The sequence below is a fragment of the Micromys minutus genome (genome assembly GCF_963924665.1).
Source record: "Micromys minutus genome assembly, chromosome: 10".
Lineage (NCBI taxonomy): Eukaryota > Metazoa > Chordata > Mammalia > Rodentia > Muridae > Micromys > Micromys minutus.
In genome coordinates, this window is record NC_137979.1 from 17,154,879 (window position 1) to 17,299,057 (window position 144,179).

The 144,179-nt window shown below is 43.7% G+C and overlaps 1 protein-coding gene across 2 annotated transcripts; it reads right to left on the bottom strand.

Annotated features, from left to right (window-relative positions):
- Window positions 1-2,166: 2,166 nt before the first annotated feature.
- Window positions 2,167-90,951, bottom strand: MYOCD (myocardin; the record flags this gene model as incomplete). Of its 2 annotated transcripts, XM_080923295.1 has the most annotated exons (14): window positions 2,167-2,738; window positions 4,586-4,643; window positions 7,030-7,158; window positions 8,120-8,263; window positions 10,323-11,219; window positions 17,815-17,968; window positions 18,716-19,014; window positions 22,996-23,121; window positions 26,912-27,087; window positions 40,782-40,943; window positions 44,106-44,181; window positions 45,606-45,661; window positions 55,407-55,472; window positions 90,897-90,951. In XM_080923295.1, 14 exons carry the CDS (start codon window positions 90,949-90,951, stop codon window positions 2,167-2,169), a joined length of 2,970 nt encoding a protein of 989 aa, XP_080779421.1. The 2 variants fall into 2 exon arrangements, with proteins under 2 accessions (XP_080779421.1, XP_080779422.1); XM_080923296.1 differs by lacking the exon at window positions 8,120-8,263.
- Window positions 90,952-144,179: the final 53,228 nt, after the last annotated feature.

Here is a 144,179-nt window from a genome sequence, read left to right on the forward strand (position 1 = left end):
TATCTACATACTCCACACACACATGTATAGAACTATGTATGTGCACACATCTGTGTTTCCTTCCCTACAATAAGATTGGGTGGCTTCCAGAGTAGCAGTCACCAAAACCACTCAGTGTTCAAACATTTTTTTTTTCCTTTTACAAGTAGACAATGGAATGATTTCTAAATCTTTGGTTTATCAAAAAAAAAAAAAAAAAAAAAAAAAAAAAAGACAACTTGTCAAAAAATTCACAACATTGTTGATTATTTTCTCTATAAGTGCACAGTGAACTTTTTTTTTTTTTACAAAAGAATAAAACAGTGCCTTGGTGACTTAAATTAAAACAAAACAAAACAGCAACAGCTACTTTCTACAGCATGCAACATTAATACTTGAATTGGCGCCGCCACAGCGAGCCTCTGGGAGACTCGGGCAATCTGTATGGTCTTCCTCAGTTCCCAGTGCCCTGACCAAACACAGGACAAGGAGAACTCCTCAAGACAATGGTCCTTTACTCTCCCATTGTCTACAATGTGCACTCGTATTCTCATTTGGAAGATTGACTGAAGCACTCTCCCCTCGACATGGCACCCTGACTTAATCTTCACTCTGTAATGATCTTCAATTTCTCCAGAGCAACACAAACCAAAGATTGTCCATAAATCAAACAAGATTGTTTTTTTTTTTTTTAAAAAAGAGAGAGCTTTGTGACCAATGGGTCACATCCCCAGTTTCTTCCTAAGGAAATTCTTGCAAATTCTGTTTGCAGCCAATGAGCATGAGAAGAATGAGTTTGGCAAGAGAGTTTGGACTTTGTTCTAAAAAAATGGCTTTAATAGGAGTATGTTAGCTTGTTAGAGCTAAGACTTCTCCTCAGAGAGAGAGAGAGAGAGAGAGAGAGACAGAGAGACAGAGAGAGAGAAAGAGAGAGAGAAAGAGAGAGACAGAGAGACAGAGAGAGAGACAGAGAGACAGAGAGAGAAAGACCGAGAGACAGAGAGAGAGAGAGAGAGAGAGAGAGAGAGAGAGAGAGAGAGAGAGAGAGTCAAAAGCAAAAGAGTCACAAAGGATTGGTGTCTTGAAAGAAAAGTACTGAAAGGAAGACGAACTAAGGTGGATTTCATTTGTCTACAATAAGGAAAGAAAAGTAGAAAAAATAAGTTGGCCCTGTGTGTTACTTCTGTAACAGCATCCATGGGATTCTTTCCTGGAATGTTCAATGGCATTGTTGTAATTCTAACTTGTCCCAGTAGGGCTTCCTGGGCCTCCAGTTGCCTTTCTGATCATCTATCTCTAGCCTTTGGAACTAGAAGTAGTAGTGTTTGAGAGCCTCAGGAGTCTCCATCCATGGCATGAAGTTTCTGTGGTTCAAGTTTCTCACCTGCTATGTATCACCGATGAACACAGAGGCAGCAGGAAAAACTGGTCTACTGACTAAAAAGCACCGTGTCCCCAGTGGATCCTCTGGGCAACACTAGTGAGTTGTCACCAGTGATCACCAGTTCAGTAGGACCATTTGGGGGTTGAGGGACACCAAGTTGCTTTCCTGGGAATTGATTAGTCTGTCCCTCTGACCATTCTGATTATTCTCCCTTAAGGACTCTATTGGCTGAAACAGGCCCTGCTCTTCTGAAAGATAGAAGATGGACACAGGGGGGCGCTGCCTCAAACACAGGATGGCTTCTGGCATATCTGAGGGACCAGCTTCCCTTCACTCCCTGAGGAGGCTTTGTTTTCCTTCTACCGAAAGTTTAGTAAATTCATAACAAAAGATAATGGTGTCAGCCTATGTCCCAATAATGCCTGAGACAGACTATAATGTGAACTTGTGCCCCAGTAATGCCTGAAACAAACTGTGGGCTAAAAAATAATAATAATAATAATACTGGCATGAGATAAGGCAGCGAAAAATCATTTTTGGCATTCTTATTCTGACAAGGCACATTTTTGAATGCATCACTGAAGTTATTAACAGTTATCAAATGCTGGTAGATATTACATTAGACATATTTTAACGACTGACTCCTGTTCTGGATGGTTGTCACAGAAACCTCCTTTTGCTGTTTCTTCTTTCCTCCCCATTTTTGCCCCCTTCGTCGTTTGGATCACACATTTCTGGTTGTGTGCTTTCCCTCCAACCATGGAATTCCTACTGAGCTCTCTTAGCACTTGTATCTCAGGTATTTACCATTGCTGTAAGTGGAGGTCCATAGGGGAATTCAAATTGAGATCTGTGACATCCAGAAAATCGATGTTGAAAATGCTGGGCCCACTGGAGGTCAGGTTGCTGAAGCCTGGCGTGGAACTAGGCGGAGTAAGGTCCAACCATTCCATTGTTTCCCAAGGAGATTCCGTGAAGCTCAGCTGCAGACCACTGCTGTCCACAGATGGAGGTGACAACTGTGTATGCATAGGCGAGAGGGGACCGGGCAGGAGCTCGTGAGCACTGAAGAGATCTTCTGCAGCCTTCCCTGGGAGGCCATCCATGATCCCATCAAAAGGAGGCTCCTCACTTCCGATTTTGAGAAGGGTGACATCACTCACCTTTCCTATGGGGCTGTGAGAATTCAGTAAGACTTCCAGGTGTTCATCACTGTCAGTGGCATAGTGCTCAAAGGACATCGGGCCTCCTGAAGATGCCTGTTCAAAGGAAGACGAGGGCTTGGGGAGGATGGTGGTTGGGCTGCAGGAGGATCCAGGTATCTTTGGAATCTTTTGAAGACATGAATGATCTTCCCTGGCATCAGCTGGCATTTCTGTGGGCAAAGCATAGTGTGCACTGTGAAATCATCCCAAACTGAACATACATGATGGGTCTTCAGAATCAATGAGTTGCTCTAAGGAAAGCAGAGAAGATGGTCATGCTTCCCTGCTCAGCACTTAACCTGGGCTTGCGCCTACCTGCTCTGTCCTTCCATTTCCTCTTTCCTAGGTTTCCTGAAATACACCATGCCTTGAAACATCTACTTTGTTATTTTCAAACTCTTCCCAGCCGGTTTCTTCACTCCATTCACTACAACTGGCTGTCACCAGAGGACATGGTATCTCCGTCATCCCACAACTATTTTTCTCTTGATACTCCCTTCTCACCAGTCCTCGGGGGTTTTGAGGCCAGCCTGTCCCCCTATTGTAGGCCTGTTGATCACACTTCTGATGCTGCTGGAAACAGTTCCCGCAGCTCACAATCATTTTGCCAGGTCAGTATTTCTTATATTTTTTAAGACCACAGCATCCTTAGCCATCACACACTCATGCTGGTTTCTCAGCTCCCTGGTTTTCCCATCTCCTCCAGCGAGGCCAGCATCTCTGCTGTATACCTGGAGCCTTGTCTTTGCATAGCGCATCCTTCCAAGAGCTCTGTCTTAAACAGGATGTCCCACGCTCTCTGTCCTTCTTCTTTCCCCTCTCTACCTCATGTATGGAGTGTTCCAGAGCAATTATTTCTAAGGCCCTCTCAGTCACCTCACCCACTGGCTGTCAACTGACCATTGCATCTCAGTACCTCCCACATCTCTTCTTTCTGTCTCTGGACCATACTCTCCCACCCGCTCTTACAGTTATTCCTACCCTTTTGCCCTTCTTTTCTAGGTTAGCAACACTCTCCACCCTGATAAGTTCACATCTACTTTATCTTAGCCTGCCCCAGTTGCATGTAATTGATCTGATTGCATTTAATTCTACCTTACGAACCTGCATTTCTCTAGAAAATTCAACTCATTCATGAGTAACTCGTGGTTAGTCTTTCCTAAACTCCCCCACAGTCCCCTCTGTGTCCTCACTGTTTGGCATCCTTGCCACATTCTTCAGCAAAAAGGAGGACCATCTGGTGTTACTGGTCATATTCTGTCACAAAATTGAAATACGCCTGTGGATCTGTGCCCATCCCCTTCATCCTGCTTGTTATGGCGAGAAAAGCCAGTTCCCGAGGTCACTGTCTGTCTGGCAGAAGAGACTACATTCCAGAGAAGTGAGAAATTATCTGATGGAGAACTGAGCTTAGCCTGGTGCCTGGCACTCCATCTACGAGTCCCTTTACTGCCACCTGTTAAACCTCCAATGCTGTTGACTAAGTTCACCCCTGAGTTCTCATTTGACCTTCACACATGCTCTCTCTGATTCACACACTAGGCACAGGTCCCGTAACGTTTCTTAAATAAATAGACAGTTGGGTTAAAGAACACCCTGGTTGCTTTCATTGCTAAGCGGAGGAACATGTAAGCATGAAGGAGCGTCCAGCGGGAGATTGACTTTGAGTAGTGAGCACAGTACTTTCACTATCTTCTCAATTGTTTCCTTTTTTTTTTTTTTTTTTTTTTTTTTGTGGGATTAGAACAGCAGAAAAAGGATGTAGCATCAGAACACACTTATGGAGTCAGGGATGGGTTCGAAGGCAACATGCAAAGTATCCTCAGGATAAAGGTGCTGAGGAAGCATCATCCACTGTGCTAACAAAGCACACCTGAAGCCCAGAGGAAGCAACTCTACCAGCAGACCACCCAGTGTACCTGACTCAGTATGCCGCTGACCTTGGTCATAGGAGGCCAAGTCCTAGAGTGTGCATGAGTGTGGAGGGGCCTGGCAGACAATGGAGGGAGTCTCTTACCTCCACTTTCAATGAGGACATCCAAGAGTTCATCCATCTGCTGACTCCGAGTCATTTGCTATTGCAAAGCAGCCAAAAGAGAGAAGAGAGGTTAGAAGGCAATGGTTACTTCTGTGTGGAGACACTAGAAACAGCCCTGCTTGCTTAAAGATTCCAAACACTTGCTTAAGGCCCTAGAGACAGAATTAGGCTTGCTTGGGGATTCAACACAGCAGAGTGAAATTGAACATAACATAAAAACCTGCAAGCTTAGTCTTCCAAAGTATACATTCACCCGTTAGTACAATCATCGGCATTATGTATCCACAGAGCTCTTTTAATCTGAGAAACTACAACTCTTCGCCCATTAAACAATACCCTTTGATACCCTTTTGCCAACACCAGCAGTCAGTATTCTCCTTCCTGTCTCTATGAATTTGTCTACTCTTGACTGTGTGAATCTACCACATTGGTATTGTCATTTACCTGTTGGATACTTGGGGTGTTTCTACTTCTGGTTGAAGTGAATAATATTGCTATGAGATTAGTTAGATTGGCTAAAGGACTTTGGTCTGTGCTGATCCGATCTGTGTTTGATTAAATTGAACACAGATAATCCACTGAGCTAGATAATCCAGCACATTAAACAAAAATGAGAAGGGACAGAACAGTGATCCTCGCCTCATCATTCAGGTTGGTTGTCTGGGGAGTTTCCATCTCAGGACCAGGCATCTTCATACACACCATATAACCCTTTCTCACATTGGAAGTAACTTATGTATACCTCTGCTTGGCTGCTATGGAAGTGGGCTTCAATAATCTTGATTCCTCTTGCAAAATCTGAGTGTCTACCCTCGCCTCTGACCATCTGAACTGTCACACAGAGTCATACATCTCCAGAGCTTTTCAGACATGAGAAAGCCTACTTGGAATGGCATCATCTTAGAGCAAAGAAGACCTTACTTCCTTGGTTTTAATTTCAGGAGACCAGATATGAGGTTGTACCCGACACAGATGCTCTTTTCTGAGTTGGTTCCATAGCTATGTCCATTTGATGTCATATATAGGCTCAAACTGCTTGAACTACTCATTTTTCAGCATTCTTAGGGGTTTATGTCTAGGAACCCTCACTCCTGGGTTCCAAAATCTTCAGGTGCTTGTCTATTATATGAAATGATTTAGTAATTGCATAAAACCTACACCTGTCTCCACGCCTTGCACATTATCTCTGGAGCTTATTACCTAACACGATGTGAATGCTGTGGGAAAGACTAACATCCTAAATGGCTTGGGGACCAGGGACAAGAAGAAGGGATGTATGCTCAGTACAGATGGAACAGTCACATGTCTAACATAGCAGGTGGGACTTGCCTCTTGATGCTCTAATGCACATGCTGGAGAGGCCATAGGTCTGTGAAATGGCCAGAGGCAGATTCAAGACAAGGCAGATAGTCAGTCCTTTCATCTGGATGGGCTCCATAGCACATTTGGCACGCAGCAAGCTCAAAGCTTGCTTGTGGGAACTTTCAGCCCTTATTTGTCTAATGTGTTCAAGCTGGTAGGATGCAGACACAGAGGGCTGACTACATTAAAGCACTCATGTGGTTTCCTTTTCTTACTTTTTAAATTCGGAAGCTTTTCAAGCACAGATGTGTCAGAGTCAATGGACCTCCTTGAATCGACTACTCAGATTCAACAGCCATCAACATTGTGCCAAGGTCATTGAGTTTTAAAGCTAAGGAGTTGAGAACCTATAGTATTGAGAATTGCCCTCAGAGTTGAGCACCTATCACAGCCAAACAATGAGGCAAGTACATTATCCATAATCCTTACAGAGTAAATACCTTTATTTTCTTAAAGAGAAGTTCAGGGTATATCCAACCTTAGTGACAGTGGTAGGTGACAAAGTTGGCACTAAGGCCAGGCCTTGAAAAATGTCTTGCTTTGTCTGTTCTCCCTATATTGCTCAGCTGTTACAAGCATTCCTCAGCTTTCCATGGGGTTATAGCCAAATAAAGACACCATAAACTATCATAGACCAAAATGCTTTGCACACACATGGCCCACTGCCCTTCCTAGCTCAGCAGCACAGCAGGCTGCAGAGCACCTGCTTCTCTTGTAGGTCCATCAATTAGGAATTGTGGCACACTATGCCTGGCCAACACCCACAACGCTGTCCCACACGCTGTGAGCTCACAATAAAGCCCAAGTTCAAAATGCAGCTTAGACTGAATGTACACCATTTTATAATACCATAAAGTAGAAAAGTCATCCACAGAGCCATCCTAACTTGGAATTATCTGTACACACATACAGCACTCATATGGATCCACTTTGCTAACTCTATTGGGGAAGCACCCAGCCTGTTCAGTATCAGAACATACAAAACACACAATGCTCAGTACTCTGGAGTTATTTCCATTGGGTCCATTTATTGAACTGGAGAGATCAAACCATGTGGTTACCTGCTTCACAGCATCTTCATAGGATGGGGGCTGGGTTATCTCTGAAACTGCTGAACTTGACTTAGCAAAGGTTGGGGATGGAATTGAAAATGTTGGCCCCACCTTGTCAGAAGATTGTAAACCAGTCATCTGCAAGTGGATAGACAATTCAAAGAACAACATTCAATCATGGCCCCACGGAACAGTGCTTGTGTTCCAGAAACCACATGCTATGTGAAGACAAATGCCAAGGACTAATAATGTGAGATGAGAAGGTAACAAACACAGCTAATAGGTTAACACCATTTCATGCTACTGTGGATTTATTCTTTGTGGAATCTTAGCATGGAACTCACAGATTTATTTTCTTCTCTAAAGTGTACCCTTTTCTCTTCTCTTCTCTCCTCTCCTTCCTTCCTTCCTTCCTCCCTCCCTTCCTTCCTTCCTTTCTTTCCTTCCTTCTTCTCTTTTCTTAAAATTTTATTTTATTTTATTTGAGAGAGGGTCTCACTGTGTATCTTGGAACTCACTATATAGACCAGACTAAACTTAAAGCCGCCCAGAGACCTACCTGCCTCTGCCTCCTGGGTTCTGGGATTTAAGGCAAGTGCCTCCACACCTAACAGATGCATCCTTTCCTACTAGATAACGAAGAAGAGGCATGGGCTCAATCCATCACAAAGAAGTTCTTCAATGCAGGGATTTTTCAGACTAATTCATCCTTGGGCCAATTCATTCCAAACTAGATCATATTCTAACGATTTCAGTGAGAGTGGTGCTCCCTGGGTGCCTAGCCTGTGAGAGCTTCTACCCCTTTGTTGACTTCAGACATGGGGCTTTGTTACACCTTGTCCACATTTTGCCTCTTACTCTCTTTGCTCTGGGAACTTTTCTCATCCTGACTCTTCACATTCCTAATCCTTTCGCCAGCATGTGAGCACCATCTCTTATATTTTTTGCAGAGACTCAGCTCTGAACCCCAGATTCTCATTTCTTTACAATGAATCTATCAGGTGCCCACCTGTGTCTTCAACACCATTCTCTTCCCAACCCCTATTTCAGTCCATACCCTCACAGAAACCGGTTTCTTGTCAGCCTCTCCAGTACTGACCTTTGGATGAATAACTGGGCTTTTGGGACAAGGGTTGAGCCCAGAATTGTGACTGCTGTCTGCTTGGGGGCCAGAGAAAGGCTGATGGAGGCTGGAAGATGGGGGAGAGAAGCTAGGAGGGTGACCTTCGTGTGCTCCTGAATTCTGTAGAAAGGAATATGTGACAGATTAAAGAGCAGCATACTTGAGTGTGGCTTTAGCTGACACTTCTGGCCTCTATCTTTGGCCCCAGGTTTCTGATATTTACAAAGCTTCCTGAATCCTATTAGCAGGTGACCATATCTAAGGTGTTGACCATGGGTTACAGACTTCCACTAGGTCTCACAGCATAGACTCCGCACAGCCCCCCTGTGTAAGCATCCAAGTATGACTCCAGCCATTACCTAGTTTTAGGAACCTAAATTTTCCTGTAACCATGCTTTCTGCAGTCTGCCTACTTATCTCTGTTCTCATAGAATGCCTGCTTTCTATTTAGATTCCTAAGACTTCTCAGCTTCTTGGACAAAAGGCAATTCTACTAAAGTCCTGACAAAGTCTTCTCCTTTTCAGTGCTACCCGTGAAATGCAAGCTGTTCACAAAGCCTTCTAGAACTCTGTTAGCTCCGCCCCATCAACCTGTCTCCTACCCATGTGTTCCGTGCCTGGAGATTTCATGACGTATGTCAGTCATGTTATTTGTTCTTCGTGAAATTGCTACTGTCCCACAGAGTCTTTGTAAACAACACATGATTGCATTGTCATATTCCTCCCAACAGCTGGAAAAATCCTGGCCCAAGCCATGTCCCAAGGTTTCTTTACATTTGTCGCCTAGGACACCATGAATGCAATAGATGTTTATGAATGGTGTTGATAGCTATTTTAGTCCCCATTTCTCTCAGCATGTCCTCACAGCCGTGGGTACCACTGGTGTGAATGTGTTGTTCAGGTAGGCTTGTGAAAGTGTGTTCTCATTACTTCTAGTCAGGCTTCACACCCCGTAGGATGGAAACATTTTATTATGAACTTTGAAGGCAACTAATCCTGGGGTTCTAGGCAGTGAATTCAGACTCCCTGGGTCTCACTTTTCTCAATGGCAAATAAGAACGCTAAACTGGAGCTGTAGGGTTGCTGTGACCTCAAACAAGATAACTCCTGTTCATGATTCTTAATACTTGGTACTTGGCAGGTCCTTAATATGGGCTGTCTTGGATTTGACAGTCTTTGACGATGTAGTTTTCTTCTTCGAATTGTTGCCTGTATACTTTCTTAATAACCCATTAGTTTTGTGAAGAAAAGAAAAGTCTTTGCTGATCTTATTGGGCGTACTCTTTGAACTGTTATTCCCGCTCATCTTTTGAAGCTCTTCTGTTCTGTCCCAGCCGCTCACAGCCTTTCACTGGGATCCTTCTGTGTTCTACCGGTTCTGTCGCTGAGACCTTTCTCTGATGCTGCTTCGCCCATGCCTCCATCCCAAATACTAACAATGTTTCCTCCTTGACCTCTCTCAAGGTTCCATATTCCTGAGCCTTTCGGTGGAGACTGTAACCTTCCAGCCTTCTCACACAAAACAGCTCCTCTCTACTTTCACCGAAAGATGGATCATCTATTTCCTTGAGGCCTGTCACCTGTTCTCCCCCAGGAGTAGAGTGGCTAGAGTGGGGCACACAGTATGTCTTAATAAATATTTGAGAAGAACGTAAGGGAACAATAAGCACTTTCTCACGAACAGTCTGTCTCCGCCCCCGCCCCGCCCCCAAATGTGGTGTTAGGATATAGCCTAAGTAGCCTCAAACTCACAGCAATCTCCTGCCTCAGCTTCCAGAATACTGAAATCCCAGGCCAGTAGTATCATGTCTAACTTCCTTTTGGTTACCTTGATAGAATGATTTGGGCTATGACAAGAGTTGATATCAATTAGCCAAACAATAGCAAAACATTGCTTGGGGCCTCATAGATAAAGTTATGTTGGAAAGTTACTCATTGTTGCAAGTTGTGTATGCTACAAGAGTAAAGAAACTATGATTTCCAGACATTTGCCTTCCAAGCCTTTTAGAGAGTAAGTCTGCCAACCAATGATGTAAAGGGCGGTGGTAAAGGCTTAAGGTTGGTAGAGTCAGTGAGGTGCAGCCTAGCTTCTTGTAAACCCTACCCAGCTCTTTAATGGTAGGTGCTAACCCCCTGCCTCCTGAAAAAGATACCGCTGGGTGAGGCCCTAGGTGCTTACCTGTGCGCACCCTTGGCTGCTGTTGGGTGATGAGACCCCATGGTTCTCTCTCGGCGCCCCAGAGGAGGAGGCCAGGAAGTAATGGTTGTTGGGTGATGGGGGCAGGCTGATGTGCTGTGGGCTCTTCAGGGTCCCCAGGGGTGAGTTCTGAGGGGAGCACTGGGGGCTGAGAAATGTGGAGGAGAGTACAGGAGTCTGACCTGAGGACTCCACACAGTGAGGCAGCAGCTGAGCAGTCTCACAGGCCGGAGGGGGAGTATCAGAGCTGTGACCCTGTCCCTTCCCAGATGCCTGCTGGGCTGCAAAGGGACAGCTAGAGACATCTTCCTGCTTGATGCTGGTGGCCAAGAAGGACAATGGCTTCTGGTCGCTGCAGCCACTTTTCTGCTTCTGAAGCTGCATCCTGAGCTCTTCCACCTGCCGCTGCTCTTGCCGAAGTTTCCAGGTGAGCTGGTTGATCACCTTCTGCTTCTCCACCAGCATCTTGTCCTTCTCAGAGTCTAGCCCGTCAGGCTCGGAGGGGCCCGAGCCCCCATTCAGGCTGCTCAGCAGACTCTCATCCGTACAGGCGGGCACTGGAGATGCATGCAGGCCGAAGCCAGGTGACGCGTCGGTGAAGGTGTCTGGCAGGGATCCTGCAGCAGACAGGTCAGATGAGGCGGGAGAGATGGGTGGGCTGGAGCTGGTGCTGCCAAAGTGGTAGAAGCCTGACGGGGAGGACTGATAACTGGGCAAAGTGTTGGGCGTGACCGGAAAGGTGACAGTTGTGATGTCCCCAAAGTTGGGCACAGGGTTGCCAGCACAATCCTGAAAGGGTCGAAGCCGGTCCACCAGTGCTGTCTTGGTGCCTGACACTGGCAAACCCCGGATTCGAAGCTGTTGTCTTAACTCTGACACCTAAAGGAATATGGGGTCCATTAGTGCAGGGTCATGTGACAGTGCATTTGTATTAGTTATTAAGGGAGCTTTGCGATACACATAGGGAAATTAACAATATCCATCTACTTCTCTATTAATATTTCTTTGGATTTTCTCTCCTGTCTCTGATTTTGGCCATTTCACACAACTTTAACAACTCTTAAAAAAACAAAAACAAAACAAAACAAAACACCTTTATCACCTCATAAGTCCATCATAATGTGAATTCAAAAACATAGGGAGAACACCTAACTTGTAGAACAAGCCAGTTGAGCTTTGAGGCCTTCACAGAGCATCAGCCATTCCTAGAGGCCATCCCTGCGCCCAATAGAAGAACCAGCAGCTATCACTAGTTCAGGAGTCAAAAAGCAGTTCAAATATGACATGCACATCTTTTCACAACACTGTACATAACAAATAAACATATTTGGAGCCACTGTAGTGAAGACCGTCTGTGCCTTGTTTTTCATGGCCATACTCATAGGGACACTTTTCTTACCCTAATGGTCAAGTCACCTAACCCACAGCTCTCCAACCCCATATCAGCCTGCTTTATGCCTACAGGAGAATGACATCTTCCTGGGTTTAGATACACAAGTCTAACAGTAATCTGAAACAATTATCAGGCTTCTTCTACCTCGTGCTCATCCCCAAATCTAAACATATCCCTGCTCACAAGAAGGACTTGATGGAAAGCACAGATTGTGGGCTTTTCTGAAGATTCGCTTCAGTAGGTCTGTGATGGGAACCAGGATCTTTCATTTATACCAATTCCAGTGATCAGACTTTGAGAGCAAGACTTTATATGAGGAAGGGGGCATAGGGAAGCTTATGTACACATATATGCAAATGTGTATCTGTTCAGGAGGTGGAACCCAGGGCCTTGTACATGGTAGACCAGTTGTCTACTCTTGAGTTACCCTCCAATTCCTCAGCCTCTGGGGTTTTGGTTTTGTCTTCATTTTGTCTGGCTGGCCTCTGACCCTACCTCTGTAGTGTTGTGATTACAGACATACCTCACCATGTTGTATTGTGGGAATACATTGGGTCCATTAACTTACATGACAGGGTGGTAGAAATTGCATATTGAAAAAAGCATCTGGTGGTAAAACCAGACCATTCCTGGTCTTAGCCTCATAATCCTCTGTGCTCCCTCTTTGAAGTGGGATATTAATCCCTGCCTTATATATTTTGCAAGGGCATACATGGATTTGGTTGTGCAGTATACAGCCATTATTATTATTATACGAATACACATGTAATTAATTCATTGCCAAATTCTTTTAATGTTCACAAGTTATAAACTATGAGATATATACAAGCACAGGAACTGGTTAAATAAAAATTACTGTAAATGATGAGGTACCAAATATCCACTAAGCCTAAAGCTATGAAAGTTTGCTGACCTTGTGAGAAGAGTAACTGTGTATAGTTTATTATTAACTGAAAGAATGTTTGAGATGATCCTATTTTAAATAAATTAAATGATGCATGCATACATTTAAACTTATGTTTGCTTATAAAGTTATCTGGTGACTACGTGCTAGAATACTAGACAGTGTGTTCTTTATTGAATTTTATAAATAGTTCATATAGACACATCACTTCTATAATTAAGTCAGGAAACATATTAAACACCTAAAGTCCAATGGCTCCATAAAGCAGAAGAATGCATAGGGAAAACTTTCTGTAGGGAAGGAGCTTTTGAGCATAAAAGCAAATAAAGTGATCATAAAAATATCCACAACCAAAAGTTAAACCAAAATCAAAAAGCAAACAAAAATGCAAGTTCTAATAGCAATCCTTAGAAAGAAATCAAACACAGCATAAACACTAAATTCCAAAATAGGAACACATCAAGTGTTTGATTACCTATAGTTGTAAAGAGGTGTGGTCCCGGGAGTGAGAGTATGTGTTGCTTTTGCAGAGGGCCCAGGTTTGATTCCCAGCACTAACATGGCATTTTAAAACCACCTATAACTCCTGTTTCAGGGGATCTGACACTCTCTCTTGATCTCTGTGTGCACCTAGCATGCACACAGTACACTTATATGTATGATGGTGAAACACACATACATATAAAACAAATAAAGACAAACAAAAATTACCAACAACAACAAAAAGCTGAGACTGAATATCAAAATAGGTAAGGCATCTGACCCAACTCTTTATAAACAAAACACAGGTTTTTTTAAGTCCTAAAATATGTGTGTTTGATCATGAGTAATGTAAAAAGTAATGCAATTAAATTAAAGGTATATTTTGATTCACCCAATAACAGGTAAATGAGTAGGAGGCTTGTGAGTGAGTGAAGTATCTTAACTGTCTTCCTGTTTAAGGTAGCTCTTTGCAAATAATGTCTGTGAGCTGGTGAGATGTGCACTCTCTCTCTTCCAGCATCACTGAGCTGGGGGGCTGCCTCTTCACGTGCACTGGGACACACATGGGCAGGTTCACTTTGGAGTGAAGCTGCTTTAACAGGTGTCTCTACAGTAGACTGTTTGGGAGAGAGAAATTTAATTATATCCTTCAAGATCTTTAAAAAGTATTAAGAGTAGGGCTTTTGGGTGTTTGGGGGGGTTGTTTGGTTTTGTTTGCTTGTTTGTTTGTTTTGAGACAGCATTTCTCTATGTAGCTCTGGCTGTCCTTGAACTTGATGTATAGATCATGCTGGCCTTGAACTTACTTAGATACGCCTGCTTCTGCCTCCTGTGTGCTGGGACCAAAGGCAAGCACTGCCGAGTCTGGCTTAAAAATATATTAATGTATTTTAAACCAGAAATTTAACTATTTCTGAGAAACATAACCAGAGAAGATAGTAGATATATGAACAGAGGGCACTGATACCCTCTTCTGAATAGTGAAACCTTTGGCTGAAAGTTTTTTTTTTTTTTTTTTTTTTTTTAATGTACAGGAGTGGAATGCTAGCTAGACGACAGAGTGATTTGCTGTTATTAAAAATACCACTTTTATTGAATATTAAACGTCACGGAAAATATTCATGGTGTGTTAAGGAAAGCATGTCAGAAATTTACGGGCAGCCTAATTATTTAAAAGTAGTTGTTGTCAAGCAAAATGTGTTCATATGCATTTCAGGCTGGAAGAAACATAACGTCATGTTTCTCTGGCACTTGTCTATTAAGATGCCATTTACATTGCTGTACACGATCATGTTTCAGCTTTAAAATGTCACTGTCCAACAACGAAGAGCTCTGAGGAAGCACCACAGCCTTTTAGCAGCCACTCTTGCTGGCAGCCAACGGGCTCCCTCTCTTCAGAGGCTTGCTGGACATTTTTTTTTTCCCTTTCAAATTTCCTGGTTTGAAAGAGTGCAAGATAGCAGCTCATTATTGTTTTAATTTTGAGTTACTTAAAATTAATGAGTTCTACACTTATTTTTAGAATCTGTTCTTGCACCGAATAATTTAGGCTACATTATTAAATAATGCAGATCACAGTCTAAAATAAAATGAATACATGTTGAGTTCAGTTCCCTTAAAATGTCAGATCATGTGGCCACGTGGGCTTGCTTGAGATGAAGGCTTGTGCGTACATCTCTCTACACTCACTAGTGGTCTAATTATTGGTAACTCTGAGATCATTTATCATGGAAGAATTCTAACATACTCAAAAGAAGATAGAAATCCACAGAGAACTCACACCGGCATCAAACAACCTCAGTAATCGGCAACTGATGCCAATCTCTGTCCTTTCTACTTAAATTGTTTCAAGACCAATTATGTGACTTAATTCGTACACAGCTTTGTGCATACCTCCAAAAGGAAGGAGCTCTTAAGCACATGAACAACAGCACCATCTACCTCACCTTAAAATGGACAGTTTCTTAATTTTCATCGTTCCTACCCCCATTCTCCCTCACATGAAAAACCACTAGTCTCTCTCTCTGTCTCTCTCTCTCTGTCTCTCTCTCTGTCTCTCTCTCTGTCTCTCTCTCTGTCTCTCTCTGTCTCTCTCTGTCTCTCTCTGTCTCTCTCTGTCTCTCTCTCTCTCTCTCTCTCTCTCTCTGTGTGTGTGTGTGTGTGTGTAAGCCAGAGGCCAACCTCAGGGTTTTTGTCTGTCTATCTGTCTCCCTCTCCCCCTCTCTGAGACAGGGTCTGTCATTGTCCTGGAGATCACACAACTGAGTTAGATTTTCTGGCCAGAGAGCCCCAGAGATCCCTCTGTGACTGCCTCCCTGGTGCTGGGGCTGCTGGTGGGACTCAAACTCGGGTGCTCATGCTTGCATGGCCAGCACTTTATCCACAGGTATCTCCCCAGTCCTGTAAGGAGAAACCCAACTTCCCCCAGTGTTCTTCACTTTTACACTGTGCAACAGGCACTAGAGAAACACCAGCTATACTGTGTTACCTTCCAGATCATCTCAAGGGAGGATCACCTTCGTAAACCGCCCATCCCATCCTTTGGCAGAGATGAGCACACAATGAACTTCCTTTATTCTCTGTCTGGCCTCCTCCCACCTCTTTTCTTCTCAGTCATTTGTCTTTCTCTCATGATCTCCCTCACTTTCCTAGTTCCAGCGTTGCTCGACTCTAGCTCCTGACCCTATGCCCTGAAGCACAGCTGAGCTGAGGGAGGTCCATGTGTTTCAAATTCTAGAAACGGGCTAGGTTTGCTCTCGGTTGCTATTCAGCCTTCCCAACCTGAATGAAGCTGTCTCTGGTCCTTCTCCTCCAACCCTGCAATTCTGCCCTTCATAGAACTGTCCCAGGATACAAGAACACACGGACATGTCTTCTCACACACCAAGTGAGAGGTCTCAAGCTTCCTCCCTTCAGCCTTCCTTTCTATTCTCATCGTTTACAGTAATAGCAAAGCTTTTGCTATCAGCCTTTTAAACTGGAGCTCCATTCATCACTAATAAACGGACTGACTTGTTTGTAATTGAACCCCTTTAAAACTATGGCTTCTTAATTTTAATTTTTAAAAACTTGGCTCTAAGATTGACCTTACCAGATAGGAGTATACATCAAGTGGCTAGTTTAAAAAAAAATTCTAGCTACTGTCACTATGACCAGCATGTTCTTGACCTGTCCTAATTATGTGATTGTCACCAACCAATGATTCTCCTCTTGGAAACCACCTTTGGGAACTCTCCTCTGCCTAATGGCATCAGAAGTTCTAGACTATGTTTTCTCTGGGGCTTTCCAGCCATTAAACAAGTACTCCCTATGGTCCTTCTGTCATGGTCCTGATAACTTATGTTCTGGGTCTGTGGCTTTTCAAGTGTGAGCTAAGACAGTTCATCAGGTATTTGAGCCATTGCAGTCAGCTGATTTCACTTAATGGCATATCTTCAGGTAAGATGGCATCTTTTATCTCTGTGGATTTATGATGTGGGGAATCAAGGGGCTGATTTCATGGCTCCAAAGAGTATTATTGTAAATTTGGCATCTTCATGTAGGTGTGCAGGTACCAGACAAAAATAAGAAGTAGAGGAACTTTTGCGATCGGGATTATCTTATTGGTTCTTGGAAGCCATTGGAATATTCTTCAATTTGGAATAACTGATATTCTCTACCCCACAAAAAAAATCAAATTAAGAGTTAGGGGTGGAAATGGGGGTAATAATTAAGACCGAGAATGAAGAAATGGCAAGGACCAGTTCAGTAAAGACTGTGAGGATCTTTAAGGATGCAGGGTTTAAGAAAAAGGTTACAAGATGGTTTGGGGAGAGCAGTTCAGTTGGTAGCATGGGAACCAGGCAAGTGTCATCTGTGGTAATCCGATGAGCATGTGGATAAGATTCATACACTGCAGAGACTATACACAGTCTGCTCTGCCTCCGTCTGGATGCTGGACTGAAGGGGAACCTGTCGATCAGCATTGAGGAGCGCTTTGGAACACACCAGGTTCAACTAGAAACCCAGTGTCATTTAAGCGAATATAGATCCCTGTGCTCTGTGATCTGCAATATGTTGCTGGCATTCATGTTCCATTGAATAAGCTGTCACATCAGGGCAGAAGTCCCCAGATTTGGGAACATAAGAGAAAATTGTTTTAAGTTATATTATGGACAGAGGGCTGCTAACATTGTTTCTTACTCAGGGAAGAACAAGATACTCATTTAACAACTGGTTAAAAGAACCCAAGCCACTTGACTTCCATCAGTACAGTCAGTACTTTCCAAAGGAAAGGCAACTTTAAAACTCAAAAAAATGTTGGGAAGAAATACAGGCACATCAGCTATATGGATTGCTCTGAGATACATGAAAAGTAACCCCCATGGGTTCTGTTTTACTTTTTCACCAGAGATCACCAAAGATTCATCATGAAGTTTACCATTGCTTTAGAACATTCTGGAAGTTTTATAAGTTGCACCTTTCCTCTGTGCTAAGCTCTATTCCAACTGTTTCTTAGTAACTCATTTATGCTAATGAGAAATCTCAGATGCAACAGAAAATACCAGATTGCTCCAACAGCCTGGGGAAGCTGAGGCTGGGCCTGCAGGTTTGAGTTTGGCCATTGCACCATAAATTCTGCAACACCCATTGGTCTTTTTCCACACCTTCTCTCCTTCTATGTTTTACTCAAGAAATCAGATCAAATTGTATACCTTGAGATCATCCAGGTTTGGTGGAAGGGGGCCTGGCTTGAGTGAAGAAACACCAGTTTGTCCAGAAAGGCTATTTTTGACTGGGGACAGAGGGGTATTATTCAGTGGTGTTGAGGAAGAATTCGGGTTTCTGGTCATCTGTTCGTTTGGTTCTCTGAAAAACAAAGAGGTGCTTATAATACAATACAATCAGACCTGTGTGGGTGGAGCCAGTGTGGGCGGGGCCTTGTGGGCAGGACCAGTGTGGGCGGAGCTTGGGTCAGTGAGGTAACAAATCAGTAGAAGAAGGTGGGAGAGGGGAAACAACTTGAACTAAATAACACATGCAGAAAATTCCTAGCTTCATTCTGAGGACACAGAAAGGCATAATGGAGTCTGGGGCATAGGTCCACCCATACAGGTTTACCCATGATCTAGCTGAAGCACTCTTCTGGAGAGGCCTGAGCATGGTGTATGAATCTTGATTATGCTCAGCTTTAGATATAATTGAAGGTGGGCAAAGGCAGGTGAAACAATCCCCATGTTAACTGTGTGGGTGAGGATGCTAACCATGTAGAATGTGAATAGGGCCTGGCGATATAGGCACACAGCCTGGGCTCAAGGGCCAGTCTCAAAAGCTGCCACTGAGCTCTTTAGCAGTGACCTCACACTGCCAGCAAAGTCAATTCTGCACTCTTAGACATTCCACCGTTTAGTTTGGAAACACTAAGAATTTCCCTTCCCTATGGTTCTGACAGTGTATGCATCTTTTCTAAAGACAGTCATAAGCCAAACATGTCAGAGAATGACATGGTGTAATACAGGATACACTGGTCCCAAAGAGCTGACCCAGCAGGACTTAGACAGAGAAGCCATCCTCTACCGCTGTCCAGGATCCCGTACCTCAGCTTGAGGGACTCACTTGAGGTGTGTTTGGTGCATCCCAGGGTAGCTGAACCGCTGCTGCTGCTGCTGTTGTTGCTGCTGCTGCTGTTGCTGCTGCTGCTGTTGCTGTTGCTGTTGCTGCTGACTGAGGATCTGTAGCTGCAGGAATAGCTGTTGTTGCTGGAGCAGCCGGGCATAGGCAGAGTCCATGGGTGGGGGCGATTTCTCTGCCTTCTGGTCCGGGGGGATGTACTGGTGGTATTTTAGCTTCTTCACTTTTGGTTTGGGGTCTTTGGGCTTTTTGTGGCGGTTCTTACTATCACCCAATGACTTGGACTGCAAAAATGAAGGGAAACACGGGCTATGTTGTAGGGGATGCTTAGAAGGTTTTTCCTCAAATTCTGGGAATACAGTAAAGTATGGTGCGTAGCTCCCAACAGTGTTCATCTATCAGGTTAGCAGCTCTGACACATCACTACCCTCACGGGACGTGGGCACTTTACACCTTACAAGGTTCTTGGATCTTTCCCGGAGTGGAGTTCAATGGAAGCCTATGTTTCAATAGCTTATGTGAAACCTATAGATAGCTTAGCACTCCTGTGTGGTGGTCACTCGTGAGAGCGTATGTAAGCGTTTCAAGTTAAACGTGAGGTAAGTCAACTTGCTCACAATGTGAACTCACATGAAATTAGCATTGTGTCTGCTGATCTAGAATGGCGTTCTCAATCTGAAACACACCTGTAGACTTGTCTTCCCTTACAGTCAAAAATGCCCGTATCTGACAGGAAACCACACCCTCTGAGATACTGGGTGGTCTACCCACCCACTGTACCCTTTCTAGGAGTCACTCACCATACACTATGATCTGCACACAGTGAGGGGGTAAGGGCACAACTTTGGGACTTTAGAAAAATGTTTGAATATTAATATGATAGAAGTTCACTATATATAAGTTTCATCACATGTAAGATGAAGAAAACATCATTTTGCAACTTAATGTCCAGTATAAAGGTCACAAAAAGGTCATCATAGAAGCAGGCTTGAGAGAAAAGAAACACTTGCTGCCAAACACACACTCACACACACACACACACACAGGATTTTTTTTAAGAATCATAAAAGTAACAAGGGTTAAGTCTATTAACACAGAGTAGTAAAAATGTCCAAACCAGATTTTTTTAAAGGTGGTTCGAAGGAAGAGCATTGGGCATCAAATTGGAAGGAAAGTGTAGTACCATCATTGTACAGAAGAGGGAGCTCCTGAATAGCTGGCAGGCACAGACTACAGGGGCGGCCTCCAGACTTCAACTAGGAGCACGTTTGACTGCGACCTCCAAAGAGCCTACAGCATTCCTTCTTTACTGACTCAGGCACCTTGTAGCTGCAGGCGCTTTTGGTTTCTGAGTCTTCCTCTCTGAGGCTAATGAATAATGATCAGGACTATTTTTGTGAGTGTGGTGGCTTTATTTCACTCTCCCACTAATCGATTGGCCTTTTTTGTTAATTCATCATATTTCCGTCTGGGGTGAGTTTCTGCAGGGTCTGGTGACCAGCCCCTCCCGGCTTAGCTGCTGCTCAGGCCTCATCCCCTCAGGCTTTGATGGGGAAGGACTGCTGCTGACTCAGGGCTGCTGGAGATGCTGCTGTTCCCCCCTACATTGCCTTCGCACGGGCACCAGGAACATTCCAGAAGGTAGAGTGTAACGAATGTTATTGATGTAACACACATTATGGTTTCAGTCTTTCTGTGATTACAGGGGATACTTTATCTCTATTTGCATGTTTCCTTTTCTCTTCACAACTCACAGGACACAGAAGATGTACACATGCATTGTCCTAAGGGTGGGCCAGGTGTAGATCCACTGTGGCGTTCAAGTCCCAGGCTGCGGGACTCATCAAATGGAAAAAGAAAGTGGGCACCCTATGGATAGAAACTCCAAGACTTCCGAATGCAGCACTGATTCAAATCTTCGAGCACACTCGCGAGCACACACACATACACACACACCCTTTACCAAATCACAGGAGACAGTTCTTCATCACAGCATCCTGGTATCCTAACCACCTGTGCACTCTCCTGCCTCCTTCGCCTTTAGCGTGCTGCCACCTGCAACAATCCTGCTGTCTGCCCTGGGCTCACTTTCAAAGCTGACTCCATCTTGAGAAGTTCGTATGCCCTCCTTGCTCAGCACGTTGAGGGTGCGGGACAGTGGTCACATCACTCCTGAGGAAGTGAGGGGGAATGGAATCTAACCTCCATTCCCCTGCCTAGGCAAGAGAGCCTCTTTTATTTTTGATGTAATGTACAAGGAACATTTTCTGTGCATTCACACTTTTGTGTGGACATCTTCTGGTCAGCCCCATAAAATCCCCATTGCTCCCAAATGAATGGTTTATCAACAAGCCATCACTCCACGCTCTCCCCTCTTCATGGCTGCCAATCTCGTTACATATTAGTTTGGACATTGGTATACATGAAACCCTGTTGAGCATATTCTGTGTCTGTTGTGCTCTACACGATGTTTTCAAGGTCAGTTTATGTTGCGGTAGTGTCACTGTGGCATTGTTTTAATGGCAGGTGACACTATGGCATCCCTTTTTATGGCTGAATGATATTTAGTGGCATGGCTCCATCATGACTTCATCCATCCATCACATGGTGGGCATTTGACTTGGTTCAATCTTGAAAATATGACAAATGGTGTCGCTGTGAAGACTCTGTGAAGAATGTTTAGTTCCTTCTGGTGTATACCTAGGACTGGAGTTGCTGGACCATGTAGTAAATCCATACTTAATTCACTGAGGAATGACAAACCTTTCCACAGCAGTTCCAAGAGTTTTGCATCTCCGGCCTGTAGTGTGTAGGGCTTCCAGCTTTCCTGCATCTTTGTAGGCACTTATTATTACCATGCTTGTGATGCATGCTCTTTTAGTGCACATGAAATGATATTTCATTGGGTTTTAACTTTGCACCTCCCTAAGGACTAAACACATCGAGACTGTTCTCATATGCTTCTCAAAAACTCCTAGATTTCTAGAGGGATATCTGCCCAAACCTCTGCACATCTTTCATACTTAACACAAGACACTGTGATAGCTCAGGATAGTCTGAAAACCCAGCTACACTATAGAGGATGGGGTGGTATTTTCCTGGATTGTGACTCGACCTCTTGGAGGTTTCTAGGTACCTCCCTCTTCCGTAGGATTTTTATGGCTTCCAAGAGCAATCTGTGAAGTCTCTCTCCAGCTTCATAAGAATCACATTGAACCAACTGGGTTGAGAGATTTTATCTAACTTGGCTTCTTCCCTCTGAGAAGCCTTCTAGACCAGTGGCTCCCAACCTGTGTGTTGTGCCCCTTTGGGGGTTCAGTATCAGACATCCTGCATATCAGATGTTGTCATTATGATTCGTAATGGTAGAGAAATTATAGGTATGAAGTAGCAGCTAAATAATTTCATGGTTGGGGGTTCCCACCACAACATGAGGAACTGATTTAAAGGCTCTCAGTACTGGGAAGGTTGAGAACCATTGGCACCTAAACATAAGGTGTTAGTTACGTCTTCAGCAGTTGGGGTTTAGGTTCCGATCACTCAGATGCTCTGAGCAGTCATCTATAAATGAGCAGCCAAGTGGACCAATTTGTGTGGGTATGGATTTTCTTTCAACTTGTCTGTCCTTTTGTCCTTCCTTTGGGCCCCTAGCATGTCTTCTTGGTATGGGGTGGTTAGCAGCTTTACTGATTTGAATTATGCAAAACATAAATATTCAATTATTAGTGCAGCAGCTATAATCCCTTTTTATTGACATCTTTACCAATAACGGGGACCATTCCCTCCTCCATCCAATGTGCATCTAATCGCTGATAAAACTATGATTTTTTGCCACTGACTATTACTTTAATTTACAACCTCAAAATTTCCCAGAAGAATTGTGTCAGCAGGTACTAAAGGTAACTCTAGAACTGAAAAGAAAAAGTACTCCCAACTGAATCCAATAGATGTTAGCTAGTACGAAGTAACATAAGAAAGCCCGACAACTGGGCAGTGTCTAATTAGGAGAGAGTTCTCCAGGAATGGCTGGATGTGAGGCTGGAGAAATTACATATGAAATACGGTAGTCACCGCTGGCTGTCTCCCGTGAGTCTCACTGAGAGTATATACATCGATGGCATTTGCCACTTTGTCACATTTTTAGTTACCCGAACCCGTGTCTGGTTCCGTGTAAGTCTCCTCCTGCCAACAGGCTGCTTTAGAAGTTTGCAAGGCTTCAGGGAGCATAGCCCCAGGCAGAGATTGGGGGCTAGACCAGTCCTTACCTTTACAGCGGCGTGCACAGGGAGCTGGGTGCTGAGGGGGCTGAGCACATGCTTCCCAGAGTCTGGCTGGCTGCTTGGCTGGGAGGCTGTATCGTTCTTGTCGCTTTCTGAGCCAGGAGTGAGATCCTGAAATCCAAATGGTAGTGTTACTAAGGTACAAGAATAGAGCCGTAGCATCATTTGGCTGAAGCCCTCTTGTGTTCACCTCAGCATCCAGTCCTGGTAACATCCTACTTCCTACAGGAAGTCATCCCAAGAATTGCCAAAGTACAGGAACAAAATAATATGTGTATATGTATATTTTACATGTGTATTATGTCCATTTGCACGAGAGATATGCTTCTGTCTGCTGAGTGTTTTGTGTGAAGAATAGTTCTCTTTTCTTCCTTTCCTAAATTCCTATGCTGTGACTCAACAAAAGGGCAGAGGTCCTTACCCCCCCTCCTGGGAGGCCAAAATTGAGCTTCTCGGTTCTTCCCCGAACTCCTGAACCCCAGCATCTGTCACAAGCCTATGGGCTGCCTGTCTCTCAGAGCCTTGGTGTTCTAGCCTATCAGACACAGTTGCCTGAGAGAAAAGACATACAGCAGCCCCTGCATTTTCTCTGCGTCACTCAGTGCTTGGCCCCTTCTTCCCCTTCTGCTAGGGTTAAGCAGAGAAGAACCTGTCTTTTCCTCAAAGCCATTCTTAAGTCAGAAGCCAAGGTTTGCTGTCAGAAGATTATGTGCAAGTGGTCCGAGAGCCTGCTTGATGTTATCAGAGAGGTCTGACTGCAAAGCTCAGCGTGGGCATGAAGGGGAAGGGAGATGCTTGGATGGTGGCCTCCTCCAGGAGGAGTGCACATTCAGCCTGGCTCTCACACCTCCCTCTTCCTCCCTCTTCCTCCCTCTTCATATTTCCTTCCTGGCAGCTTTAACTGTGCTGTGATGGGGTGGAGATAGGGATGACAGAGACCAGTAACCATCATGGTTTTGGAAAACTGGACCCTGGATAAATGTCACTGCAACTTCCCCTCATCTGAATGGATGGATGTTTCAGTAGGAAAATGATTTCAAATACAAGTTGAGCATGTGTAATCCAGTATTCCAACATCTGACATGCTTCAAAATTTAATACTCTTTGAGGTTGACAAGAAGCCATGAGAAAAAAAATGCCATAGTACATAATGCTTCATGCACTATACACACACACACACACACACACACACATATATACATATATATATATATATATATATATATATATATATATATATATATATATATATATATATATATGCTATGGGTATGTATGCATATCTAAGACATAAGTGAATTCTGTATTTTGATGTGGATCCTATTCTCAGAACATAGTATCATGAATAGATACAGATACATTCTAAATCTAAACACCTCTGGTCTCCAATATTTTGGTTGAAGGATAGCCAAAGTAGATATTTTATTTCAGGGTCTATGGAGCTGTTTCTTGGTGGTCAGGAAGACTGAAGTCTTCTGAAAGGGAAGGGAGTGGCCTAGAGACTTCTCTTCAGAGAAGTGTGTTGCAAAACCAGGGTGGAAAGCACTTCTGTATCAATATCCTTCCTCCCCTCTCCTTGTGCTCCCTCCCATCGATCTCTCTCTTACGGGTCCTATGTTGCTTTGGGAGAGAGTGACATTCTGTGTGATCCTGGAATTCCTCCAGCCATTTACTCATGTAGTAACTTTTTCGTTCTCCGAGGTCCTCAGCTTCAGTGGTACTTACTAGGAAGGGCCAGGGACCTCAGGAGAGAAGATGGGAAGTGCATAATATAGCCCAGGGCCCAGTGTGAGCATCAGGACAGTGTGAGCATCAGGACAGTGTGAGCATCAGGGCAGTGTGAGCATCAGGACAGTGTGAGCATCAGGGCAGTGTGAGCATCAGGGCAGTGTGAACATCAGATGCAGTGTGAGCATCAGGACAGTGTGAGCATCAGGACAGTGTGAGCATCAGGACAGTGTGAGCATCAGGGCAGTGTGAGCATCAGGGCAGTGTGAACATCAGATGCAGTGTGAGCATCAGGACAGTGTGAGCATCAGGACAGTGTGAGCATCAGGGCAGTGTGAACATCAGATGCAGTGTGAGCATCAGGACAGTGTGAGCATCAGGACAGTGTGAGCATCAGGACAGTGTGAGCATCAGGGCAGTGTGAACATCAGATGCAGTGTGAGCATCAGGACAGTGTGAGCATCAGGACAGTGTGAGCATCAGGACAGTGTGAGCATCAGGACAGTGTGAGCATCAGGACAGTGTGAGCATCAGGAGAGTGTGAGCATCAGAGGCAGTGTGAACATCAGGAGTGTGAGCATCAGGACAGGGTGAGCATCAGGACAGTGTGAGCATCAGGACAGTGTGAGCATCAGGACAGTGTGAGCATCAGGTTAGTGTGAGTATCAGAGGCAGTGTGAACATCAGGAGTGTGAGCATCAGGACAGTGTGAGCATCAGGACAGTGTGAGCATCAGGACAGTGTGAGCATCAGGACAGTGTGAGCATCAGGAGAGTGTGAGCATCAGAGGCAGTGTGAACATCAGGAGTGTGAGCATCAGGACAGTGTGAGCATCAGGACAGTGTGAGCCTCAGGACACTGTGAGCATCAGGGCAGTGTGAACATCAGATGCAGTGTGAGCATCAGGACAGTGTGAGCATCAGGACAGTGTGAGCATCAGGACAGTGTGAGCATCAGGAGAGTGTGAGCATCAGAGGCAGTGTGAACATCAGGAGTGTGAGCATCAGGACAGTGTGAGCATCAGGACAGTGTGAGCATCAGGACAGTGTGAGCATCAGGTTAGTGTGAGCATCAGGACAGTGTGAGCATCAGGACAGTGTGAGCATCAGAGGCAGTGTGAACATCAGGAGTGTGAGCATCAGGACAGTGTGAGCATCAGGACAGTGTGAGCATCAGGACAGTGTGAGCATCAGGACAGTGTGAGCATCAGGAGTGTGAGCATCAGGACAGTGTGAGCATCAGGTTAGTGTGAGCATCAGGACAGTGTGAGCATCAGGACAGTGTGAGCATCAGGACAGTGTGAGCATCAGGACAGTGTGAGCATCAGGTTAGTGTGAGCATCAGGACAGTGTGAGCATCAGGACAGTGTGAGCATCAGGACAGAGTGAGCATCAGGACAGTGTGAGCATCAGAGGCAGTGTGAACATCAGGAGTGTGAGCATCAGGACAGTGTGAGCATCAGGACAGTGTGAGCATCAGGACGGTGTGAGCATCAGGAGTGTGAGCATCAGGACAGTGTGAGCATCAGGACAGTGTGAGCATCAGAGGCAGTGTGAACATCAGGAGTGTGAGCATCAGGACAGTGTGAGCATCAGGACAGTGTGAGCATCAGGACAGTGTGAGCATCAGGACAGTGTGAGCATCAGGTTAGTGTGAGCATCAGGACAGGAGATGTAGTTTATTAAACTCATCGTTATTCTTTATAATTACACTTCATAGTTTTAGTATCAGTTCCTCACCCTCACCCAGGCCCTTGGTGAGCTCGAGATCAGTCCTGCCAGGAGAGTGCTGGCGAACTGTGGGATCTCACCGAGTCAATTTACCTTATGCTTGAAATGTAGGCAAATCTATTTGCTCACACGGTAACTCAAAAGCTGACACTGTGAGGGGTTTCAATGTCTCTAAGATCCACAGCATGGTGCCTATGCTGAATAGGTTGAGAAGAGACATAAAGAAAATACGCCACCAGGTAAGCTCTTAGTGGTGGAATGGATACAATATAATCCCATCACTCAGCCTGAGGCAGGGGTATCCTGAGCTTGAGATCAGGCTATCCTATATAGTGAGACCCTGTCTCATGATAAAACCAGCAGCCTAGTGAGAGGCTGTAAGCAACAACAGTTACCATAGTGACGATATGAGATCTAAGACTGTGGGGCAGGCTCTGTTTTACCTGGATTGTGTCCAGAGGACCAGGCAGAGAGGCCTCAGTGGATTTGATGTCCGGGGTTGATCCCGCAGATCCCTGGGGGTCCTCGCTCCGAGCCTGATCTGGGGAAAGCCCATCTGTACTGCTGTCATCCTCAAAGGCAAACGCGTCCGCTGCTTTGGAGAAGCTCACCTCAGTCCCTGAGCGAGAGAAAACCGAGATGGAATGGGTGACTTGGAGCATCAGAGAGCCATTCAGAAACGCTGTGCAGTATCGCCCTTGTGCCAGAGCGCACGTTTTGCTCTCCTGGTGTTGAGCATGTTCAGGGAAGAGTGAGAATATGTCTTAAGCGATTAGGCTTCTACATGAGAAATTCCGAGTTTATCATCACGCACTAAACTTTATTTCCAGGCTGAGTCATGTGTCAGCCTATGGAACCCGTGTCCTTTTGTATATAAATCAGGAAAACCAAAAGGAATGGACGCGCTGTGAGGCCACTGGAAGATGATTCGGAAAGACTGCCCCTCTTCCAGGTTTTCCAGCATGAGAGAGAATCAAAATGACAGCTTGCCAGTTGCTTCATCTTCAAAGATAAAGCAGGGCACATGACACAAAATGTTTAGTGGACTTTGCTAATCAGGAGAAGGGAGGCCAGCTACTAAGTTTAAATTCCTAGATGTCAGATTTAGCTAACGTCACCAGAGTTCACGTCCAAATGGCCACTCAACCAAAGAGTCGCTAATTAGAAATGCCAAAAAAAAAAAAAAAAAAAAAAAAGAAAAAAGTATTTCAACCTGACTCTTATTTTCTCAGTCCACGGATTATATTTTCATGTCTAATATCTTGTGTCTTTGTAAGTTTTTCGGCAGCTCCCGCCATCTTCCAGATGCTTCCTCTGCCCCCCTGGGTGGTCTCTTAGAGCAACAGAGACTTTGTGCTGCAAACAGAGGTCATCAGACCAGAGGGAGCTATAACATTGTCCTGATCTGTTCCTCACATTTTACACCACCCATTCCCTGTCCGGTTTATTGTCCGAAACAGTACACAATGTGCCAAAGCCACAGAGCTCTCCTGACCCCATTTTAAGCACAAACCTTTCAAAGGAATCTCAGCATTATCGGGAGCCTTTCCAGCCCCTGTTCTGCAATCACACTCACAAGAACTTTCGACTCTTACTTGGTACAGATAAGAGACAGGAGCTCTCACCGTGGCGATGGCAAAGGCTGTGAGGAGCTGGGAGAAATGAAACAAATGTGGTTTGGGGCTTGTCATCGCCACCACTGATGGGCTGGCATGTGTCACAGACTCTCATGTGGACATCCGAGTGTCAAATCAGGAAAGAGGCCAGGCAAGGACACAGTAAGTGGAAACTCTGGTGACTAGCCCAACGGGAAGCCCATTAACCAGGAAGAGCTTAGATACCAGCACATCTGCTCTGTGGGTCATTTGTAGAAGTCATTATTGCTGTTGTAACTGTCAAAGAGGAAGTTTGTGATAGAAATGCATGCAGCACAAAAATACCTAATGTACGTCCTCTCCCTCACGGTAAAGGTCAGTGGTCTCTTTTACATTTAACTCTATGGATACAGAAAATGTAAAAAGAGAAGTTTTAAATAGGTTAGACTGAGTAAAACATACTAGTTGGGGTGTAGCTCAGTAATAGTGTGCTTGCCTAGTATGTACAAAGCCATGGGTTCAATTCTCAACATTGAAAATGATATTTTATTTTACACACACACACACACACACACACACACACACACACACACACATTGCTCTCAGTTAAAAATAATTGTATAGTGTGCCATTGTATTAATGGGAACACTTACAATTAATACTTGTACTTTGAGGTGTGTGCATGCACATGTATAAGTAGAGATTAAACCTAGGTAGGGTCTTTGTGAATGCTGGGAAATTGTTTTACCACTGAACAATAACCCCCAACCCATTTTTACACATTTTAGCATACACACACACACACACACACACACACACAATGTTCAATGCCAAATTGTTGTCTGTGGAAGCAGACTCACACGGAATGAACAAGTTTTATGTGTATATACATATTTGAATAGAATTAGTGAACAAAGAGGTCATGGATTTGAAGGAGGCCGGGGAAGGATTTGGAAAAAGGAAAAGGAAGAGAGAAATGTAATTAAATCTTCTCAAAAATAAAACAAAAATATGAAAGATTAAGAACGTGCAGAGAAAAACAGAAATCACTTATTGACCTAAAAGCCCAAGTAAGTAAACGTCAGTAATTTTCATATTTGTGTTTAACTCCTCTGGTTAGAAAGACTCACTGGCTATGTGCCAACCTCTTCACTGAAACCCAGTTTCTCTTTTCTATCCCTTTAAGACTCTTTATTTAAACACCCACCCCATCCTTGAGGAATCTAGAGTTAGTTCATACACTGTTTTCAGAACAATCTAAGCTCTGCAGTCTCTGAGCATCATTTTCCTGCATCAAGAATGACCCTGTACATTTTCCTTCCTCAGGGAAATCAACACCCAAGACCTCCTAAGAAACTCCTTCTAGTTGCCCAACCTATTTAAAAACATCATTGGAGTTTACAATCTATGCACATATTTAACATTTTTATTCCTGTTAAAATCTTTGCCACTAACGACCAGATAGACAAGAGGAGGTGAATGAGTCTCTGCTGCTGCCCACTTGGGAGGTCATAGCATGAAGTTGAGATTTGCCTGGTTCACACCCTGAGCTGATGCTGCATATTAGTGTGTGATCCTACCAGACCCCCACCAGCAACGTATTCTCTGCCCACTAGAACACTCTGAGATGTTCATTGTCTTAAGGCTTTTTCTATTTCTTTCGCTGTGAGGGGAAAGAGAGGCAGAGAGAGAGAGTGAGTGAGAGAGAGAGAGAGAGAGAGACAGAGAGAGAGAGAGGGAGAGAGACACAGAGACACAGAGAGAGGAGGATGCAGATTTCTTAAAATAAAACAGATTTGTGAGTCCTCACACAGACACGGAGAGCTAGGCATTTTCTCAAGTCTGTTTGGCTGATGAGGATATGGAAATTTCTGTTTTCTGTAACTGTTTAGGGACTGAACAGGGTGTGGATTCCCAGCCTTTGGACCCTCAAAGTCACTTTACAGAAGAAGGCAGCTCAACCGATCGATCATCTTCCCTGTTGGCCACAAAGCCCTTGGGTGGAGCCACCTGTTGTTAAAGGGAGAATCATTGGCCTGGTTCTGTTGGAGGGTAGAGAGTACATTAGAGCCACAAAGGCTCTGCCTCTGTGCACAGACACTGAAGATGCCCCCTAGTGATCTGATGCACTGGCCACTGGCAAGTGACAAGCTCAAGCCAAGTCGCTAGGATGACTGAAAACAGAGGTCTGAAAGTAGAGTCTGCAGTAAGTGCGTAGATGGTCTATAGGTTGCTGTCTGTAGGTTGCATGTTCTTGGCATTGCCTAGGACTGACAAATTGCTTCTACTCTGACCATTTGCAGGCTTTGCTTTTGCTATTACCCCCTCTTGCAGTAGGTCTAGCGTTACATGGTGTTTGTGTGGAATTAAACATGGAGTCAGTGGATCGGTGATTGGCATAAGGGAGGATGAGCATAGATTATGTGAAAATAGCATTTCCCTTTGCAAGAGGGACCGGAGTACCCTGAGCTGGTCATCTGTAGCAGGCAGGGTTGGGAGGTCCTGGCATTAAGCCCCTGTAGATGTGGAGAAACAACGTTCTGTAATCAGTTCTATTTTCCCCCCAGAGTCTGAAGGGAGTGGGTCCTCAACTATTTCACCCACTTGTACCCTTCACACTTTAAGAGGAGTAGAGGTGATCAGATAAGATATGGTAAAGAGGCTGAAAGTCCAGAGAGAGGTTGTCCGTGTACCTCTGTGGGATAATCAGAGAATCTGTCAAGGAGATGTGTCCTGGAGAGTGTCTATCACAGTTAGGCAGAGGAGCTAGTGATGGAAAGTTTTCTGGGGACTCCTGGAGAGGAGGGGGGCCTGGGTGGAATCTGAAATGACTGTCAGGTATGGGCAGGACAACAGGAGGGTGCAGGGGCTTGGATGGTGGTAGGGAGGGGAAGAGACACAAGAGGGACTGATAAACAGAATTGGGGGAGGGAGGCAAAGAAGAAACTTTACTAGCAGGAGAGAGAGTTATTCTAGGAGCCACACATCCTACAGAGTCATATCCTAGGAGACTGCACCGTCAAACCTTCCGCCAAATCACTCGGAGTTTCCCTGCTTAAGCCAACGGAACAAGGAAGCCATAAGCACACAACAGAACACACAGAAGCTGTTCACACGCACGAGAAGAAGCAGGGTGAGTGCCACATCCCCAAACGGGATGCCTGGTACCCAGAAAACATGACGTGGCCAGCTCCGAGTCTGCCAACAGGCACATCTGAGGACCACTGAGGGCTGTGCCGTCATATGGGCTACCCCAGTTCTGTCACCTTCAGGGCTGCAAGTGGTTTGGGTTTGCCACTCCCTGGGCAGAAGAGGAGGGAAGGGTCAGAGAGCACACACGGAGCTACACAGCTGTTCAGTTCAGGTTTATTGAAGAATCCTTCAAAGCTGCTGCTGCTGCTGCCTTCCTTTCACAAGATGCTAAAGGCCCCTGTGGGTTCTAGAGTTGGAAACACTTGGGGCACTTTCCTCTTCTTGCTTCTGTCACTTCAGAGGGAGTCTGACTATTGATGACTTACTGGGCCTCCATTTTCCTACCTATAAAATGGGAATAATAGATAGACCCGCCTATCTCGGTGTCAGGAAATAATATCCCCAGAGCACTGAGTCACACAACCTGACATAAACTGTTCAATTGTGTCTAGCTGCTATGGTGGCTGATACTGTTTTGGTTAGGAGCATCTGCCATTCTCAAGTTTATCATTATAAGAAACAAGAAGACCACCCAGGAAGCAGTTTATACTGTGGTCAGCTTCTTTTTAAAGGTCAGTGCGGTTCCCTGGCGAGGAAAACTCACTTGACCAGAGAGGCTGATTCTGGGAAAATAGGAAGTCAGCTTTCCTAGGGTAAGAAGAAATTCTGTCTTGGACAGGATGCCATCTTTGCTAGTTCAAGCCACACTGCTGCAGAGAGGGACACAGGGACACCTTATCTGTGTCCCTGTGGAACATTCACATCAATTGCAATGCATTGTGACCCTGGGCCTCTGCTCCAATCTCCCACGACAAGAGGCTGGCTGGGATCGGCTGGAGAGCAGAGTGCTGGCTATTGTCCCTCCAGACACGTCAGACAGCGTGATGACAAGGACCTGCTCTGAGAAGCCCTGACATCATCCTCCGGCTATGCCCACAGGACTGGCTCTTGGCACCAGCCCCTTGGGATCACGACTTCTCCATTCTCTGGAAGCGATTAGATGAATGAGTCAGCTGTACTTTCCTGTGTACTCACGTTTAACATTCCAAGATTAAATGAGATAATTGGAGGCCTGGTTACTCTCTCCCAAGAACCTGCACCCAGGGCTGTGAAGGAAGGGTGGAGCGCAATGGGAGAGGGTGCCTCCTCATTTTCTACCTTTGAGGAGGTAGCATCCTGAAGGGCAGGGGAGTTGTTTGTTGGAGGATAGACTGGCCATCCCTAACATCCTCCAGAATGAGAAAGAAGCAAAATCTGTTTCCCAAGGGAAAGCGCCACGGGTCATTCACATAGACGTACATGCTGTTTAATCCTGTCTGTTGTCAAGGAGACTTGATGAGACCCAACAGCACACTATAGACTATGGCTGGTGGATCCTCTAGTCGAAGTGAGAACTCGACTGCTCTCAAAGGACATCAGGTGTCCTCATTATAAAATGGATGTGAACTGGTACCCCAATAGATGGCTTCCTTTTTCTCAAATCCATGACACCTCAGAAACTCCCCTTGCGTCTCTTGACTGGATCCTCATAAATCAGGAGAAGTGCCAGCTTCTATGTATATGTATTACATGTCAGCCCTAGAGGTCAAATACTAGGAACAAAGACTATTATCCAGTGTGACCATGACATACTCCCTCTCTCTCCTTCCTTTATGGGACAGCAGTCAGTGTCCCTGTGGCTCCTGTCAGTACTTCCTGCTCCCCCTCAGGGATCCCCAACTTGAGCTGCCCACCTCTCGGCCATGCCGAGATGGATTTCACAGCACTGATGGCATTCATGTCACTGGGCATCGCTGCAGAGCCAAAAGGCCACTTTATTCCCTCAGCACCCACCCTTTCTATCCCAATCTGCCAGCTCCCCAATTTTAAAACCCTACCCTACTATTCCCAGAGTTTTTCCTCAGAAAAGCATCTGACATACATGCCAGGGTGTATTTCTTTCCCCTAAGGATCGTTTGTACTTTGGAAGTGATTTCTCATTGTGGAATGGTAGAATTTTGTCCGTGAGAAAGTAAGGCATGCCAAGGCAAACAACCCTACCATCTGGCATAGGGCCATTGTTATTGTATATCTGGCTTTAAAATGCATGATCAGGGTCAGCACTCCTTGGTCTCTGAACATGAACTGGGTTCTGAGTGAGCCAGGGAGAGGCTGATTTTTGAATTGAGCCTGAGGGTCACAGACCAAACCATGTTGAATAAAGAGGTTTCTTCAGGAACATGGCGGCTGGAAATGCATGGCCCTGGCGCGCCACACGCTAGCTTCTATATTTAAAGGTCATGGTGGTAAAATGGATTTCTTTTTGACAACAGAGCTACAGATTCTAAAACCCTGGCTAGATGGGAACTGAAGTGCTGACTTAGATGAAAATCCTGGTCCAGTCCAAAAACAACCTTTTCATTGTAGCTGGAGTCCAGGGTCCTCCTACTCTTTAAGGACTCCAGCTCGGTTTGGTTTTACTCAAGCCAGGAGTCAAGCATCTGGACAAAACCCTGCTTCCTTTGGAGCTAAGGGATGCTGGCATCCTGTGAAGAAACTAATGATCATGTAATTAGAAACTATGGGCACGCGAGAAGAGCTCAGGGCTCTCCGTACTGAGGAGCATCAGAGTAAGCATAGCTACTCATAAACCTGACAAGGCCATTCTGCATTCCGTAGAGAAGTCATCCTTCCTATGAACATGATGTTGGCTATAAGCCATGTCCTGACCTGACAAGGTTTTTCACAAAAGGATGACACACAATCAAATGCCCTCTGAGTGGTGGTCTCAAGAGTCTGAGCTTTGTCTTCCTGCACAGTATCTTCCAGGGAGATGAGAATGAGGCCAGCTAGAGTCTCTAAAACTGTATTCAGAGAAGAAACTCACAAGTCCGAAGGGGGATCAGTCCTTGGCATCGTATAAGAAAGAAAAGCCTGCAGTAGAAAAAGAGCTGACATTGTTCGGCGATTAGGGGGTGATCTAGGAATGATGAGAAAGCCTCAGGTGGGAAGGATCACTGTCAAAATGTCCATGCTTGTGTGAAGAAAGGTTCTAGATAATTCTATCTTAGACTTTGATTGATCCCAGAGGGAGGGAGACAATGACACAGGAGGCCTCTCAAGTCTGGCAGGCGCATAGAAACACAGCTGGAGAGAGAACCAAAAAGCATAAACAGGACGGGGCCGGCACGTGCACGGAGAAGAGGAAATCCTCAGAGGCTGTGGGGCTGATAGAAGACTACACACATGCTCATCCCTGCCTCGCCACAGAGGGGATGTGGTCCCCAGAAGCAATAGGCCATCTCTGCTGCTGGGACGGCTCCAGCTGCTGTTTCTACAGACATCTGGACCCCAGGCAGCCTAGTAATGTTTCCTAGTGTATGGTCATTTGCTTGTGAGACCCATAAGCCCAGAAGGGGGCACATGGATGGGGAGGGGACGAGTGCTCTAATGTCTGCTAGTACCCACTTCTGGCGTTTTCTTAGACTACAATAAACGTGTATGTAGCCGCCTTCTCCTGCCGTCCCTTGTTTATTCTGCACAGATTCCCTACCAGGCAACAGCCTTGAGTTTATCCCTCAGCTGGTATCCCTGCCATACCCCGAATGGCTACAGCACTTATCAGCTTTGCACTAAGTAGCTCTGTACATGGACTATGGTACTTCACCCACCCGCAGGTTCTGATCACGGCTCAAGAGTTTAGAGTGGGGTCTGGCACATCAGAAGAGAGTCAGTGGCTATGAGGAAGAAATGCCCGAATTTCCATGCAATCTTAGGTAGTCTGTCAGTTTGGATCCCCATGTGTGTTGAAGGTCAGAGAGTTTGTGGTTCCTTCTGAACTAAGAGCTACAGGAAGGCGACGCTGAGTAATGAATGGGGCCCTCACATTCAGCAGTTAAAACAAGAAGTTGTCGCTTTCCGCATCTCACTCCTCCACTTGTATCCCTACCTTGATGAGCAGTGACATCAGCCTTGCTCAAGAGAGAAACCCACGTGTGGCAGAACAGTCAGCGCGCACAGTTGTCAGTCATATCATACTCTTGTTTTGTACGCTCGGATGTAGGACTTTTTCCAGGTAGTCAGCTCTCGTCAAACAAGTGTGTCAGTCTTCCAATGGCATCCTGACCTTCTTCTGTCTCTCATAATCTGACTTCACACCAAAGATATGGTCTAGTCTGCAAACACAATCTGATCCTGCACACACACACACACACACACACACACACACACACACACACTCACTTTTGGCTCACCACTACCTTTTTGTTATCCCTCAGAAATTATGTTTTCTTAACTGGACAGTGGTGGCACACACCTTTAGTCTCAGCACTCAGGAGGCAGAGGTAGGTGGATCTCTGAGCTCAAGGCCAGCCTGGTCTACAGAGCAAGTTCCGGAACAGCTACTAGGAAATTTTAAAAAATGGTTCTATCAGAATCCTTGATTGAGAAGAACTGAAGTTTGAGACTCTCCTCTTCTTGGAAGACACGCTGTAAGCTGCTTTTAGAATTTAACCAATTTTTCTTCCATTACTGCCCCAGTTCCTTTCTTTCAGGACTCAGCTGGGATTCATTGTAGGTTACTAGTGAGGTCCTGATGATCTGTAAGTAAGTCTTCAGCATCTAGATAGTTTTCTGTAATGTGTGTGTGTGTGTGTGTGTGTGTGTGTGTGTGTGTGCTTTTTGTGTACATGTATGGAGTGTGTGAGGAGATCAAAGGAGCTATCAGTATCCATTTTTAGTCAATCACCCTCCACCTTATATTTTGAGGCAGGGTCTCTCACTGAAACTGGAGCGTGCTGCTTTGGCTAGACCTACTGGCAAGTGAGCTTCAGACATCCCCCTGGATTCTCTTCTCCAGTGCTAGGACTATGTGTATCTGTACCTGGCTTTCTACATGGTGCTGGTTTTCATGTTTGTGCAGTGAGGATTTTTCCCAACAGAACAAACTCCCTTGCCGCTACCTCATTCTCTACATAAATTATCTGTCTACCTGCAGCAAACAACCTAAGACACAGTGAGTACTGCAGCAAAGAGATTTACAGATGAGGTGGTTGAGTCTCTGAGAGATGAAGGGACAGCATCTACAGCTATGTGACCCAGGGCCACAGAGCTCAGGTTCAAAGCCAAGCTGATGCATCCCAAAGCTCTGCTTTGTGGGGCATGGGTGCATCTCAGTGCCAGGACACCAGCCTTAGCATTTGGGAGGCCCTGAATTCTATCCCCAGTAGGAAGAAAAAAAGAAAGAGAAAAAGAACCAAACAAGAACAGCAACCCTAGAAAGCAAAGAGTAAAACATGTCTCCAGCTCTCCCCAGATAGATTCTCAGCAAGCTGGACTTGAGGCAGCTTGAACTGAAGTGAAGATTTGGAGCCAATGGATCTCAAAAGTAGAATCATAAACTTCTTTATAAGAAAGGAACCAGACAGACTGACTTCTAGCAAATGTAAAAGCGAGAGGAAGAGACAATACCCTGAATATAGTAATTAACAGTTAATTAACTTAAAAAACAAAAATGGAGTTCAGGTTCAGAGATACTTAGAAGTACAGCAGCCAACACCACACACTCTGAAGACCCGTGAACTTTGATATGTAGGAGAATTTCCAGCTTGGGGTAAATTATACAACCAGTGTAAGATAAAAATTTGAATACACATATAACTTTGAGCATCACCATGAAAAGTCATCAAAGAACAAGTCTCAAGGTAGAAACCAGGTTTTGAAAACATAAACAGGGAGCACTCATGAAGCTGATTATGAGACCAGACTTAACACTTTCTGTCACTCAGATAAACGTCAAAGGTGATTATCAATTATTTTGTGACGTGTATGTGGATAAATCACCCATGACTAATGACAATTTGACGTCACCATGATGCAAAGCTGTAGGCTTTCAGGAGTAACTTTACTGAGAAATGTCATCTTCTCCTGGGCCAGCTATACCCTCTTCAATTCTCTTGGTCTGCTGGTGGCCACCATAGTCAGGCACATTGTCACAGCGTGAAACAAGCCCCTCTTCACGGTACTGTGAGGGTGGGATGCTCTAGGCAGGGATCTGCAGGCGCAGTGAACGTATTTTCAGTTTGGGATACATCTGTTTGCACGTGACCTCAGCGTACCTCAAGGAAGATCTGCGTGGTTTTGACATTTAACTCTGGCCAGTGTGTTGGAACGAAAACAGTAGAGAGCAACATTATTCATGAATGCTGTGACAGGTCAGCCATTTATCAAAGGGTCTGTTCCCCTTCCCATGGTGTGGAGTTTCTGCTGGGAAACAGATGTAGCTCAGCCAGGGGACCTCTACCCCCAACTCCCCACCTCGCCGGCAGACCAGTCTCACAGTGAACACAGTGTAAGAGAGCTTTCATTTTTATATTTCACTTGCTAGATCCAGAGGGTGACAAAGCGCCACGCTATGCTTCTAAAGAAAGTTTCATTGGAAGACAGCCATACCTGTTTGTTTGCTTGTTGCCATGGTTACACCCCCCTCCCCCCCACAAGGGTGAGTGAAGCAGTCCTGACAAACTGACCCTTTAAGATAAGGAGCCATCCTGCCTGGAGGGTGGTGGGGGAAGGTAGAGGATGATAGGGCCATAAAAGTAAGGAGCCTGCCATGGAGGACTCCTCTTGGTGGAATCCTCTTCCTGGACTGTTAGAACAACAAATAAACCAATGCCATGGCATACCAATTAATGTCAAACTTGGTGCGGATGCATAAGTAGAACCCTAGCGAGTTCTAAAAACAGAACCACAAAAGGTGGCTCCCGGGAGCATTCAGGGGATTCACTAAGAAAGCCACACAGCATGACTATGTCTGGGCATGTCACTGGTCACTGTCACTTCCCACCTTTGCAAGCAATTTACTCAGTATCCTTTTCAAATCCCCCTTATGGAAGAACATGTCATTACCTAAACCAACGACACCCATCATACAGAAAGGTGGGTGACTGACTGGTGACTTACAGCTGACAGAGAAGCAGAATGAAAACTTGTGATCATCAAGCCGTGGTAATGCACATAAACACAACACAGACAGCACGGCATGCTGTGACCTTTACCAAACAGGGTCTTTTTTATAGCCTGGTTTGGCCTCTTGATTGCTACTTCTGGCTCCTATAAACACCTCTCAACCTATCAGTAATAATAGGAGTCTGCTAAGCATGAGACACGTGATTATTCAACTGCCTCAGATGTCATTTATTTATTATGCATATATGAATTATATAGGCTTTTTTATGCCACATATATAATTTTATACATAAGGCATGTATTTCTCTGGCCCATTAAAAAAAAGAGTTATCCTGCTAGATATACAATTTTATTTTATTTATTTTTGTTTTCCATCTGTAGAATTTTAACAGATAGATGTAATCTACAAATCTAAAGGCATTTTGGCATTGTTAAGTGAAGTACAGAAACTATTGAAATGGTAGTTTGCTTGGGTAGTTTTAAGGTACCATTGACTGTATAATACATGAGTTTTCAACTACCAGCCAGTGCACAAGACTGGAGCAGGAAACATGTCTCATTTTTAGACATAGACATTTCCACTTAAACAAGATGAGCTGAGAAACGTCTTGGAACTATTAAGAAAATCCTCAAAATAGCTAAGAAAGAGAAACATGCGAAATGTATGTTTTCCACATCACAGTGGTCTAAAGGACCTGACTTCTAACCTTGTTATGGGAAAGAGAAGATTTGGAGAAATGGAGAGGGACTTTGCTTTTCTGAGTTTGGGGGATTCATATGCTTTAAACACACGAATTCACTGTTAACAAACCTATAAAGGTGCTGCGTTCCCAAGCCAATTTTGACAGGAGTAAAGTAAACATGAAAAACTGTCTCCAAGTCTCTAGCACACTTCTGTAAGTAGCCAGGATTCAACAGACCAGTGCAAAGTAGCTTGGGAAACTCAATGTCAGAGTAAATGGTAAAATACATCACAAAATTCTTGATAAAGCAAAATGACAGGTGCCTCTTAATCTAAGCCCTGACATCTTTGCAGAGGCATTTAGGTTTTAAATGTGAAAAGGTCAGGGGGGAAGGACTTTATATGTATAGTCGATGATGTAAAAGGTCTACATATTGATCTGAGAAATATTTTCAATGGAGACAAGTTTAGACACTATGAAGAAAAAGATAGAAAGATGACAAAAACTTGAAAGCACTGTGTGAAATCAGGATGCACAGGGCAACAGGCTGGTACAATGTTTGTCACACTAATGACAGATGTGGGGTTGTTGTGTGTTTGTTCTTGTATAAGTACAACATACACAGAAACACAGACATCAGGAAGAACAGGAAAAAAAGGCTGCCAGCTAGCACTGCATAATCTCAGGGGAAGGTACAAAGTCAGTATGAGGTTAAAGTGCAGATTAAAGATCTTTGGCTCCTCGCAGAGAAATAGATGACAGTTTTATCTTCGTGGAATAGAATGTTCTAGAAATGATGAGAGATGCTGAATAGCATTCTCCTACCCCTTCCCTGTCTGATAAAGTATCGGAGCAGTGGTGAAGAGCATGTACTCCTGAGAACTGTGGGTCTCATTCGAAGCTGTTCAGTGTGGAGGCAGCATGGGAAGAGGACAGCCAGCCCCTGGAAGATGTCTAAGTAGGCACTGGAAGAGGAGCCAGTGAGTCTCCTGGAGTTCATATTTCATAGTTACACATCCCCAACGCAGCATCCACATTGTCTCTGACCAAGTTGTAGACCAACTCAAGGGTAACTCACAATAAGCCTAGTTATGAGATGTCCTGGCACACGCTTCTGATGACGTATGGAGATACTGAAATATCTATAGGTAAATAATATCTTTTAAGTGTCCCCGGGAGCTGCCTGTGGATCTAACTGAATGAGAAAAGTCGGTTTGCCTACGGGAACGTCCGTCTGTCTCCTCTGCTTACCCAGGTCCAACTTAGAGCATCGCTGAGATGAACTCTGCCTGCAGTCTGCTCAGATCCACCTGAGGTCTGTTGGTCGAAACGGTCTAAGGAATGAACTAAGGCAGTTTTTGAGGGAACCAAACCGTGAGTGTATCATCTTGTTTATGAGTGTTTGGCCTTGGATGTCACCTGAGAATTGTCAGTTTCACATGGAACTTAATGTGAGCTTTGCTTGAGAAAGTCTGGAAAGTGCTATCTCCATCTCTACCGCAGCATGCAGCAGCCAAACAGCCATTTCTACTGTCCCAGGTCTCTACACCATTCACTCATTAATTAATTTGGTTTGAAGATCTCCCTTGAAGCCCAGATTGACCTAGAACTGACGATGGATTCCAGGCTGGCCTTGACATCACGGCAATCCTCCTGTCTCAGCCTCTCAAGTGCTGGGATCATGGGTGTGAGCCATCCTTGCTGACTCCTCTCCTCTCACCCCTCCCACCTCTGCCTACGTAACCAGAAGCAGGAGATAGTGGACCTCTGGGTATGGAGTATACACTTAGGGAACAACCCGTGCTCAGAACGAGGTTTTCCAGATTGCCAGTGCTGTGGCTGCCCTGGGGTTTACAAGTGTGGGATGGGCATGCCTCACCTTCCCCAACCCAAGCTACCTTTAATAGCCTCTTTCACGGAAGAATCCATAGGCAGAATGTTCTTCTCCACCAGTTCCAAGGGTCCTGGGCGGAAAGCGATCTTGTCATTGAGGTCATCGGCAAGGCGGGCTCTTTTCAGCTTCATCTGAGCAGTTGGAATGGATCTTTCTGCCGTGGAGGCTGCAACAAGGTTGGAAACAGACAGGATCCGTTTTAGAACTCAATGTCATTTTGTTTGGTTTGGTTTTTTTTTTTTTTTTTTTTTTTTTTTTGGCCACTGGTTACAAAATACTGTGTCCCGCCATGCTCTGCCATTTTGATAATTTTTCAATGCGAGCATCATCACTTCACAGGGATTAGCACCAGAGAGCAGACACTTCCAAATAAAGGCAAATGAAGACTCAGGAAAATCAGAGAAACTTGCCTTGAGAGGATTCGTTTAAAAAGAAAAAAAAAAGCAATTTGGCAATTTTGAAAGGTCCCCGTGGCTTGCTTGACCTTAGGCTCCTAGCTTTTGAGAGCAACTGGCACAGGCTGGGCCTGCAGTAAACAAGTGTGTGTGTGTGTGTGTGTGTGTGTGTGTGTGTGTGTGTGTGTGTGTGTGTGTGTGTAACCTTCTAGGGGTTTTACATTTGTCAGTATTGGGATACTACGAGGCAAATGTTCAGATCTGTTAAAGAAACATCCTTTGAAGTTGGATCCACTTCTTTTCTGGACAAATATCTTTCCATTCCAAACCCTTCCCACAGTCAATTACTGGTCCCTTCGGCTCTGAGGGCGTGCTCTACTCACCTTTGCAATAAGTTTCCAATTTTTCTGTCCCCACCTGAATTCGAAACTCTGGGAGAGAGAGGGAGATGAAGGAGGGAGGGAGGGAGGTGGGAGAGAGGGAGGTGGGAGGGAGGGAGGTGGGAGGGAGGGAGGTGGGAGGGAGGGAGGTGGGAAGGAGGGAGGAAGGGAGGCGGAGGGGCAGAATGATGAAAGAAACAGGCAAGCACTGCACTGCTGAGCTGCACCCACCCTCCTAGGCCTTCTGGACTACAGCAAACCCTGTGCACCCCAGCATCCTGCATGTCAAGGGTATGCATGAGAAAATGAAATGAGCTGGAAACTCCCCCACAAAGCATTGGTCGTCCTGAGTTATTTGTTTGTGTTATTAAATACTTGCATGGCATGTTGATTTTGACTTACCAGAATCTGCCTATAAGTCCTGTTTTCTTTCCTGCTCTTTGGACTAAACATCCACTAAGCGTTTTGTTATTAAGTCGTTCTTCCTCCAAGCCCTTGCTCTGGTTGCTGTGTGATATGACACTCAGCAGACGATCCCCCAATTTACTTGGGGGTTCGCCTACTGCTGGCTATTTTACCAGCTTCAACTTTTCCCCTACAAATAACTCTCCGCTAAACACCACTGTGTATAAACTTTTACACACTCAAGACACATAGTCAAGGAGTTTGATACACTCTGCCAAACTGCCCTGTAGCAACATTGACCTGATAGCAGCTCCCCCCACCCACAGCACAAATGCCTGTATCTCATACATTCTTATCCCATGCAGTATGTTTTTATTTGCTAACATGACCATAGAAAGGTCTGTATCTCATTTGAAATGGCACTTCTTGGGCTACTTGTCTAGCTGTAATTTGGTGCTGACGCAGCACTGGTTCCCAGGGTCTCCATAGATGTCACTATGAAGAAGGTAAGAATTTTGTCACGTATGCCTGTAGGGCCCATAGAATTCTTCACAGCCGCTCCTCTGGGTTCTGTGCCATCAACTTTCTGTCTCACTCCACGGGTGGAGAAACGGCCGTAAGCCAGTAGAGTCAGAGATGATGCTGACCAATGGGGAAAGACTTTATTTTAGGACCTTTCCTGCCCTGAAAAGCTGCATCCAGTCTTGGAAGGAAATCTGTGTTCTGGAGAGAGCCCACTGCTGCTGGCTGCATGCTATACCTCTACCTTAAATGTTCTTCCTTCTTCCTGAACTTGGTCCATGCTTCCTATCCAAGGACTTGGCTTTCCCTTCCCCCGGCCATACTGAGTCAGATGTCTCCTTCCCATGGCCTCCCCTGCACTTTCAGGATATTGTACATTTTCTATCTCGAGTGCTGGGTTCTGAATGCTAATTCCTGTACCTATCTTCTCTGTTGCCCTAGAAACCCACGTCTTACTCATCCCTGCACTCACAAAGTCAGTCAGCAACCACCAGTGTAGCGTTCTTTCCCTGAGCTAATATTTCACAGAAAATGTCAGAGTAGAAGCTGAACATCTACTCTGAGGCTGGGCCCCAGTGCTCTGAGGGTTCCTACAGCAGGATGGCATCTCCTTCCCTCAGGTGTCAGATGACGGTGACTTTGTTTCTCCCAGGGTAGAAGTGCCTGGATCAGCATTAATTTTTCTTTGATCCTTATTTCCTGCACATTAGAACGTAAAGCCATCCACCGGGCAGAATCAAAGGACAACTTAATGACTATAGGAACAACTAGATGCTACCTCTCACGTCTACAAAGAACACACTGTGCATGCTCAGGGAAAGTATTGAATCGCCTGGCCTTAGAGCTGTGGTTCTCAACCTCTGGGTGCCAGACCTGCCTATCAAATATTAACATGATAATTCACAACGGCAGTAAAATTACAGTTCTAAAGTAGCAATGAAATAACTTTGTGGTTAGGGGTCACCGCAGCATGAGGACCTGTATTAAAAGGTCGCAGCATCGGGAAGATTGAGAGCCACTGCCCTGGAGTCGGGTAGAAATGGCACACAGGTGGGTCTGGAGCCCGAATCTGAAACCAGTGTGTGTCTTTCTAAGTCTTCCGTGTGGTTGGGAATGAGTGAATGACTGCTCAAAGTGACCTAATGAAAAGCTGGAGTGCGAGAATGCATGCATGCGTGCTTATGTGTGTGTGTGTATACACTGTGTGGTGTGGTACTGGTGGTGGTGGATGTGTGTGTGTGTGTGTGTTTTAGAAAGATTTTTATTTTATTTCATTAATTTATTTTTGGAGAGGCTTTGTTGGTGGTGGTGGTTAAGCTTTATATTGTTGTTTGTTTGTTTATTTGTTTTTTAGACAGGGTTTCTCTGGGCAGCCCTGGCTCTCCTGAAACTCACTCTGTAGACCAGGGTGGCCTTGAAAAATCAGAGATCTGTCTGACTCTGTCCCAAATGCTAGGGTTATAGCTGTGTGTCTCTGTCTCTACTGCTCAGGCTGGCAGAGGTGTTTTTTTTTTTTTTTTTTTTTTTTTTTTTTTTAAGGGGCTTAGCAAGTACAGAGGAACAAAACTACAAAGATGGCCCGCACCTAGGCAGGTATCTCCTAGTTTATGATTTAGGCAGCCTTACCTTGGAGAATGTGCATATTAACCAGGCTGGCACGGTCTGACCTGTTCCTGCCCTTGCGCCTCAGGGAATCTTCAGTCTGTAAAACAAATACACAGAGAATCACCTAGTTTTAACTTTCAAAAATTCTCAGTTTCTCTCAAAAAACCTCTACTCTTTGAATGACAAAAGGAAAGTACTCTTTTCTCCCATGTTTCTGCAAAGAAACAATCTCTGCGGGAAAGAAAAGGCAGAGGGGTCAAAAGCCTGGGCCCAAGACAATGGCTATAAATACACGGCATTCTAGATCTGGAGATGTTTTCCTATAATTGATCTTATTGCCTCTTAGAATAGTCTCAAAGGCAATCAAGGTCAGAGATGAGGTATTATAAACATGCTCTCTTATCTGACTCCACGCAACCCTTGCCTGTTACTTCCAACACGGCAAAGCGTGAAACGCTCAAATCCTGGTTTTGGCAGGCACTTGGGGAGGGACGGTTTGCCGAAATTTGTTGTCACAGGGGAGCTGTCTAAAGGGACGAGAGGCCTCGGATTTCTACATCCAGGTTCTTCTCCCTCCTATTCATGGTCTCTCAGTACTGACGGGTCTGTCTGTTGCCCACTCTTCTGCACCACAACTTGGAAGAACGGTAAAATCTTTCTCTTCCCATCTATCCACAGCCGGCTACAAGGCTGCAGGCAACAGGCAAGAAAAGACACCAGTGTGTCTTTCCCATCTCTCCGGGGGTGCAGACGGTCCCCTCATCATATTCATACCATAAAGAACATCAGGGATAGAAACCTATGTATTATAAAGGTGTCTAAGGAGTATGTCAACTTTCCCTTTAAGTGAAAAAATAAAACAATCCGTCACCGAAATGAGAAAATTAATGAACATCATTCTTTGTGTTGCTCCAAATAAACCCCCTTCCCAGCCTTCACCTTCCTACTGAACACACTTATGAGAACCTGACTTTTGCTAGGAACAAATGTACTGGAAGATAAATCAGTTAGAAGACCACCTTTCCTTCTCTTCTTAAGGATGTTTTGGCCTCTAGTATATCATAGAGAGAATATCTTCTGTATTGTATGGATGCACCACCTGTCAATCAACAAGCCCATCGCTTAGGCAGGAAATTGAGGGCAGGGCATTTGGGGACAGAAAGCATTCTGGGATTGAGCCAGGTGAGGGAAGATTCACCCAGGAAGTTGTGAGAAGATGGGAGGAGACAGGACACGTGGTACCTGATCACAGGTAACCAGCCGTGTGGCAGTATGTAGGCTAAAACAAATGGGTTATCTTAAGCTGTGCTTCTAGTCAGAGAAGAGCCTAGCTGTATGACCCAGGTATTTGTAAATATATTTTGATTCTGAGTCTTGTTTCTTTGATTCATGGGAGTGAGAGTTTGTATTGGTGTGAGGACAGGGGTGTGGCTATTTGGAGATCACTGGACACACTTAAGCCTAAGTTTTAACATCCATGCAAGCTGCCCACGCTCAGAAAAGGCAGTTAGCAAACTTTACCTTGGCACTATCCAATTTTTTCCTCGGGTCATGGAATTCAGGTGGACTTTTCAGTGCTGTAACAGAAAGATAAAGAGGTAAGCAGAGGCTGGCCAAAGGCACGGTTGGCATTGCAGGGTTGCTGTGCGCTTGCTGAGCTCTGCACAGGGGAGTGACGGCCTGCATCGGGGCCACGAGCAACAAAGAAGAAAGGCCTGGAGGTCACCAGCTGCCCAGAAGCCATGAGAGACAGAGGAAGGAGGAACTCAGGCCTAATCCAGGAGGAGCAGCAGAGGCAGGCGTCGCGACAGAAGTGGTGTAGGCAGGCCATGCCAAGTTCTGAGGAACCAGAAAGGCAGGGGACAGAATAGTTCATGGGAGAACTAAGGGAGGTTGCTCACATCCTCACTGACTTTGCTGTGCCCTTAGTTCTAAACACATGGTGGATGGTTGTAGTCTGGGGTGCATGGGGCACACTGAAGGAAGGGACTGTACTTTGGGTATAGGATGCGGCTGACTATGAGCAGCTAGTTGAACGAGGGTGTTGAGTGAGAAGCAGAGATTCAGATGTGAGGACTAGGTTACCCTGAACTCTAATCCCGACCCTAGGTGAAGTGCAGAAACTGAGGTGCACAAAAATGGATTGACTTATCTAGGGGCACATAGTTGGATTGCAGGTCCTCCAGTTTCCTAATGTTGTTCCAGGAGTGTTTCCCCAATTGTTCTCTGCCAGTGGAGGATGGGCCTCCCAGGCATTCATGTCCAGTGGCATAGAGCAACACAGAATGTACAGCCTGTACCGGTTGGCATGTCCAGTCTTCCCCCTGGGTCCTCCCATCTCTCCTTGGAGCACCTACTACCTCTTCGCTATGTTCCCATAAACCCAGTACAGCAAAAGTGCAGAACATTCTTCTATGCGTGTCTGCATTTCATGTTGGCTTCCTGGGAAGCCATATGTCTTGGAAGCAATAGACAATCATGTTTCTCTGCACGTGGAGAGGTTGGGCAGAATTGCATTGTTTTATGCTCTCTTTCAATGTTAATTGTGAGTCTGGATATGTTTATGAGCGTGAGTATGCATGTGTGTGTGCATGTGTGCACGTGTGTCTGTGCCCATAACTGCGCATTCAGCCCTGAAGACTGCATGAAGCACAGCTCCCCTGTAACACAGCAGAGGCTAAGCTGACATGATCTGGTGGGTGCCATGGTGGTGTTTGGTTATAGTACGTTCTATGTAGGTTGCCATTTGGGATGTTAAGGAGACCTACTCCATCCATTTCTCTGCCTACTCCACCATTAACAATGCTGGCAAAAAGCCATGACCAAACTGTCCCAGGGGGCTGCTTTCTACCCAATTTTATTGACATTATTACTTCTCACTTTGACTGGAGATTGAGCCTTTTTTTTTTTTCCTCAAGGGAAAAAGAATGAATATTTGGCTTGAGTATAACATTTCACCCTGACCTGGACACTGATTTTCCAGCTTCTGTTTGGTTGTCAGTTTCCATTGTAAAGTGGGCTTCCCAGTCATACTTTACTGTAGGCACCCCCTCTTTTCTTCACCTCTTCCTAGCCAAGTGACTCTGAGACATACACTTGGATTGCTATTGTGGTTCGTGCATTTTCTTCGACAGGAATCTGGGTACCCTTGCAAAGGAAGCTTGCCTTTTCTCACACTTGATTTCTTGAAACTGGGAACGTCTGGAGTGTCTTCCTCCTCACTAGGTTTCCAGGTCACAGAGTCCACTTCGACCCCCTGTCCTGTGTGACCTCTGCACCTCTGTCCCCTCACCTAGTGTTCATGGAATTAGGCATTGCATGTTACATCTGGCTAAATGACTTTCATCCGCAGTAAAGGAACTGAGTCTGAGCTGATCTTCACTGAATCGCAAGAAAAAACAGTACGTGTTTTCCTGGAAGGTTTCACCAAAAGGCACAGTATGGCAGCCTTCAACTATTGCCCACATTCTAAACAAAATGTGTCTGCTTTTTAAGAATCATTTTATTATTATTTTGTGTGCATTTGTATGTGTGCCCTGCATGTCAGGGCATGTATGCTGAGGCAAGAAGGCAAACTTGTGGGGTCAGCTCTCTCTCTCTCTCTCTCTCTCTCTCTCTCTCTCTCTCTCTCTCTCTCTCTCTCTCTCTACCTTTGTGTGAGTTCTGGGCATCAGACTCATGTTGTCAGATCTGTGAAGAAAATGCCTGTAGCCACTGTGCCTTTTGCTCTCGGTGGGTTCGAAATGGGTTTGAGATCTGAGAGGAATTTCCTGACTCTGCATCCTTGAGATTACTCTGGTCTCACTCTTAGAGCTTGTCACTTCCCCGAGGAACACTGCCATTCCCTGCACTGGGTTTACAAAGCTACACTTCATTGCCCAGTTGCTACGTCTCCCGTGGAGTTCATTGACATGGTTTATTTCTCTGACGTGTGAAAAAGGAAAGTTTTCCAGAGCCTTCTACCATAAGGCAGAAAGCTATGTTTGAGGTTTTGGGAAGAATACAAAGAGGTCTACATGTTGCCCTTATCAATAAATGCTCAGAGGTTGCCATGGGGGTGGGGTGGGGTTGGGTGTGTTATGGGACACTAGCTTGAGGTCACATTGTGGAAAGCTCCCCTGCAGTGGCCCTGCGGTTGAGATTTGTCTTCTTTGTGACTCCAGAGAATGTGGGCTCTAGCCATTTCCCCTGCAGGCCTCCAAAAATCTTAGCGCCTCCCTCAGTTGCTTTTTTTTTTTTTTTTGTTTTTTTTTTTTTTGTTTTTTTTTTTTTTTTTTTTTTTTTTTAATAGACAAAGGACCATTTCTGCCGCCAGCCCAGGGAGTATCAAATGGCAAAATTTCACATTTAAAGGACTCTGACATTTAAGATGGAAAAGGAATTTGGATTTCTAAATTAAAAAAATAAGTCCATGTGATTTCAAATTAGAATTCGACTATAAATCCAGTCAGCCACACATCTGACTTGTTCCCCCTGGAGGAAGATTAATCGTTCCTCGCAGGGGAATTCGCGTTGTCGCCTCAGCAATCGGTCGCGGGCTATTCCTATTTCTGTCCCTACTGCTCCAGCTAATTTGGGTCAGCTGCGTGAATAAACATTCGCCTAGATAAGAACAGGCCTCCTGCAGTCTTTCTGTTCCACTCTGACTTCAGGCCTCCAAAGAGAAGCCATGAGGAAAAGAAAAGAGGCCGGGGATTCTGAGAACTCATTTAAGGCCAAGGAGGGCTGTTTAGCCTAGGGCGGGGCTCTGGTGATGATTGACAGCCCAGTAGGCAAGTCGCCGACTCTCCTCTAGGGAATCTCTCAGGACCAGGTTCAAGAAGAGCCCCTAGTACTTTATATTAAACTTTATATTTCCTCCACTGACTACAGAAAAAGGCAGACAGACGCCAAGGGCTACATTGGGTTGTGCCTCAGTTCTGTGTGCAGACCCCGGGACTGGCAATTCCCAGCATCATTTTGGAGACTGTTCGAGACGTTCCAGTCCTTCTACCTCTGAGCCACAGCCTCTGAAGTTCTAGAGGTGAAGCGTAGAAACATGGCTTTGAACGTATCCCCCACGTGATGTTGATGCCCAGATTTAAGAACATCGGTGGAGCTTGTAAAGTCAGTACAACTTCCTATGGAAGGCCTCGTGGAAACATTTCTAAAGAGAAGCGCTGGATGGGGCTTGTCACTGACTGATTTTCGGTACTGTAATAAATAAATAAGGAAGAGGCAGGGTCAACCCCTTGAAAGGATACTCAGTTGAATAACATCGCCTCTCTTGTCATTGCTGCCCTGAGTCATTTCAACGTAGTTTAAAAATGCTAGCTCCTGTGAAAAAGTATCTGCTCATTGATTATTTGACGTTAGAGATGTGAATTAATAATATTTATTAGGGGTTTTAAATGTGATGTGCGTGGATGTTTTGCCTGCATGTATGCCTGTGCACTGTGTGTGTGCGCCTGGTACTTATAGAGACCAGGAGAGGGCATTAAATCCTCTGGAACAGGAGTTATAGATAGTTGTGCGCTACCATGTAGGTACTGGGAATCGAACCTAGGTCCCCTGGAAGAGTAGTCCAATGTGTCTTAGCTGCTGAGCCAATCTCCAGCATTCTGCTGGAAGGTTCTCTGTGGGAGGAGACAGAGTTATTTCACGCATTTGACTCAAGATGCTGTGTGATTAAAGGTATCCTGGGTACCTGAGAATTTAGAAACCATTTAGTTGAGACTTCTCCTTGTTGGTATAACCTTGAACTAATCCAGTAGGTTCTCTGCACTTTTGGCTTCCCACTTATAAAATGGACTTCGGTGTTTACTCACTCTGCTTTGCTTTGTAAGGCAGAGCAGACTTTGGGTACGTCCCCCTGAGCAACCAGGAGACAGGCTACTTGTAGATGGTAATGACTTGGAAATTATTTTCTGTCTGTTATTTATCTACCTGCCATCTATCTCTCTATCTCTATTGAGGGAAACTCGGTAATAAATTGCTTATTCTGAGTCCAAATTAAATTCTTCAGTGTTTGAAAACAATGTATTTCCTCAGTGTATCTGGTGGCACTTAAGGTCTGGCTAGTACATGTATAGCGTCACACCCAACATGCAATACTTTGGAATTTCTCCCCTACTGGATAAGGAGACAAATTTAAAGCCAGTCTCTATGTAGACTGGTTTCCTACTTTTTAAGAAACAGTCAACTGGGAAATTGAAGGAGAGATAAAAGACAAAAGTCAGAATTGATCCAGCTGTGCATGGAAGTTCAGAGTACCTTTCCCTAGCCTGGGGGCGGGGGCCAGGGGGGCAGAGAGACATCAGGGAGAAAGGAAGAGGCAGACAGATTAATCCCCTTGTGCTGTGTTCTGCTCAGGCAGCCAGTGGTGTGTGGTAGGTGGTGTGAGGGGAGAAGCCAAGTCAGCTGATGCACTGAGAAAAGGCAGCGAGACTCTATCCAGTGAGTGTCTCAAAACTATGGTGAGGCTGCCTGGGGGGTGGTTTCGGGGATGGTCCTTCTTCTGGCTATTCAGGCATGCCACAGAGTTCAGGGGTTTACCAAGGCTTTGCAGTAAGTATGTGGCTGATGCAGCTTGGATTAGTCTGCAAAACAAATAAACGCAGCACCATTCATAGACAGATCCTCGTATCTTGAAATTCATTTACATCGATCAGATCATTGGACTAAAACTGCCCATAAATCCCACTCAGGACAGGGGTGGCTTTATCTGAAATCGTGGACACAGAATGACCTCTTTGGTCCCCAGACCCTTCTGAAACGTATCCCGGTTCCTTCCCTTTTCTATTCCATCCCAGGAAGACAGCTGTATTCCTACACTCCCTGACCTGGTCCCCATTAGATGCTCTTTAGTAACAGAGAAAAAATTCCCAGGTACTCACATTTGTCATGGGTTTTATGCTTTCCCCACGTCATCAGTAGAAACAGTTAAATGAGGGTTATTTGGAGCCCCTTCCAGACTACACATCCATTGACTCTGAAACTGTGTCTAATTCCCATGTGTATGCCCTACATACAGCCTTATTTCTAATATATGCTCATAGCTCTATGGACATTTTAATGTATACAATTCTGAAGGCTGAGAATATTTTATCTGAGGGCTTTGGAAGTAGTCAGAATGAGATCGAGCCATCGAAGGCATTGAATCAAAGACTGGAGCAAGGCCAAGCCAGAGATGAGAGTAGAGAATGAAACTCCATATCTAGTACCAGAGTGATTGACAACTGTTAGCTGCTGGGAGAGGGAGTCACGGTTTTCTCTAAGGTGGTAGCCCCCTGGTAACTTAAGAATGCCCTGCTGGAATCCTACCCATCCAAGAATGTTTGAGCATCACAAATTGGTCTTTATGGGTATAAATAAAACAACACAAAGTTGATTGGCTGGGGAAGCTGGGGTGTTTCTGGGAAGACATGGAAGAGAGAAAGTGTTTATAAACTCTTATCACAACTACCAAAGAAATAATAAAATGTTTAAAAATAAAAGAGCATCTGTCATGGGTGAGGGATGCTCAGGGTGAGATGTCTAGGGAGAAAATAGACATGAAAACAATTAGTACCACTCTCTCTTGATGTTTCCAAGGAAACAGGACCCTGCTCTTGAGCCTGCAGTCCAGTGAAGACATCCTTCCAAACCCAAGCTTTCGTGGAGAATAAGGCAGTTCCATTTTGAGAATCTTAGGTAGGTCTCAGAGATTAGTCTAGATAATAAAGGTGTAGATTTCGTGGCTGTTTCAAACTATGAGCTTCATAACTCACTGTGAAAGCCAACTTAAGGTATGGCTCAGCCTCCCACTCAGGTCCAAAGAACACCTTTCTCATTATTTAAATTGTTCTAAGGTTCTATATTGGCCTAAAAAGACATCTGTCTTCGCTTTTATTCAAAAGATGGTGTTTTAATTTCATTCAAAGCACCAGAAAAGTGAGAAACCTAAACTCATACAAACAGGGACAAAGTGGATGCTTTTTAAAGTGACTGGAGGATTGGAGGAAAAAAAATAAAAACAAAAACAAAAAACAAAAAAACCATGTTGTTGCTACTGGTGTGGACTGTTTGTTACTTAGCTGTGACCTCAAAGCCTGCCTGCCCCATGCATGGCCATGACAAAGGAAGAAGGGAATTGAGCCCCGTGGAATCAAGTGGGCTAGCCAATTGGAAGGTTCACTGGGGTCATAGAGGAGAAACCTTAGTGTTTAATTATCACTTTGAGAAAAAGTGGGACCTGTCAGAGGCTTAGGTAATGGAGTTTGTCATGCATAGTTGGCCACAGTAACACGTCTCACTGGGACCATTGATTTCTTCACATTTTTCCAGAGGGTCTTCACAGTACTCAGGATGGAAGCAGGGTCTTCTGTGCATGAGAAGTGATTGCTCCATTATGAGCTATACCTCAGCTTTCTACTTGAATATTTTTGGTCACAATGACTTAAGTTCTGACAAATGTAAAGTGATCTCTCTTAAACACTTGAGTAAAAGGGTTCCTGCAGGGCCTGAGCATCACAGGTAGAAGGGGGGTGTGGTCTGTGTGGGCACTGGACATCACAGGTTCTGATCTCAACTCTGCCATTTTAAGAAAGGGTTGGCATTTCTGCAGTGGCCAGACTCTGGAGACAACCAAATATAAAAACTAAAAACCAAACAAACAAAACCAACCAACCAACCAACCAACCAAAAACCCAGAAGACATTCTGAAACATGGTAGGTGCTCCCCTTAACCATGTATGTGTTAATTTAGAACAACTCACTATCTTTGCCATTGGTTTTGTGTGTAGGAAAATTATAGTAAGTTGTAAAGCTTTCATGGAGAATTATAGTTATTTTGCATCACAGGCAATGTGAGGTTTTACAGCTAATCTCATTTTATATATACTTAAATTCTTTCAAGTTAAAATGAGAAGGGCTCTGGACACACGGGATATCTAGAAACTCTTTTAGGCCTTAGCTTCATCTTTACAAATGTTAACTAAAAATAAGAATTTGATCACTGCAAGTGCTTTAAACCTCTGCTGAAGAAAACTCTGCTCTAGTGAAGAATCCCAGAGGCTTCTAAGAAAGATGAGGAGAGGCCCAAGGAGTGGGTATAGATTATTAACACAATCTTGGCCACCAGATATGTATATGGTTTTTCTTAAAACTTGAAAACCTTAGGAAAAAGATTCACAGTATTAGCAGATATTCACTTTTTGTCTTTCTGTTTTCCTCTTTCCTTAAATCCTCCTTACCTTCCTCTTTCTTTAAAACAAACAGACACAAATTCAAAACATTAAAATAATAGAATAAATTTGACTTGTGGCAGACTGAGGGACCCCACTGAATCAGTTACTGTCACCTTTTCCCCAAGCCTTTCGAGTCTCTCCAAGGGACCACCTTGCTTCTTTGTGCCTGGCTCTGGATACAGTTAATAGCAAAATGTGTTAAATAAGACTGAATTCTGGAGACTCCTGGTTTCTTGGATTCTCTCTTCTCACTATCATTTGGCTTTAGGCACGTGCCCCTGGTGTTCTCAATGGCAGCTTAGTGTCAGCCAGCAGGAAAAGAGATTTGGCTTTTCTGTAGTTTTCTGAGGGAAGCTAAGAACAGGTCTGTCCACACAGGGTCTTCTGTGAGTGACAGACACGTGCACACATTTCTGCATCAGGAGCTCTGTTCTTAGAAACCCTGGTTTGGAGGTGGTGGCTACAGACCACCAACCCTTTATCATTTGGCTGCCTTTCAAACGCAATATTGCGTTCTTTTCAGGACTTCCCCGCTGCCCTGAAGTAGTCTCCATGGCACAGTGGACTAGTCTCAAATTTTTTGTAAACATTTTTAAAAGAGTTTTGTTGATTATCTACACTATTTTAGTCTGAAACTTCCAAGAAGAAAACATCTCATCTCTGTTCTGTTCCTCCTCATGAACAGACGCTTGACTTACACACCAGACATGAGAAGCGTGGCTTAAACTATATCCCAGGGGTCATCTCTGTCTTTGCCAGTAATTCACTTATTCTGTGATTTAGTGCCACAGTCCCCCAAAGTGATTTCATCCAAATGCCAGCTGTGCGGCCCGGGCTCAGCACGCAAGCACGGGCAGTGAATTTCTCTTAAATCTGTGGTGACCTCAGATGGACTAAAAGGCTCAGGTGTGAGTGTGTGTGTGTGTGTGTGTGTGTGTGTGTGTGTGTGTGTGCTTGCGTACTCCATCTGCCCTTGCAAAATGGAGAGGGAGACAGTGCTGAGGAGGCAGGTTTTGAGAGATTGGCCTTCTCTGCCATAACCAGTCTCAGATCCCTGTCTTCCTGCCATCTTTCTCTCTTCATGGAGGCTGCCCAGGCTCAAACACCAGACATGAATTTGCTGCCTTCGTCACCAGCAGAACAGCGTTGCAGGGACACTACTGAGATTACAGGGCCATCTGTTCCTTCTGTGTTCAGGACAAACTAAAAAGCTTTGCTCCAGAGCTCCCTGCTGTTTACCATTTGGAGGCTTAGCTAGTAAGAAGGCTACTTTTAAACTGCAGATGCAAAAGGCTTCAAGTATCTCCGTTCCAGGCTTTAGTATTTATCCTAGTAATCACTGCCTGTCAGCAGTAAAATCTGAATGCAGTGTGTTCCAACCTGAGTCAAGGAGTGACAGTATCGTGCAACAATCCAAATTTTTGTGGGTAGCATTATGAATATTGATTTTTAATTTGATTTGGAAGTTAATAGGACCTAGAAGAATTTGAATTGTGATTTAATGGGTCCGGGATACCGTTTCTTATACTTTCCCAGATAACCAAGATTGAGTGTTAGTTATTTAAAAAAATATCAAATTATCTCCTAAAACCAATGATAATCCTGTTTTGACTCATGATTGGGGAAGTAGTTCAATATACTGCTCATGCTCAAACAGTATTGCAACTGAATCTTCAAGAAAGGAGATAGTTGATAAAATATTCAATTAATTGTAGACTTAAATGGCTGAACCCAAATACACACACACACACACACACAAACACACACAGAGACAGAGACAGAGAGAGACAGAGACAGAGACAGAGAGAAGAGAGAGACAGAGAGACACACAGAGAGAACATTTGTTACTTCTAGAAGAACCTGTTTTGAAAGAAGAGCCAGGGATGCCCACCATAAACTGAGTTTATCCCAAGAGTCAATCTTCCATATTGGAATCTTAGGAATAACCTCTGTGTAGATAAAGACAGTTGGACAAAACATTTACTGTCTGGACTTCTGCAAATACAGATTCCGAGGGATGAGAGATACACCAGCTTAGACTAATTGACCTCTGGGCACTTCCTGTCTCCCGGATATCACAATGCTGACCAAACGTGGAAGAGCTGCGGGTACTCACGTGGTATTAAGCCTTGGTTAGCCAGCTGCTCCTGGGTCCTTCTCTGTTGAAGCCGTAGCTGTAAGACTTGGAAAAGGAAGCACAAGCTTGTGAGTTGGGCTAGAAGGAATACAGTCACGTGCTTTCATTCTACCTTCCTAGCCCTTCTGGCTTAATGTGCAGGATAGCTTTGGACGCCATTGTGAAGTACACTTTCATATCTGCAGCAGGGTGCCGTTGATGCTGCAGATCTCCAGAAGCTAGAATGCTGGGCTCCTTTGAATAGACTGTTATTTCCCCAGCAAGGTATTTCCCTCTATCTACTGCACTTTGTGCTCTCTGTGGTAGGCCATGATGTAAAAGGGGAGATAAAGCAGAGAAAGCATTATTCGTGAAGACCCATTAAAACCTAGATTACATCTCTACCCCTTAATGGATGTGCACCTGGGCACAATGCTTAATCTCCTGGATCTTCAGATTTCCCATTTGTTATAGGAGTCACACCTACCTGTCCGAGTTGCTATAAAGCCTGATAAAATAAATGTATGCATACAGCCCAGCAGACTGCCTGTCAGCAATGTCACCATTAAATGGTAATACTAGGAGAATCTCGAATTCTTATGGAAATTTAAAGGTTATTGGAATTATGCTTGACTTAGGGAAAAAAACACTATAAATTACCCAAGCATTATATTATGTACATATATTCAATATTCATAACACAAAGATTATACATAAAACATGTACCTGTAACTGTAGACATTGAATAGTATAAGATTGTTAAATTGTGAGTAGAATATTTACAATTTTTTCCACTCTGTCCCCCAAACACATTCTGCTTTTGGAAATTGCCTCATGAATATTCTGTTTTCTCAAGAAGATCCTGTTTTTCCATTATGGTCTTTGGTTTAAGTTGTTAGGAATAAATCTTTACCACTGTGGCAAATACCTGACATATACCATGTGAAGATGAAGGGTTTGTTTTGGTTTAAACATTCAGAGGTAAGTCAACGGTAAACACACAAACAAATAAAACAGTAATTAAAAATTACACAGAAATTATAAAGGTAAACATTGAACAAAGCATACATACACATATCATACATACACACATGCATGCATACACATACCACACATACACTATATACATACACACATGCACCATACATGCATGCATACATATACCACACACACCATATACATACACACATATACCATACATACATGCACACACATACCACATACATACACACATACAATATACACACACATCACATGTGGGTGCACACACATACACACACCATACACACACATACAACACACATGCATCTATGCACATACCAAACACATACACATGCACACATATACCATATATGCATGCATACACATACCACACACACACTATACACATACACACATGCACCATACATGCATGCATACACATACCACACACACCATACACATACACACATATACCATACATGCATGCACACACATACCACATACATACACACATATAATATACACACACATCACATGTGGGTGCACACACATACACACACCATACACACACATACAACACACATGCATCTATGCACATACCAAACACATACACATACATACATGCACCATACATGCATGCATACACATACCACACACACCATACACATACACACATACACCATACATGCATACACACGAATGCCACATACATACACATGCACCATATACACACAAATCACATGTAGGTGCACACACATACACACACCATACACACACATACCAAACATATACACATGCACACATCCTAATGCACACATACGCATGCCACACAGACTTGTACATACACATGTGCATGCACAAACACACACATCATGAAAAATAGCAAACATTAAGTATATTGCAGAGGGGACCAGAACTTGGAGAAAGGTCTTGACTTTCGGTTCCTACTTTGGAGGCTTAGGCTTGAAGGTGGCTGTAGTGAGAACGTGACAGTCACAGACAACTAAAACTCCAGAAGCAAATCAAAGTGCAGACTTCAAGTCAGAGGCATGAGGGGGTCGTGGCCTGCGAAGCACTGCTGACAGCCAGAGAGTGATGGAGTAAGTGTGGAGGCAAAGGGGTCGGCTAGCTCATGAGCATCCCCACCCCCCATGTTTACGGCTTCAATAGAACAGACTCCACACACGGGCAGGAATCAGCTTCTGTTGCCTCTCTGTAGATTGTCTACTTCAATAAGTGCAGAAGAATCTGCATTTCCAGAGGGTTGTGACAGACTTTAGGGTTATGCCCTGTATGGCTTGTCCGATGTCTGGGGAACCATTTACGATCACTCTATATGCAATTTTCAAGTCATTTTAACCAACGCTAAGTGGAAAAGGCAAAATAAAATAAACCCAGATGGTGAGCTGGGGATGGCCCTAGTGTTGGGATTCCCAGACCAGGCTTGTAAAGGGCTGGTTTTCAACCACGTCCAGTGAAGGCAGAGAAGCAATGGTCGAAATGAATGGAAAGATGGAGAAGATGAACAACACTCTCCAAGGAAACAAAGATCAGCGAGTACCGAAGGGCCCAGTAAATTTGGAGGTGCACCAAACTGAAGGAGGAAAACAGGTGGGATTAGTGAGCAGATGCTAAGGGGCTGTCCAAACGTCTGACTCTGGGGAATTAAAAGTGCCAAAGGAGGGCTGGAGGGCTGGCTCAGTGGTTAAGAACACTGACTGCTCTTCCAGAGGTCCTGAGTTCAAATCCCAGCAACCACCAACCACATGGTGGCTCACAACCATTTGTAACAGGATCCCATGCCCTCTTCTGGTGTATGTCTAAGGATGGGAAGAAGAAACAAAAGGGCAGGCAGCTCATCTAGGGAGGTGATGTCAACTTGAATAGCCACGGGCTCTCTTCATCCAGGAACATGCAAGAAAGATCAAAACAAAACCCAGAAGTTCTCAGCCTGAGCAGAAAGCACCCTGCAGAAAGGGTGTGTGTGTGTGTGTGTGTGTGTGTGTGTGTGTAATGAGTGATTTCCAAGAAAGGAAAATGATGTAATCACCCGCTAGCTGGTTGATTATGGAAATTAATGCTGAAAAGAAACCTAGATATTCAGGAGTAAGAATAGTGATCTAGATAAACATTTCAGAATTACCAATTTCTTATTCATTTACAAAATGTATGACAGGAGAGAAAGACTGAATGCTGCCTGGAAGGGGGGCTCCCAAGGCACATGGATTCCTTGCAGGCCAGCAGTGGCATAATATTTCTGCTCTCCTTTGGGTCTTCCCACAAAGGTCCTCAGGGCCAAGGCCAGGACTATGGCCTGGGAGGAGTCGGATAGTTAGAAAGTAGAGCCTACTAAAGACATTAGGGCACTGGGGGTGTGACCTTGGAGGAGGTATTGGGCCTCTGGTTCCTTCTGTCTCCTGTTTCTGTTGTTTGAGATGTGCTTCCCCCTTCCACTTCCTCCAGTCATACTTTGCTACCTCGATACAGGCTCAAAGCAACAGGGTCAATGGATCATGCAGGGTCTAGGAAAAGAATAGATTCCAACAAATTGTCTTCTGACCTCCACACACACATACAAGACAAATAAAGGGCTCATCCCTCCCACTCTGCATATGTACAAGACAAGTAAATATAGCTAAAGTGTTTTGAAATGTGGCACATTAGAATTATAAAACAGACAGCCCTTAGTAAGACATAGCAACATGGGTGTGTCGTCTCTCAATATTTGATTAAGCTAGAAGAAAAAAAAATCCCCAACAACTCAGAGGAGTTGAGCAGCATCTTGACTTACCCTTAAGATCAGCATGTGATCTTACCCTGATTGACTTACATCTTGACTTAGTTGCAGGGTGCTCCCTGAAGAACTGCATGACACTCTTTAGAAGTGCATGTGGTACATCATACAGCCACCACCTTGGGCAAGAAGCCCCACCAACCTCAGAAGGGCTTAGTTCACTCAGTGCTTGCTCTCTGATCAGAATGAAACTAATTAGCAATCAGGAGCAATATGTTACTAAGGAAAATATTTGGTTATGCACTTTAAATAATTCACAGGTCAAAGGGGGGGAGATCACAAGAAAAATTAAAAATATTTTTATCTGAATAACAATCAATAGAGGATATAATTTAGGGGAAACAGCAACCACCGTGGTCAGGGGAAACTCAGGTTGTTATGCTCACGTGGGAAAAGAAGAAGGGCTGGAGGTCAGTGATTCTATTCTACCTTTAGATAGAACAAGGAGGATGTCCCAGATAATACAATAGTATTAGAGATGAAAGGAGTGTGGTGGTTTGAAGGAAAATGGCCCCATAGGCTCATGTATTTGCATGCTCAGTCCCTAGTTGGTAGCACTGTTTAGAAAGAATTAGGAGGCACTGTCTTGTTGAAAGAGGCCAGTCACTGGGAGTGGGCTTTGAGGTTTTCAGAAGCCCATACCAGACTCAGTCTCACTGTTTTTCTGTTTCTGTCTCTGTCTGTCTGTGTCTGTCCATGTCTGTCAGTCTTTGTCTCTGCCTCTCCCTCGCCCCCACTTTGCATGTTCTCTGTGGATCAGGATATAAAGTTCCCAGCTACTGTTCAGCACCCTGTCTGCCATGCTCTCTGCCATGGTAACAATGGTCTAATTAATCCACTGAAACTGCAAGCAAGACCTACAATTAAGTGCTTTCCTTACAGAAGAGTTTCCTTGGTCATGGCCTTTCTTCCTAGCAAAAGAACAATGACCAAGACAAGCAGACATCTTGTAAAGTGAAAACAGATTCACAATTGAGAAAGCTAGCAAAGTTAAAAGCAGATGCCAAGGACAGACTGATGGAATCAGCCAACTTCTGTGTAGGCGGGTGAAGAACAAGGGAAGGAGGGTAGATGAACCTATACTGTTAGGATTAAAAAGTAGACTATCACTACATATCATAGACATTAGAGAGATAATAGGGGACTATCATTAAAGATTTGTGCTAATAATTTTAGCAATTCAAAGACATAGACGAATTTCTTGAAAACTACAGCTTATCAAAACGGATATAAACAAAAATTCTGAATAACATTTTAAAAAAAAATAAATCACATTAATTATCAAAACCTTACACACTCTGCCTACTGATAAATACCTCTAGGCCTACAGAATTTTGATGGTGATTTTTTTCAAATGTTGCTGTAAGAATACAGAGATAGCTTTGCAGTTAAGAACACTTACTGCTTTTGTGGCGTCCCTGGGTTTGGCTCCCAGAACAATATGTTGGTTCACAACAATCTCTAACTCAAGTTACTGGAGATATGACATCTACATGCATATGGTACACACACACACACACACACACACACACACAGCTAAGTTAAATAGGAAATTAATGAATAGATTATTTTCCAAGTTACCCATCAGATAACCTCCACACTTCATTCATTCATGAAATTGGAAACAAGGGCACTTCCTGCTCTTGTAGGGTCCCTGGGTTTCAATTATTTTGTCTTTAAACACCGTAGATTTTAACCTGACAAAGAAGAGCACTGAGTGTTAAGATCGACACATCTGAAGGCTGTTTCTGTTCTCTAAGCATTAAGCTTTTCTGACTGGGACTGAGCTCACAGAAGACACCAGACTAGAAACAGAAGAAAAACATCTCAAAAAGGAAGCAGCAGAAGTTGGTGGCCTGAAGGAGGGAAATATGGTTTACTCTCCAAAGACTGTTTGTGTGAAGTCCTTTGAGATCCTGTCGGAACTTGGGGGTTCCTTGATAGAAGGAACTAGAACAACATATACACTTTTCCCTTGGTCATGGGCCATGGCACACATCAGATTCCCAAACAGAACAAAGGCCTCTGGACTTTCAAGGCACTAATGCAGAAATCTGAAAAATCAAGAACTCTGACAATGTGCATTAGAGTTATCATGGAGTTGACAGAGAAATTTGAAAAGTGTGATGAGCTTAGTTTTAGAGCATCTGAGTTTTGGAGGTCCCTGTAAATCATAAACAAGGTACCTTACCGCCACTTACAGGGCTTAAGAAAGTTCAGAGGTCAAGTCTAGGACACTGACTTTGGGAATCATCTTGGAATAGGCGAAAACATAAACCTTTTAGCTGAATTCCTAAAGTAACAGGGATAGATTACCCAAGGAAAGAGAAATAAAGAGAAAATAGTGATAAAGTTACTTTGTAAATGAAGAAAAGATGCTTTCATAAAGCCAGGAGGGCAAATTGACTCTAGGCATCTGTTACAATAGCAACATGGTGACAGTTGACATCATTTGCTTCCATTTGAAAAATAATTAGTAGGTTCTTTTTTTTATTAACCATTCCTGAAGACTGGAAGTATTGACCAATTAACATAGTATCTGACTGCCTACTGTGTGGCAGGTACAGGTTACTGTTGGCACACACTGAATAAGACAGGTGGTTTCTAGTCTCATGACTTGAACACACTAGTTGGAGAAGCTCATAATTCCTGAATAGAAGATCATCTTATCCCTGACCATTTTCTTTTGCTTTCTTTAAGTATTGTCCTTATTTTGAAGTATTCACCCTTGAAGAGTCTGGTTTTGAAGAGTTCTGTAAATGCTTTGAAACTACAATGCGTGTGCATGCACGTGCACGTGTGTTTGAGAGGGGGGGTGAGGGAGGGAGGGAGGGAGGGGGAGAGAGAGAGAGAGAGAGAGAGAGAGAGAGAGAAGTTCTGCTGATGGGTCTATGAATTCTGCCAGAATTTTGAAAGTGTTTGGAATCTTTAGGTGTTAATAATCACTAAGTCAGACTTAGCTCACATCTTCTGTGCCTGCTGTCTACTGGTAGTGTCTACACAATCTGATCAAGTTACCAAAAGACTCATTTTGCATAGGATTTCTTTGTGCAGTGTGCATTGGCACCCTTCCTCCTCATATCTGATAGAGAAGGAGGAGGAGAAGGAGAAGGAGGAGGGGGGGAGGAAGAGGAGGAGGAGGAGGAGGAGGAGGAGGAGGAGGAGGAGGAGGAGAAACAAAGAAACAAAGAAACAAAAGGAAGTGGAAGTCATGGACCCAGGCTCCTCTGCTGTAAAGATGGGTCTGGCTAGGGCTAACAGGGCAGCTAGCTGAGGTACTAGGGAAGGTCAGCCTCTACTATGGAGGCCCCAGTTTGCATCAGATAAGGGACTGAGCACAGGGCTAGAACCATTTCTATAGTTGTGAGGACCACGTTTGATATGTTGGGAGACCCAGCTGGGCCCTGGATTATTGCCAATAGCCTATGGTGTCATGAATCCTTCATTGCCTCTCTAGTGGCTTTCTCTCTCTTTATACTCCCCCAGGTATCAAAATGAGTCCCACTGACTGTGTCTTCTCTCTGCATGCTACACGTGCCTGTGCCCACGACAGTCTAACACAAATGGAGGACACAATGTGTGCGTGCAGCTGAGGATGGCCCCATCTGGAGGAATGTCAGCGTTTGCCAAAGGAAAGAATCATATGGAAGGACGGAAGAACAGATGGAAGAGTCCTTCCCCAGAAAAAAACGAGGACCCTCATCATCATCCACAACAACAAAAATGATAGGCCACTGACTCATAACCATCAGGGTGGCTACTGTCAGTAAAACAGAGAGCAAGTGGTGGCCAGGGGAAGACGAGATGCTCAGGCGTGGCTGGTGTGAAATCAAGCAGCTGCTGCAGAAAAACACCAAAGCCTCAAATGAAAGGCTAATTCGGGGTCACTTACTCAAAGAATTCAAAGCAGGAATTTAAACAGTCTTTTACATTTGCGCACATAGCAGAACTAGTCACAATATCCAGAGAGCGGCCGCCACACGCTTATCCGTTTGTCTCAGATATGCTGTGGACATACCAGTGCACATCAGTGGACGCACCAACTGACATGGCGTGTCAACAGCTACAGAGAAAGGAAATTCTGACACATGACACCACATAGATACCCCATCAGGATATCGTCCTGAGATGTGTCCGTGCCCACATGTCAAACACTATACGATTCCACTTTGTGAATGGTTGGTTTACGTCCAATGGGGACGGGACCTGCAGAATTATTATTATTATTATTATTATTATTATTATTATTTTAAAGAAACTCACAGTCTTAGTTTCTAAAGAGGCAGGTGGTGGTGGTGGCTTAGCAGCGCTGTGACTCTACTCAGCGCTACTTCCCGGTACACTCCAAACGACTAAGGCTATGTTTTATGTTTTATGTTGTGTGTATTTTGTTACAGTGAAACTATCTGAGTTTCAGAGATCTAAATAAAGCAGAAAGCAAGGTTCGGTTATAAAAAAAATTAACTTGGGCTACATAGATGGCTCTACTAAGACGACAGAGAGTACCTCCTGCTTTTCCAGAGTACCTGTGCTGGGTCCCCAGAACCCACCCTGTGTATAGAACTCGCTTAACTGCCAGATCCAGAGAATGAGATGCCCTCTTCTGACCTTTCTGAGCACATTCTTTCTCTCTGTCTTCTCTCTCTCTCTCTCTCTCTCTCTCTCTCTCTCTCTCTCTCTCTCCCTCCCTCCCTCCCTCCCTCCCTCCCTCCCTCCCTCCCTCTCTCTCTCTCTCTCTCTCTCTCTCTCTCTCTCTCTCTCACACACACACACACACACAAATTAAAAATGAAATAACTCTTTAAAAAAGACATGTTCCGAACACAGGCTGGACCTAGGCCTCAGCCATATATGTAACAGATGTGGAACTTGGTCTTCATGTGGGTCCCTAACAATGGAGGGAAGGCTATTCCAAAAGCTGTTGCCTGTATGAAGGATGTTTTTCTAGCTAGGCCACCTTGTCTTATGTGACAGTGTAGGGGGTACCCAGGAGGCCTCCACCACTCAGAGGAAAAGGATTATGGGAGGGGAGAATGGGGAGATCGGCAGTGAGCAGGATGTGAAGCGAATAAGTTATGAAAACAATAAGCAAAAAGAGATGTTCCAGGTCCTGGGCCCCTAGACTCGAGAAATGTGGGGAACAAACTTCTTTCTGTGGTACATTTAACACCTTGTGGTGTTTTATTATAATCATCGCAAAGACAAAGACATCATTGTCAGCTTAGAGATGTCACGTTAATACCTGGCTCATGAGGCTATGAGCTTATATGTGATAAATGTAGTAAGCACCATGAGTCTTCTGCGTTTACTGCTTTCTATCAGTAAGATATCACGATGCTTTCCTGTGTTGTTTAAAACATTATAAAATACACTACTGTCAGTGTCAGCGTGTTTTTCTTCCTTCTTTACTTTCTGGCTATCTGGTAAGTTTTGCATGGCCATTGCAGGATATTTAGTTCATTCCCAAGCTTTCAGACATTATTATTGTTTCTCCTGCTTTTACATTGATTTTTTTTTTTTAAAACACACTTGGTGTGAAAATCTTTGGTTGGGTTAAAAACAATCTGCCAGAAATAAAATTACTAATTTATACAAAATATAGCAAAATAAGAGAAATTTCAATTGTTGAGCTTTTGTGTAGAATCTGTGTTTCTAGATTTCTGAATGAATTTATATGAAGAAAATTCACACTATTTACCATTAAAACTACTGAACCTGGCTGAGGGATTAGAACCAGGGTCTTATGCATGGACTGTGTGTTTTTTTTTTTTTTTTTTTTTTTTTTTTTTCCTAGCTCTTTAAAGTATTTCTAGGGATGAACCTAAAGTAGAGTGATTTGGTCACAGAAAATGAAAAAGATGAAAACTTTTAGGTGATAGATCTCTCTAAAGGTGGTACTGATTTTCTTTAGACTACAGTGTGTGCCTAGTGGTCCTTGCAGCCTCTGAGGGTGAAGAATTGGCAGTTCACTGCCTCTTGTCTCCGGGCCAGAGCCACACCCAGGATGTGCTTGCATGGCCATCTATCTGCCTCTTTGTGACTTCTCCTCCAGGTTTAGCAAAGCCGGGAGTCTGGAGGTCAAACATCAGCCAGGTTACATCTCTCCAGTGTCTGTGTCACTGCAGAGCTCTGAAGCTTCCAAACCTGTGCTGGTTAGTGATGTGGCCTTTCCCTCTGGACACAGCCATTGCTTAGCCCTATTCCAGGGAGTCGTTTTACTCTTGAGTCTTCCCTTAAGCTTGCTGTGGCCACTGCTGACCCTCGAGATCTTGGCAAGCCCTGGATGATCCATTGTAGCTAAAAATACCCTGAGTGGAGAGGTGCTTCTTGGCTCATCCTTTTCTCCACTTCTGAAAACAGCAGGTGTTTGTAGAACTATCAGCTCAGCTGTACTGGTTTTAAGTAGCGAAGGGGAGAGGGGAATTCTGGGTGTTTTACCCATGTAATTCTGGTGCTTTATCTGAGAGTTTTATCTGATGATGATGTTGATGAATAATGATGATGATGATTTATTGGTGGTGATGGTGTGTGTGTGTGTGTGTGTGTGTGTACGCACATGTGTGTACTATATACACATACTTGGTTGCTTGCTGGAGTTTTAATCAAGACCTGGTGCTTGCTAGGCAAGAGTATGCCACGGAGCTGTGGTTCTGCTATGTGGGAGTCAGTCTTTCTCAGCCTCCAGAACCAAAGCAATGTGCAGTCTACTTTTGCACCATCATTAGATATGGGAGTCACATGCAGGGCTCAAATGGCTCCTTATTCCAAATTCAGGGCTCTCTACATCCTGCTGTCAGTCTTGTTTTAGTGCTACAGTCCTTATCAATAGATTAGCCAGGCTGCTGGGATCTATTTCATGTCCAGTAGGAAGGATCTTATAATTTCCTTAAGCATTATATGTGTATGCGTGTGTATGTGTGTGTGTGTGTGACAGAGAGATAGATAGATAGATAGATAGATAGAGAGAGAGAGAGAGAGAGAGAGAGAGAGAGAGAGAGAGAGAGAGAGTATTTTTTCCCAGAATATTTCCAAATAATCTTCAGGACAGAGTGGCAGGTTCCAGCACCGCAAGCACCTATGTCCCCAAAGTGGGGGAGCCATTTTCTTTTAATGGTTTCTCATCTAAAGAAAATGGTATAAATCCTATCCAGTCTGAGAAGTAGCTTCCTGTTGAATGACAATTAAATGGTGTATTCACACGTGCAGGTCCAATACATCAAGAGGGTAGGACTGGACTCTTGCACACAGCTGAGGCAGGACTTGGGAGATCAAAGTCAACAAGCCTGCAGTTGTGACCTGAGAGATGACACTGGCCTCTTCCCAGAAGGAAGAAGGACCGGATGCCATTGTGCTGTCTCTCAAGGGTTTCAGTCAGAGAGGAATATCAGGAGTGATGGACATTGTGGCATTTTTCCTGTCACATGAACATACCCAGTTTCTATCTGCCAAATGCTGCTGTGTGAGCTGCTCTTGAGGCATGATGGTGTAAACACAATGGGCTGGAAGGTCACATCTACCTGCACTTGGCTAGCAGAAGCAATAACAGAACGGAATCAGTGAGTTAACCTTCTCCCAAGCTCTGCCAAGTTACCAAATACCTTACATCAAGGACACAATTTCACTGATATGGTGACACATTTTTATCAACCGGCACACACAGGTCTGAGGCAGGAGGACTGAGATTTCCGAGGCCAGCCTGGTCGATATAGTGAGACCTTGTTACAAGAAGTGGCTATACAGAAGAAAAACTACCTGATTGTTTCAGGTTAGGGAATGGATACCTTGTTCCACAATGCGAACACCATCCAGGGTCTTTCAAAAGAAGCCTGCTTATTAGACAGGGCCCTAGCCAAAGACTGCTGTGCCCGGGAGGGGGCACACCACTCTAAGAATCAGAAACGGAAGGCCTGGGTAGCTCATTTCATGTATCAGTCTAGGAAGGCAGAAGGCAGGTGAAGCCTTCCTAGGAGCTGGCTCATGGCCTCCCCTCTCCCATCCATTTCTCCTTCTCCCAGTCTTTCTGACAGTGATGATTTCTAGTAAGAAAGTTAAAGTCATCACCAAGAATGGGAAAACCTCAGTTTTGGAGAAAGAAGTTGGATATAAATTACCTTCGTAGTCACCACGTGGGAATGAGCATTCTTACCCTACATCACAGCTCCTGAGACCCAGAGGTTATCAGCAGCTCAGCCAAGGCTGTGAAATTCACCAGGGATGAATTCCCTGGTGAGGTTTTGGACATTTAAATTTGGCCTTAAGGGCGCAGTCTCAAATAGAACTATTTGGATGTGAAAACATGAATTGTGACCACACTATACTTTGTATGTGTGTGTCTTTTAAAGATTTACTTTATGTTTGAGGGCCCATATGTATGTATGTGTAACCGACCCTCAGAAGCCATAAGAGGGCATCAGGAGCCCCTGGAGTTAAAACAGTTATGATCCACCACACGGATGCTGGGATCTGAACTCTACTGACCTCCTGTTTTCGGTAAGAACAGCAATCTCTTCAGCTCCATCATTTGTGTTCTAATTTAGCTCCCCACATAGGGGGATAACTCTTTTTAAAATATAGAATCGGGTACCAGTAGAACATTTGGCAAATTTCACGCTACCTGCCTGGTTGGCAGCTCAGTGTGAGAACACTTGGCTCAGAATCTGCCTACAGTGTTCCCATGGCAGCAGTCATAGAGGAGGCCGTTCTCTCCGGAGTCCATAGGCAGCCAGAGAGCTGTTCTGAGCAACACAGGTGATGCTCCCCGACCCCTAGTCACTGATAAGAATACAAGGCTCCTGGGTGTTCAGGCTGTGCAGCATTGCCCAGAGCGGTTGCTATGGCTTTGGTGAGAAGTGTTGCTTTTCTGGGGACTGGAAAACACTTTATGTTCCAAGCCCATGCTCTCCCTCATTCCTGACAGAGTGGAAAATGTGCTTCCATGGCTGAAATGTTCTTCTTGAGTCTAGCCCAAAGATGACATTTTTAGGAAAGTTTGAGAACAATCCTGTAGCTGTTACTAAGTCACGGTGGAGTGGAAATGGATCCTGGCTATTTAAAGAGTTTTGTGCTACTGTTTGAAAATGTCACATTGCTAGGGAACAGGGAAGGAATGGAAAACTTTCCACTCGCTATCAACAAAGCAAGATTGTTACCTAAAGCCAAACAATGGGCTTGGGTCTGTTACCTGGCTGACAGGAGGAGGAAGCTATGTCTCAATAAATGTGGTGCTCTTGTGGGCACAGCCTGGGCATCCCTGGAAGCTGTTCGTGCTATGACAGGAAACAGCTCTAGCCTCCTTGAACTCCAGCTGCAATTCCACTGAAGAGGTGAGGTGAGAACCCACCAGCATTTTCCCAGCTTACCTTCGACCATGAGAAAACCAGCAAATGTCCCTCGAACCCTTCCTGCAGAATATTGCTTAGTAGGCCTGCAGTTAAATGAGATTAAGCTGTGAGCAACACGCAGATGTAGGAAAAGAACTAGAAATTGTGGCAGGGGTGTAGCTCAGCGGCAGGATGATTACCTGACATGCACAGGCCCCGACCCCCATCCCTGGCCCTATGAATGCATGCATACATAAGTATGAAGATATATAAATAAGAGAAAATATTGTGAACCAAAATGGAACTGTGAGATTTGGTTGGTCCTGAAGATGGAACAAGGGGCTTCTATCATGAGCTACATCTCCACCTAAGATGTGTTTTCAAAATACTTAGTACAACTACTTTTTAACCTACAAAGGTACTACCTTATGTGCGGATGAAAATGTCTATAGTGACCTCTTAGAAGTTCCCTGGACTCCAACCCTTGTCTCTGCTAGTATAGATTTGTTTTCTTTCTCCAATAAATAAAGATGTATTATTCTGTAACCACAGAGGACACTGGTAAAGAAAAATGGCTCCACTAACTTGATAAACAGTGATGGTAGTTTACTGCAGACATATATGTTCGCATGTCTGTTAATCCTTAGTATTTTTTTTTTCCATTTTGGCAAATGGCTCAATAACATTCTTAGTGAAAATATTCTTTGGGGGATATTTTTTTTCTATAGATATGGGGAAGCTATTTATCTTTAAGCACACTAAGCGTAGTCATTCAGGTTGTACATTTTCCTTGGTTTCCAGTTTGTCTTTCAATTTTATTTGTGATGATCTAGGGCACATAACATGTCTATATGCAGCCCTTTAAAGACTCTCTTATGTAGGAACGGATAGATGGCCTGGTAGCTCAAAGCAGCAGCTGCTCTTGGAGCAGACCTGTGTTCAGTGCATTGCACCCTGATGGGGCGACTCACAACTTCCTCTAACTCAAGCACCAGGGGATCCAAAGCTGCCTTCTAGCCTCTGGGCACCACATGTGCAAGGAATTTATAGATACATCAATAAGAAATACAATACAACTTGTAAAATTTAAGAAATTCTTCATGGTTCCTACATTTGGTATAGACTCAGAGAGATCTCCATTTCTGGTGGCGGTATATCATCAATGTGTTCACATTCATATTTACCTTTGAACGTGTTGTCAGTGACTATATATATATATATCTATACTATATATATATATATATACATATATATGTATATGTATATGTTGTGTGTGTGTGGTATATGTATGCATGTTTGTTTGTGTGCACACAGAGGGCAGATGGCAACTTTGGTTAGGTTCCTCTGTTACTCCCTGACTTATTGTCCTTTCACTTGAGCTCACCAATTCATCTAGATTATCTGGCTCTTGAGCTCCAGTGGTCCACCTGTCTCAGCCTCCCCAGCTCTAGGGTGCCAAGGGAACACCGCTATGCATGGGGGTGATTAGCTGAATGCTGGGGATGCAAACTCAAGAAAGTGTCAATCATCTTACTGACTTAACCATCTCCCTAACCTTACATTTTCATGGTTTTGTTTTCTGTATTTGGCTTTTAATGTGTCTGGAATCGATTTTAGTATAGTGTTATAAAAGGCTCTATATTTAAATACTAATTTCATGTTTGATATCAAGTGTATTATATTAAACTATCTGCAACCTCGACCTATTTTTTTCTTTCTTCATATTCTCACCTTACTGTTTAGTTTTGTTTGATGGCGAACTGAGTTTATATGTGATTTAAACATGTACTATAACTAGAGTGTATCTCCTTTTGTAGACTGGACTTTCATTTTCCTGTTGTGGTTACACAGTCATATTCTAAAAGTTCTAAGCCATCTGGGAACTACATCTTGCAGGAGCTAGATCTCAGCAGATTAATCAACAGTGAGTAGCTTTTCTCATTCCTATAACCAAATCAACAGTAGAAAGCCTCAAAATTTACAAGCCAGCCATAGGTAGATGAACTTCAGTGTGCTCTAGTCTGAATACAAACCAGATATGAACATTCCAAGGATGCAGAGAAGAGAGAGCAAGGGGAAAGGAAGAACAGGAAAGGAAGACAGAGGAGGAGGAAACACAGGCTAATGAAAAGTTTTAACTTTTTAATTGCAAGAATAAAGTGTGTGTGTGTGTGTGTGTGTGTGTGTGTGTGTGTGTGTGTGTATGTATGTTGCCATGATGGCTATGGGTTTGTGTGTGCTTAATAAAATATAAGATATGTCAAATAAAGAACACACCAAGTCCTACCCCAGGAGGGGAATATCGAGACAGACCAAGGGTATTGTCAGATTGGACTGTGACGTCACCTTCCAATGCCATCACAACCTGTGTCCCACCAACAGAGAGTAGATAGCACTCTTTAGGAAGGATTGGAGTCATACATGGCCTAAATGGTCCTAATGTATAAAGTTCAATCAACCCTGCCTCAGCCTTTAGAGTTAGCAAGACAATAGGTGTGCACCATCATGCTTAGGCTTTTAAATAAAGAAAGAAGAGGGAAAGGGAGGGAGAGAGGGGATAAGAAAGATTGGAGCAGGGCTTGCAACCTGAATTATACAAAATAGGTCATTTCTGTCCCAGACCACTGAGATAGAGCTGAGGGACCACAGGAAAGAGAGGAAGTGCTGAAGTCACTCAGGTGACTGTTGCTTAGCTATGATACAGGACCGTCAGCTGCCGCAATAAGGCTTAACAGTTACCACCTTGTTGGTCAACCGAAGCTTGCCAGATCCCTCGGGCACACATGTGCCAATGAACTTTCTTCCAAAATGAATCACCTGAATTTCTGTCCTAAGATGCCCACCCTTAGCTTTCTCATTGTTCTGAAACAGGACAGGCAACTTTACTCTCTGTCTGTCCAGACTGCAGCTCTACTCTGTTTAGTCATGAAGCTCCTTTATTGGAAATTCATCTCTATAATTTTGTTTGATTTTGACAAAGGGGAGGGGGGGAAGAAAATGAACTCTTTGCTTCTACAGCAAGACTTAGCTGTGAGGTTTTCAGAATGACTGGCTGTTTGTTCAACTGTTTAGATAAAATTGGAAGCAGCAAGCACTGTGAGAATAACTTATATAAGCATGGGTTTATTAGCAACCCGTGGCTCAGTTTTGGCTGTGAGGACATAGCTGGGAGGTCTAACAGAAGCCAGGAAGCCTGTCTGCTGTCATTCAAGATAGAAGCAGTTGTCTTTCTCCATGTATGCAGTGTGGCAGAGCAAGGGGTCATCTTTACTCTTGTTCCTAGACAAGGATACAAGGTATCTTTGTGTTTTCATTATGGTATTGGTGCCTCTATATTCCCTAATACTTAGTCCAGTAGGGTCATGTGCTTCACAACCCTACAAAGTTTCATCATTCCGATAATCAACAACACTCCTGGAATCTGTTTCTTTCTCCAAATAAATTACCATTGCTAAGAGCATCACTTTTGCCCAGCCCCTCCCATGTTGCCATGGATACGCTGCTTCCTCTCCACCATCAGAGTACTCATATCTGTCCATGTTATTTTCATTTCTCCCTACACGACTGCCCTCCATGTGTGCATTATGAATTCTCTTTGTCCTTGCTTGGAAGGCTTGGGCAACTTTACCGACTACAACCTCCACAGCCTCTCAGAATGTTCATCGTCTTCAGGGAAACACCCCAATACTTGCTCTGACAGGTACTCACATTTTATGACTTACAGATTGATTTATGTTGAAAGTTCACCAGGGCTATGGCAGAATTTGCAATTATTTCTCATGTAACATATGATCTCACGAAAAAAGGAAAATAGAAGTCACAGAAAACAGGGTGACTGACTGTCCAGTAGCTAACGGTTGTGTAAGAACCCCATGCCCACCATTCACAAAGCCACTTCCCACTCTAACTTTCCAGTGTTCCACAAATAGCAGTCTGAGTGATGTCTTTTCCTTGGCAGTACAGAAAGAGCAAAACAACTTTCCAAATGTTACTGGATAAACCTAAACACTCCAGTGAACCTTCATAACAATGATAATAAAAGAATAAAAGCCTCGTTGGGATTCAGCCTCCTTATCCGTGAGCCTGTAATCACCAGGCCTTTTGAGTTCTTGTTTTATCTCCTTTTTTCAACGTAATCTCACTAACCCAGTCTGGCCTGGAGCCTGCAGTGTTGACCAAGCTGCCTTCAAACACATCTTCTTCCCTTCTCACTCTGGGATTATATAGGTGTGTATTACTGAATCTAATTGTAACCATTTGTAAATTTGAATTAGAATCTGACATAAATAGGAAGATGGCAGGTTATGAATGACACTAGAGGAACCAGGAGGTTCTATGTTTTAGGGGTTGTGTATTTTAAAATGAGTTTTACCATTTTCTTTCATTATGTGATTCCTCTTATAAGCTTACTACACATCAGAGCAGGCCTCAAGACCAGGACTAGCTTGACAAATACATAGAAAACTTGTTGAGAAAATAAATTATTATTATTATTATTATTATTATTTAGTAATATAATTATTAAATAATATTATTTAATAATATATAATAATAATAAAATGAATGCAAAGAGGAATATACAAGAAGAATAAGAGGAGGAGGAGAGAAAGGAGGAGGAAAAAAAACTTGGTTGGAAATTGGTTGGGAAAGAATTAATAATAATAATAATAATCTCAAACTTGATGATAAAATGTTGTGGAAGGAGTGGGAGAAGAGGGAGGAATGGGAGGAGTTTGAGGGGGCAAATACAATCAAAACACAGTGCATAGAGTTCTCAAAGAATCAACAAAAATATAACCAAAAAAAAAAAAAAATAAGCTGCACATGCATTTAATTTCTTCTGTGCAAATAAGAAAAATGGGTCATGGCAGTGGTTAAAAGTCCCCAGGTTCTGTTGCTTCAACGTGTCATCACGATGTGCCTGGCAAACCCCATGACAGTTCAGGAGACCAACCACCATCCCTCCTTCCCACTGTACATCTATCACGGGACCTCGGCTAGGATGCGTCATCTCACCAGTTTTGATTTTCCCTGTAGGAGAATGAAAAGCATGTGAGTTCCAGGACTCCTCGGAGAGCTGGTGTTTTGTGACACTTGGCTGTGCTTTTGACAAGCGTCTATCTTTGTAAGCCTCTAAATCTGGAGTTCTGAGGTTTTCCTTAATCTCCAGTGTTTTCCGCCATGAGATTATCTTATTTCTTGTAACTGTTCTTAGTGCTACATTCAAAGGCAAAGAAAAGTCTGTGAGACCTGACTACAGGGCTCTCCTATGGTCAGTCATGAAATAAGGGGCCAATCATGAAAGCCAGGTCTCAAGGACCCTGCAGAGAACATGCTAAAAAGGGATCACATGTTCCTGACCGCAACGCCTTTTCAAGTCCTGTGCTCTTTGCTTTTCTCTCTAGAGACTGAGGATGAGGAAACACAGATTGTTAGGTGAGGACAGTGTTAGGTCCAGGGTGATTTAAAGAAGGGTCTCTTCCAAGGACACAAAGTCTGAGCCTTAAAGACCTTCAAGAGTGAAAATGTTATGTGGCACCGAAAATTATTCATTTTTGCTTTTTTAGTAATGTGTCTGCTTTAAGTGCTTTGCCGTGCCTGCGGGTGGTTAAGGAGACCAAAAGATGGTGCCAGGTCCCCTGGAGCTGGAGACACAGGTGGCTGTGAGCTGTCCAGTGTCTGGGCTCTGGCATAGCCGCACTGGGTAACCATTCTAGTGCCCTCAAAACAGAATTCTTGACCAATGGAATAACGTGTGTAAAATCCGAATTTTGGATTAGCATGGCACATCCTGGCCAGGGCTAGCTTCCTGAGCATGTGACCTATGCGGTCATGGGGTTCCATTTTTAGAAGGCCCCTGACTTAGTTTATTGCCACACCATCATCATCTAAAAATTCTTAATTGTTTTTGAACAAAGGCCTAGTACTATCATTTTCCATTGAGACTCACAAAATAAATCTTATCTCTCTTAGTTGGCATCACTGAAGGGGTCCCCATGGGCGGTGGTGAGACAGGAGACTGGCAAGGGCCTGAGATGTTCTTCTCAAGCACTTAGAATTATTCCTGCAGAGTAATATGGTAACACTGATGCTTTTTGGATGACTAATACGATACAGACCTAATCGAGACGCAAGGCTAACTTGGAGACTGTCACGATTCATACATAAATCATGGAAATCCACTTGGGGGACGCAAAATAGAGTGGATATGCAGAAAAAGAGCAAAACACCAACCACGTACTCTGACTTAATGACAAATACGAAAAGATGGATGGAGAAGACATGTGTGAAGCAGAAAAGGAGACAGAGACAAACTATATATAGAAGTCAAACTAACCTGTCTTCTCCGAGAGGCTTTTAAAGGATTTACTGTTATGTGTGTTAAGTGTGTTTTTGGGTGTAGGTATGTACCATTGAGGGCACTGTCCTCAGAGGCCAGACCTGACAGCTTGCCCAGGAACTAGAGTTACAGGTGGTTGTGAGTTGCCCAAACAAGCATGCTGGGAAATTCAGTAAATACTCTCAACTGCTGTCTTATCTCTCCAGCCCTTGTTCACTCATTCATTCATTCATTCATTCATTCATCCATTCATTCTGTGTTTGCTGATCACCCACTGCTTGTCCACATACATTCAGACTGAGGGATCCAGCTATGATTAACGCTGCTCCACCTATGTAATGTGTGTGTGTGTGTGTGTGTGTGGTACGCTAGGGGCAGAAAACATTTCCTGTGTAGTTCTGATGAATCCATTGGTGGCCTTTCTTCCTGGTCACCGTTTGTCTCGAGGCTGGCTAGCCACTCAGCCAGACTGAGGTATTCTGGGAAGTCTGGAAATGTAACCAGAAGTCTGATGGCTGCTTCGGAGCATGAACTGATGGCAGCCTCTGTACATGAACGGAGCAATGCTGGGCTTGATCAGCACTGGGTGGGAAGAGGCTCAGAGTGGACAAGCACTTCTAGTGTAAGTGTCTGACCTCCAATCCCAGAGTGACTTTGCTCAAGTCTTGGCTCTCTCCTTGAGTTTCACAGGGCACAGTCAAACAGCCTTCCTTTTCTTTTTTTCACAAAGATCGCCAGTGTTAGCAATAAAGAGAGGCTCTGGTAGCAGAAAACAACATCACCAAATGATACTTTGAGATCTGCTCTCTCTCTCTCTTTTTCATCTAATTTTTTTTTTTTTTTTTTGAGATGGTGTCTAATTCTATGACCCATGCTGGGCTCAAACTTATGATCCCCCTGCCTCAGACTATCCTGAATGCTGGGCTAAAGGTATACACAATCATGCCAGGCTCTCATCAACTTCTAAATTTCGTCTTATTTTTTTTTTTTTTTGAAGACTCTGCAGTATGTAGATCCAGAGTTTTAAAAGATGGCCAAACTGTGTATCGCCGACACAAGCCACTGTCGTGCTTAGGAACCTGGGTGAAGCGAGATGCACAAAGCAGCTCAGGTTACTACTGACAGTGCCACATTCTACACAGCACATGGGAAAGTCACAAACCCTCAACACGACAGGGAAACGACAGAGAAGAGGCAGCCCGCTGAACACCATCCCTCAAGGGCAGACATGACCATGTCTAACTGAGACCTTTGTGCTGGTGTTGACTCAGGATGAGTTAGATGCACCCTCGATTTCTCCTGCCCTTGACACTGCTGCCTTCCAGGGCACTCATGGGAAAGCTGCTGGCTGATGGATAGCTGAATCCCTGGGTAGACAGAGCAAGAGCAGTACTGGTGTTCTTTTAGAGCTGACACAGACGCGTGTCACACCTCCCTTGCTCATCTTATGGGAGGATTCCCCCGTCAAAATCCACCCTCTACTTGGTGTTAGCTAACACTAGGAAAACGCCCGAGGGTCTCCCATGTTCCTATTTGGGGCATAAAGACATCATATTGTTCAGAACAGTGAAAGTAGGGTAGCTAATACAAAGAAAGGAAACTGGAATGGACAGCCTTTGGCGATAACAGCTAAGCCAGTCTGCTTGTTGTCTACTGAAACCAGACACCAGTAACTGTTGCCTGCAAGACTTTGGATTGCCTGCTTGTTGCACAGGGGGACTCAGGGTATGGGGCTGGGCTTTGTGGCTGGCACAGACAAGCACGTGTTCGCAGAAAGGGTGAGGCCAGGCTCTGTCCTTTCCTGAGCCTCGGGGGGGTGCCCTGACTCTGCCTCATTTCGGAAGATCAGGAGACACTACTGAGGCCCGCTTCCAGCTCTGGCATTTGGAGGCTCAACACAAACAGAATACCAACAGTGTGGCCTTCGATCCTCAAGCCGTTACATCAATGACCCGACCTAGCCTCACGCAAAGACTCAAGCTGTTTCAAAGAGATGTCTGTTCACACAAACACTGCGAAGCTGTTCTTTCCCCTAAGCACCACACTCTCGGTTTGTCAAAACATTTGAAGAAGACTAATTCATGCCTCAAAAGGAATTTTCTCTCACTCACAAAGCTGCCAGGTCTGTGAGCTTACAGCTTTCATATTAAAATATGGCAAGGCCTTAGAGCGAGGAGGCGTGTCTGTCATGGAGGTGACGAGGTTTACAGCAGGAACCTTCAGTACAGAGAAGAAAGTCCAGTGGTTTAGGATTCTGGCTCCTGTCCACGCTGGCTGGTGTGGGTGACTATCAAAAAGTGTCACAGAAAAGTGGGGAGCCTGGGTTCTGACGCCAAGGACACGCATGCACAAACCCAACCTTTTCTATTCCCAGGGTCCACCCTACAGTTTCACCTTAGAACCAGGAAGCATTACTGTCAGTCTCAAGTCCCTTCCCATAGGATGGTAGGAGGATTAATAGGGTTTAACATTCGCAGCAGATCCAGCAAACATCGAAGACCCTATAATCTTCAGGGTGCTTCACTGAGCTCCTGTGAACCTCATGGGGACTCTGTAGGTTATAGGTCACACCATCACCCGGAATCTCTGCCCAGGAGAACTGCTCAGCTGCGTTTTTTTTTTTTTTTTTTTTTTTTTTTTTTTTTTTTTTTTTTTTTTTTTTTTTTTTTGTCCATTGCCAACAGGTTCTGAAGTACAGACCAGAAACTCAGCAAGTGACATAAACAATTTCAAACAATAATTTCAGAAGACAAATTGCTCCATTTGGGCACCAAGATTCCTCCACAGAGGCTTTCCCCGCTTGTTTATGTAAGCTGTGGCACTGAGCCGTGAGTGAATTAAGCAGACTGCATGCACTCGCTATAGAGAGGACAGCAGGAAGGGTGGGGTAGTGGGGGACCTCCCGGTTGACCTGCTTTCCTTGAAAGCTATTGCTGAGGGAGGTCCTATAGTAAAGGGACTCTGATTTATGTCTGACTTCTATTCGCTCATAGAGAAGTCACATGATTTGGTTCCAGAAGATAAGAGTTCAAGTCAAGCTCCACTATGCATTGCTTGTGTGAATTTAGCCAGATCACAAACACCGTTCTGACTCCTTCTCCATTCTTAGGGAGATGAAATCATCACACTCATGGTACAGGTGGTAAGAAGGAACAGGTCTCTTTAATCGTGATGAATAGAAGCAAACAGTATAAACAACTAAACAGAAACAAGACTGACAGAGTCGGCAAGAACAAATTGGAAATAAGAGAGAAGTAGAAATTGGAACAAGGTATGGTTTGTAAGGGCAAAGACATTCTTCTTAAAGACAGAGGAGAATCCTCTTTTCCCTGTGGCTGTGGTCCCTGGACACGGATTTCAGTTTTTCTAAAACCCCAGATTCACATGGCTGAGGAGATGACTTCCTCTGTAAAGCACACACACACACTCACACACACACACACACACACACACACACACACACACACACACACACACATTAAGACCTGAACTCCCCAGAACCATGTAAAAGGCCATGTATGGACAGTTTCCACAAGAGACCCCCTTTTTAAAAGGAAGGTGGAGAGTAAAGCATTGGGGTTGTGTTCTATGTGCAATTTTGAAATCCTCTACTCGCAAGATAAGCATTTTTATAAGTCATTATTCTTTGAAAAAAATGTATTTAATGTACGAGTTGCCAGGCACTATATATAATTTGGGTAATTCCTTTTTATTGGACAACTCAAAAATTTTCCACAGTTTTTTTTTTTTTTTTTTCTGCAGGACACATAGATATAAATCTTTAACCCTTTCATATTATAGATAGGTTTGTTATATGTTACACATATATTATGTGTATGCTATATACATATGTATGTGTGGGCACATATATAGAAACATTGAATTTCTTAAATAGAAAAATATAACAACTTAATAAATATTACATTTGATGATCCTATTTTAAGAGAAGAAAAGGTAACGCTACTGTTTAAACACCAGGCTTTGAAGAAAACAGATGACCTCAGTTCATTTTCTAATTAGATTATTCTGTGGCGACAGGCTCTAATACACACAGAACAGCAGAACCAAACCCTGGCAGACGGGTTCTTCTGCTCAGACAGGACTTCCTCTGGTGCTATCGGGTCATCCGTTTTCCTGTCATTGCTGAGTTACATTCTTTGGATCTCCACCTCAGTCTCTAAACTACCTCCTCAGCCGTGACCCAGGGCCGATGGTTGCTACATGATGTAAGGCTTTAAGCTGTGGAACCTTGTATTGAAAGAAATCCTGGGTTGGATGCCAGGTACTGCCTATCTCTGCCTCTGTTTCTCCTGTGCTGTTTCTTAGCCGGCTTTGTGGGAAACTGGGAGATAGCTCCCTCTCTCTGTCTCTGTCTCTCTGTCTCTGTCTCTCTGTCTCTGTCTCTCTGTCTCTGTCTCTCTCTGTCTCTCTCTCTCTCTCTCTCTCTCTCTCTCTCTCTCTCTCTCTCTCTCTCTCTTCTACCGCATAGCCTTGGACTTGTTTTCACACTTCTGAACATTACTCTCCTCAACCGCATAGCCAGTCCTGTGTTCAGAGTTGGTAAGAAGATAACGAATGTATCGATTGACAGGCCTTAGTTTTGGTAAAGGAGGGCAGGTTAATGCATCATAAAAAGAGAAGGTATTAACCGCCCATGCCTAAAACTTGATTCCTTGTGGAGAGAGCTCTACTCTCTGGCTCTATTTTTAGCCACGAGAGTATTTTCAGTTATAGTACAAGAGGCTCAGACTCTGAGTAGTGCCTAAGAAAGAGCCTTTGTAAATACCAATAACCAATAGTGAACGTGTCAGAACCCACACCAGGCCTAGAACTCTCTAGAGCTGTACAGAACAGATCTAGGATGAGGCCACCCATCCCCTCTATGGAGATGGAGCAGGAAAAGAACTCCTTCTCCAAACTCTTGTTTGAAAGAGGGAATGAGAGATCAAAGGTGCCTGATGGAATAAAGCATAAATTCCAGGATGACATGAATCATCTTTATGGCTCCTACCTTAAAGGTAAGAGGAATTACTAAGAGAGAGGACTGTCACAGGCCTGCTGTGCTGTTACTGAGACACAAGATAAATCATATTTCTGTAACGACATCTAATAATTTAAACACATTGTAAGTTAACACTATGTCATGATGATCAACATATAAAATCACTGCTCATGCATGTGACACCGCTGTGGCTCACTGAGAACGGATCTACAGCCTTGCTTTTGTCCCTTTTAACGTGCTCTGTCACCAAAGCCTCCAGAAATCTCCAGTGAGGGGGGCGAATCTCGGTTCCCCTATTTACAAGTGGAAATGAAGAGAATGACCATTGAAGATGCACAGCCTGGGTCATCTGGAGTTTGAATCTAGCCTGGCAGACTGTAACACTGGCTTAGGTTTAAATTTCAAATTCAAAGTTTTCAGCCTTGAGTGGTAACCACCTATGGATAGCGTATTAATGCTCCCTCGGAGCCCGAGAGTTCTGAGAGTGGTAGACAGTGTATTTACTGTGTTTTCGCTATGCCGGTGTATTTATGATAAAATTTAATTATGTTAGGCACAGTAAGATAGTAACAATATCACACTAAAATAGGAAAATTATAGCTTACTAAAGGATATTTTGAGAGCATGTTTTGTTCGTTTGGTTGGTTGGTTTTGTTTTGTTCTTAATTTCTGGAGTTTGCCATTTGCCATTTTCAGTTCAAGCTTTATCATGGCTAACTGGAACTGAAGAAAGCAGGACACTGGATAAGGGCTGGGAAAGAGGGATGGTAATGCTAGGGCCTGGGTGTTCTCAGTCTCTCTCAGGTGCACTGTGAGGTGGACAGGAATTGGAGGACAGATGCGTTTTTCAGGCACCCAGCCAATCCCTCGTCATACTGCTTCTGAAAGGTAGCATATGTATGTCCCCCTCCCCCACAAACCACTCTCCAAAGAATAAGGATAAGCCAACAGAAAGAGCCCAGGACCACCACGTTATTGCTGTGTGTTGCAGAAGGTATAAACGACACTCCAGAAATGACCACAAAAAACAGCAGATAGCTGAAGTCACGTGGACATATTTGTGGTTTTGCTTTGATTATTGACTTGTGTTAAGAGTATTTCTTCAGCTTTCAAAGGAATTTTCTTTACCTTTTTTCTTTTGGTGCCTATGGTTAAGTGAGTCTAATACTTAGCATTTATTAACGTGTATGTGTTAAATGTTAACCTTGTATGTGTGTGTTAAATGTATATATATTCTCTGTCTTTGTCACCTAATTCTCTTAACGTTTTTCAGCCTCTTAAGGCTAGGGGCTTGAAATATAGAATCAAACTAATTACATTCTTTATATTTTATAAAATCATACTTGAAGCTTTATCAACATGACTAAAGACTTGTAGAAATATGGTTTTTCCCAGCCTCTGCTAAGATAGGATATTCTCCTTACATTTTAGGCAAAGCTGAAAATTATGCGAACACAAGTATATTCTTAAGAGATACAAATGGAGAGCCTCCTCTGCCTGAGTCCAGGTGTCCTTTTCCATCATGTGGCACGCATCCCTCTTATGTCATTTTAATGCACGATTAAAAAATGTAAATAAAAGCATGCTGCCCGATCACGTCATAATCTGTTTGTGGAGAATTCAGAATCTTGGGCTGGAGAGATGGCTCAGAGGCTAAGAGCACTTTGTGTTCTTGCAGAGGACCTAGTTTGATTCTCAGAACCCACGTGGTGCCTCACAAGTACTGATGACTGCAGCTTCAGAGTGTCTGGTGCCCTATGCTGGCCTCCATGGGGACCAGACATGTACCTATTGACTATACATAGGAACAGACAAGACACTCGTGCATATAAAATCAGATAATTAAATCTAAAAGAGTTTTTAATTGTGAATCTTGGGCATCTTTCTGTATCAGTTCACATTTTTTAAAAAGTAATTTTCTGTTTTGGATCATTGAATGAATTTAGCATAATTTAATTAAACATGTCTTTATAGGTGAATGTTTATGTAGCTAACGTCTTTCTAAGGCTGAACAATGGAAACTCTGTTATTGTTTGTTTGTTTGAGACAGGGTCTCTCTATGTAGCCCAAGCTAAAATGAAAGTATTGATCTGCATGGGATTATAAATATGAATTTCCACATCTGGCTTATAAACTATGATGCGATGAGATATCTAAATAGGTGTGCCAACACTTAGGAGACTAAGGCCAGAAGATTTCAAGACATGGGTCAACCTGGTTATACAGAATACCCTGTCCCAAAAATAGCAACAAAAACATTTCAAGTACCTGTACATATGTGTATGATTTATACTAAATACCCTGAAGTTCCATGGCCGATTGCGAAGTTCATACAGAAGTCTTTCTTGTGACACTTAACAATATTAGGCCAATTATTTTTGTAGCTATAAATAGTAGCCAATAGTTTACACATATCCATATTTTCATATTTATACAGCACTAAATGTTACCAAGCTTTTAAATTTTAACTCATTTTACCTATGGAAAAATGTAGCATGTTGGCTTTCAGCTTGCACTGGTAGGGTAGACAAGGTTTTGGCTTCAATATTGTCATTTAAGAAGTTTACGTTAAAGGTCTGTGCAATTGACTTACAATAAAAAAATAAATAAAACACTAAAACAAAATAATCACCAAAAAAAGAAATCAGACCCCTTATACCATTTCAATTGTGTCGGTGGTTTTGCAGAGAATCACACGCTTAGCTCTCCCTGACCACATGCACCTGGGCCACGGCGTGGATACAAGGTTGATGTCTTTCAAGGATTTGTTGACCCTTTTCTCTGAATTCTTTCTCTGTGTTGTTTGTTTTAAACCTTGTTTGTAATAGAAATATTTGTAAGAATTTTTCTTGAAAATGGTTTCCAGAACTATTTTTCAAGTTACTCTTTGATTCAGGTTTCTTTGGGTGATTTTCTATTTTTTTTCAAGAAAAGTTTTTTTTTTTTTTCATTTTTAAGTGGCTAGTACACTGATTTTTCCCCCCCTTTGGCTGAGGAGGCAAGCATAGAAAAGATGTCCCATGCCAAAATTATAAAGTTCCTCTTTCCTGTCTCCTCTATAATATCTTACAGACTTCCTTTATTGGAATTTATTTTAAAGGTCATGGATACCAATTTTTGCAACAGACTTACTACATATTTTTCTGTGACTATGAAGAACTATTAACACATGAGTACATCTACACCACACACACACACACACACACACATGTATATATACATGTGTGTGTGTATATATATGTGTATATATATATATATATATATATATATCCGGGGGAGTGCATGTGTGTATGCAAGTGTATATAAGGTCATATGTGTTCCTGAGAACATTTTTCTCTTTTACTCTGAATCTTAATTAATAAATGGTTCTTACTTGTCTATGTGTGATGTCTTAGACTAGGTCTCTTCTCATTTTATTGGCTTTCAAATTTTTCTTGATATTTTTTTGAAACAAAATTATGCTTACTAATCAAGCTGTATGTAAATCTAGAGATAAGGCACAGCATGAATAACTTAACTAAAACAAGTAGTCTTGTTAGTAACTATTTGCTGATGATCACTGTAACTGGTACTGTATTTGGAGTTGTGATCAGAAGGTCTGCTAAATCTACTGGTTCAGGTGTGTGTGTATGTGTTTGCTTACACATGTATGTGTTCATGTTTGTATATTTGTGTATATATATTTGCATATATATATATATATATATATATATATATATATATATATATATATATATGGTGTGTGTGTGTGTGTGTGTAATGGGAAAGATGACATTACCTCAATTCAATTGGACACACAGAATCATAGCTGGTTTCTAAGTCATTTGACACCTTGAGTCTCACCCTCTTCATCTATAACTGAGTAGAATCATTCCTGCCCCACGATGCTTTTCTACATCTCAGATGAGGTCATAGATAAACGCATAGGTAGTAGGTTTAGAAAGTTCTACCTCTCTTTGATAAATTCCCTGTTACATTTGGCAGCAAGTGCTTCCTAGATAGTAGACAATGTAGGGCTTTCCAAATAAACTTTTCTTCATTTACCTATTCTTTCTCTACCGAAAAGACACAAAAGTCTAAGTGAATTATTGCTATTAGAAAAGGACACACAATAATTCAGTTCTCCTGCAGGTAAGCATTTAACACCTGTGGAAGTTAGGCCAGAGAGATCAATGGTATGAAAATGCAGGCCACCATCATGGATGACAAAATTTAAGTCCATTATTCCCACACTCAGGTACTTAGCTAATGAGTTACCAAGTCAACCAAGGTAAGGATAAGAACCATTTTTGTTTTAAAAGGTTTTATAGAGATATGTGCAATGATTCTCAGAGTAGTGTTATGTATACATCAAATTAAAACTTAGTTTTCCAAGACCAGTAACTAGTAAATTGTCATATACATGCCTTTAGGACTGTGCACTCTTAAGGCAGAATTATGCTTCTCTGTGGGATAGCCAGGAATATCTACAAATCACCCTGAGCAACAGAAAGGCTTAAACTGACACTCAGAGTATAACCTTGACAAATCTCTGGAAGACCTTTCAGGGAGGTTGCTGCCCAGTTCATGCCAAACAACACTTTCTGTCTTTAGTTGTTTTTGTTTTGTTTTTGCTTTTGTTTTTCTGAGCTTCACTGAAACTTCTGGAACATTACCTTATACCTAAAACGTTGCCCACAGCCATGTAAAGGCCAAGGCTCTTTGGCTCCCTGAAGGACATGTGTTTCTAGAAACAGCGAACAGAACGGTTTTCACTCTATTTTCATCCTGTCAGACCGTCTTTGTAATGAGATGGCCCAAGAAGTCTATTCTTGAAAAAACAGTGGATGTCTCTGTGCCAATAAACAAGGGTCCCTGGAGGGAGCTCTAGATCCAGGCTGGAAACCTTACCTGTGTGTTCATCCAACAGGCCACCAGATAGTGCTGGTTAAGACATGGCATTTGTGAGCTGAGGATTCATTTACCCTTTGCTACACACACCAAGCATCACCAAGTCCCTACATAGAAGATCACCCAGTAAATATACTTTAAAGTATTACAAGGTTTTCATTTACTTTGAATCTACAGCTTGTTATAGGGAGGTAACATGGCTGAATGTGGCTCAGAGAGAAACTACCCCAGGAGGAGATTGAAAGAATTTATCCTCCATCATCTCCAGGAGAAAAGAAAGATATTATTCTCCCTTCAAAGTCTTCAGGGGCATTCTGGGAAAAAAAACACAGGACAGCAACAAACCTTATTTATTGTAGATTCCTGGGAGATAAAGGATACGTCTTGCTTGAACAAAATTTGGCAAACTCTCTGTTTTGTCTAAGAACTGTGATCCACATCTGGTTAAGTAAAGCTTGATTTATTAGCAATTCTGGAAAAGAGATAACCACTACCTGCTTCATAAAGTAGAAAAATCCAAGAGATTAAAGTATGAAGTTGCAAAGCCATTTGGCTAATGCCTGTTGTTATTGTTGTTAAACTTATGTGTGTCCATCAGAATCTTTTAACTACTTCAGGTTTTTCTCTTGTGGAACTCACATGCCAGTGTGTCAAGCCAGTCATTCCCATAAGGAGAGTAAGATCTCTCCCTGTAAAATAAGTTCTTAGGAACTGTCAGGGATCATTCTCCCTTAGGGCCCTGCAGCTGCAGAGACCATGAGTCATTTTGCCAACATGCAAATGGAGGCCCTAAAAAAGCTGGCTTTCCCAAGGTCAGGCTGTCAGGGAAGACAGAATAGCACCCTCGTGGCTCTGCCTCAGGGATAGAAGGAGTAGCAATTCTGCAGATGCCTGCACAATGCACCTGCTGGTCCCCCATTCCCACCTGGACAGAGATGCCAGGTGCCTGCTCACCATCTGTTTGGGAGCTTGTGGATAAATTGCACCTGCTCTCCTTCAGGTTAAACTCTTCTTAAACATGTAATATTTCAACCCTGGCACGTAGCACTTGGCTTCTGCCCTATAGTTATGCTTTTTTCAAACGATCTACTTTGGATTAGTAACCACCGAAGCAAACTCATTATGACATGATATGAAGGTTATTTTTTTTTCTATCTCTGTCATAGAATGTAGCAGATAAAATGAATGCCGTTTGCTCTGTCCTTAAAAACAACATACCCACCTCCACACCCCTAGCCACCACTTCTGAGGGAACTGAGAGCCCTCTGCCTACTAGGCAAGTACTCTCACTCGGGCATCATCTTCAGTCCCTCCCCACCCCTTTTTTCGTTTTAGAGAATCAGAGGTTACAACGAAATCGCAATCCCTGGCCTGTGGTATACAGCCATACAACTAACACCTGCCCAGAAGTGATTCCACTTAATTAACCTGAGGATAGCAATTATGCACGTAACAACCTCCCAACTCCAGAGCAGATCCTACATTCTGACACTGGGAGCAGTTCCCTCCCAGCCTAGGCCACTTTGATACCTCTTTGCCCTTTTAATTCCTACACTGCTCTTGCTTTGTAACGTTGTTACTGTTTGCCCGTGAAGGTAAGAGCTTGCTGAAGTTCTCAAAGCTGTACTCACCTCTCTCTGCATCCCCTTTTAACTCAATTTCAACTCATACCCACGTACCTAAAAAGCCTGATACTTTTCCCTTTCATATTTTTTGAACAATCTTTGCGCGGCTGGGGGGGGGGGGGAGCGTTGACCAGTATTTATTTCTGAAGTCCTGAGGATCAAACCCTGAGTCTGCTGAGCACATACTGTATTCCTGAGTGGCACCCAGCACTTAGCACTTGTTCTGTGGGTTCCCTTTCTATTCCAAGCCCCGGCCTAGGTAGTAGAGATTAACAAGCAGTAACCAAAAGCAGATAAGATTTTTTCCTGTACACACAGAATAATAATATACCACTAAATAAGTAAAATGTTTAGTCTGTGCAAAGCTTTGGAGTGGATAGGGGAAAAGCACAGGGAAGGCAGAAAGGCAGGCTTCTGCATCTAACTCAGGGAGAGAGAAGCCCATACTCTATAAATACCCCCACTGCTGTCAGACTTAGGGATGCGACCCTACTCTGACCCTGAAAGTGTCTTTGATCTTAACAAGTGATTTAAAATATCACTGGACATGGAAGCTCGCATCTCAGAAATCACAGTATCAGGAGGCAGAGGCAGGAGGATCATCCAGTGTTCTAGGACATCCTGGGCTACAGTGTACGTTGTAGGCTAGCCTGGCCTAGAGAGTGACCTGGTCTCTAATTAATTAATTAACTAATTAATTAAAACGTTAATTAAGATACCATTTGAAAATTGAAATACACTGAATTGTTTAAATTCCAATTAATTATAGTCTCTTATGACAAAGCTTTAGTGTTTAAATTTTAATACTTGTACTGCTTAAAACTTTACAAAACTAGTTAAGGTCATTTTTCAGGCTGAAAAATAACTTCAGAGATGACTCAGTTAAAATCTTTGGTTTTGCACAGGACAAAAACAATATCTGAAGAAGCCAAGTTAAATTGACATCTATATAAATTATAGATCGTAGAAAAGGCCTTTTAAGTTAAATTTGTTGTCCCAAGCTATAAGACGAGCTAGTGGCTAAGGCAGCACCAGGCTAATTTTTATCACTTAGTGAACGTTTCTTCAGTAGTGACTGCTGGTAATTCAGGGACCCCTGTCTCCTTCTAAAGGCCTTAGCTCATAAGAGAGACAATCCAGTCTGGTCAAGGGTCTAGATTAATTAGGGACTTAGTAAACTTGCTACATTGTCTGAAGAATGAAGGAAAGAGGGTCAGGAAGGGTCCAAAATCCCTCAAGGAGGACTTGGGCTTTCCATTGGAGGATAAGAAACTACTCACATACATGGGAAGCCGGACCCCGGGCATTCACTGCCTGCTTGGATTGTCCCCAGCTTCTTCCAGCTGTAGCTGTGTGGTATCAGCATCTCTTCTTTGCGAGGAAGGCAGAGGTAAACCTGCCGTCTTCCTTCCCTCTGAATTCTGGGTCTGTTCCTGGGCACCAGGGTTCCTTCTCATGCTGTCCCCACGTCACACTGAGAGTTAGCTAAGACATGTATTCTGTATTCTGGGGGACCCAAAATCTCAAGAGGCTCATGGGATATTGGACAGCACAGCGGCGTGTTGGAAAAAACAGTCCGGGGACTGTAGGTGGTTGCCAAGGAAAACAGGCAGAGTGAAATGTGTGCTTCAGAGAAAAAAAAAATCTCTGTCCTAAATATTGATAAATACTGAACGCTTATCACTGTTCGAAATTAAAACTGAACAGGGTGTTCTGTATTTCTGTTTGCTAAATCTGACAATTCTACATTTGTGGGGAGGACAAGGCTGGGCAATGCAAGGTACCAGAGTTAGCCTTGGTTTGGGCTGGTTGAGACGGGTAACAGGGAGACCAGGGGGGTGGGGATAAGGAAACGCTTTGCTTCTTTTGAAACAAAACCCACAAAGGAACCTCTCCATTTTTCTTTTATCTGCTTGTGTGCACCCTTGTGTCTCATTGACCCAGAGATTGATTGGTATTAAGAAAAAAAAACTTCAGAAAGTAACACCCACGACAAGAGCTGAACTAACAACGAGGAAAAGAAATACTGTAAAACGTGGTTGAGTTAAAAATAACAACCTACTCTCAGCAAGCTGCCGTGTCCTCTCCTATGATGGCCGTGAGCCTAATTACTTCCCTCGTTCTCATACAATCTTTACGCCTTCCAGGAGCCACGTACAATACCAGGTGGCCTAAGAAACCATATCACTGCACGAGAACATCTACACACTAAGAACCCAATGTCTAGAAGGAAGCAATGGCTGACTGAAGATCCCACAGCCAAAGCGTGCCCGTCCTGAGCACTGTTATACCAGGGTTCACCAGCATATCGATGTTCTAACTAAGCTGCTTGTGTTATCAGATTTATCTCCTATAAGCACTGTACAGTCACCTTCATTATTCGGGCGTGAGGAGCGTAAGATGCAGAGAATTGTGATGCTGGCATAGGTTAAAGGTCATATAGCCAAAACCGAAGAGGTGATGGCTGAGAACCCAGCTAGTCTGATCCAGACCCTCACACACAGCCAGGATACCCTACTTCTGTCAGGTAAGATTAATTTACATCGCCAAACATGTCCACATATGTAAACATTCAAAGCCCCAGACTCCCATGGCAGGTTGGTCGATCACAAGGCTACTTGGACGGAGTTTAGTGGGGAGTTGGTAGAACACGGGGACTGTGAATGTACCATACCATGCAGCAAGCCCATTGCTATAACCATAAAACAATTACATTTTCGGTTAGTTTTGATATGTTAATTTTAAAATAATAATACCAGAATCTACTACTAAAGTGAATATTCACTGCCATGTAGGAAATTTTTGAGTTGGCAGCTGGAATCCCTCAAGAAAGAGGAGGGGGCTGATTGAGAAGGAGGGAGGGAGAGAGAGATCAAGGTGAACAAGAAACCCTCCTCATCCACTGTTAGACACAAAGGGAAACAAAGCCCCCTAGGCAGTTAATACAATGCCAGGCTGGCCTCGGGGCCATATGTCCAGGGTGGTCACTCTGTCCAAGAAGAGTAACCAGTAGCCATCAATTGATTGACAATTTTACAATTATGTTTTCCTTTCTCTTGAGTAAGATCATCAATCTTATGATCATCAATGATGCAGGGTCCGGAAGGAGACCTCAGGCCTGCACAAAGCCACTGAGGTGAGGGTTATAATGCCTCGGACACTGTCTTCACGCCCCGCTGTACTTCAGCTGAAGAATTCCCCAATAAATGTTTGTCAAGCCCACTGTCAAGAACATCACCAAAGCCTTTTAGAAACAACCCAACCTCCCTCTACCCCCTTAAACTACACGGGAGCCTTTGAAATAAACTCAGCTTCATACAAAAACCAAAACCTGACATCCTTGCTCTTTCAGAAAGGTGGCAGTATTGCCTTGTGGTTTTGAGCAAATTACCAAGCATGTGAGGTCTCTGATTAGCAAACTAACCACCTCACCTCAAAGAGGAAAGGACAAATGTGTATGCCTGACCCTGGTGGCTGGTGGCTAGGAGATACACCCCAGACCTCCAGAGGCACTGTGGCTCCTGGCCACTTAAGCTCTTGAGTTTTCCACTTGTCTTACTGAACAATCCTTTGAAAAATCCCCCAGGTTGTCCCATACACACCTAATGATCAGGAACTACTAAGGCAGAGGCTCCTTATGGCCCATCACCCGCTGTGCACATTTTCGAACCACTCATCTCAAGAGAAACAATTGTGTAGCTCCTTCAGAAGGGCCAAGGAAAGAGATGGGGAGCAGGGGGGAACAGCAGCATCCAGCCAGCACCTGTTACACGGAAGGCTCACACTAGAGCTCTTATAAAAATGTCCCCTCTTAGAAGGTGCCCTGCCACCATTGAGTGGTCAGTTCCCACCTTTATAAAAGCAATAAAGTGCAAAGCTAGGTAGCCCTGCCAGGGTACCAACAAGGGAACACACCCATGCATCTTCTGTAGGCCCCCACACACCCTTACTCACCTCTCCTGAGTGTCCCTCCAGAAGTTTTTCTGTGTGCCACTAACACAACAATTTTAGGGAAAAATGTCCATTTATAAATATCAGATGGTTTGGGAAAAAATATTTGTGGCACTGGGTTTTTTTACCCCATGGTGATGTCATTTTAAATTCTTGGTGTGCTCCAAATTCGCTATTTTTACTTCCTCCGAGTGACTTTTTTGGGAAATACATTTGTTTGGATTAGCTCCATGCTAAGTGACCCCTGGACTTCATACACAGTACTAGGCTTATTTGTAACTGATAATGTGCCCACTCTCTAACTTCAGATCCTGTATTTGCCCTTATCCTTTGGGATAGTCCCCTCAAAAATTTCTATTTACCGATAGAGGAAAATATAGTAAAGTAAAGACATTGGATTACTCGTAAACAAAACTAAAACTCAGCACAGGTCAAAGGGAAGACATTTTTGAAGGCATTCAGTCAAATACAGCTGTTCGTTTTGGGGAAACAGAGCAAAGGCCACCACCTCGGCCTGAAGCACTCATTGTAAAGCAGTTGAGCGGTAGAGACGAAAAGTTTAAGGATTGCTGAACGCCTTACTCTACCTGATCGGAACTTCCTTCTAATCAGCAAAGAGTGTTCAGACCCCAGGAGTGTCATGGTGAGTCTCAGCAAGCCGCTGGTCGCTGGCCAGACGCCCCGCTTTCCACCAGAAACTGGCTCCCAGGAGCCCAGAGGACAGCAGCTAACAACCCAGAATTCATCCAACTCTTGGGGAGCTCCCTTGGGCAGAAGGACGCACAGTGGACGCCAGTGTCCCCAGAAAACTGGCGCCTCCCCCCTCGCCGCTCGCGAGGCTAATTAACTCCCAGCAGGCAGGACCCTCCTCCTCTGAGGGTGGCCAGGAACAGCCGCATCCTAGGCGTTCCTTGCTGATGTCATAGGCTGCCAGCGGTCGCAGAGTATCGCCACCACGCCTTTATGAAGGTCCCAAATTTGCTATCTGATCCTCTTTACTACTGACAGGAGATCAGCCAATCAGGAGCGTCTAGCGGGGCCTGGGGACCAGGCGCAGCCCCTGGAGCTTGAACAGCCGGCTCTTAACTCTTTGCAGAATACTAAGCCAAGGCTGCTTGCCCAGGCGGGAGTCTCTGCATTGACATTCTTAAATTGAATGCCGAAGGCTGTGGGTGGTGCCCGGCGACGGTAGGAGCATATCCGCTGGCCCTAGGTGTGAATGTCCCCGGTGTCCCCAGCCTACTGCAGGGCTCGGGAAGGCACATCCTCGGAAGTCGCTGGAGCCTGGGCCAAGAAGCAAGGCCGGCTTGCAACTCCCGGGAGCGCCTGCTTTCCCTCTGCATCCGAGCGGTGGTGCTTCAGGAGACCGATGCCTGGAGCTGCTATCGCTGCCGCAGATGAGCGCCCGAGGAGGTGGCAGAAAGTCTTTCGATGTGGTTGGATGCTCTTTTGGGGGACACAAAAAGTTTGTAGATGGGGACTGAGCCCAGAGGGGGTGGTGGTGCAAAAGTCGAGTGTACTATTGAGCGTTCGACAGGGTAGGACTCGGTGGACTTGGCAAGACGGATCTAAAATGCACAGAGGTTTTTGATGTCCCTTTTACAGTGGGAAAATCACAGGGCACCCAAAGCGGCTCTCTGATCATGAACGTCTCTGGGGCGCATGGGGTGACAGGGTCCCCCGTGCGTCATTAAGTACAACAAAACGATGGCTTAGATATATTTAAAAAATTGAACGGCATACACACAGCGCACAATTTGCCACTATTTGCAGCTTCATGTGCACGTGGGCTCCCAAGTACAATTCCTTACATCTCTGCTTTTGTCTCAAAGCTGTGAATTCTTGAACGGATCAGCCAATGACAGGTCTAAAGTAACAATATCTGTCCGGGCTAATCTCTGCCCTGATCTGGAGTCTCCTGCCTCCATCACCTGTTGCTGAAGGCATCCCAGGGTACCCAGAACTTTCTTTTCCCCATTCTCTGGGTTGCACCAATGCACTAGAGTCCCGGAATCAAGTTTTCTGGGATAGGTAAAGATCTTCCTTATCTTCCTCTTGTGAATAGGGTTGGGCAGCAGTCTTAGGTCTGCGACAGGCTGCCTCCTGTGGTAGCCTGGCAGTGGCTGTGCCTTCCACAAGCATGTGCTGAACTGGTCTGTTCCTGTGGGAACGGATCACAACTGCTTTAGTGTCTTCCATCAACCCAGATTCCTTACTGTGAGGGTTTGAAGGCTGGGAGTCAGAAACTGGTCTCACTGGGTTAAAAATCAAGGTGTTGGCAGGGCTGTGTTCCCTTCTGGAAGCTCATGAAGAGAATCCATTTCCTTTCCCTTTCCAGCTACTAGAGACCACCCATGTTCCTTGGCGTGCAGCCTGTTCTTCCATCTTCCAAAACAGAAATTGTGGGTCAAGTTCTTACTACATCTTATCAGTCTAGCACCTCCCTCCCCACCTTATGCATCTCTCTCCGACTTAACCTTACGTTAAGGAAAAGCTCTGTCAGGCTAGCCGATTGTGGATTTTAATTCCCACTTGTTATGCGATATATCATAATCTCAGATGCCTGAATTTAGAAAGCGAAGGGGAAGATGCTGTATTATGTGTTCCATAGAGACTGTCTCTCTTCCCAGCTTCTCTTTGTTGTAGTTAAATCCCACAATCCAATTCACCAATGAAAAGACACAAACAGAGGAAGGTCTAGGAGGGGAGGGGCCTGCAATATCTAGAAGAGCCCTAAGCAGGTTTGAGATGCATGTAGCAGGGGTTACTCCAGAGAAAAGAGGAGGTAGGGTCAGAGACATCACAAAATTGTCTCCTGGAGAAAACTACCTCATGCAACACGAAAGAGAAACAATTGTAGGAAAAACCCAAAGGGACTTTTACACTGAGGACAGCAAGGCTGAGAAGATGCCTACTGCGACTTAGTGGGGGCATTCTGAATTTAGTTCGAGCTGTGATAAAATCAGCCGAAGGATCCAACCAAGGGTCTTCCTGACCCGGAGGGAGGGAGGGTGTTTGAGTTTGTGCTTGTGGACAGGATCATAGTCCTTCATTGCTTGCTTTCTTTTATGGTTGTTTAGTGAGATGAGGTCTCCCTGCCCTGGGATTATTTTAGTTTTCATCTCAAAAACTAAGGGGTTTATTCATTAATCCTTAAAATAATATTTTAACCGATTCTTCAAGAATTTCATATAGTACATTTGGACTGCTCTTGGGAGTGGGGCCTGATCAGGTTGACCACAGTCTTGCCTCAGCCTCTGAAGTGCTGGGATTAAAAGTATAGAGCACCATCTCCCCTTTCTTCTTTTCTTTTCCTTGCTTTCTTCCCTCCTCTATCTTTCGTCTCTCTGTCACTTGGTCTCACCCCACCCCTGCAGCAGCCCCATGGATGAGTTGGGACATCCCGATTACTGCAGTTCTCCTGGATTTTTTCCCATTGGAGTACAGAGCAGCTGACTTCTGCCCTCCCGGATTTCTAGCCCTTATGGCTGGGGATATCTATGGATATAGATATGTGCATTATAGAAGCTCATCCTTTGCCCTTTGTGTGCAAATATTTTTATGACTCTTTTTGGTGGAATTTGGACAGGCTGTTCCCCCAGGAGAATAGAATCTCAGACAGCTGCTGTCAGAGTATAGCAGAGCAAAGTAGCAATGGCTGCCTACAGTCTGAGCCCTTCGGGGTGATTCTTCAGCACCCCTCCCTTTTGCTATGGGATTTTGTTTTGATTTATTTTACTTCGTTGCTATCAGTGTTTAAAAAGCTGTGTCCCAAGTTATGGGATGTTGTATGTAAAGATAGCTCAACCTATGGTGGACTCATGGAACAAGGATGCTCTCATAAGTTCTTATATAGGGATGAAAAAACTTATATAGCTACAAGGTAGAACTAAGCATCTCTACTGCTAAACTGAGAGTGAGGGTGGTCGCCTGCAATCCCAGCACAAGGGAGGTGGAGGCAGGAGGACCAGGGTCTCTCTGTCATCCTCAACTAGAGAAGGGGTTCCAGACCAAGGTTGTGAGAAACCCTGTCTAAAAATTAAAACAAAACAAAGAAAGAAAAGGCCCAAATAGCAGCAACAGCAACAAAAACAAAATTCTTTCTGTCCTTTATTGATGTTTCTTTGCCCCAGAGGCTTCTGGGAAATGGGTTCATGGGTTTATGGTGTTAGATGGTAAGGATCATCAATCCTATGGACCATTCCATGTTTACCAAACCAAACCAACCAACCTAACTAACTAACTAACTAACTAACTAACTTCATTGTTACCCAAAAGTGTACTCTATTCATACTAGTGCCATTTGGCATTTTCACCAGGCCAGCATATGGTTAACGGGAGGCATTTTATATAAAAGGATCTGGAAGTCACTGCTGCCCCACCTTAGAGCTCTATGCCCCTTAGTTGTGATTCTCAGCGTGAAGATAATATGGGAATGGTTATGTGCATGCAGACCTGAGCCCAGAGCATGGCCCAGGGAAGTCAGCTTGAATTCAGATCCCTTCGAGGCCCTCTTCCCTGAGTGCAGCATGAGGTGAGATATTGGGCCACAGGCAAGTACAGTGTGGTGAACAGTCAGCTCACCTGCATAGGTCCAGGACCTGTGGCTCCTTCATGGAGGAGGACCCTTCTTAGCGTGGCCTCTGTAAACCCGACTGACGCCAGTTTTCACAGGGAGCTTGAAGAGTCCTTGGTTTGGATGTCCTCTGCCACCTACAGTCTCTCTTCTTCCTTTCACAGATCTGACCATTTGTTCTTCCTTTACACAGTCTGAGAATGCATCCCAGGGTCTGCCTGTGCCACCAAGTCAAGTACCCTGCCTGTCGGGGGTGGGGGAAGAGGAAGAAACAAAGAGACAAACCACAGAAGTGAAGGGTAGCATGCGTCAGATGGGGCGCCTGGCTGCTTGTCCAGCCCCAGGCTCTCTGTGGCCATTTGGGAGGAAATACAGACCCACATGTCCTCCTCTACAATGGCTTAGAGAATTGGGAATCCAGGGTGTAAAACACACTGGCTTTGAAAACACAATCAGCAACGAAGTGCGTCCTAATATATGATTGGTTGGGCTGCAGAGAAGTTGGGCTGTTTAAAAGTAAATATGATGTTTAGCAAAAGTGCACCTGCCTTGGCAGAATAATGTCCTTACTATGATCCCTACCCACTGCCTGCATGGAAGACGCGGTCCTTTCACGGAGGTCCCCCGACAAAGGAGCAGAACCAGGCAGGTGTGAATGCTTGCTGACTGTCTGTCTCCTCTTCCCAATCTAGGACCCTCTCGGCCGCCATTAGCTCCTCTCAGCACCCGTGTGGCATGTGCGGGGGAGGTGGGCTCCAGTCTCTCTGCTGCATTAACTTCCCGTCAAGAACGTGAGACTTGCTCATTTCTCATCGTGAGCTCATTGCTGATCTTCGGGCTGACTTCAGGCTGAGCGGGAATTTCATGGCACTGTCAGCTGCCTCTGGGCTGCAAGTTAACTTCTCACCTCTAAGAAACCGCTCAAACTCTGGGCAGGCAGGGGGGACACGTATTGAGTCACTTCCTGAAGGAATGAAGTCTCAGTCACTAGCTTTTTTCAATTCCAGAAATATTTACCCGGCACCAAATGTGTTCTAGCAGCAGAGGGAACATAAAGATGGAGCCAACAGGGACTGGGAGCTCGGTGAGCTAAGACCACAGTGGGTGTCCCACGGACTCCCAGCAAACCTGAATCGGGGTCATTACTCCACAGCGCTAGTTAATGTCTTGATGTCTCAGGTGGAAGTCATGACAGGCACAGCTAATAGAATCTGCCCTCTTTCCTGAAATTGAATATAAAAGGACCTTTGCCTAAATTAAACAGAGACTTCAGTTTAAACAAATGTTAAAATAAAAGGTTTCAGTTGAAAGGATCTGTCACAAACCTTTTTGTTCCCTGCCTGCCAGAAACACTCCTCACCCTGCCTCCCTCCACAAAGAACATACAACTTGAGGCCAAATTGATGCCATTGGGTAGGAGGGGAATGTTACTGGCTTGAAAGGTCTTGGGCCCTGCATCCCGCAACCCACTCTTTGCCTTTCTGTGTCCTTGATAGTACTTTAAGGGGTTGAGACCACACACCAGCAGAGAGTCTTCTGGCAGCTTTTGAGTCAATCTCACCCCATGGTTCCAGCTCCTCTGTATCTAGGTTAGGGAGCCTGGAGGTTTCCTTCAAGTGATTAGCCCTGAAGCACTTTGGGGCCATGGTATGTCTAGGACAACTCCCCTACTGCCAGGCACCTTTGTCTCACAGCATACGGAAGATGGAGAAGCCCAAAGCAGTGATTATACCTCTGTTACTTACACGTGATTTTTTTTGCTACAATGTATTCAATTTTTTTTTTTTTTTTTTTTTTTTTTTTTTTTTTTTTTTTTTTTTTTTTGGGTGGTGGTGGTGAGGGGCTTTGATAAAACCAAGATTAGCTCTCCTTTTAGAATCTGACAGAGTGACCTATGAGGACAGGCTTATTTTGTCCCCCAGTTAGGACGGACTCAGGCCTTCATGGCAGGGAAGCTGTGGGGAGTGTGAGTAGGACAGCCATGTTGCGCCCCTCATTTGGGAAGCAGAGGGAGATGAATGCAGTTTTAGCTTGCTTTCTTTTTTTCAGGTCCCCAGCTCATGGGGTGATGCCATCTATGTTTAGAGTAGGCTTTCTTTACCCTTTCTAGCCATAACATCTAAGATATACTCATGTGTGTGTCTATTCACCCAAATTCAGTCCCAACGTTAGCCAAGATGACAGAGGAAAATGCCCAGTTCAGTGGCTGAAAATGGTTAGTATCCGAGGACACTTGAGAGTTTATCTTTCTAGATTCTCTTGGGGAATAAGACATTGGTAATTTTTCTCTTTCTTGTAAAACCCATTTCATGTCTCTATGTCCACCTAAAGTTTTTCTCTTTTACTCTGGACCACAACTTATTGAACTGTGTTACAACAATGGGTGGCATTGTTGAATGTGGAGTTCCAAAACATTTGGCAACAGCAAAAAGCTTGTAGACTGTGGTCGTTTAAGTGAGAATGGCCCCAAGAGGCTCGTATATTTAAATACTTGGTCCGGAGTTGGTGGAATTGTTTGTGAAGGATTAAGAGGTGTGGTCTTATTAGAATAGGTGAGACCTTATTCGAGGAAGGGTGTCACTAGAGATGGGCTTTGAGGTTTTGAAAGCCCATGCCAGGCCAAGTGTTACTCTCTCTGCCTCCTGCCTTTGGCTAATTATATAAAGCTCTCTGACGGTTTGATTCCTGCCGTGATTATCATAGACACCCCTAAACCTGTAAACAAGCCTTCAATTAAATGTTTTCTTTTATAAGACTTGCCTTGGTCCTGATGCCTCTTCATAACAATAGTAATTCAGTGATTAATTCCTGGGCATGAAACAACTGAAAATTTACTCAAACGAAACTGGTCATCAATCCTAGGTGTTTTGAGCAGAGCTTGCCCATGTTGGGTCCCCCCACTTCGTTACAGCCTTGTTTCTGAACACACCATGTGAGCTTTGGACTGTGCACGCTCCAGAGGGCTCCAGAGAATACTGCCTGAAATGTCTCTGCTCACATTCAAGGGAGTCCTTCTTAGAAATAAAAAAAAAAAAAAAAAAAAATTTAAAAAAAAAGAAAAAGAAAAAAATCATGTAACATTTTTATGTAACAAATTTTGTGAGCTATAATAGTACTTTATAAAATAAAAGTAAAATAAAAAAAGATTTCTATATGTATGGTTTCTTTTTACTGTGACTATGAAAGTTTCTGCTTGTATGGAAGGAAGTGCAATGGCTTAGATATAGAAGACAAAGACTTAAAGTTATTTTTCCCCATTATCTCTCAGCATGTATTAAGTTAGTAGATCTCTAGAAAAAAATTTATTAGGCTGTTTGATTTTAAAATTACGTTTGAGCTGCTCACTTGAGTGCCATTAAAAGCAAGTCAGTGAATTCTGACTTTGGACTAGGATGGGATTTCCAAAGCCTTCGGAAATGGCCGTAAACATGTGTCTTTCGTATTTTTTCTTACTATGTATTTATGGGAAATGACACTTTCAGTATGAATAACTGTAAAAACAGAACACTGATAAATTTTGAAAATCACTGAAGACTATGTCCTGCAGTATCAAATATTCAGAAAAAGTTTAATTCTGTATGTAAAACTAAACAAGCAATTTATCTCAGCAGTATAAAAATTCTCTTTTATCTTTAGTAAATGGTAAAATTATATATACACACACACCAAAGGTTTTTAAAATGTTCTTATAAAACTTATTTTTAGTAACTGATTTGCAGGCCTATTTTATTTACAAATATAGCTGGTGTCATGTAAAGATGTCCCATGTAAAATGGCACTGAGAAGAAGAGCCTCAAAAGGCATTGCATTAAGCCAACATATTTAAAGTGTTTCTCTACTTGGATTTCCTCACAGCTCTTTAAAAAGCCAAGTGTAAAACCAACTTTATTGTATTCTGTCCATCATTCCCTGAGCCTCCTCCTGTCCTTCCCTGTGTTTCCTGCCCTTTCATTGCCAGGAACTAGCCCATTGCCCACACCTGAGCCTTCTTCTATCCATCACAAGCCCCACTCATGTGTTGGGGCAATGTAATTGTGCACCGTGTAAATGTTGTCTTTGCATCATTCAAATGCTGGGCTTTGTGTGTCAACAGAGTCAAGTGAAGACTGGACTTTGGTATTGTTATTCATACAGCTACATCATATTTTGTAAACACTCCCTCTCCAATCTTCTGATTGGTTTATTAAAGAGCTAATGGCCTATGCCAAAGGCAGGAAGGTTGGTTTGTAGATGCAATAGAGGGGTGGTTTTGTTGGTCTGAAATATCTGGGGCCTGCTACAGCAGTCTTCACTTCCCAAAGATGATGAAACCATTTCTGGTTCTCATAAAGACCCAAGAGTCTGCTATTATCTTAAACTTTTCCCTTTAACTTCCCTCCTTTTTTCTCTTCTCCTCCTCCTTCTTCCTCTCTATCCCTCCTTCTCTTCTTCCTCCTTTTTTCTGTGACATGTAACTGGTCACATCGTGTTTCCTGACTCTTGAGTTTCACCAGCCTGCCATCTCCTCCACCATCTCCTCCACTCTCCAAATAACAAAACGGAGGACCAGGAGCCTTCCCTGCATCAGGTGACCTTACGAATCATGTGAACATTTCCCCATTGACTCAGGGAACCTTCCATAGCTAAGGCATGGCTGAGCATCTTGTCCCGGGCCTGTGCAGCCTGGGACTAGAGGTGAGTAGATCAAGGCACAGGTGTAGCAGTTAGTCAAGGCTTTCTCATATCACCTCACTTTCCCCAGGATGTGTGCTTTCTGTCTCAGTCAACAGCGTCTGGGACGGGGATCTGTCTTAGGGACATGATCCACCAAGGGGTTTCAAACACATTCTTTTAGACCTACATCTGGCTATTAAAATTGGTACATTTTAAGTGCAACCGTCTGAAAAGAAAAACAACAACAACTACAACAACCACAACAAACCTAACAAAACAAACCCATGTGCAGTTAAAGCCAGTTATAGTAACAGCAAGGAAATTCATGGTGGGAGGCTTGTTTACCAAGATACCCGGAGGAAGCTGGTTTCTGGAACCCCGGGTTCAGTCAAAAGAAACTTCAGCAAACAGCCAAGAGAGCTTCACATTGAGCCCTGAAGCACAGAGTGGCGTTTTATGAAGCTGGCTTGGACAGTGACCCGCATTTCGGGAATTCTCCAGGTACCCTTCCCTGACCGTGAGCCTCAGTCCCCAGGCTGTCCCACCCTGCCTCCTATCCTGTAATCATCACTGGTTTCATACTCTTTCCTCAAAGTCGTTTTCACGTGTTTTTGTTGTTGTTGGTTTTGGACTATTTTTTTTCCACTTTCAAACCCTCCCACGTGTTGCTTCCTTTATGGTTCTTGTTTTGTTGTTGTTGTCTGTTTGTTTATTTTTTTAAATAACACTGTGGAAGAAGCTTCTGTTGGAGGCAGGGTTGCTGATTCCAGTGACCTCTTCTTAGGGGCAGAACTGAGACCCGAGCTGGGGTGCATGGTCTTCTGTGAAAGCACGCTTTCTACAGGTTCATTCCTCTCTAACTTGGCGGATGAAAGAAACATCTTAGCAGCTTTCTGGACGTCCACACGCCCTGCAGAACGCTGCCCACGGGAGACAGGTGTTTCCTTTATCCCCCTGGGTGGCCAGCGTTCCTGTCAGGAAAATTAAACAGCTCTAAGTTGTTTCCTGGCTCACGGAGCCTTTTCTTAAAGTTCATTGCCAATTCTGTTGGCTTGGGGTGGGCTGGGGGCTTCTGGAGAGCTCTTTATTATGAACTGACCTTAGTACTGACCCATTCAATGGAAAAAAGAGAGATTTTGTTACATTCTCATGTAAAACTGAAGAACAGTAAGTGTATATAGGAGACTTTCAAGACAGGAGTCTAGGAAATCCTGATGTGTTTGACAAGGACATTGTTTAAAATGGTCAGAGGAGACTCAGTACAATTTCCATGACTGAAGACTGGCTGGGTTTAGAAGAGGGTTGGGACATCCAGCCCAGCCACTCTAGTGGTGTTATGATCTCTCATCTTTCACAGGGGTAATACAACCATGGAGGGTGGTCAGAGCAAACGTGGGTTTTGGAATCAAAGGCGCAAACACAGTTTCCGGACCATATCTTCTATTGCCTGTGTGACTGTGGGGTAAGTTACTTAACTTCTCTGTTCGGTGAATCTCTGGTCTACAGAGGCTGGTGCATAACAAATGGAAGGCGGGGTGCTGAGGAGATGGTGACAGTGAGTTCTGTCCCTAGAACCCATGCTCACATCTGCAGGTGGCTCAGGTGTGCAGAATCACTTTGTGCATTTTAGAGTGGTCTGTTAACACACATGCATGTCCTTGCAAAGAACTCTTCCTGTGGCTGCTGCGGTCTTCCTGCAAGTGTGTGGGAAGGGTGTGGCCAGGGAAGCTGTCCAGAGCCCAGGTAGTTGGCCTCAGCAGCAGCAGCAGCAGCGGCCATGGTAGCTTCCTTCTCCTCTTCTTCTTCTCTTAATTTTAATGAACATTCCTAGGGCATATAATGTCATGAAATGTCCTTATTCTAATTGGAGTATCTGGAGCAGCGACAGTTGCAACTGAGGGACTGACTCTCAGAAAGGGTTGAGTGTTGTCCTATTTGGAAAGAAAAATACCACTGAGATATATTGCTTGGTTAAATAAAAAAAAATCTATAAATCTGCACCTGACGCTTTCAGCTGCTTGTTGGGCTTTTAGGACGGCAGCTGTGCTAGGTTCCTGTCTGCAAGCACACCACAGCATCAGGAACAGTGTCAGGCCCCGAAGCCTCCCCTTGAGCTGGATACCAATTTGGGCCTGTCACTGGACCACCTTTCTCTCATGCTCGTCTCCATTTTTGTCCCTGTTGTTCCTCCAGATAGGAACAATATTGAGTCATAGCTTTTGACTGTGGGATGGCAACCCCATCCCTCCACTTAATGTTCTGTCCCCCCACTGGAGGTGGACTTTACAAGATCTCCCTCCCCACTGTAGAGTACTTCATCCAAGGTCTCTCCCTTTGAGTCCTGAGAGTCTGTCACCTCTCAGGTCTCTGGTACATTCTAGAGGGTCCCCCTACTTCCTACCTACCCAGTTGCCTGGTTCCATCCTTTCTGCTGGTCCTCAGAGCTTCAGTCCTGTTCCTTCCTCCAATACCTGATCATTCTCTCCCCTTTCCCTTCCTGTTCCCTCTCCCACCCAAGTTTCTTCCTTTGCCTGCTGTAGTTGCTTTCTTCTCCCTCCCAGGTGGGATTGAGGTATCCTCACTCGGGCCCTTGACTTGTTAGCCTTCTTGAATTCTGTGGATTATGTCTTGGGTATTGGCTACTTTTTTGGCTAGTATCCATTTATTAGTGAGTATATACCATACATGTCCTTTGGGTTTGGGTTATCTCACTCAGGATATTTTCTAGTGCCATCCATTTGCCTGCAAAATGCGTGATGTCCTTGTTCTTAATAGCTGAGTAGTATTCCATTATGTAAATGAACCACATTTTCTGTATCCATTCTTCTGTTGTGGGACATCTGGGTTGTTTCCAGCTTCTGACTATCACGAATAAGTCTGCTGTGAACATAGAGGACACATGTACCTGTGGCATGGTGGGGCATATTCCCAAGAGTGGTAAAGCTGGGTCTTTGGGTAGATTTTTTTCCAATTTCCGGAGGAACCTCCAGATTAACTACCAGATACTGTCATCCAACTAATGGATGGAAGCCAGGGACCCCCGTGGTTGAATTGGGATAAAGCTGGAAGGAACTGAGGAGGAAGATCAGCAGGTTCAACTGACCTGGACTCCTGAAATCTCTCAAAAATTGAGCCACCAACCAGGCAGCATGCAGCAGCTGATATGAGATCCTTAACACAAATACATCAGAGACCTTCCTGGTCTGGCCTCAGTGAGAAGAGATGCAACTAACCCCTGAGAGACTTGGGGCCCCAGGGTGTGGGGAGGTCTTGTGAGGTGGGGTTGGAGGGTGGGGACATCTCTCTTGGAGATGGAGGGGATGGTGTGGGATGGAGGTAGCTGAGGAGTAGACCAGGAGGGGGATGAAGACTGGACTGTAAAAACGGATTAAAGAATAAACACATCTGTAAATCTAAAATTTAAAAGTCTAAAGTCCTCTCTCCATAATTTGGTCTTGTAGATGAGAAAGTTTGAAGACAGACATGAAGCAATACCTTCCAGGGTGACAGAGACAGCTATTAAAAGCTAGTGTGTCATCAAGGTTTTCTGAGGTAGAAAGTGTAGATCAATGGGAAAATGACTGCCTAGCATGCGGGGCCCCTGGGGTTCACTCCAGTACTGCCAAAACCCAGTTCTTGAATGTGATCTACAGCACATGTATTTATGAGCAAATGCTTGTGAATTCATACATGTCTAACCCTTAACAGACACTGAACTGTCCTGTGTGCTAGATATTTGAATGGTTGAAGTAACTCACTTAATATTCTCTCTTTAGGAAGTAGGCATAACTTTTAATCTCCTGCAGAGGGAAAACTGACCTTGAAAATAAGACCATTAGGCTGTCTATGCTAGCATTAAATCTCAAGATCATTGGAAGAGCTTGGAGGGCTTCTGTCTGTTGATACTTTCTATGTGAAATCTGGCATCTGAAAAGACTGGAGGTGGTTTGGGAAGCCAGCTAGGGGGGATAGGCCCTGCTCTCTGTTCTGTTTCTCTGGCTAGGCCTGCTCTCCATGAACTGGAGTGGGTTTGCCAGGTATGCAGACAAGACTAGGCGTTCTGGGTGTCTGCATGGTTGCAGGGGGCTTCCTGGTGTGTTGATAAGGTGCCCTTGCTGGGGCATTGTTTATTTGGTTGTAGGTACCAGGATAAATAAAATGTTAGTTGTTATGATGCAATGACATTTGCAAACTATGCAAGGTATATAAAATCAATGTTTAAGACTAATCGTCTTGATATATTTCTATATGATTCCTTGACTTCTGGGGAATGAAGTGAAACACAAATCAGTCTGATCCTCCAGTGCCTGAGGGAGTGTTTTGGTTTCCCAGGAATCGAAAAGCTGTTATCCTGAGTGAGGTAACCCAGTCACAAAAGAACACTCATGGTATGTACTAATTGATAAACGAATACTAGCCCAAAAGCTCGGAATATCCATGAAACAATTCACAGACATTATGAAGCTCAAAGGGGAGAAAGGCCAGAAGAAGATGGATGCCTCAGTCCTTCTTAGAAGGGAGAACTAAACACTCATGGGAGGAAATAAAGTAACAAATAGAGGAGCAGGAATTGGAGTAAAGATCATCCAGAGACTGCTTCACCTGGGGATCCACCCCGTATGCAGCTACTAAACCCACACATTATTGCTGATGCCAAGTAGTGCTTCCTGGCAGGAATCTGAAATGGATGCCTCCTCAGAGGCTCTGCCACAGCCATACTGATACAGAGGAAGATGCTTGCGGCTGACCATCAGACTGAACATGGGAACTCCAATGAAGGAGCTAGAGAAAGGGCTGAAGGAGCTGAAAGAGTCTGCAACCCCATGGGAAGAACAAAATTATCAGCTAACCAAACCCACCACAGCTCCCAGGGATTAAAACACCAACCAATGAGTTCAAATGGAGCAACTCATGGCCCTAGGTGCATATGCAGCAGAGGATAGCATTGTCTGGCATCAATGGGAGGAAAGGCCTTTGGTCCAGTGGAGAAGGGGCCTTTGGTTCAGTGAAGGCTCATTTTCCCAGTGTAGGGGAATGTCAAAGCATTGAGGGGGGAGAGGGTGGTTGGGAAAGGGAGCACCTTCATGGAGGATATGGGAAGGGGAGTGGAGATGGGATTAGGGGAAAGGGGATAGCATTTGAAATGGAAATACAGAGAATATCCAATAAAAAGGGGGGGGGGAGGAAAGAAAGGCACTCAATGCTCCCACAGCTACACCACAGACTTTAACCTGAAGAACCCTTGACACATGCCTCTCAAGGCAATTAGACTGACTCCATGATTCCCTGCACCTAACATGCTGTTTCAGTGACTCAAAGTTTCATGTAAATATGAGTCCTACAAAAACTATTTGTCCAAAGCATTCAGACTTTCAATGGATATCCCTGCTTAGGGATATAACAGAGTCCAACTAATGCCATCTGATTGCTAAGTGACAGGGCTGGCTACTGGGCTTAGCTACATTTTAATGACAAAGTTTTCTTTATTTTTACAGATCCTGCTGGTTTTTTCTTATACATTAATGTTATGAAAATGGGCAGTTTTCTCAACCCTCAAATTTTCAAGTCTTCGACATGTAGGGCATCAAATAAACATTCTAGAACTTTCTTTGCTTTTGACTATAGTCTCCTTCTGGCTCACCTTATGTAAGTGTATGAATGTGTAGGTTTACTCTTGGGCCACTGGAACTTCTCAGGGGTGGATTAACAATTTGGGTTAACGTGAGGACACTAGCCACAGAGGTGTAGGTCTTGGCACTAATGACATTCAAAAAATAGCTCCATAACTCTCAGGTTGGAAATGACACCACATCTGGGGACATTCTGATGTCCAACAGAGTGAGGGTGGAAGTGAGAGAGAGAGAGAGAGAGAGAGGCATATTCATAACTATGGAATTAAGAAGAACGATGATGTTTGTTTATTAAGATGATAACTCACTTGAACATCACACGGAGCTAACCCCCTTTAGGCAGACAATAAGCACAGCGTGTTCTTTATGATAGCGCAGCCATAAAACTAGAAGACTTTACTCTTTGTTATTTATTGGGCCAACCGGACAAATCATTTTTCTACATGCCAGGCTTGGAAAATTCTTTTATTTTCTGTCTCTGTCTTATAAATAAAAACAGCACAGAGATGATAAATTTATTCTAATGCGTCCGGTACTGTAAAATCATCATTGCCAAGGGTTGGCCTTGGCATACAGGGTTTTGGTCCAAGTGTGGATACATATGTTCTTATTTCTCTATCCCGCCCGCCCTCCCCCCCTTTTTTTTGCTCAGGGCAATGGCAGAAAAAAAAGTTTTGGGATGCATATCATAAATCCATTTATTTCTCTTTCTCTTTGACCACAATATTAGACTGTGGACCTCAGCATCTTCTCATCTGGATGCTTATAATCCCTGCCTGAATAATCTCTTGGGGTCTCACCAATCCCTCCAAAGTCCACTGGCCATGAAGCCACCAGTGGCCTATTCAGTGGAAGGAGGTTCATGTTGCTCAGAGCTTGCTTAGCACTCTCCTACAATGGCCCCTAGCATCAAACCTAGCCCCTGCTGTGGGCCCTCCACCACCCTCTGGCAGGTTCTCTTGTTGCTTTTGGTTCTTCCTGCTTCTTCTTCCATTCAGCTCTTCTCCTCAGCAGCTGCTGGGAGAAGAGTGGCCAATTATGATGACCTCATTAGCAGGCTCCTTTGCCCTTTGCTTTCTGGATGTGCCCAATTAATGGGAGGCTCTGGCAGGAATTGGAAGGAGGTACAGAGTGAAGATCCTAGCTGCAGCCTTCTCCTGATAGCTAATCCTTCTCTTCTTGCTGTTCTCAGGATATCCTGCCAATCTAGCCCCTGGGAGTATTCAACATGGCTCGGTGGGGTCCTCATTCCAGTACATCTTTTCGATTGTCCCTTTTATCACATGACTATTGCTTCTCACTGGCTTTAAAGTCTCTGCTATATGGCACCTGCCCATCTTACCAGCCTTGCTCTCAGATTACCTGCTATCTTGCCGTCATATGCACATCCTAGGAGCACCTAGGTTAGTGCAGGCATGATGCAGTCTCCTTAATTCCCCAACTCTTCACCTTCCAGAACTTCACTCCCCTGACATCTCTATCTTAGGAAGGCTGCTTCCTCCTGCCAGCTGCTGTTTCTGATTTCCTTCAAGCTCCAGGATTAACTGAATCTGTCTCGTTATCTACCTAGGTCTCCATTTTTCTAGCCCTATTTCTAGGATGTGGGCAGGACCCTTAGATGTCTGCCCTGTGCCTTTGTAACTGCTATGCCCAGAATTGGGTCTTGCACATGGCAGTTGCTTAGTAACAATTTGCTAGGTGTTGATTGAGTGAATCTAGCTGGATTATCTCATTTATAGGGAAGAATATTTTATAGGGAAGAGCAGTGAAGATAGACTGACAAAAACTCACAGAGGGATGAACCTGGGTGTCTGGACTCAACAGCACTGCCCAACATTTCTATTAATTTGTGCTGTGTTCTTTCTGTAGAACAAGGTCTCTCTTCTTCACTGAGCATGCATTTTATCACAGAGCATAGTTTATTCCATGACATGGGTTTTTCTAATTCATATTGTCCTAATCTACTACTATTCTTTTTCCCCTTACCTCCCCCTGTTCTTCTTCCTGTTTTCACATCACATTGTAGCCACTAGACAGCAATTAAGAGTTATCTTTTTATTATTAGGAAGAAGTCAAAGCAGGAAGAAGCTCAAGGAAGGCAGAATATTGATTATAACAATAGTAGTTAACAGTTCTAGATTGATGATTACACTCTGAGATCGTGCATTCCAGGTAACTGTATTGTCTCCATACCAGTCCTATGGTCTAGATATTATGCGATTACAGAGGAAAAGTTGACATTCACGGAGGCTGGTGATTAGATCTGAAGAGGCAATCAGACAAGGGCGCATGGACAGAGTTGAGAAGAAGTTTCTGTCAGGCAGGAATGTCTGGCACAGAGGAGGGAGCCAAACCAAGGGCTTCGTGACCCTTGCCTGCCAATTCGGCCATTTACAGTGATCTTACCTGCAGACCAAGGTTTGCTGTTTATTATGTTCTTTTGACTGGTGCCATCTGCAGATGATTTCCTTTTGCCCAGAAGAGTTTCTCTCAATTGCAGAAGATAAACAGAAGGAAAGTTTGGGCTGCTCAACCTTGGAGCCCGCAGGTGAGTAGTTGTGAAAAACTTAATCTCCATGCTGTATTTCAAAGAAATTTCTTAATTTATTAGCATTCAGAGTCCATTGTGCAATTGAGACTAACAAAAACTACTTCTGCATTTTCCTAGGTCTACTTTTGAGCAGCCCAATGTTTTCATCATAATATTTACTTCTGGGTAAATAGAAATTCTCCAATTCTGATACAAAACAGAAAGATCAGAGAAAGAAAATAAATAGATGATGTGGCTGTTTAAAGATAATGTACAATGTTTTCTAGCAGCATAAATATTTGATTGTAAAACTTTCAATATGTTGTGTCTGTTAACTCATAACATACAACATTTAAATAATTTATTCAACCCACGTGGGCTTGGGTCACTAAGGAGGACAGAGAGAAGGCCAGTCTGGCAGGAGGCCAAATTCCCATCACAGCACACCCAATGGCTGACCCCAGCTGCTCCATTTGTTCCATCTGGAGCTCTTTGGCCAGGATTTAGCCACAGGCAAAATCAGAGGGTTAAATGGGGTACTTGTGTCCACAAAATTTGATTTCAAACCAGCTTGCCTCTGTTTCCAACCTAGAGCCTTTGTATGCTAATCAAACATTTTGTTATGCCCCCAGCCCTTGGCTTTTGTCTCAGACTAGTGATCCTCCTGCCTCCACCTCCTGAGTGCTAAGATCACAGATGCTTCCAACCAACCCTTTGTGCTACCAACTACTGTTAAACCATTGGATGCTCAGTTTGGCTGGCACTATTTGACATAGCTCATGGAATTCTGTGTTTTAGGATGAAGGGTTAGACGGTGTTTCTGGATCACCATGAAGTATTTACTGTAAAATTCTACCCAATTCATTGTCTCCTTGTCTCTCTACACAATTGTGTGATCAGGGTTCACTTTACAATCAAATGGCCTGATTTGGGAGACCTTTTATATTTTTGCTGTGTGTGTGTGTGTGTGTGTGTGTGTGTGTGTGTGTGTGTGTGTTGCCTTTATTTACATCTTTATGTGGAGGCTGTGTGAAGGGTATCCTTAGCATAGTCAAAGCCTCCTCCTGCTGTTTTGAGACTCAGAATTCCTGAATCCTGCTGAAAAGTGACCATTGAAGCTACCATTGGGTAAAAGCCTGTTCTGCTCCCAGCTTGGCCTCTCATCTCTGATGACAGAATTCCCACGAAGAAAGGAACATAGTAAATTTAGACATTATATACTCCAGATTTCAAATAAAATAAAATGAAATTAGTGCATGATAAAGACCTTCTGAGTTAATTAACCAAGAAGAAAGTAGTTTGGGTACTGGTGTGAATTGTTGTGGATTAGTGTGAATCGGTGTGAATTGGTACATGAATTATCTGGCCGCTTACCCGTGTCACTCAGAGGTGACTGGCAGCCCATATGCAGTCACAGTGTCAGAACAGTCTTATCTGCCACTTCCACTTCGAAAATCTTTCCTTTCCTTCCTGTTTTATGATCGGGTGTAAAAGCAGTCATGGAATTCAGAGGTCTCCAATATTAGTTGATTTTATTATTCCTTTAAGTCCCCTGCACCCACACAAACACATTTCTACTTATTGCTTCACACACTAAACACTCAGTGTCTCGTCCATCAAAACTGGAGTAAACTGACGTGCTACAAAAGATGCATCCTAATGCAGAATGCTGAGTCTAGAGGGTGTGTAAGTCTCATCAGCAGAAATGGTCCATGCAGTAGAAATGTTTTTAGTGGAAAGATGATGTTAGACATACTGATAATGAATAGGTTAACTCTATACCATATTTTATAAAACCTAGTGTGTGAACATTTTTTTCTCTATATTTTACTGTTACAGAAAACGTAATGCCTTTAAAACTTGGAATATCAGCATGGAATTGGTGGAGATTTTTTTCTTTTTAGTAGGATATAAAATGATATTATAATCAACAGTGATATGAGTTAAATCATTGGAATTCAGACTGTTTATCAAATAATAGTGCACAGTACAGACTATCTGGGCGTTCAGAGGTTTCTGGGACTTCAGAGATTGCTCAGTGGCTTAGTGCATTCACTGCTTTGGCAAAGGACCTGAGTTTGGTTGCCAGCACCCATGTTGGGTAGCTCACAGCTACCTGTAGCTCCAGCTCCAGGAGTTCTGACTTTTTTGGGGGGGGGTTCTGGATCAAAAACAGATGCATAGATATACACATAACTGAACATAAATGTGTAAATATTTTTACCAAAAAAATTCTTGTAGGCTAGACAACATTAAAGGAGAAAGGAGCAGCTAACTGGAACTTGGGGCTCGCGAAGAGAAACTCAGGCTGAAATGAATGGCTGGTGTGACCAAGTTTTAGGCGAGAAAAACACAGATGGAGAAATGATGCACATTCAAGAGATTTTGACCATGTAAAATTTATTGGAACGGAGAATGTGCCGTGTGGCTGTGGGAGCAGAACAGGGTATGCCTGTCATAAAGATAGGATCATCAAAATTAAACTGTGTGTGTGTGTGTGTGTGTGTGTGTGTGTGTGTGTATGTGTGTGTGTGCTTGTGTAGTATAAAGTGTCTGACTGGAGACAGAGTTTACAGTAGGGGACTTATCCATCACTCGGCAGAAACAGAGAGAAGGGCTGCATTTGGGTGTTAGGAGTAGGAAGCAGGGGGACTTGAAGCCACTGACTCATGACATCTGTTAAGTTTACTATTCTGTTTAAAATTTTAATTACATACATGCATGTATGTGTGTCTATGTGCAGTCATGTGTCCTCAGAGGTCAACGACATTGTACTCCTGGGAGCTGGAGTTACAGGTCGTTATGAGCGATCCAACACGAATTCTGGGAATTGATCTTCAGACTTCTGCAAGAACAGTGCATGCTCTTAACTGCTGAGCCATCTTTCTAGCTCTGTCTAAGTTTTATTTAAGGGTCAAGAATATTGTTTTCAGACAAACAATTTCTTACCTACTGAGTCACCAATCCAGCCTTCCAATGAAAATTTCAAAATACGAAATATAACTGCCTGCGTGTTGCTCGAATTCCTCATCACTGCAGAATAGCACGTGGCTCTCTTTATTCTCCTGTGCCCTGTCTCTAGATTTACCCATCTAGATTTCTCCATGGTCTGCTTTGCAGGTGAACAGGAAGGGAACTTAATCTTCCCAAGAGTGCAACGTGGCTCTGTGTCACCCCACTAAGTTCATCAAGAATTGTAGATCTGATTCTTGGAATTTCAGTGTTGCAGAGAAGTTAGATGTGGTAGGTTAAGTAAGAATGCTCCTTATATGTTGTTATATTTGCATACTTAGTCCCCAGTTGGAGAAATATCTAAGGATTAGGCAGATCAGGAGATGTGGCCTTCTAGAGGAAGTGTGTCACTGGGGGTGGTCTTTGATCAAAAGCCCATACCACATCCAGTATTACTCTTGTCTGCTGCTTGCAGATCAGGTTGTAAAACACTGAGCTGATGTTCCAGTGCCGTGCCTGCCTGAAAGCTGCCATGCTCCCCCCAACAACCCATAATGACAACCAAATAACCCTCTGAAACTGTAAGCAAACCTTTCTTTAATAAGAGTTGCCTTGGTCATGGTATCTGTTCACAACAGTAAGACAGTAAGACAGGTGTAGACTTGGATTCTTCTTGTTAAATCTTTTAGATAGCTGGATGCTCATGGAAACTTCCCCTAAAAGTTGACTGTATGTGTGTGTGTGTGTGTGTGTGTGTGTGTGTGTGTGTGTGTGTGTGTGTGTGTAAGATAGATTGGTATGTTTCAGCTGACACTGTATAATAGTCTGTGAAAACATTCAAGCTACAGGCTTCTACCTTTTTTCAGTTCAGGAAAACTTTCTTTCAGTTCTTTGGCCATTGTTTTTTAATATTCTGACCTCTCAGGAATTTTTGTTACATACAACACTGACATCTGGGTAGTTCTTTCTGTATTTCTCATCTTCTTAATCCTTTATCACGTTTGTCTCTTATACTCCCAGTTATGGGAAGACATCTTGTACCATAATTAAATTATTCTATTTTATTTGAAATCCATTTGCTCTGTACAAAATTCATTCCATTTTAAAAGGTAACTGCCATTTAAAATTTGCTAGTAAACATTTTCTGAAGCCATTCCTGCCTTTATTGGACATATTTTATAAATGTGGACTCTTCCTTAATTGTCTTGAGTATGTTTCGGAGAGATCAGGTTGCCCACAATTGTTCCAATAACTGCTATTGAAGTGATGAGCCATTCACTTCCACTGATAGATCAGGTTCCCTTTTGAAGATTGTTGAGTATTTTGCTCTTGTTGCTGCCTCACCCATGATCATTCTTATAGATAAATACTTGTCCAGTATTGAGAGATGAAATGTGTTGTGCAACAGTCTGTTTTTCATTCCTATAATGAAAAATCCCCAGGCATCTTGGCATTATAAAGAAGGATGGTTTACATAACTCAGAGTTCTAGGGATCCAAGAGCCATATCAGCTTTGCTCTGGTGAGGACCTCATCGCAAATGGTAGAACTGTGGGCAAGAATGCCAGGCAGGAATTTTTCTAAGTCTTCACAGAACAGTGTGGAGTCTGGGACTAAAATTGCTTCTCATGTGTCAACTTGTTTGGCTGGTTGGTATGAAAGGTTCTGTTCTGCAGGGCTAGTGAGTCCAGTTCCATGGTGCAAAAGGACTGAACCCCCATGGGCGTATCTTCAGAATTTACCCCCTTGAGTTTTTTTTTTTTTTTTTCTGTGCAGAGAATGAATAAGAGAATAAGGCAGAGAGAAGAATTCAATGCAGATGAGAATGAAGGTCAGACACTGGGAGCCAAGCCTTCAGAGAAGACGAGTATATGGTAATCTTTGAACAAGGAACAAAGTGCTCTGCTCCCCAAAAGTATCTTCTGTGTACCCATTATACCATCTCAGAGAGCTGTGAGAGTGTGGACCCAGGGCTCTTCACGTATAGAACCACAAAACTAGCATCGTTTAGTTCCTCTGACAGCCACAGTTGATTTGACTGTTCATTCTGTGCCTTGCCAATTGCATACAAATCGATCTCACTAAATCAAAAGGGTCACTGGGTGGTACTGCTTCAGTTTCTTCCAAAGAATTATACTCTAGGCCGGCCTCTTGATTATGTTTAAAACTGGACAAACAATTGGCCTTTAAGTGATTGATGTGTTGGAGTTGTGTGAGAACATTTGTGGCAAACGACTGCCGTTAGGATGGCTACATAAATATTTGTGTCTCAGGCTGATCCTTGGCTCAGTTGGTGATCACAGAGGTTTTCTGAGGCCACGCTGTGTGTGATAAGGTGATTAGCCACACTGACTTATTCCTATACAAGCATAGCAGCAACAGCATACAGAGGGGGCCCTTCCCTTAAATGAAGCCTCTGTCACTCAGGCACTGAGGAGTCAGAGGATAATGAACTGCAGTCAGTGCTCTCAGGCAAGTGGCATGAGCTTGGAGAAGTTACTTTCCTTCCTTGAGCCCCACTCTCCTTGCCGTATAAGATTACCAAACCCTGATACAAGTTTCACCTAAGATCCCCCAAAAGGAAGTTTAAAAAGCAATCTAAGAGGAAGTTCCATGCCTCTGTTAACATACAAACATGGCTGCTCTTTGGTCTGGTCCTGACAACCACAAGAGTTTTTCTTTGTGGTCTACCTTCTACCCAAGGTTGTGCTCTAGGAAAGCATCACTACTTATCTCTCTCCTTCCCCACATTCCTGCTCAGTGGTGCCATGGTTTCTCTCTCCCACCGTGATTATGGGAAAGAAAAACCTTGTTCGGAGTCATGGGGTCTGCTTCAGTGAATGGCTCAGCTCTGTTTGTTTTGTCCGTGTCTCACTAGAGTCGCTGGTCTCCTACTTACAGAAGGGAGAAATCTACAGGGGCTGAGCTTCTGGGATGAGAATACTTTTGGCACCTGCCATTTTCTCATGTCTGGTACCCAGACTTTGAATCACATGCCAGCATCTCTTTACCCAGGAGCAGGTCTGCCCTTGGGGAGGAGGTAGATGTTGGGAAGAGATGGGGTTAAAGGCTTGGATTCCTATCCTCTTCTCCACTAATTTTTTCTGTGGCTTTGGCTAGACCATCCTAACCCCATCTTTGTTTCTTCCTGGGGGAGGTGAGGTTATGTATGGTTGAATGTGTTTCACACTCAAGAGTGGTGAAGGTGCAAGGCAGCCCTGATACATCATCACACTTGGTGTCTTCTCAATGGCGGCTCTGTGGATTGACAACGTCCCCTGGAGAGGAAAAAGGGGTTGGCACCGTTCTTGGTTCCCCTCTGCCTATTAGCTGGCAAATCTTCAGAACAGAAATGCCTCTCTGCGCAGCTGTTAATCCAAACACACTTTGAAAGGGGTGCCTGTTGCCAAAACTTTATATTTATCCCAAGAAAAAATTAGAAACTATTTTTGGATTATCTGCACATGACTCGCCCGCCTCGCTGCAGACAAATCACAATCGCACGTATGCAGACTTGTTGCTGGACAGAACACAGGTCGCACCTTGCTCCCCGTGGAGGCTCTGTGCCGCCAGTCTTCTCTAGAGACTCCATACTGTATACGTGCAGATCCAGGCCTAGGTTCTGGCTCCCAGGCTCTCTCACTCTGGAGCGCTGGGCAAAGATAATCAAGTCTCCTTAAGCTTCAGCTTGAATATGTGGAAAATGGGGAGAAGTAACTATTCATCTTGAGGTGTTTGTCAGGAATAAACTTCTCCACTAATTTTTCCCGTGGCTTTGGCTAGACCATCCTAACCCCATCTTTGTTTCCTCCTGGGGGAGGGAAGGGTATGTATGGTTGAATGGGTTTCACCCACCACGTCTTTTCCCTCTCCAGGTATGTTTTGGCCTGAAAATAAAATCTTCATCCTTGTTTAAGGAAACAGCTAGAGAACTTAGGAAAATACAGATGGATTTACTTCCATCTTCAGCACGTTTTATTCAGGGGTCGATAACTCAGAGGGTAGAGTAGTATGGTGGCACTGTTTGCCTGTCATTGCTGAGGAGAAGAGCCAGGGAATGAGGAAGCACATGGACGTGTCAGTGTGGATGGTGAATATCCAAGCACCTCTAGTTACACCTTGCAGGACACCAGTCTAGTGAATGTGGATCTGGCCTGCCTGAGGAGCCCAGCGTGTGGCTCTGCTCTGGGCACATCTGTTTCTGCCTTGAAAACCTCTGCTTGAGAAACAGCTTTTGTTTGTTTGTTTGTTTGTTTGTTTATCTTTTGTCATGGTATCTGAATTATTCTGTCACAACCACTCATCCAGACCAATTGTTGAAGCACCTGTTGGCCAGAAAATACCATAGAAGAAAATGAATGGAAAATGATGCATATATCAAGGAGATTGCTTCTGGATGGGGCAGACAGAGGCTGGGGGAGGAGAGGCTTGGGGGGTGGGTACTTGGGGGGGGGGAGGAAGGTTGTTGTTGTTGTTGAAATCCTACTATTTCTAAATGGCTTTGGCAGGTGCTAAGAGGGAAGATTTGGACATCCCATGGTTATAAGGACTACGGCTTGGGTGACCATCATATATGCATTTACTCTCTGTCCTGTCAGAAGCAGGGAAGAGGGAGAGTTTAGACCCTCTGTCCATTTTTCTGGTTTCCCCACATTCCGTAATACTGATCTCAGTTTCCTACTGTTGATGAAACTGAGAAAACGAGATGCTGGATCCCCTCTGTCAGTGAGACACAAACAGTTGGAGTCCCTTGGGCAGCACAGATAAAGGCCACCATCCTGATATTGAGATACTGTGTCTGAATGAACTGTGGATTCCTGAGTCCTCGGCTGACAGATAACGCCTGGTTTCTGATAACTGCCCCTCGGGCCTTCCTTCTCAGCTGAAAGGAGAAACACTGCAGGCTCCCACTCCCTGATTGTGCCTAATCACAGATGTTTAGAAACAGCTAACAGCGAAGACCTCACACATTACAGTATTACCAAGAAGTGGCAAGTGGGCTCCACATCAGTCAACTGGTAAAGGATGTTGATGTATCTGAAAGGTGATGTATCTGCTTGGGGGAGGGGACAGAAAGAAGGAAACAGGAAGAGCAGCATCTCACTACTTCATGAGGCTTCAAGTCTTGCCATGAGAAGTCAGGATGTTTCTCCATCAGTGACTGATCGGTGTCAGCAATAGGGAGGGGAATCTCAAAGAGGAGTGGGGCTAAGACTTTCACCTAAACACCTACTATTTGCTGGCCACTAGGTTGCTACCCCTCGAAGTAGCCCAGAGAGAGGAGATACTGTTGTCACCTTACAGCAATGGCAGAGACTATGAAGCTAGGAATGTTGCCCACACTTTTAGTAAATTGTAGGGCTGAGCTGCAAACTCATTTTGTTGATCATGTAAGTCTTTGGAACTGCCGTGCTGTCTCTATATTTTTGGCTGCTGTCCCTGATAAAGATAACCTTGGGTTGAGGTGTAAAAAGCTTACTGGGAATGGCTGAGAAACAATTCCTTCAGGAACGACTAAGACAGGAGCCTGAGTTGAAGGACTTACGTGTCAAATGATTCCCCAAGATCTTTAGCAGGCTCCAGCAACTTGCCTTGGGACAATGTTTATGAGCTTCCAAAACACTCAGTTATCGAGATACATACTGTAATACAACATAAATGTGTGTAAGCTAATGCAAAAATGAATCCATACTTCAAAAAACACATTAAAATTTAAATACCATAAAGAAAAAACATCCAGTGTACTATTTGTTTAACCTGTTTGCTTCATGCTAATCCTGGCCTCAACTTGTCTCTTTATATATTTTCATATTTCATCATTAGTTATGCCTTTGCATAAAAGTTTCAAATATTCCATTAAGATATCAACCGTATTGTTCCCTGAGGTTTTAGGTGCTCCCTTATATTTTACATCTGAAGAACATATCACTGACCGCATCCTAGTCCCAACCCTGAGTCCCCGGAGCTCCAGAGCAGAAATGGTCTTTTAGAATCACCTTGTTCTCAGCAATGAGGGCTGGCTTCTTTATTTTTTATTCTCTAAGACAAGCTGTTGGAGGTCCATGCTCGTGGAGAGAAGATATTAATTCTGGGTTGGGTATAACTCAGTGCAATGGGGTCCCCAGGACCCCCTGCAGCAGGGGACAATGAGAGTCACAATGCTGTATCCACCACACTTCCCAACAGAATGACCTAGAGTCCAGGAGTTTCCCGGGTTCAGCCTTCTCTGAACTAGAGATGAGAACTTCTCTAGATGGAAGCCAGCATGAGACACGGTGTCCGCAACATGCACACACTTCCTTCATCACATGGTCCTTTCAAGGATGATGCTGAAATCATAGAATTCCCATCTAATAATATAAGATGTTTCCATGTGCAGTTTTCCCCCTTTGCAAAAGGCACCACTGATAAGGCCAGATTCTCCTGGATAAGCCGAAACGCCTGGTTTCCAACAGCAATGAAAATAGAGTGTCTGAATTCAGTGGGCCATGGTGGTGCATGCCTCGAATCCCAACATCTAGAATGCTCAAGTGTTCAAGGCCAGTTGAGGCTACATTGTGACATCTTCACTTATACAAAATATACAACGTAAAACAGAACAAGACTGAAAGTGTCTGAATCCATCAGCATCAGCCTCCAGCTTCACTGGTAGCAAACCCTACATATTATATTTTCTCTATGTTGTCTCACGGGACTGTAGAGAATGTTTTGTGCTAACTTGAAAGTTCAAAGAGACGTTTCTCTTGAAACGTCTCGGTCGGAACAGAAGCCAGAGGGAAGAAGTGGGCTCCAGTGCCCTTTGTGTGTGTCAGGAACAGGGGGAAGACTAGAACCAGGCTCTTGGAGATTCCACTGTTGGAGGCATGACACCCAAGAGAGGCAGGATCTAAGATGCCAGAACTCATAGATTTGAGGTCTAGGTTGTAGGGACTGACTTGCCGGGCATCAGAGATGGCTCAACATGTGTCCACAGACATAAGGAATAGGCAGACAGAACGGAACAGGGATGTGGGCAATGGGGGTTGGATGCAATGGAGGTGATTCTGCCCAGCTTCAGTCACATGTCACCATGGTGACAGGCTTTTGAGCCTGCTTGGGTTGAAGTCTCCTCTCATCTCAGTACAATCTCACTGTACTGAATGTGGGTGGGTTTTTAAGCCCTCTGTGATCCACTTCTTCAGAGAAGGCAATAACATGTGTTCCTTAGACTGAAGGAGTTATCATGGGAGACGTTTGGAGCAGTACCCACACAAAGGTGCTTATTTCTTCCAGATGCTTCCCCTGTCCCCCTGGACCCTCCTCCTGTTCCCCTCTCCCCCTTCTGTCTCTCCTTCTTTGTTCTCTTTCTCTTTTCTTCAGTGGACGCTCACTCACAGCTAAAGCTAAATAGTAAATGGAAGTTGGCAGACATGTCTCAATGTATCATTTAGAGCACAGTATCCTTTGTGTTTAATTTAAAATCAGAGGGAAGAGTTCTGTATTCTTCTTCAATTGTTTCTCTTTGCTTGCTGATGGCCCTCCAGTGAGATTTTCCCATGGATGTGGAGCTTCAAATAGAAAACCTGGTTCCTACGCTTGACTGCTGTTCTCATAACCTCATCTTTAAGACTCTGTCAGCGTTCTCTGGGCCCTAAAGTTACCTAGATTAGACTTAACTATGGCGTGGCCAGACACACACAGACACTCAGGCCGTAGCAAGGTTTCCATTTTCTGAGAAATCTTATGTTCCTTCTTCAGAAGAGTAGGGAGAAGTTCTTTTTATAAAAAGTTATTTTTTGCCCAAGAAACACACCATTTCCACAAATAATGAGGCTAATCTAAATGTCACAGGAGACAGGCAAACTCAAGGCTGAGAGAAAGTAAGTCTTTCCTCTCCCATTCTGAACCCAGCTTGGTTCTGATACTAGAACTTGCCTTTTTTTTTTTTTTTTTTTTTTTTTTTTTGAGAGCGCTTACCACATAGACACATTGAAAATGTTCCTTGCACAGAGCTGCCTTGCACAGGGGGCGAGCATCACTGAGCTGGATCTCTTCCCCAAATTGAGGGCCTTTACATGCTTCCTGGATCCATGCTTTGTCGTGGAAATGCATCTATAAACAAATGTCGCCATTTCCACACTCCCCTTAGCATACACCCTTCCAGACAGGTGTATGTGCCTTCAATTCTGTCCTGCACACAATTGCAGAGACCTTGCAGTGTCTGAGTGTGAGAGCTAAATGCATGGGAGCCGGGGCAGACGAGAGTTTATTCTCTAAGGTGCTCATCTCCCTTCAGTGAATGTGAAGCTCTGTACCACTGTGGGATGTATAGCTTAAGCTTTATTTTCTGCCTCCCATCCGAGGAAAACAAACTTACCTACCACGGCACGGATAAAAACTTGTGGTTTGTTTTAGTTCACAGAAAACACATTCTTTTCTAAATGTGGATTCGTTTGTATAGCTTGTACGTCTATTGGTAAGCAAACTTTTATAAAGGCTCTTGTATCTAAGATAGGGAATTCTGGGAAACTGGCAGCTTTGGAAGATGTAACAAGGCTCTTGTCATTATCAGCGAGACAGGCTGTTGGCAGTTTCCTAAAATAGACACCCCATGCCTTTTGCTAAGAACTGCTCTCTATTCCCTCGTTCTGGACAGTAATACATACTTGATGGGCTGTGTTTGATTTCTGTGAATCCTTCCTAAAAAGCAGGGAAGCATCTTATTCCCCTGTATCTGGCACTTCATGCCTCTGGGTTCTGCATCCGGAAATTCAAGCAACCATGTTGGAAAACCATTTGGAAAAATCATATTGCTTGCTGCTGATCGTGGTGGCGTCGGAGAACTCAGAGAACGGGGGCAGAGGGACTGCTTCAAGCTAGAGGCCAGCCGGGTAGACAGAGGGCTTTCTAGGTTATCTAAGGGTAAAGAGTGAGACACTAAGAGACAGATAAGCAAAGAATCACATCAAACTAAAACAAAGGCAAACCTGCAAAAGATTTGCATCTGTACTGACCATGTTCGGCTCTTGCCCCTCGTTGTCCTACAGGCAATACGGTCTGCTGATTTGCGTGGGCTTCTGTAATTTTTTAGGTATTAGCAGTAGTACGGAGATCATGTAAAGTCAATGGGAGGGTGCACATAGATTCTATGAACGCCTGTGACATTTTATTTGAGGGACAGGAGCATCTGTGGGTTTTGGATTGGGGGGGGGGGTTCCTGGCACTAATCCCACAGATGCTGAGAGACCTGGGAACTCAGACGGCTGAGCTGAGCTGACTGATAGTCACTCTCTGGGCGGTGAGCTAATCTTGCAAAAGGGAGCTCCATATCGGAAATGGTGCAAAGGAAAGTTAAGAACTGGGATCCCCGAAGCCACCACGGTCTCACAGCGCTGGCACCCAGCTGCTGCCCTCTGGACTCTGTTATTATTACTTTATTATTCTCCATGTGTTTTAGTTCAACAACAGTCACACCCCAATTCTAACACATCTACTGTCCACCTGCAGAGCTTCTGGCTCTTGCCTTGAGTAAGCAGGTCACTTTGGCTCTGAGGCTGTATTGAAACTGTCACCAGGCTTTGTCTCCCTGTATCAGGCATTCCAGGCAGGAAACAGCCTCAGTGACTGACAGGTCATCAGCTTGGTGGTAAGTTCCAGTTGACATAGTTTAAAAGGGAGGCCGATGCTGATTCCACAAGGTTCAGGAGAACCTCAAAGCTCTGCATTTACTCTGCCAGTCCTCAATCTGTCTCTACCTGCCTTACTGGGTAATGGGTGCAGACAGCCTTGGCTCCTCCCTCTGCTGTAACTATTCTAGCTATGAGAGGCATTCACACATTTTTCTTTCGATTATCACCGACTCTTATGGTTACTTGACTTTTGTGCAGTTTAAAAAAAAAATAGAACATTTGGATGAAGCCAGGTCTGCCACAAAAAAATTTTTTTTTTCTCTTCCCTTGAATGTTTTTCTAGTGACTCCTTCTGGAATGTTATTTTGAACTTGCAAAGTTCTTTTTTTTTTTTCTTAAAAAATAAAAACTCTGTGTATTTCTTTTAAGCATCCCCTGAGAAAGACAGATTTAAACTTAGCAAATGCACTGGCTTTTTAAAAGCACTTTCTTAAAATAGTGGCTGTCAATCTTGGTGGGAAATCTTTAGGTGCCCCTAATGGCCAGAAATAGAAATGTTAATGGAAATGCCATTTGCAAAGACAGTGGTAAGGGACCCAATCAGAAAAGACAGGAAGCTACAAGCTCTTCTAGGGTCACTCTGAGTCCTAGACAGGGGGGAAAGAAAACTAAAACCAAAACTGAAGAGAATAAGGGATTCTAATACTGTTTACAGGGGCCAGCTCCTGAGCATGTATATTCACACATCATTGAAGGCATGGCTACTCTCTAGCCCCTAATGAAGCAACCTTACCTTTCAAAGATCCCAAATGGCATTAAATGAACCATCTGGGTAGCTCTGGTGAACTTTGACTTGAGTGTACTGTTATATTGCTTCTTCTTTTCCTTGGCAAACATGATCAAATTTGCATATAAGTTGTTAAGGTCATCTTATATGTAAGCGACACCTAGTTTTGAGGTCCAGATGACAGAGTAGGGCCATTGGTGAGACCAGTCAGCAAGAATTGGCTAGAGGTGTTAGCTCCACTCATGGAGCTGCCAGAGGAGGTAGAGATGGGGTTCAAGGTCATCCCAAATGAAGATCCTACCAGCATGCTCCATTAAACTGGGGCAGAACACTGGCTTCTGGAGGCAGCCCCACTCCTCAGGTAGGGCTGGCAGGTATCGTTCATCACTGGACTTACCAAAAACCTTCTACCTGAAAGAAAAGATGCAACTGATTCTGCTTTCTACCTGAGGACACCATAGATGTGGACTACGGATGGCCAGGAGATGTGGTGTGATGTGTCAAGAGACCCATCTTTAGAACAAAGAAGAGTCTGACCTCAGCTCTCTCTTTAACCATCAGCTGTGAGTTTGGGTGACCCTGGTATTCAATGTTACAGAAAGGACAGGGCTAAACTGACAAATCTCAAGGCAGCCAGGGTGGTTGTGGTGACAGTGGTGGTGGCGGTGGTGGTAGCGGTAGAGGCATACACCTTTAATTTAAGCACTCAGGAGGCAGAGGCTGGAAGATTTTTGAGTTTGAGGCCAGCCTTATCTACAGAATAAGTTTCAGGATAGCTAGGGATACACAGAGAAGCTTTGTCTTGAAAGTATGATCAACAAGAACAAAATGAGACAAATCAAAGACCAAAGTGGGTGGGTGATCTAAATCTCTGAGGATAGGCAGTTTTGAACACACACACACACACACACACACACACTCTCTCTCTCTCTCTCTCTCACACACACTCTCACACATTCATACACACAACCAACACACATACACACACACTCTCACACACACAAACACACTCCCACACACATTCACACACATATACATACATACACACACACTCACATATACACATACACACTCTCTCACACACTCACACACACACTCTCTCACACACTCACACACACACACACACACACACACACACACACACACACACACCTAAATTGTAAAGTCTAGAGCCAGCTGATGAACTGCAAAATGGCTTCCTGCCTTGCCTACAGTTTCTTTCTGTAGGTGAATCTGGAAATACCTTCAGGGTCTCCCCTCTAAAACCTGAAGCAGGCAGCTCCTCTTCTCTGCAAGGGCTCTCCTTAGACTGTCCTTGGCTCTTCATTCAGAGCGTGTTTTTTGAGAATGCGTTCTGAGGTAGGTTCTGGGACAGCCATGGAGGGCGGAAGGCACCTCTCATTCTTATAGAATGTCTTAGTAACAAAATTCACAAGCATGACATTCAGAAACACTTGCACATGTACAATGGCCTTTCCTTCTAACAGCATGCATTGGTTTCTGTGGAGACAGCCCTGTGGGCCCGCACTCAGTAATCTCAGGTGCAGTGTGCCATTGTCTGTGTTGTGTACAATACATCTCAGACTTCTCTCTCCTCTCACAGACACCTCCCTAAATCTCCCAGCACTGACCCTGCTTCCGCTATCCGCTCTGTTTTGCCGAGTCTGCCATCTTTCAATCCCATGTAGTCATGAGCACATGCATGATTTACTTTGCCTTGTCAGCGTGACTTCGCTCAACTGGTGTCCTCAGGTTCATCCCCATAGCTGCAAAGGAAAGGATTTCTTCTTTAAAGGCCGAACAGCATTCTTACAGAGGGTCAGTTCAGGGGACCGTGAGTCAGGGGCCCCGGGGCAGAAGATCAAATCTACATTCAATCTGTCAAGGCCTGTCTGGGAAAACCTGGGAAATATGTGAGCCTAAGGCCTAGATAGGATGAAACTTTAAAAAGTCTAAAGTCTGTTTGTTTCCCAACTCTTATCTGTGTGGAGCAGTGCATGTGCACCACGGCATGCCGGTACAGGTCAGAGGACAACTTGCTGGTTCTCTTCATAGCTGCCAGGTCCCTGACTCCCTGAGCCATCTTGCCTGCCCTCCGTTTCACAAGTTCTAATGAATGCAATTTAATAAAAGGGAGTTTGATGCAAGAAATCGAAAAAAAAAAAAAAAAAAAAAAAACTCAGTTAAGCATCCCACCCAACAAGTCCGTTTCTGCTTTCTCTCTCTCCCGATCTATCTTTTCAGTTCTCGTCAGCAATATTCACCACACAGTGCACAGCTTGGCTACAAGGGGTCTTCCATCCATCCTGAGTTAGGGCCACTTGTCCTTCAATCTTCTTTCATGCATTCATTCCGGGTCTTTCTTACGCCTCAGAGCACCGGGGCCACTTAAGATGCCATCTAGCCAGCTGCCATTTGGTCCCACCAGACGATGTGTCCCTGGTTGAGATTGTTCACAGCTCTCATGCCTGTCTCCCCGCCCCCACCCTCCGAGAAGCAGGAGAGATAAGGCGGACTCTCGTGCATTTGTTTGGCTCTGAGTGGGCTGCACAGCACCATTTGGGAACCTACTTCTGCTATCACTGTCAAAGGTGTCAGCCGCCCAGAAAACTGTGAGCAGAAAATAACCTTGAGATTAGCTAAATGCTCAGGGCCACTGTGAACCCTGCTAGGGAGGGTGGGGGAGAGGATGCAGCCCCACCCCTGCTGTCACACAGCAGACAGAAATTCAGCCTGTTCTGCACTTTCTCTTGAGGGCTGCCATCGCAAAGCCAGAAGGACCCACGTTCTGAATCCACACTTGGAGAGCTCAGTTACTGTCCCTTATTTCTCATAAGGGACATGGATCTTGTTTTGTGCTAATGAGCACCAGAAAGGGTCAGCAATGCAAATTTCTGGAACTTTGTGTCCCACGTGCATACCCTGAGGTCATGGCTTGAATAAGTAGTCTTCCCCAAGGTGACTCCTTTGAAGGTCTGCAATCCCACTTCCTGGACTGTTGGTACCTTTAGATTTTTACCCCCTTTTTCCGGGAAGTTCTTCCTTCATATCTTGGCAGGCTCTGTCCCTAATTCCCTTCACCAGGATGTTCCTGACACTTTTTCTTCATTGCTGCCCACCCCCACAACCCCATGAATTCCTGTCATCCAGTGTGGTACCCACAAGTCCTACGTGCTGCCAAGCACTGAGAGTGACCAGTGCCAAGCTAACAAGGGAGTAAAAGAGGAAAAGTTTGAACTGCAGTCCACACAAATGTCAAGACGCAAAGCATTGTCCTGCCAAATGAACTGCTTGATTATTTCATAGGTCTTTGACTATTTAACACACAAACAGATATGATGAAATTACAAATTTACTTAAAAATTTTTGAAGTATGTGTGTGTGTGTGTGTTCACTTGTGTGTGTTTGAGTGAGCCCCAGATATTCTCCCATCCTGCCTTCTCAATGCTTTGATTGACAGGGACACTCATACATCCCCATACCCAAATTTTCCTGTGGTGCACGGCTCAGGCCACGGACCTCGTGCTTACACAATGACACTGTACTGACTGAGCTATCTTACCATCATCTGTTTTAGACAGGGTTTCTGCACAAACATCATGACCAAGAAGCAAGTTGGGGAGGAAAGGGTTCAGCTTACACTTCCACATTGCTGTTCATCGCCAAAGGAAGTCAGGACTGGAAGTCAAGTAGGGTAGGAACTTGGAGGCAGGAGTGGATACAGAGCCCATGGAGGGATGTCACTTACTGGCTTGCTTCCCCTCGCTTGCTCAGCCTGCTTTCTTATAGAATCCAGGTCTACCAGCCCAGGGATGGCATCACCCACAATGGGCTGGGCCCTCCCCTCTTGATCACTAGTTGAGAAAATGCCTTACAGCTGGATCTCATGGAGGCATTTCCTCAACTGAGTCTCCCTTCTCTGTGATAACTCCAGCTTGTGACAGGTTGACACACAAATCCAGCCAGTCCATCATCCCAATCTAGAGGGTTTTTAAGGCCCTTATGGGAAAGACATGTAAGCATCTGCCTGTAATTCTTATGCTCACCAAGATTATGAGGACATCACCTTTTGGATAAGTTTGTTTGTGTAAAGCGTTTAAATAAACTGCTTTACCCTTTCTCTTAATACAACTAAGAATTAAAAACTTCTTTGGAACCGTCACTCTGCATTTACTCAATACTAAACTATATGTTTTAGTAAGTTATATATTACATGTTATAAACAGTCTGTATTTGCTTTTATTTCCAGGGGTCCACTAGGGTCTTTTATCTTTTCTCTTTTCTTCTGCCCCCCCATGCTTCATGATAGTCTTACTGGAACTTTTATGGACCTTCCGGTTATCCTGCCCTGGCCTCACAAATGCTGTTTTATTTTCTTAAAAGTGCATTTGCTTCTTTTCATTTGTATGAGTGTTTTATATGCAAGTATATTTGGTCATGTGGATGTGTGCCAGAGAAAGTCAGGTATCTGAGACTAAAGTTACAGATAATTACAAGCTGCCAAGTGGATGCTGGGAATCCCACCTCAGGTTCCCGGAAGAGCAGCCTGTGCTCTTAACTGTGTAATCATCGCTCCAGCCCCTGGTATTATTTTCTCAACAATGTTGAGCTTTCTTCATGAAATCGATTTTAGCAAGTATTGAAAAGCAGGCATTCTTCCACAGAAGAGGTGTCCTAAGGATCAAGTACTTGATCTCAGCTATCTGGACATGAAGTAAAAATTTTGTTTATGCCTGTTCGTTTTTGTTTTCTCTCTCTCTTTTTTTTGACTCTAGAATGGAGAAGGCATTTGAAAGAATATGTAGTTCAGTTTTGAGAAGGTAACTGAGGACTAATGCTTCTAAAAGAAGTTCTTGGGAAATTGATTTGAAAAAGCACCCTTTTGGATCCCCAATGGAGGAAAATATAGCTTTTTGTCTGAAACAGTGAGCAAATATTGATCAGAACTAGACAGAGGTATGAAAGATGAATTTTGAAACACCTTTCTTCCTTAGCTTTTTGCTCAAACCTTTTGCTTTATGTCCAGATATCTGAGGTCAAGGAAATGACACGTAGGACCCCTGCAGGGATGCCCATTTTTCTAATTAAAGTCATCAGCACATGGTGGGCTGTCACTCAAAGTGATTTTCCCTTAGTGAATGGCAGTGAGTGGCCTCGGTACCATTCAGAGCCAAGTGAAACTATGTATACATCCTTGCCCATATACTGTGTGGAAAGACAGGCTCTTATCTGTTTTATTTCTAGGTGCCCATTAACTGGGGAAAAACATCTTTGGAATAACTAAGAAGTGAGAATATGATTTACATACAGTAGCTATGGGAATGCTGACCCAAGAAAGCCAGGCTTGGCCAGTGTTTGCTCAATATCCCTAGTGGTATATAATAAGGCATGAGTTGACACTCTCTGGGTATGCATACAGGGCTCCAAGACCTATAAAAACCCACCCCATACTATTATATCTACCTCTCATTTATTTTGAATGTTTTGCATATGCAAATACTTTACAACACCACAACTTGTATAGGAAGACAGAAGGAAGAGACAGGAGAATTGGCCAGAAGCTTGTGGCCAATTCTTCTAGAGCAAGCTATGTAGAAGCAGAAATATAATATCTCGCTTTAACCAGGTAGAAGCTAACTGGCTCCTGAAAGTTGCCCTCTGACCTTCTCGTGCTCACCATGACACACATAGAAATTAATTACCTCATTGAAATAGAAGGCGAGTCATAGGTTTATTCAGCAGTCTCAATCAAAGTATCTTGCCCATCATTAGCCCATTACTGCCTTGGCACTGGCTTTCCCTCCAAGGTGACCTGACACGTTGGTTGTTCAGTGTGACAGCTTCCCCCTCTAGCTCACATTAGGCATCAGCTTCTTCCTTCTCCAGGTATGAGGTTCCTGGGGGGAAATTCCAGTTACTTGGGAGGCTTTGTTTCAACAGTCTGTATCACCAGAGTTGGGACAGAGGCCTTTAGAATTATTAGAGTATCCTCACCCCTCCCAGGCATGTCCTTCACACTGGGGAAGCTGGGGAACATCCCAGTCCTCAAAAGTGCTTGAACTATAGTGTCTAAGAGAGGTTCTGGATTGGTAAAACTATCATTAGTGCCAGACAGCTAGAGGACAAGTTGAGACACTGTGGGAAGGGCTAGTATGGTTAAAGGAGGGCATTTGCCCTTGAATTTGACATGCTGTGCACTCTCAAAGTGAGGCTGTCTCAGGGTCTGAGGCAGCTTTACTAGGAGTTTAAACAAGCACAAAGGCTGGAAGTTGAGTTCTATTTCAGCCGAATGGCAGAACGTAGTCTTTTATTTAGATAGCTCTTGCCTTTTTCCTTCCACTTTCTAAAAACAACCTCTACGTTTCTATATTACCTTACAATTTATAAAGGCCACACTCACTCCCTGCCTTCTGCTTTTGTGGATTTGTATATACTGACTTTTCATGGCACTGGATAATTTATACTGAGCATGAAATTTAATTCATCCAACTTCTAAATAATTATATTCCTTTATATAACGCATTGAATGTTTTTTTAATGCCTGCAGAAAACCCAAGCTTTGAGTTTCTGCTATAATATCCCCTCTCTCCCCTCTCTCCCCTCTCTTCCCTCTCTCTTCTCTCCCCTCTCCACTCTTTCTGTTCTCTCCCCTTTCCTGTTTTACCATAGACTCTTTCTGCTATGGTTACTCTCAGGCATATTCAAAGGTTGAGGGAATTGTGTGGTGAACAGCCAGACCATCCTCAGAGTCACTGTGGCCCGTCTGTGTCATTTACATTCCTAACTCCAGCCCTGCTGAGTCATTTTATAGTACATTTCAGTCTTATAATTTATGCATGCTTCAGTAGTTGTGAGCTTGAATGTTTTCTGCAGACAGTCAATCAGTAAATATGCAATCTTCTGTCCTATGGTGAAGTTCCTATGAGCTGCTGGCTCAGCTGGACAATGTACAGCCCTGCTTTAGATATGCTTCTGTTTAAAATATCACCTATTGCTGAGTCGTTAATATTGAATGTTATTCACAAGGACCAGGCTTGTTACTGATGCTCAAATGCTGAACTGTGAGTTGATCATCACCTTCTGGTGCTGAAGAACATTGAGATAGGTCTTCATAATATTTGTGGGTGGCTGTAAAGATCAAAATGCACATAAAAAAAAGCATTACAAAGAGCTAGGAGCTAGTTCAGTGGCTCAAGCACTTGACCCACAAGTGTGAGGATCTTAGTTTGTATTTCAAGAACTCACACAAAGACATGGCTCAGGTGTAATTGCAGGAGACAGAGACAGAAGAAACTCTAGACTCTCCACTTTTCTAACTCTGTGGTGCTTTGATGCAATTCCTCATGGTGTGGTGACCCAAAACATTATTTCATTGCTACTTTATAGCTATAGTCTTGCGACTGCTATAAATCACAGTGTAAATATCTGATATGCAGGATATCTGATATGCAACCTCCAAGGAGGTCCATACCCACAGGTTGTGAATTGCTGATTGTGGCTGGGGCTTGGCGGGAGGGGGTCATACACAGCAGAAGACAGGAAATTGTAGCTGCCTCAAATAAGACAATCCATACCTGAAGTTGTTCTCTGATATCCACTAAAACACCAACCTTTGTGTACACATGAAGAGACCTACTGATCCAGTTGCATATGTAGCTGAAGATAGCAGTGTTTGGCATCAATGTGAGAAGAGGCCTTTGGTCCAGGGAGGGCATGTTTTCCCAATGTAGGGGAATGCCAAAGCAGTGGGGTGGAGAGGGTGATTAGGAGAGAGTGCACCTTTGTGAAGGCAAATGGAGGGGGAGGGGAGATCTGAATGAGGGTGGGGGAAAGAGATAAAGTCTTAAATGTAAATACAGAGTATCTAATAAAAAATGAGAAAAAACATAATAGCTGTGACAATCTGCACAATTACATCGACAAAGAGGAACATGAATTCACACACGGGTGCAGGGGTTGGTCGTTAATAACATGCAAATGCTGACATCATAACACTAAGTAAATAATGAAAAGGGTACTTGTTCACTGTCCTTCATTACCAGCTGAGACCCTGCACACTGAGTGATTTTGTAGTTTCTGTTATTTTGTGGTGTTCAGTCATGACCAAGAACTCACTAGAACTCTTGCCTTAGCTGCCATAAATAAATATAGTGATTAGGAAAGTTTACAAACACAGCATCTACAGAAAGTAGAGGTTCATCATGTTTCAGTAATGGCTCTGGAAAACCAGGATGCTTTCTCCAAAGGCTACCTTGAAGAAACATGGTCCATTTTCATCTTCAATGTCTCAAAAAGCTAGTGTTGCAGACATGGCCCTTGGCTGATGGTGTATTACATGTAACAGAATCTTTGGACCTCTAGTAGGGTCTGGTGGAAGCAACTTAATTCATCGAAAGCACGACATTGACATAACATTCAGACATCCTTTATCATTCTGCTTCCTTGCCACAAAGACTGGACCTGATTCACCTCTTCTGCTTCCCCCACAATGTATTCTGCTACATATGGGCCAAAGAGCAATAGGATGAAACTTTTGGAACTGTGAGATTAAGCCAACCTTTCTTCTTTTTAAGCTGCTGGTTCTACAGGCATTTTGTCATAGCACTGAAGAGTGAACCAATACACCATTGTTGCCTATCGTTTTTAAAACAGAAGATTCTTAGTGGTAAGTATTTAAAAAATCCCTCAGTATCCAGCCTGTGCTTTTCAGATTGACTTGTAATATTTTTTTCAGACAATTTTTTAAAATGTGAATTTTCTTTTAAAATCTCCCCCCAACCGTCCCGTCCCCATCAACCGTCTTAACTCTTCTAGCCTGGCAACACTTTCGAATGTTTCATAGACAGTTCATAGTTCACCTGTTCTCTGAGGATAGCTTTTCCCCCACTGCTCAAGTGGGGGTGGCAGGGCTTGTCCATAGCCGAGAGAGTTCCATTTAGGCCCTGGCATCTGCAGCCTGTTTAGCAGGAATTCCTCCAGGTTGTTGTCACCAGAACACTGCTCTTCCCTACTTTGCAAAGCCAATGCAGATTTTCTTTTCGTTTGTTGTGTGTGAGAGAATGGCAGTTCTCTGGACCTTTGGAAAGTGAAGGGGATTAAAAACATGTGCTTAACCAACCCTGCTAAAGCAAAGAGATTTACTCTTAAAAGATTTATAGTACTCTTTATTTTACAACCGGTTAAGTAAGCTTATAAATTTAAAGCAGAACAAAGAAATACCCACAATCTAGAGGACAGCTCAGCCTCCTCATTTCTAAGATGCAACAGAGAATCCATTAATTAATTTTGTTTCTACCAAGATTTGTTGACTATCTACAGTGTGCCAGGCTTCTATGTTCAAAGCCAGAGAGGTATAAAATGGAGTGGGGCAGTAACTATCCAAATCCCTCTCACTGCCTACAAGAGTCATATATACTTCTCACAAGGGAATCCGATATAGGACAACATTAAGAGCAGAGGATGCTGGGAGTAGAAGATTTGCTGTGGCAGAGGATGCCAGGAACAGGCAAGTCTGAGAGATAAAGGTCCTAGTAGCCAAGGAACTCTGAGAACAGAAGATCCTAGTAGCTGAGGATTCTGAGAGGATTCCCTGAGCAGGAGAAACTGCTTCCTCTGGCCCAGAGTCCCTGCCTTGAGAAAGCTCTGTGAGGAAGGTGACCCTGGAGAATAGACCAACACTCTTCAGGAGGAAGAGCAAACAGTCTGTACTTGCTAGCTTATAGGTAATCCAGGGTTTCTGGACAACAAAGATGTGAGGCTGAGAAGCAGATTATGAAGGCCTTTCATGTGAAGACTCCGTGTCTCAGGCAGTGGAAATCCATGGGTCTTCTCTAAGAACATTATTGTGGCATGATTGAAAGTTCTATAAAACCAAAAAAAAAAAAAACAGCAACCCAAATGAATCATTCTTCAAAGATTAAAACAAGATGAAAGAACTAGATCCCAATGGACTTGAAATCGAACAAAACTTATATGTTCCAGATATGTGAATAACAGTATATAAAATGTAGGAAACCCTGCCCTTTATTGTTAAGATAAAGAAGAAAGCACAAATAATCTTTAGCTGAAGTTCAATCCGTAAGCCCTTGCTTCTTGACTGGTCCTTTTATCAAGTGAAAGAAAGAGCTTCTCAAGTTCATAGGCTGATGACAGAGGGCAAGCCTGGTCACACAAGTAACCAGGGCACAGAGAGCATGTGCTACCTTTCCCCCTGCTTAGTGAGCATCTGAGTTTTCCTCCAGCCCGACAGAAGCCAAGATTCCCATCACAGGCTATTCCCGGTCTGTTTCTATTGATCTCCCTCCTGAAAGTGTGCAAAGGTGCATGGTTTCCATGCCACCCGTGTTCTCATCTGGTTGTGTACTGTTCTATTTTCAAAACTTCGATTTTCATTCTATAGGGAAAGACGTTTATCTCTTTAACTTTGTCCATACGATCACGCCGGCTGAGTTCTGGAGCACAGTATTTCTACAATTTCAGACACGCTGATAATTCTGTTAAGCCTCGACACTTCTTACCAGAATCTAGAATTACCCTTGGATGAATGTAGAGCCTGTGGGTCTTTAGGAGGGATGGGGAGCATCTCTAGTGGCAGTTTCAAGACCCAGGCCATTACTTTGCAGCCAAGACACCACGCAGCTACATTTGGATGCATCTTTCTACATCTGTGCTTTGTCAGAGACTTCTCCCTGATACACCTTGGACTTCAGCAACTCTCTAATGACCCAGTGCACTCACCCTAAAGCCCACTTGGCCTGTCCTCCCATTTTCAGCAGTGTTTTGTACACATCAAATAAATCTTGCCATTTTGTCTGTTGGCCTTCACTGAGATCTTAAAATTAGACACATTCACACATACAAACACACACACAAACATATATATGTATATGTTTGATATATTATATAATTTATATATAATATATTTACATATATATTATACTTACAGGGATGCTTAGAGACAGACACACGAGTCTTCACAGTATATCTTAGCATCAAAATCTTTTATTTAGAACCATCCATGTTTTAAACTAAAAAATTTTAATGGTACAGATCAGTTAATTACTTTATAAAAAGAAATAAAGGAAAGTGGAGCTCCTGAGGGAACACACAACACCTTGACAAAAGCCTTTGTCCTTTAGACAAGGTGATTTTAAAACCAGCGCTACGCTGAAAAGATAGCTCCCTGGATTAAGACACTTGCCTTCTGGAATGATGGCTTAAGTATAATCCTGAGAACCAAGTGGTGAAAGGAGGTGTCCTGTGACCTCCACATGTGCCCTCTGACTTCCACATGTGTCCTTTGGCTGCCGTATGTGCATTGTAGCATGTGTATACCTTTACTGCCAATAAATAATTTTTTTAAAGTTATTGAAATGTAAAACTAGTGGATGATTGGACATCTTCCTTTCACAAGGACTGAAACTAAAGTTCAGACATGTGAACCATTTGCTCAATGTAAAACTGTTAGGAAAAGAAATCAGTGTCTTTTTTATTTTTTTTTATACCAACACCACATTGATTCTCCCACAAAGCCCACTGTATCCCCAGTAGGTCTCCAAACTGTCCTGCTGATTTGGAGTAGTGGGCTTTTGCTTTGAACACTCATGTACTGGGCAATAAGCCTTTGTCTCGGTTACTTTATCTGTTACTGTGATAAATATTTGAAAGCAACTGAAGGGAGAAAGAATTCACTTTTGTTTTGCAGCTTGAATAAAAATATTACAGGCAAGAGTTGGAGGCAGCTGGTCACACGGAATCAACAGTCATAAAGAAGAGGGCAATGAATGTCTGCGCCCAGCACACTTTCTCCTTTATATATAGCCGTGACCCCAACCCAGGGAATGACAGGACCCTCTGTGGGCAGATTTTCCCATCTGTTAGCATAATCATGATAGTCTCCCCCAATCGCCTAAAAGCTAATGTCTTGGATGATTCTGGATCTTGTCAAGTTGACAATTGAAATGAACTATCTTTGCCTCTTTATGTTCTTTTCTATTTATTCCTTTCAGTGCAGGCCATGATTTAGATCCTACATCACACGTTTGTGTTTGGGTATCTTGTACCATAAATGATGAAATCTGGTTCAAGTGCACCTGCTCTTCACCATGATGTTAGACTTCAACCTGATTTATTAAGGAGGAGTTTCCTCTTGAAATCCTACCTACAGTTGGCTATTTTATGAATGTTTCACTATGTGTGGCAAGACAGTCATTCTGTCTTGTTTGAGGTCAACTCTGGATAGTATAAAGTTTTTTCCCCTCCAAATCAGGACTTTTTTTCTTAAAGAAGGCTCTATGAGGTAAAAGACAGCTCTGGCCAAGTGAGAGTGTCCAGGTCACCCTAGACCCAGGATGAAGTTAATAAATGCAGATGTCATAGCATACCTCAGCTATAATTACTCAGCAGTTAAGTTAATAGGAGGGGAGGGAAGATGAGGTGACTGGCTGATTCACAACCAGACTAAAGAGCATTATGAAGGGTTGACTGGTACCCAAAGCCTGTAGCTATTGATAGCTCAAGTGAGCGAGGATGAGAAAGGATGAGAAAAGAGAAAGACCTCCAAACAGAGCTGGATATAGGGGGCAGGGTTCACGAGGGGAATCTAGTTTCTGAGTTCCCCAGAGAGGAATGTCTGTGAGGCATTCTAGGAGGCTAATCCCCTAATTCCCGAAACACTGTGAGAGACAGGCCCTTTGGTAATCTTAGGAGACATGTATATATGTGAACTGACAAAGACCACTTCTGGAATGTCTTGATGGAAGAGAAGGATGCTGGCATAGGACATGAGGGTTAGAAAGGGCAGCTGTGCACATTCCCAGCCAGAGCTGTATCCAACAGGATGGTTGAACATTGCCACTGTTTCCTGGTTCAGCTGCATCCCTGATCCAGGCCCATCACTGACAACTTTTCCATCCTTTGATACAAAATTTGTCTTCCAGAGAAGCAGTTGTTACTACCTGACATGGCACATGTACATAGCATTTTCAGGAAAGGATATCATATATGCCCTAAGGGAGTTGATATTAGGAATTGAAGGGCAACTTGGGCCCATTAACTGGTTGAACCCAGTGTGAAAACCTTCTTTTTATGCACTGTTAATATAACAGGGATTGAAATCTGATGGGTTTGCTTGTGTGCTTTGTTGGCTGAACACAGGTGGCACTTGTGAAGTCAAGATGACTGACCATCTGACCTCAACTGGGTCTGTCCTGTTCTCACCATTGAAACTCTCACCTTCAGGAAGACATGGCTGTCTCTTTCAAACTAGAAATTCATGGCTGCTCTATTCGTGACACCTCAACAAGAGCGGTATATTTTCATGTCTGTTAGATAGATTAGACCTGGTGGATATTCTAATTGAAATTCTAGCACATTAAGTCATTTCCTAATACCAGATGACTCGTGATACACAAGAAGGGGTGATTTGAACCCCTCCTCTGTCTGACTTCTGCCTCCAACAGCTACACCCTCACCTCTCCATTCTCACCGATGTGACATCACAGGTGTTAATACTCATGATCAAGGCTCTCTCTGAATGAGAGGTCTTCAACCTCATAGCCACTTGGAGGATTAAGTGTCTAAGGATTTCCAGATGAATCTATTCAATTGTGTTCATTTCTCATCCGACAGCCAGAAGGTGGTGGGGGGAGGAGTGTTGATTAAGGCCACACAGAAAATGAATGAGAGAACAGGGACTTTATTCAAACCTCCAAATGTCAGCACCTGTGTTTCCTTTCCATATTGGAAACTTACTGGAAGCTCACTAGGACACGAGGGCTCCCTGGCAAAGTCAACATTTTACAACATGGCATTTTCAAACTGTGACAGGTAACAGGGATGGTTTGATCAGATGCCTTCATTCTCCATTTAACATTGCTGACCTTATGTAAGGCTGCATCAAACACAGGCAGCCTAGAGTTAAATCCGTGTCTTCCATGTGATAGGCTGTTGCTTCTACAATTGATGGTTTTCTCTATGGTTCTTCTCCATGGGGTTCTTCAACATCAACAGGGTGTTGTAGAAAGAGTTAACTTGCCACCAAGGGTGCTTAGGACCAATACCATAAGCCTCTCCTGGAGGTATCTAGTCTCATGCTCTGCCCCAGACCTTCTGAATCAGAACCTCCATTCTCACAATACCCTGGGAGATCCAGTGAGTGCAGACTAGCCTGAAACACAGCCTAGAGGGCTGCTGGATTTGTCTGCCATTGACAGTCTGCTCACAGTGGCCTGCAGTCAGTACCAGATTTGTAAGGACGGACAGGAATCTCAGGACTCCCAATCAGATTGCAGAGCTGTTCCTAAATCAGGTGTGGTGATGGGCAGGTGAGGGTGCGTGTGTATCAGTTCATAGTGTACACACCCGAGAATTTCACTCCTCGGTTTCTATTCTTATAAGTGGGATCAAATTCTGTCAGGTCTCCTAAGTCTCTCCAGCTGGTTTCCCCTTTGGACTGAAGTTATGCCTGGATGAAGGTAAAAACAACATAAAGATTGGAGACAGCCTTTTAAAATGCTTTAGGATCAGGTGGATGCAGACTTGGGGAGACACCTTATCCTCAGCCCCTGGCAATTCAGGTCCCTTTTCACCATCAGCCTTGCACGCCCTGCTTTCCAGGGATACAGCTGCACGATTGGCTTGGGATTTCCCCATTGCTTCCAAACTGGATTTTATAACTGTCTTAAGGATTGTTGACTACTCGATCATGCCTGGCTCTTTCCTGTTCCTTTCCTGCCCAAAGGCTAAAGGCTCCTGCCTGTAATCTTCTACATATGAGGTTTTTGCTCTCGGTGGAGTCAGTAAGCCGTCAAAGCTGCCGTCCTAGGCTGAATATCAACACAAACAACCGTTTCCATGTTAGATGTTTTTCCCTTCTAAAGAGTGAGATGATTTTAAGTCAGGTTTCAAATCCCAGCAGGGTTTTAGTATCCCCTTACTTTTGTGTTTACCCATCTCTGCAGGCTGGGGCTGCCAGAGTGACAACAGCTACATCCATCACAGAAGCAGAACTCTTACAGCGTAGGCGATAGTAGGACTTCCTGTGTTCTCTGTTCCCAGGACATTCAGAGCCCTTTCTCCCAGGTACGTACACACCAGGCTTCTGGCTGTGGTCCTTGGCTTTTTCTGTCGGATCACAGAGCAGACTTCTTTAAACTCATCTACTACACAGGCATTGCCGTGAAGTAAAAAACATGTTGGTTGGAATATGTTGATAATCAGCACTATCATCCCTCAGGGCCACCTCCATGTGACAATAAGGATGGTAGAAGTCATTTTGTTTTTACTTTTCTAGTTCTTCATGTGTACATGAGGATAAGTCAACTATACATTCAGGAGGAAGCAGAAATATATTAATAAAAGCCTCTCTGCTCATTCAGATAACTTTTTTTCTGTTCACACGCCTCAGATTTCAAAGTCCTCTGCAAAGAGTTCATTTTCTGCCATTTTTCTTGCACGACAGATGGTCCAGAGTCCCCCATACTTATGAATCTCACTTTGTAGCATTTGTTTGAGGCATGCATGAGTCATAGCGAATGCCCAGTGTCAGGCCGTGTCTATCCTAACTGTGTAGAGCTGGGTCCAGGGATTCAACTAAATTGGTGACTGCAGTCTAAGAATAATGTGGTTTGACATTGGCTCAGTGTGACCTGTTCATGGAGTTGGGAAGTGTTAGAAACGGAGAAAAGAGTATTTCCATAGCCCAGAATACTGGGAGGAATACATGGTCCTGCTTAACAACCAAACCAACCAACATATATTCTGGAAGTGTGTGATCAGAACTGTGATGTGCATAAACAGACATGTTTAGGAGTCTACTTCCCTATCTCTGAAAGGCTTAAGATCCTTCACCAGCACCCATGGGAAAACATCAGGAATGAACAACTCCCAACAGTCCACATTTCTGAAGATGTCCAGTCTTCCTCTGCCTTGTGCTGCTGGGAACTACAGTATCATGGGCCTTGTGAAGGTTTAAGCATCTGGGTTGTTCTGAGAAATGGAAGTGAACGTGACAGTCTTTACTACAGCACCATATCCAGCCTCTGGAGCAGATAGAACTTGCTGGATGAGGTAGAAAATCATGCAATGTATGCAAGGTCTCTACAACCCAGGGAACCCCAGGCTTCACCCAGGAGAAGTGATGAGTGTATCTCGAATCAGAGGTTGCTAGGAGACAGAAGAGTCAATAGCAACAGTAGCACCATGTTTTCTGTGTGGCCATTCTCATCCTCATGGTGAGGTCAAATATAGAGGGATTTTGTTGTTGTTTTGTTTTGTTTTTCTAATGTTTTCTTTTTTCTGAATGCGGTTTTGCTATGTAGACTAGGTTGGTTTTGAACTTAAGACCCTCTCATCTCTTAAATAGTATTACATGTATGCCCCATGTGCCTGGACTGTGGGCTGTGGTCTTAGTTGACTTATTCATTATATTACCTGTTCCTGACAACTGTGTGAGTTACTTGTATCATTACTGTAACAAAATGCCTAAGAGAAGACACTTATGAGGTGGAGAGTTATTTTCAGCTCATAGGTCAGGGCAATGGAGGCCATCCTGGTGGGGGCAGGAGTGGGGAAATACAGTGGTAGGAACTTGAGCTGATTGGTTGTTTCACAAACGCACCAGTATGGGAATTGATTTGTCTTGATGGGCTTATTTTAAGTTAATTATTTCTCCATCAATTTTATCTCCAAATATAACCACCTTTGGAAGTTTGAAAGTCTCAATGTGTGAGTTTTATGGGATATGCTTTTACTGCTAACGCTCTTTGTGATTAACACAACCTCCTTTGAGGCCTTTCATACTCTCACCCTACCTCTCCAGCTCTATACTCTGTTAGGTTCTCTGGATATCACACCCTGGCTCCCGTTTCCTGCCTGGCCTTTGTAAGAGCTTTGGCCCCTGCTCATCTGAGTACTGCCCCTTTGTCCTCTTTTCCTGCTCATCTGAGTAGGCTAAGCCAGCTTTCATGCTTCATGATCTGTGGTTCACTTACCATGCTGGTGCACTTCACCATGTACATCGGCTACCAGATTCACCTCTTTGAAGCTCCTGTGAAAATCTGTGTTTTCACTCATCCAATAACTTTGTATTCACTTTGCAATTACCAGGGGACTCAGCAGCACTCACTGTGCGTACACCATTGTGTCTGTGAAGAATGCTCTTGAATTTCACGTAAAGTTTCTGAGACTCACAAAAGCAGATCTTGAAACGTGGCCCATGGGAGTAAAGAGCCTGTGGGAATGTGGAGTGAGTAGTTGTGTCTCTGGGGTGTCTGAAGTCGCCTGGCATTGGCCTTGCCTAATCTCTATGAGCTCAAAAGCTACTGGGAACTCAATTACAATGTGGTATTTACATTCTTATAAATCCAAATTACATCCTGGCCACCATCCAGAAAATTCATTTCTGGATAAGACAGGCAGATGAAAGTCTCACATTATGAGGAGACATGTCTAAAATATTACAATAAAACCCACTGCATTTGCATTAAAATATTAGGGTATTTATTCCAAATATGGTAGCACCAAGATCCTGTGATAAACATGAAATAGGCAAAGTGGTTGTTTACATTTTGTCTTCAATTTTGCAACAGCAGTGTTTAAATTTAGTGATTTTTTTTTAAAAAAAGTTTTTCTCCCATTCAGCTGGCTGTTCCCCTCTCTGAAAATCATATTATAAATAACAGATCCAACAGAAAAAATGTTTCATGTTATTAAACTAGTTTCTTTCTCTTCTATCTTTTTCTTTCTAATTCTATCAAGACTTTCATCTTCACTGTCTTGGACAGAGCTATCTAAGTGGAAACAAGAAGTATTGGATTATAGTCATGGGGTACTTACAGTATTTGCTTTTATCACCAGAAGCAAAAGCCTAATTTGACACCAGCAAAGACCACTTCTCTTTTTCTGTAGGCCCCAACTAAAAATTATCTTGTTTATGTGTACGTGTGTGCTCAGGTGAGTGTGTCCTCGTGGAGACCAGAAGGGGGTATCATGTTCCTGAAAAATAGAGTTGGTTGTAAGCTACCATGTGAGTGCTGGGAACAAAACTCTAGGCCTCTACTACAACAACCAGTGCTCTTAACTTTTGAACCATCAACCCATATCTCTATTTTTCTTTCTTAAGACAGCATCTCATGCCTCCCGGACTAGCCTTAAATGCACTAGGTAGTCAAAGGTGACCTTGAACTTCTGATCCTCTACCTCTGGATCCAGTGTGTTGGGGTTGCAGTGATATGCCACCACATTTGGTTTCCCTAGTTCTGAGGATTGAACCTGGGGCCAAATTCATGCTAGGGAAGTACTTTACCACATGGATGTGTCCTGTCCCCATCTAAAGATTCATCACTTTGTAGTTTTAAATGTTCATTGGTACATTGGTGTTCAAAGGCAAGATTGTAAATAAGTTAAGTAACTACATGTACCACTGCTCTGGCAACATGGTCCAGAAGATGCCAGTAATAGATTATGGTTATCAACGTACCATACTGGATATCAGTCTACTCCAAATTCCAACACCTAAGACCAGAGTCTTTGGACAAAGACCTACTCATTCCTCACCTTAGGGCTTTCTACACTTGAAGCAGTTTTTTATTCTACAGGTAATTCGTGTTCATTTTTAAATCTGGGATTTAAAAGCTAGAAACACACTGTAATCTAAAGCACATTTAAGTAAGATCACGCTGTGTGATAATTTGCTTTTCATTATTCCGTATTTAGAAAGACATGTCTATAATACAATTTAATTTTTGAGTCGGTTCCTCCCTTGTGATAGACTCTGCATGGCACTGACAACACATTCCACACATGAACCCTGAAAGCTTTTTTGTCCTTCAATCTCACGCCTCAAGTAGACACATTTTTAGAAGTCTCCATGTCTTTTTAATAAATGTCTTAGTAAAGCTTGGCATTCATATAAAGATCCCCGAAGAGTTTCTAGTGTCCCTGCTTGTCCCTCTGTTTTCCTCATTGCCCATGCCTTACATTAAAGTAGTACCTGTGTCACAACTGAAGCCATCTTTGGAACACTGCTACCAGCCAAACTCAAAGGCTATTTGGACCCACCAGGCTTTCCAGCATGTTCTGTTCCTGAATCTAACCTCCCATATCATTCTGAGCTTGGCTTCATGTCTCCTTAGGCTCCCCTGGTCCATGTCAGCTTCTCACACATACCAAACTTTTTATGACCTTGACGGTCTTGAAGAGTCCAAACCTGGAGGATACTTGTTTTTAATGTATGTGGACATCTTCTCAAGCATTTGTGTTAAAAATTCTAAATATTCCAAGACACAGAACTTAAGTACAAATACACTTCGTATGCTAACCCTTCTTGTTATATAATTTTTATTTTTATCATATAAATCAACAGTTAGGGCAGTGAATTTTTTATATTAATTTGTTACTTAGACTAAATGCATACCTAGTGACCAATCTATGCTGACAGTGGCCACCATAACTTTCTGTAATGACATCCCAAGCTATGGCAACCCTTGAAACCTACAGGCTAATTGCCAAAGAACAAAATATCAGAAGCTGGCTGAATATAATATTAGAAATTGCCAAAGACTGTTTACTTAGCGAGTAATGTTCATGGCTGCAAGAGATCTTTGAAACCTTGTTAGAAGTGATAGCATTTATGCATGTAATAGCATTCATTGTCCAAACCCTGGTCTCTCTCGGCTTTAACAATTTGATGGATGGCAGATGGTAGACCTAGTATCTGTTAGTTTTATTTATTTTGTGAAAGCTCCTGTTTGTGGCTATTTTACCATATCGGGATAGAGGCAGATGTGGACACTCCTTTCTGTATTTCACCTGATGTCTGTATAAAGAGACGATTTGACTTTTCAGACACAATCACCTTGTTCTTGCTGGGATGACCAGGAAACCCTTTCTGTAATCCAGCCTGTGGCTAGGAATGCTTATAGTCTATTGAGAATTAATCTTTCCCTTTTCTGATATTTTGAGACATTTTTAATGAGTGCTCCAAGTTGGCCTGGTGCTCATGATGTAGCCTAGGCTATCCTCCAACTCTTGTTTCTTCTGTCTCCTCACCTCCTGACTTTTGTGGGATCACAGGCCTGTGTCACCATGCCTGGCTCCTTGTGATATTTTCATCTCCCCTTTGGCCTTTAAATATTGAAGCCATTTGTGGTTTGTTTTGTTTTGAGAAAGGACCCTAGTTTTGTTTTTCCAAATGCTGAGACAGCTGTCTCAACACCATTTGATGAATGACACAGCCTTTCTCCTGCTGGTTCGGTATCCATTTTTAAGGCACATGTTGAGGGACTGGAAACACGGTGTCTGCTCAGGGTCTCAGAGGGTTCCAGAAAGGGAAGCAGGAGCAGAGGAGAGTTTAAAACCCTTCCAGTGTTGTCTAGTAATAACTCCAGCTCTTCTGTTAGGTGAAGGACACAGTCCTAGCTGAGTACAATGATCCCCATATACCAGGTTAGCCCAGGGGTTCTGTCCCATGTTTCTACCCAGAAATAGACCGGGACTTCAGGCAATGTGCATGGAAAAATGGTGTGTATTGTTTGAAAGACATCTGTTAAGAGTCTCCCCAAGGTTCATGGCCAACTTCCTACTTTGGTCATATCTATACATTTCTGCCCAGAGAAACTTTATTTGCCAAATTAGGAACCTACTTCTGCTACTTTCCTAATCTAGTATAATTCCCAACTGCATTCTAAATACTTTCTCTATATCCTCAGATAAGTGAGCTCTCACCCCTCGCCAAAGAAACTTCTTCTTTTTTTTTTTTTTCAGCAGAGACCTTACAGAAAGCTGCAACTGGTCAAAGCATGGAGAACAACTGACTTTTGGGAGCTCAGGACCAATTGATATGTCTACATCAGAATCCCTATATCCAAGGCTTAGGGAACATCAAGGAAGAGTGGGTGGAAGGATGAAAGAGTCAGAGGACCATGATGTCTGCTAAGAGATTGTTTTTTACATATGATAGGGAACTGCAGCCATGAGATGTTAAGAACATAAACACCTAGACAAGACTTGCACCAACACACCAGCAGTTGGCATGCTAATGTGGGTGGTGAAAATCTCACAATGCCCTACCCATAGAAGAGGAGCATTAGACAATTAATGCCTGATAAGCAAAGGAGAATCAGTCCCCGCCCAAAGATGAGTCCCATTATAGGGCATCAAATCTCATATATGTATATGTATATGTATATGTATATGTATATGTATATGTATGTGTATGTGTATGTGTATGTGTATGTGTATGTGTATGTGTATGTGTATGTGTATGTGTATGTGTATGTGTTTGTGTATGTGTATGTGTATGTGTATATGTATATACACACAAACTAGATGAACTCAGAGTATATTTATATGTACACTCAGGACAATAATAATTAACAAGAAGAAGCAATGAGTTTAAAAGGGGAATGAGGGAGAGAAGTTAGAAAGGGGAGAGGGAGGGGCAGAAATGATGTTAACATAGTGAACATGATATTCTCAAACGAAAATGAATGATGAGTGTAACAAAAAGAAAATCCCAAGTCTCTAAGTCTCTAACAGTTTATAAATTTACTTGGAAGTTCTTTTAACTAGAAGAATAAAACCTCCTCATTTCATCAGTAATTATCTACAACCTAGACACTGAATAAAGTTTTCCCCTCCCATTTTACCATACTCCAAGGATCCGATGTAACCACTGTCCCCCATTTTATCCTCCAGCAGTACAGTAGTTATCTTGAGGCTAGACACTATGCTATGGGTATTGTTGTATTTTGAGGAGTACTTGTAGCCATCATTTTTCCATTTGATAGATGGGAAACCAAGTCACACAGAGCTTAAGGCACTTGCTGAATGTCTTATAGCTGTAACTGTTAGATTAAGAATTTTGCATCCATCATAGCCTACAGTGTGATGCTAGGGATTGTAGTCGTGCCCCTGCAGACAGATTTGACTGCCTGTAATTACAGCCTCCTCACTACTGAAATTCATCTCAAGGCCTCCTCTTTTCATTTTGTAAAATGAGACCAACGAGGACTCCAGCCTTTGAGTTGGGCTCCATAAATGGCATGACTAAGCGATTTCTCCAACTGAACAAAGATAATGTTGATAGAGCTTTATTGGATTCTGAAGACTTATGACTCTATCCTCTCCCAGAAAGGATGGGGGTGGATCAGAGGGGCCAATGGCTGCCTACTGCTCAGTCAGTCTCTTTCTGCCAGCACATGATGAGCGATCTAGTGTGATTTCCTACTTTTGCACTCACTGACTTTCAGAAGTATCACCTACCACAGGACACATACATCATGTACTCTGGTTGTTCTGTCCACATCTTGTGCATACCCCCAACCTTAAAAATTAGGAAACTGAGTATCCTTGATGCTGATTCTCTGTCAATGATCACAAGTGTTCTGTGGCCAAGGCTAATAGAAATCTCAGCTCCCCTGACCTTGTTGGCTTTTGGTTTAATAGCTTGCTGTCTCCAGTTGTTTGAAAAGTATTGCTTTTTGATGATATTTTTTTTTTGGCCACTGAGTGGCTGACTTGGGTTTCATGTAATCAAACACAGCTTGAGAATGATCTGCCTTGTCTTGCACAGCAAAGTGCCCGGGAAGGAGTTTATGACGGAGGCATGAGCACTTGACACTAACCGTCTCATCTCTCAGTGGAAAGACTTCTAGTTTATAGCATAGCACCCCTGCAAGGCAGGGATCAGAGCCTGAATAGTTTGTAAGGACATCTCCTAACTCCTTTTAATGGCTACACATCACAAGTGCTTTTTACAGGGCCCACATAGCACAATTCTTGCATATTTTCCTTGTCACTACAACCAACCCTTGCACTTGACAAAATATGCTTTTAATTTTCTGCATAAAAGTACTATGTAAAAACTGCTCTTGGCTCACTTGTATTCATTCCTACTCCCTTCTTCTTGCCATCTTCTACTCTGAGAGTCTGAAGGATGGAGTACTCACTTCTCAGCTTCTCGTGTGGCTTTTGATGCCCAAGGGAGCTGTAGGCAAGACTGTAATTCTAAGCTCAGAAAGCTAAGACAGTGTATCCATGGAGCATGCAGTTAGACACTAGTTGTATTGATAAGCTCTGGGTTTGTTGAGAGACTCTGCCTCAAAGAATTGAGTGGAAGAGTTAGCTGAAGAAAG